We start from the raw sequence: 113,310 nt of genomic DNA on the forward strand, positions 1-113,310 counted from the left end.
CTGTGGGCTCCCACTCCTTGCCTCAGTTCTGCCCTGCCCTTCCATCAACCTTAGTTCTCCTTGCTGCCTTCCCCCTTCTCAGCCTAGTTAACCTGTCATCCACACTGACATCACCTGGCATGCCTTCTGCTGCAACCAGTGTCTTGTCAGGCAGTTAAGCTCAAAACTGAATTGTCCCTTGTCCCTGGTCCTTTGGTCCTCGTGACAGTGGCTGCTCAGGTCAGAGACATTCCCTCATCCTCCAGGCCATCTGCTCCCTCCACAGCCAGCCCTTGACATCCAGTGGTGGTGGCCCTTAAACATGATGCCCATGCCCCCAGCCTCCTGCTGGGGCCCTCAGAGTCTGGGGCTTCCTGAACCTTCCACAGCACCACCCCCCACTTCCCTGATTCACCCAGGGAGCTGCTCAGGTTTCATCCAGCCCCTGGCTTGGTGCATGGACAATCAGCTTAAGGGAGTGCAGCTGCCTGTTCAAGCAGGGATTTATAAGCCAACGGATCCCCTAATTGTGGACATAGTGTCTCTTTGGAGTTTCCCAAGTCCAAGTGTGGGGAATCCCCAAAGGGAGTGTCCCAGACTGCCCTGAGATGGGGCTGGGGGAGCCCAGAAAGGCACACTGGGCACAGGGTGGTCACTGCACAGCGCCTGTGGGGGGAGCGTGGGACTCGGTGCGCCCCCAGGAAAAAGCCAGGACTATCTTCCTTTGCAGAGTCACTCCTCAAAGGCCCGAGCGACAGCCAGGAGTTCTGAATGCGTCTTAGACGTGGGTGGCAGGGGCCCAAGTTTTGCCCCCTAACGGCTGCCTCCGGGGTCTGCCCCAGCAAGGAGTAGGGGACGCGGGCTCTCTGGCTTTGTGTCTTCTCAAGGCAGCCCAGCCCAGCTGTTGCTTCCCTGGAGTCACATCTGAACGCAGTGGTGACGCTTGGGACCGAAGTGTGGATGCAGTCGCACTCCCTGGCCTTTTCAGAACTTGTGTCCACGTCCCGATGAGCGAACGCCAAAAGGTCTCCGCTCCGGCCGGGACTGCGGCGGAAGGAGCCGGAAGGGGTACTGCGCAGGCGCAGTGGCGGGGGCGTGACCCAAGTCCAAGAGCGAACCTGGATGAGCTCTGCGCAGGCGCACTCGGGGAGCGGGGGAGCGGGCGAGCCGGGAGGAGAGCTGGGCCGGGCCGAGCGTGACGCGGCTGACGCGACGGCGCGGCCGTGACGTCTCGGCGGCCGGCCCGAGGCCTGAGAGCGGCCGGGGGCTTGCGGGCGCGGGGCGCGGTCGCCATGTTCGGCTCGAGCCGCGGCGGAGTGCGTGGCGGGCAGGACCAGTTCAACTGGGAGGACGTGAAGACCGACAAGCAGCGGGAGAACTACCTGGGCAACTCGCTGATGGCGCCGGTGGGCCGCTGGCAGAAGGGCCGCGACCTCACCTGGTACGCCAAGGGCCGCGCGCCGCGCGCCGGGCCGAGCCGCGAGGAGGAGCTGGCGGCCGTGCGGGAGGCGGAGCGCGAGGCGCTGCTGGCCGCGCTGTGAGTGGGCGCGGGCGCGGGCGGCGGGCGGGCCGGGGCCGGGGCCGCGCGCTCACGCCGGCCCCGGCCCCCGCAGAGGCTACAGGAACGTGAGGAAGCAGCCCACCGGCCTGAGCAAGGAGGTAACCGGGGCCGGGGGCGGCCGGGGGCCGGGCCGGGCGCGGCAGGCGCGGGCCTCGCCCTCGGCTGTCTGCGCTCCCGCAGGACTTCGTGGAGATCTGCAAGAGGGAAGGAGGCGACCCGGAGGAGAAGGGCGTGGATCGGCTGCTGGGGCTGGGCAGCGCCAGGTGCGGCCGTCCCGGGGAGGGGCGGGGGCCGGGCGGGGGTCCGGGCGTCCTCACCGCCGTGTCCCCGCAGTGGCTCCGCGGGCCGTGTGGCGCTGTCCCGGGAGGACAAAGAGGCTGCCAAGCTGGGGCTGTCGGTGTTCACGGTAACCCCTTGTGCCCCAGCCGGACGCGGGGGTCCTACGGGGGCGGGTCTCCCCGGGCGGTGGGGTCGCCCCGCTTGCGCCTGCCCTGCAGCACCCCTTCCCCCGCAGCACCATCGCGTGGAGAATGGCGGGCCGGGGACCTCCCCGGCCTCAGCTCGGAGGAAACCGCGTGCCGAGGACCAGGCAGAGCCTGAGTAAGGAACCTTGGCTCGGGGATATGTGTGCCTAGAGGGGGTTCAGGGTGCGGTGTAGGAGTTCACTCGGAACGGGAGGAAGAATGGGGTCCAGGGTTGGGGCCCGTGCTCCCTGAGGGGCCCCTGCTTGTGGATAAGGGGTTCTAGGGTTGTCCTCAGCCTGGAGGAGCCAGGGGTAGGATGCAGGGGTCCGTGCTGGTTCTGGGGGCGCGTGAGTGGCAGTGCATCCCTCCCCCACCAGGACAGCGCGGGCCACCCTATGCTTGCTCTCTGCACTTGCCCCTTGCAGCTCTGAGAGCCACAGGAAAAGCAAGAAAGAGAAGAAGAAAAAGAAGAAGAAACACAAGAAACACAAGAAGAAGAAAGACAGAGAGCACAGGAGGGAGGCAACGCCCTCCTCTTCCTCCTCCTCCCCTTCACGGTAAGACAGCTGAGGGAGGCGACTGGAGAGGGACCAATGGGCAGTCACCCACACTGACCCTTCCTGTCCCTGTTTGTCCAGGCCCACACATGGCCAGCATGACTCCAGCTCCTCCCCCCGCCGCAAGAGGAAGTGCGACAACAGGGACACTGGGAGGAGCCCCTCTGGCCACCGGTGGGATGCCCGAGACCTCTGAGATTTTGCCCCTGCCTGCTGCTAGCTCACCCCGTTTCTGGCCTCAGGAGCTGGTCAGCTGGCTCCACACTGAGAGGCATGCTGTGTGTGGGCTCTCCAGGTTCCAGGGTGTTCTCCCTGGCCCTCCACAGGGAAGCCTGTGTCCCAGCAGGGAACATGTCCCCTTCTGGATCCTGTCTCCGCTGCAGTGGCCCCAGGCCCTCCTGAAGGATCTAGCTGTGATCAAGTGTACTTACTTCTATTTTTCTTTACATCAACTCTTTGTAGTTCTATTAAAAGGAAAGTATGTTGTCACAGAATGGAAGGTGGCCCCAACGCCTGTCCTTCCTTGTGGACTGCTATGGTTCTGGAGTTCTGGTGGTTGCTCATGCCCCAAGGGAGCCCCTAGTTATGCCATAAGACTGTGGGAGGAGAGAGGGGTGTGGAGACTGTAGGGAGCCCTCCGTGAAGCCTGTGCAACATCCACTTAGCAGCCCCTTCCTGGAGGGCAGGTCACAGTGGCCAGTCAGCTCTATCACTAGGTGGGGGGACTGAAACATGAGCCAGCTTGTGAGGTGGTCATTCAGGCTGGGATAAAGTGGCAGGCATTAAACACTGATAGAGCCAGTGGAATAGTTAAGAGATTTTATTCTAATAGCTATAATTACAGTGCTTGTCGAAATGAAAACGGAAAACAAGTATACAAAACAGTTGATTACTAATCGTGTATTGAAAGCAGTTAAGAGGTTCCACAACACCAAATAAAACAGTTCTGAGGTTTTCCCAAGATAGATTTAACAGCTCCAGCTTCTTCAGTGTTTATCAAAATACAAAAGAAAAAAGTAGAGGTCATCTTTTTCGATGGCAAATCGGACCCTTGCAGGCTGAGGGAGAGAAAGCTACTTCACACATGGAGATGGGGGTGCTTCCAGGGGCTGTGGCTGTAGGTAGGACCCTCTCGGTTGGCATGTGCTTCTTGCTGGTGAGACCCCAGACCAGCGTGTCAGCACGTGCATGAGTGGGTGCTGGGAACGACATGTTCCAGCTTCAGCTGCGTGCTCACCAAGGGGGAGCCTGAGGGAATAGCTGGGCATGTGGCCTCCTTGGGCCCCCCTGCCCAGGTGACCATGTAAGCACAAGTACGAGCACAATGCTGTGGAATGCAGGGTGACCACAGGGATCTATTGTGACCATGCAGAGTGGATCTTTCAGGTGATCCCGTGAACTGGCGCTTGGGCCGTTCCTGCAAGCTCCACACTAGGCAGCCTCCCTGCTGTGTGTTCACGTGTTCTCATCTTTATTTTACACTTTTTAAAAATGCACTGAGTTTGGATTCAAACCAACCACCAAGTGGGATCTTAACAGATCTAGTGCCCAGGGGTTAAGTCCAGCTCTTAATTAACACAGAAACAGACTCCTGGAGGCCCGGTACCAATGTGCCTCAGTCCCTTCTCAGTACTAAACAGTGAGTTGATTTTCTTTACAATTAAAAAAAAAAAAGCTAAGTAATATTGCATAGGAGTACCAGAAACTGCCTCAGTGGAAACAAACTATTTACATTAAATAAGAACCTGGCTGCAGGCTGCATCTGCTCAGGGACAGGTGGCGCGAGGCACACTGGAACCCACCATGGAGGCAGCTTCTGGCACTCAGGACCACAGAGTCACACGTTTGCCACATGAGAGGAAAGCAGAGGGTGGAGAGGAGGAAGTGGGAGGGGGTTCTTATTCACTTCTGGTTCCGGAGCTGATTGGACAGCCAGTCCAGTCCTTCATAGAGCCCATCCCCGCTGGTGGCACAGGTTGCCTGAATGTACCAGTTCCTGTGGCGTAGGGAGTGCAGCCCCAGCTTGTCTGTGATTTCAGCTGCATTCATGGCATTTGGGAGGTCCTGGGGGGCGAGAGGGGGAGTGAGGCTGCCATCAGAAGGGGCCACAAGTTGCCTATCTATCCCTAGGGCAGAAGGCCCGGTAATCCTTGAGGCCACTCCCACCCTGCCAAAGAACCCATCTAGGAGAGCTGGGCCAAGTGCCTGCCTACCTGCTTGTTGGCAAACACTAGGAGGACTGCGTCCCGCAGCTCATCCTCAGCCAGCATTCTCATGAGCTCCTCCCGCGCCTCATTCACACGTTCTCTGTCATTGCTGTCCACCACAAAGATCAAGCCTGCAACACAGCCCCTGTGACCACAGTGCCCAGATACCTACTCCCCGCTGTGGAAGGGCAACACAGCCCACAGTTGCTGCAGGATGGGGCTCCTTCTGGGCCGATGCTCCACTGGACGGCTCAAGCACTAGAGACCACACCCCGCTCTCACCTTGGGTGTTTTGGAAGTAGTGGCGCCAAAGTGGCCGAATCTTGTCCTGGCCACCTACATCCCACACTGTGAAGCTGATGTTCTTATATTCAACAGTCTCCACGTTGAAACCTGGGGGCAGAGTGGCAGCAGTGTCTCCTGGGAGATCAGTCCCAACATGTAGTTCCCCAGCCTGTACCCAGGGCCCAGCTCCTCACCTATAGTGGGAATGGTGGTCACGATCTCACCGAGCTTCAGCTTGTACAGAATTGTCGTCTTCCCTGCAGCATCCAGACCCACCATGAGGATGCGCATTTCCTTTTTGCCGAAAAGGCCCTTGAAGAGGTTTGCAAAGATGTTCCCCATGCTTGTGGACAAGTGGAAGCTGCAAAAGCCAGAGACCTGGGAAGACAAGGTACCTTATAAGCTGCCAGTAAGGGGCCACGCTCCCAGGGATGCAGGCCCCTCCCATCCCAAGGCAGGGTCCCAGCCACAGAAAAGAAATCCTGCCTGCCTAGCCATTCAGACTCCTTCAGTTGTTGGATGAGGGGCAATCTAGATACCCTGGAGAAAGGGGGTTTTCAGCCTGTCAGGAAGCAATTCCAAACTGCTTTCCAAGGGTCATGACAAGTTTCTCTGTAATCTCAGAATTACCCATCTCCCTGAAAAAAAAAAAAAAAAAAAAAAAAAAAAAAAAAAAAAACAACATCTAAGCAGGCCTCCACACATACAGAGCCAGAGAAGATTCCACACCATGGAGACCAAAAGCAACTGATCCCACCAGGCCAAGGAGTTCCATTTGCACCCTTCAGGCAGTACACAACAGAACAAGACCCTAGGCATCACGCTCCGTAACACAGACACACACAGCACATTTGACCCCACACATAGCCCCCATGGTCTACTAGTAGGACACCAATCCTGGGGCACAAAATTACCAGAGCCCGGCCCAAGACACATGGAGACCTTTCCAGGAAGCTCTGGTCACACCACCAGTAGGGGTCTTTTCCAGAAAACACTGGAAAAATGCAGCTCGCTCTGTGTCTGGTGAGGACATAACTAACCCACTAAGGGTGACAATACTACTTGGGTGGCTGAAACAGCAGATGTTATTGTTCTCAGCCCTGGAGACTGCAGTCCAAGATCACCGTGCAGACATAGCCTCATTTGAGAGGACAGGAGCCCACTCCAAACCCTCTTGCACAGTGGCATTCATGGACATATCAGGGCAGAACCTGTAGCTTGACTGCTCCCAGAAGCCCCACTTCCCAACACTGCCAGCCACCTGCCTGCATATGCAAGAGCCCCACCTGCTGCCAGACACTTGACTACACTCCTCCTGGAGGCTCAGCACACTTGGCTCGCTGGCTTTAGTGACCAAGCAGGCCCTGCTTAATGCATACAGAGGCTCTCTGAGATACCAGCACACGCTGCTCCTCACATGGCCAGTTCCGCCAGGGTCAGACTCCTAACTTGCATGGACTCCCACACTGGTGGAGTGGCAGGGGCCAAAATCCTGGGCCATCTTCTTTTGTTCCCAGCCATGTCAGTGGGAAGGCAGAGCAGAAGCAGAACAGCAGGGCTCAGCGTGGCTCTCAGACAAGGACGCCAGGGTCACAACAGCAGCTCGATCCACTGTGCCCCAATACCGGCTGCCCTTCCTCCCATTTCTCACTGTCTCTGTGATCCCTGTCTTGCCACCAGACAGCAAAATCCTTGATGTTGGTGTCTGCCCTTGGACACTGTTGTTCTTTGTGGTTTGAAACTGCATTACCTACTCAAAAAACACAGAAATTCTGAAACATGAGAAAACCTGGTGCCAGCATTGTTGCATGATGGGTTAATTTACTGCCTACAACATCAACATCCCAAATGGGCATGAGTTCAGTCCTGGCTGCTCCACCTCCAATCTAACTCCCTGATAATGCACCCGGGAAAGAAGATGATCATAGTCCCTGGGCCCCTGTACCCTCCCAGAGACACAGATGCAGCTCCTGGCTTTCACCTGGCCCAGCCCCTGGCCCTTAAGGTTGTGACCCAGTGAATGGAAGCTTGCTCTAGTACACAGAGCAGTCTGAACACACCAGCCTCCATCCACTAACAAGGAAGGGAGAGGAGGCTAGAACCTGATACCTGCCTGATGGAGAATACTGGACATGGGGCAGGCACTCCTGGGTTGAGACCGCAAAGACTTCAACAGGTTCATGGGTTCTGGCCTGAAGGCCTCCACAAGTCAAGCCACTGCCTCTTTGGAAAGCCTCCAATATTAGAGAAAAACAGAAGACTACTTCAAGGAGGCTGGGGGACCAGGTCACCAAACAAAAACCGTGGTGGCATCAACAAGCTAATAAACATGAGATCTGGTAGAAACCAGAGCTTGCCAAAGTGAAGAAATCAGAATGAGGGTTTCAAGCACAAGAAAAATCAGCAGATGGTATGTACTTAAAAAAAAAAAAATTAAGATTTTTCACTGAAAAGACAGACTGACGGAGAGAGGGAGACACAAAGATCCTCCAACCACTGGCCCACTCCGGAAGTGGCCACAACGGCCGGAGCTGAGCCAGCCAGCAGCCGACCCGGGTCTCCTATGTGGATGCAGAGCCCCAAGGCCCTGAGTCGTCCTCAACTGCCTGCCCAGGTAGTTAATAGGGCTTATGGTCCGCACTGTCAATGTACCACTGGACTCCAGGAAATTGAGGCAGGACTTATGGACCAAGAAGCCCTTCATCAGGTCTACAGTGAATGCCAACTGTGGAGGGAGAGGCAGCAGCTGGGCCTGGAGGCAAGTGAGGTAGAGGGATCTGCAGGGCTTAACGCTCAAGTCCCACATTCATGAACAGGATAAACAACAGGCAAGAGGGGTGTGGGGCAGGGATCCACACTCCCAGAGGCAGGGACCTCACCAATGTTTGTCTGCACACAGCAGCATAGCAACAAGCGCTGCCTGTAATCCCGAAATCCAATGGACTGGGCCTGGCCTCCTCTGCTGCCCTCACCCCTAGATAGCAGGGCTCGTGAGACTGGCAGTCCCAGCACCATCCTCATTCTTGGAGAAGTGGTTCTGAGCCAGGACAGGTGAGCCTGACAAGCACACAGTCTCACCTGCTTTCTACACAGGCGAAGCAGGCCCATACTGGACAGAATTCCCTGCAGGGGTGGGAGTGAGCACCCAGTGACCCCTGCAGTTCTTCCCAGGCCAAGCAGCGGCTGAGCTCATACAGTTTCCTCTACAATGTCACCTGCACACAAGCCAAACCTGTTTTTCAGGTTCACCTGAGTTATCCAGCTACTAGGTAAGCAGTGGAGACACAAGTTCCAATTCCTGCCAGCCCGCAGGCTCTCTCCTGGCCTTTGGACAAGCAGCAGAGAAGCAGGAATGCGGCTCTGCTGGCTCCACCCTGCTACCTTTCAGTCACCCAGAATGGGGTTAGGAAAAACCTGAATTCAAACCTGTTCACCTCAGTGAGTATACCCAATCTCCTGGGCTTAGCTGCTGAAAGGGACTTAGCCCACACTGCCTCTTGTCCCCTCTAGATCTCAGGAAACAGCTCAGAGCCCCTTGTATTCCCCTTACGCTATGAGCCTGAGTTTATTTCACAGAACCTCTCCAGCTGCCTGGGGTCAGGTTGCTCCCCCTCCAGGAAACCAGGCTCTTTCACTTGCACTGCTCAGATGCTAAGCCAGGGACAGTTTAGAATCACGGCTTGTAGGTTAAGCCTCCACCCGTGATGCCAGCACCCCAAGGCACTTATTAATCAGGCTCCTTATGAAGAAGCCAGGCAGGTGGTCCAGGTGACCCATGCCAGAGACTTGCTTAAGCCTGGTCCAGTCCATGCCACTGTGACCATTTGCGGAGTGAAACAGTAGGTGGAAGATCTCTCTTCCTCTCTCTCTGAATATCTGCCTTGCAAAGAATAAAACTTTAATATCTGTTTTGAAAAATAGCAAAGTTAATGACTTTGAATGGAAAATATGTACCCTGTAAAACATTTTCTTTAAAGGTTTCATTGAGGAGCAACAACTTTCCAATTTCACAAACAAGTCCAGGAGCATCCAGTTCATTCCTGGGGATTCTGACTTCACAGGGGCTCCCCACTTTCATGTATGATAGGGTCATGTCATAATGTTCAAAAACTGCATCTGGGGGCCTGTGCCATGCATCTGGGGGCCTGTGCCATGGCTTAACTGGCTAATCTTCGACCTCCAAGCACAGCATACTAAATGTGTGCTGGCTCGTGTCCCTGCTACTCTATTTCTCATCCAGCTCCCCTCTGGATCTCAGTTCCTGCTTGTGGACTGAGAAAGGAGTGGAGGATGGACCCTGTGCCCACGTGAGACCCAGAAACTCCCGGCTTCAGATCGGCTTGGCTCTGGCCGCTGCAGCCATTTGGGGAATGAATCAGTGGACAGAGAGCTCTGTCAGTCTCTCCTCTCCTCTCCTTAAGTCTGCTTTTCCAATAAGAATAAGTCTTTTTAAGCATACAACATTGTGGATGTTTTGTAGGAATCCATAGGCACTAAAGCTCCTCCCTCCTTGCAACACATCCATCCTATGGACACCAGTGTCCACAACAATCAGGTTTGGACCAGGCTGAAGTCATGAGTCAGGAGCTCCACTCAGGTACCTGAGCCAACAACCACTTCACTGGCACCATTAACAGGAAGCTGGATGGCATGCAACTTGAATCAGTGCTCCAACACAGGGTGTCAACACTGCTTACAGTTGTACCACAACACCAGCCCTCAGATGTGATTCTGAAGAGGGCTAATCATATTCAATGAAATTCAACTTAAACTACTCCTTGCTTAAAATCTAGGGTGAAATCCTTAAATCAGTCTGAGTGTGGATAGCAATAAGACTCTTCCATGCCATTCCATCCAGTGAGTTCTTGGACTACAGGTATCCAAACACCCAAGTGCCATGTCCCCTGGCTGCATTTCCTCAAGTGCTGTGCCACTGGCCTGGTGTCTGGCTGGTGCCTGCTGGGGATGGAGTGTACAGCTGACGGCTGCTCTGCACACCACCTGGGGTCTGGCTCACCCTTGCTTAGCTGACCTCACTGTATCCCCAGGCACCATGTCCCAGAAGGAAAGCGCAGCTGTCCTCACCCCACCACAAACAGGAAGTCTGAAGGTTTTGTTACGGGAAAAATTCAAGGGCCAAACAAGTCTGCACCACCCTATATTGGAGCCCAGTGCCAGCCCCAGCCTCCCAGAACCACTCTGTCCTTTTCAACCCATCCAGTCGGGGTAAGGGGCTACTGTGTGGGAAGAGCCCAATGCTCACAAAAGACCCTGCCCTCAGTACCTCCTGATAAACCTGATTTCTCAACAAGGTGTGGCAGGCAAGTCCAAGGTCCTGGCCCTGCAGTGGGGTACCTTCTCCACAGGGTGAGTGCTGAAGCCAGGAGCTCAAAAATCAATCTAGGACTCCAAGACAGACATCAGAGATCCAACTACTTAAGTCACCTGCTGTCTCCCAAGGTGTTAATGAAGCAGGAAATAGATGATTCAGTCCAGGGACTGCCCCCCCCCCCAATATGGGATGTTAGTGTGTTAACAGGCATTTTAATCTTGGTACCAAACACCCACCCTGGGAATTTTCATTCTGAAAATAAAATTTAAAAAGGAATGTGGCCCCATTTTGTCTTCTGAGCAAAGAAGACCTGTTTTTCTGCAGGAGACAGAAAACCCAGGAGCCAGCTAAGACTTGTCACTAACCCCCACCAGCTCTGGGCAAGCTGGGCACACCTTTCCCACTAGAAAGGCCAGCGACTCCTCCCAGTTCCTCAAAGTCTAACTCTGGGGACACCTCCGCCCCCACCCCCACACATACTCCATTCTCAGTACAACAGCCAGAAGGGCCAGTCCTCCATGGTGCCCACAGCATGTTTCAGAACACAACCTCTACTAATGTGAAGGAAGCCAATAGACAACCTAACCAACAAGCACACACAACCACAAAGAGCATGCTCTGTACAGAACAGCAGTTAGCACTGTCCTAGCAGGAGCAGGCATGACCACACCTCCAATCTCCATGGCATGCTCTGCCTGGAAAGCAAGAAAATAGAACAAATCACCCCTGATGCACAAGGTAGCTGCGCTCTTGGAAAATTCAGAACATCTGATAACTATGCCCCTACACAGCTGTCTGTACAGAAAACACATCAGGGTTAGTTAGACTGACACAAGGACTTCCCACCAACAGGAAAGCTACCCAGGGTGTGTCATCACTGCTGTCTCCCAATCCCCTTCTAGGAACTGCACAGTCCCCCCAGCATCAGAGCTGCACACCTGCACCCGCGAGCAGCTTCTGGCACAATCCCTCACTCCTCCACAAGTCTGGTCAAAGGTCACCTGTCAGGTGACATTCTCACTAGGGTCAAGCTCCTGCCTCTCCCTGCAGCTTCATGCTTACCAAGAGGGGTTTTTCCATCCCATTATCTTCCTTGGGAGACCTCATGGGTGACTGGCAGTAAAACAGCACCCATCCTACCTGCTCAGACAAGCTTTTCTATCAAACCAACAATGAATGCATGTCGTCTGAAAAGTGCAGGCAAGTGACTCGGTGTGGACAACGCGGAAATTCAGGGTGGAGACAGGTGAAAGTGCTGCGCTGCTCCACAAGGCGAACAGCTCGGGCCCATCCCTGACCCCAGGGAGTGGCATTCCATTTCCTCTCCAGGTAACTGGACACACAAGAGATGCTAAAAGCTCTGAACATTTCAAGCAAAGTGTCACACAGTTTGACAAACATTATTCTTCCTATAAATTGACAGATTTGATTAGGAATTGTGTTCTCATGCAGGCAGCAAGCAGCGTCATAGGTAAACGTACTCTGTCCTGCACTCTGCTCTCAATAGATAGCAAGGCCACCAAACCGCCTTCATGCTTCAGGAGTGGGCCTGATAAACATCTAGACACTGACTGAGGTCCATTCACCTCGCAGCACAGCAGCACCTGAAGTCACTGCTTAGGACTCCTTGAGTGTGAAGCTGAGTCCCTGCTACTTTGCTTCCGATCTAGTTCCCTGCTAAGGCACCGGGGAAGTGGATGATGGCTCAGTTGTGGCCATCCCCGTGGGAGACCTAGATGGACCCTTGGACCGGCTTGCACCAGCTGCAGTTGTAGCAGCCATTTGTTGAGAGAACTGACAGATGGAAGATCTCTTTTCCTGTTACTCTGCCTTTAAACAAACGAACGAACAAACAAGTAAGTACAGGAACCTAAACACCGGAAGTTGTCTGTTAGGACAATTGGACCCAACTAGGCTCCATCTTCGAAGGATGCCGGGCGTGGACCACCAGGTACACTGTCCTAGGTCTTCCATTCCTGCCTGCTGCACAGTAGCAGCCACCCTCTCCCTGGGGCCTCACTCAAGTGTTATGTTTATAAAACACTCTCACCTTAGAGGTTTTCCTCCTCTTCCCCATGACCAGGACTGGTAAAAAGCACCCCCCAACCCCCCTCTGCAGCTTCCAAGGCTGAGGAAGGGGGGCCTGGAGAGGACCAGGAGCAGCCTCTAGGTGTGAAGTGCCTGTGCATGCTGCACCAAACTGCACAACACTTTGAACAGATGAACCTGTCAGGGCACCAGCGCTACTTCTAAAGCTGTTTTCTTCCAAAACCCTGCAACCAGAAAGCCACACTGCACATCAGTGTGTGTACAATCACAGAGAGGTGGGTCTGAGGGAGCTGCCCAGGTGTCCCAAGAGCAGTGACCACGACTCCCAACCATGTTCACACACCAACAGGCACACCCACCCACTAGTCACCTCCCACTTCCCAGGAACAAGGAGCGCCTTTCCCAAAAAAAACACCTCAGAGAGTCCCTAGCCACCATCCCCACCAAGGACGGACACACACACACACACACACACAGAGACTTGTATCTAACTTAACATCTCCGAGAAACGGATTTCCAACATTCTCTTCCAAATAACCGTGAGATGGGCATCTCATTTCCTTGCACCCCAATTTCGTGATGGCAAAGGATCAACAGGAGGCCGCTTAGAGAGCCCCCTCTCAATAAGGGCTCCCAACTGACCCCCAGCCTTGATGCCTGCTCGCTCCACGCCTTGGGCCATCTGATTGGGATCAGCAAACCAAACCATCTGGAACTGAAAGCTGTCAATCGCGGCAGCGGTGGTTCAGCAGGTGGACACGAGCCCACCGCACAGGGCTCTCTCCGCAGGCGGGGGTCTGGTGCCGCACAAGCCACACCGGAGCTCCTCCACCCTCCACTCGGCGCCCGAGACACCCCACTCCCTCCGCAGCACCCCACTCGCCGCCCCGAGACCCCACTCCTTCTGCAGCACTCCAATCCCTCTGCAGCACCCCACTCGCCACCCCGAGACACCCCACTCCCTCCGCAGCACCCCGCACTCCTTGCGTACGCACTGCGGAAATGCCGGAGCCAGTGGGCAGAACCTGCTGACACAAGACCTTCCGCCTGGCCACTCGGGCCCCGCCGAGCCCCGGCCCCGCACAGCGCCCACCCCCGGCGGCCCCGAGGACGGGGAGGACGCCGGCAAGGCTGGGTCCTCAGAAGCTGGGCGCCGGTCTCCCCGCCTGCGTGACCTTGACGGCGTCTCGGGCCGCCCGGGCCTCAGTTTCCCGGCCCCGCGGCGACGGGCGCGCCCGCTTGCGCCCGGAATGCGGAAGAGACCCCGCCGCCTCCTGCGCACCGGAGACGCGGGCGCGGAGGGAAGCCGAGAGGAGGGCCACACCATGCTCCCCCGAGCCGGCGCCCCCCGCGGACACGCGGGCCGCGGCCAGCAAGGGAAAGCAGGCGGAGCGCGGGGCGACGCCGGGGCCGGCCGCGCAGCTCCCGGGCGCCCGTCCCTCCCTGCCCGGCTAGCTCGACCCCCCCGACCCGCGGCCCGGCCCCGCCGCGCCCGCCTCACCCCCGCGCCGCCGCGGAGGCCCAGCGCGCCCCGCAGCCCGGGCCCCACAGCCCCCGGGCCCCGCAGCCCGCGCCCCGGCCCGGCTCCCTCACCTCGGCGGCGGCCGCTCCGAGCCAGGCGTTGGTTGCGCTCCCACAAGATGGCGGCTCTGACGGCAGCCACGTCAGCGCCTGCGACCGCGGGGCAGGCCGGGAAGGGGCGGGCACCCCGACGCCCCCGCCCAGGGCGCTCGCGGCGCAGGCGCACTGGTTCCCAGTAGAGGCTGAGGCTGGGGGCGCGCCCCGGGCGGCCTCCGCGGCGTGAGGAGGAAGCCGCAGATCCCCGGCCGCTAGTCGAGGGAGGCCGGGGATGGTCACCAAGGTGCCGTGCGGCGGAGCCGCAGCTCAGGCCCTGTGGAGCGGACGCCGCTGCCGGAGGGACGGGGCTGTGGGGAAGGAGGGCCCTAGGACCGGGACCCGGGCGGGCCCTGCCTGCTCCTGAGGCCGACCTAGGGAGGAAGCCGCGGACAAGCAGCCTCTCCTGAGGGGTCCTGGCCTTCATGTTTGCTGGAATGCAGATGCAGGGAGGCGTCCGCTTCTGTGAGTCCGAGAACGGTCAGAGCCGCTGTCCGTGTCCGCTAGCCGTGACCACCCTCAGTGCTCCCAGTCACTGCACTTGTACTGCCGGAGGGGTCCCCAAGTCCAGAGGCGTTGCTGTTGGGGAGGTCCCTCCAGCCTCGGGATTTATGCTGCGTAGTGGGTTGCACTTGCTGAGGCCACAATGGCCCCTTAGGTCCCTTCCTCTGCCCAGGGCTCCTACTTCCAACGTCCCCATTCCTCAGGCTTCGGCGAGGTTGTCTCTGAGGCGCTTACTTCCTGCCACGTTAAACACCCAGCAGAGACTTACACCGAGTCCCAGGGAGAGTTCAGGGAGCCTCTGCCTGTGCTGGCACCTGCTTGCACACACATAATAGCCAGGGACAGGCGGTTGGGGCAGCAATTGGGTCCCCACTTGGAGACATAAGGCTTCCCCTCCACCTGCTGTCCAGCTTCCCCATACTGTGCACTCCAGGAAGCAGCAGGGGACAGCTGCGGTGCCCACTACCCTCTCTACCTAGGACCCACAAACCCCTGTTGATCACAGCAAGGGCACTTGGGGTGTGAGTCAGCAGGAGAAGATCTCTAATTCTAACTTCCATAAAACTAAATATCTAAAGGATTTTTTTTAAAAAATCCTTTAATAAAAAGATTTGGTGGTGTGAACGCAGCCCAGAGTCATCTGTCAGAGACCCTGTGACATCCAGGGCCAGCGCCAGCTTTGGCCAGGACCTGTGCTCCTAAACGGCCCCACCCTTGTCTCTGTACAGGGCCAGTCCCTGCATAGGCACCCCTGGGGAGGAAGCCAGCCAGCAAGGATCCTTTCCCAGAGGTCCTAGGAAAGGAAATGGCTGTGGCCAGGAGGGGGCAAGGTGAGCTAGCTGGAAGCTAGTATTGAGTGGAGGCAGGATGACCAGGGCTACCCACAGCATGATCTGAAGCAGCTCATCTTAAGTGCTGCCACAAGCCTGATGTTCAGGTAAGGAAAGGAGTCAGAGAGGAAGCATCTCCTGAGGAAAGAGCTGTGAAGGATGAAGGATGGGGGGCAGGAGCAGAGGCACAGAGGACAGAGTGGCCAAGCAGACACTGTAGGTAGCATTGTGAAGGCTTTGTGAGGGGATCAGGTCTTAGGATACACACCACTGTGCACAACAGGGCCAGGATGAAGCATCTCTCACACACAGGGTCAGGACCAGGCATCTCACACACGCACACACACATACAGGGTCAAGACCAGGCATCACACATACACAAACACACACACACAGGTCAGGACAAGGCATCACAAACATACACTCAGGGTCAGGACAAGGCATCTCTCTCACATACACACAGAGGGTCAGAACAAGGCATCATGCACACACACTCAGGTCAGGACAAGACATCACACACACAGGCTCAGGACGAGGCATCATACACACACACAGGGTCAGGACATGGCATCACACACACACACACACACACACACAGGGTCAGACGAGGCATTACACACACAGGGTCAGAACGAGGCATCACAAACATACAGGGTCAGGGCAAGGCATCTCACACGCATACACATACAGGGTGAGGACAAGGCATCACACACACACAGGGTCAGACGAGGCATCACACACACACACAGGGTCAGACGAGGCATCACACACACAGAGTCAGGACAAAGCATCACACTAGGCGTTTGGCTGTGCTTGGGCCTCCAGAAGCAGCGCTGCCTTCCCCATGCAGGTTCAGCCAAGGCAGTTGTAACCCAGGTCTTGTATGCCACCTCCTCCAGCTTGGGACCCTTGTTCTCCTAAGATTCCCAGCGCCTGAGAAGTGGACTGGCACCTGCAGCTCCCTGGGGACCTCAGCAAAAGAAACCAGGGCCTCCAAGGAGAGGAGAAAGTGGGCTGGAGGTGGAGTTCATGGTTGCCTGAATTGATGTGTCCACTTGGATTTGGGGTGAGCTATGCTCTAGCCCCCAGCAAACCAAAGGTTTGGAGAGGTCTGGAGAGAGGGAGCAGGAAGCCCACAGACACAGGTACAGTCCTGGGAAACTGAGCTGGATGAGAAGATGGACCGTGCATATCCACTGTCAAGGGTGGTACTCGACAACCAAAGTCTGTGTGGTTTGTTGAGTGCAGCTGCAGAAGATGTATTTCCTTCCACTAAAGGCTGGCCCGCCAGCTAGGACTGCATGGGCCATGGAAGAAGCCTGGGACTCAGTGCTGCCACAACACTGCAGTCCTGTGCAGAGGTAGTCCAGGGCCTGATCAGCTCTGGTCTCGTGGGGTTGGAAGGTGTGTGAGGGGAACCAGGGGTACCAGGTACCTGCAGCCTTAGCGCTTCACTGCCTGAGTAATCTTGCAGCTGACCCTGCCTCCTCTGGGCTACCCACCCAGCTGTCCAGAAGATGGAGGAGGAAAGAGAGGCACAGGGTCTGAATGTTGTCACCTCCCTGGCCTGATGGCACACTCTGTTAAACTGTGTGACCTTGCTTGCCCTAGTCTGGACCATGGATACTCGTCCACTGTGATGTCATGAGAGGTCCTGTCCCATTAAACCTTGCTCCCTTACTGCCCACCCCAGTCTGTCCCACACCTGGGTTCTTTCTTGTACAGACAAGAACCTCTATTCCAGCCATTTCTGCTGACATTTGCTGCTGCTCCACTTCACTGTGGTCTTTCATCCCTCAGATGAATTCCCACAGTTATGCAGGATCCTCCCCCTGGCCTCGGGCTGGGGCCCCCTGCGTGCTACGTTGGGGCTGGCTTCAGCAGATCCTCAGCACAGTGGCTTGACTCTGGAGCCAGCTCCACAGAGAAAACTATTCCCTTTGCTTCCAGCCTTCCCCACACCTGGGTCAATAGGTGCAAAGCAGTGAGGTGAGTGCCAGAAGCTTTTCTCGGCTGTTATTAAACTCCTACTGACATTCTTCTCCCATAATGCGATTTTCCAAACAGGAGTATCAGCAGGATCTGTTATTTTAATTCTTCTTTTTAAGATTTATTTATCCTTATTGGAGAGAGATTTACAGAGAGAAGGAGAGATAAAGACCTTCCATCCGCTGGTTCACTCCTCAGATGACCTCCATGGCTGGAGCTGAGCCAATTGGAAGCCAAGAGCCAGGAGTACAGGGTCCCAAAGCTTTGGGCCATCTTCTGCTGCTTTCCCAAACCACAAGCAGGGAGCTTTTTGGGAAGTGGAGCAGACGAGACATTAATCAGCACCGATATGGGATCCCAGCACTTGCAAGGTGAGGATTTAGTCATTGAACCATTGCAATGGGCCCAAGTTCTATATGTAAATGTTTATTTATTTTCATCTACTAGAAAGGGAAAGAAACACAGTCTGAAAGATTCTGTCGTTGGTTTATTCCCCCAGATTCCTACAACAGACGTGTCTCAGTACAGATGTCATGTCCCAGTGTAGACATTGTCCCCTGGTGTGGGTGTCATCTCCTGGTGTAGACGTCTCCCAGTATAGATGTCGTCTTCCAGTGTAGATGGCTCCAAGTGTGAACGTCATCAGACATGTCCTGCTCCTTCTGGGTCAGGTCATGGCAAGTGGCATGCCCAATACCCTCTGCATAGAAGACTTGGCAGAAAATCATAGAAACCCTCTGCTCTCATTGTGGTAAAATATCCATAACACAGACGGTATACCATCTTTGCTTAAATTTTTTTTATTTCTTTGTTTTATTTAAAAGGCAGAGGGAGACACACAGAGAAAGGGGGAAAGAGAGGGACAGGAGTACTTTTGTTCACTGGCTCACACCTCAGGTGTCCTGAGGACCAGGAAGAACAGGAGCCCTTTATTTGAGCCAAGGATCTGTACTGCACGGTTGAGCCTTTTGCAGAGGATGTTCAGCTCTCTGCAGCGTCCAGAAAGGAGCAGGAGCCAGAGCTGCCTGGAGTGAGGACTGGGTCTGCGCAGAGCCCAGCTATGCCTGGGAGGGGCCCCGGTCTGTGCAGAGCCCAGCTGTGCCTGGGGAGGGGCCCGGTCTGCGCAGAGCCCAGCTGTGCCTGGGGAGGGGCCCCGGTCTGCGCAGAGCCCAGCTGTGCCTGGGGAGGGGCCCCGGTCTGCGCAGAGCCCAGCTGTGCCTGGGGAGGGGCCCGGTCTGCGCAGAGCCCAGCTATGCCTGGCCTCCAGCCTCCCACTTCCCTTCCCAGCTGTGAGGTCTGGAGAGCAGCTGCCAGGAGTTCCAGCAGGGGGCGCTCCTGCCCCGGCCACGGCTCTATAATTACTGCGTGCCCCTCACAGTGACCCCTCTGCCTCTCATTCTCCACTTAATTGGGCTCTGGAGAGCAGCCTGCCGAGGTTAATTAAAAAGCTCAGCTGCGAGTGTCCCGGTGTCCCTTGCATCTGCCACTGGCGCGCCGCCCACAGCCAGCATCTGTGTCCAAGGCCTGGCTCAGCGGCCTGGGCACACCAGACCCTAGAGGCTGCCTCCAGCACCCCTGAGAACCCCTCCACTCCACACCTGTGTGCTGGGCTGATTCCCTGGGGTCTCCTTCTTGAGGGCAGGGCTGCTTCCATTCCACGTATGACAATTTTTATTTGGTGGGGCAGGGCCTGGGAGTACACAGAGGCAGGTGGTCCCAGGCTGGGAGGAGATGGGGCAGCACTGCCTACCAGGTGAGAAGTCAGGGCCTTGAGCTCCCCTGGGCTCCTCTATGGGAGGGGGCAGAGAGAGAGAGAGAGATGCACCGTGTACCATGGAGGAGGGGCAGAGGGAGTGGGGGAGATGTTCCCCATCCACTCAGAGCCCAGAGGCCAGTGTCCATGCCAAGGGCACCTCTCAGGTCACAGGTCAGTGGGAGGTGCCCAGCCCTCGGTTCAGCCATATACTGTGGTGTCCAAGGAATTTGGCAAGGTTGCCCACCCAAGCACCATGGAAGACATCCCAGGGGATGCCCGCCCCTCCTCCTTCCTGGTCCCCAGGTGGACAGAAGAGGCCCAGTGTGTGCACCTCAGTCTGTGAGCTGCCTATGGCTCTGTCACTGGGAATCCCTCCTGTGCCCGACCACCAGGACCCAACCCCTCCCTCACAGTTACCCTACTCCCGGACTCAGCGTTGCAGTGGAGTACACAGGCCCACGGGGCTTCTTTTCTTTTCTTTTTTCGTTTTTTCTGTCTTTCTTTTACATTTACTTATTTTTCTTGGAAAGTCACCTTTACAGAGAAGGAGAGACAGAGTAAAAGATCTTCTGTTCACTGGTTTACTCCTCAGGTAGATGCGACAGCTGGAGCTGACATGATCTGAAGCCAGGAACCTGGAGCTTCTGGGTCTCCCACATGTGTGCAGGGTCCCAAGATCTTTTGCAATCCTCCACTGCTTTCCCAGGCCATAAGCAGGAAGCTGGATGGGAAGTGGAGCAGCTGGGATACAAACTGGCTCCCATATGGGATCCTGGCACTTACAAGGTAAGGACTTCAGGCACTAGGTTACCACGCAGGGCCCATGGGGCCTCTTTAAGTCCAGCCCAGCATGGGCATCCGCTGTGAGTGGGGTGTGCTGATTTAGCTGACACAGGCCAGGCTGCAGAGCCACTGCTGGCCGATACAGCTGGGGCAAAGGGGGATTTGCAAGGTGGCCCTCAGATCTGGGGCTCCTCCTGGGGTCCCATCCTGAGGTCAGGCAGTGCCCTGCTAAGCCCCATCTCTTGCCCCATGGGTGGGGGTGGCAACTGGATGTGGTCCCCAAGAGGGAAGCTTGGAGGTCTCTCCAAGGGCTGTGGGCTGCACCATGTCTCCTGGTGGCTGGGGAAGGTGGGAAGGGCAAGTCCTTCAGCAAACACGCAGTGAAGAGTGGAGAACTGGGGCCCTTTCCTGCAAGGCCTCACCACTCCTGGCTGTCCACTCCACGCCTGGATCTATGCTGAACATCTGTGTGTAGCCCTGGGCCTCCTCTCTTGAATTCTGGTCTTTTATTCCCAGCTGGCCTCAGGTTGAGCCATTTGTGCACCAGGTCCTGACACCTGTCCTAGTGCTTAGACCCCCAGGGAATCAATCAGGACTGGCCAGGGCGCTTGCCTGGGCTGGGCTGTCCCCCTCCAGGTTGGGACCTGGACACAGCGGGAGGAGCTCCAGTCCCAGCCTGCCAGGCCCCTGCTCCCTCCCTCCACCCTGCTTGTGTTTGGGTGGACCAGTCCTCCTCACCCTCCACCATAAACACCAATTTGCAGGGCCCTGTGAGCCAAATGACTGTTTACCATGTGCCACATAAAAAAGGGAAGAGGGAGAAAGGGCCAAGCTAGGAGGCAGCTTGGAGCTAAACAGCAATTAGCACCTCTGACAGCTCCCCAGCTGGGGGGCACAGACACAGCCCAGGCTGCCTCTTCCTGGAGGCCCTCCCAGGTGGCCTAGCTCTGTGGAAAGACAGGCCTATCTGATCCCCAAGCCTCTCTCCCTGCCCATTGGTCGGGCAGTGGGGGGCAGTGTATGCAAGGCAAATGCCCCACTCCTGCCCTGCTCTGGGAAACCAAGGGCTATGGGAGAGGAAGCAGCTGCCCCCGAGGCCCAAGTCTCCCGCACCTTCCAGGATCAGGAGGGGCAATCAGTGGGAGTTGGGCAGGCAAGAAGCCCAGCAGCTCAGAGGAGGCTTGGGGCAGCTACAGGGGAAGCAGAAAGCAGGAGGGCTTTCCAGCCAAGGTTTCCAGCCAGGTCCAGGTATGGGTGAGTTCCCCTGAGATGGCAGGGTGTGAACAGTGTTCCCTTCTCAAAGGAGGGCTTGGGGCAGAGGTCAGGCATGGACCTGAGGGCCCATGAGGCCTCTCTGAGTAGTTTCCTCTTTGGGCTTTTTAGTCCCAGGCTGGGGCTCAGAGTGGACTGTCCATGGGGCTGACTGTGCCTCTTCTGATGGTAGCCACTTGCAAGTGGGTAGAAGCACAGCTGTGGCTGCTCCCCCCGACTCAAGGGTTGCTAGAGAGAAGCTAGCCACAATGACCAGAGCTGCATGGGAGCTGGCAAAGGCTCAGATAGTGGAGTTGTGAGGCCAACTTCTCAGTGGACTCTGTAGCTGATCAGTCCATGCTTGACCTTATTGGAGGGGTCCTGAGGAGGACAACTCTGAGCTAAGCTATGCCCATGGTGGAAAATAAAGCCCACATATAGCCTGGTGCTAGCCTCGGAAGACACCCAGGGTGCTGCTGCCCCTTCCCGTGGCCTCTCCTACCCCCACCATGGGAGCTTCTAGAAGGTTCTGTCCCAGGAGGCCCAGGGGCTGGAGCTAGTGCTGCTGCCTGTGTGCTGGGCTCCAGAAGTTGCCAGGATTCCTTAGTCTGGTCCTATGGGAGCAGCTGACTAACCCTGAGCAAGGACTTGGAAAGAGGCTCCAAGGCCCAGAACGTGGGAGTCAGAGGGGGGACAGGGAGAGGGAGGTGGTGGGGGCCCAGGGTGGGGTTGGCCACACCCCTCCAGGACTTCAAAGTCAGGAGTGTGAGGTGGTAGGAGATGGTCACAGGGGCCCTGGGGGTGGGCGGCCCTGGGACCTTTTATATGGTTATTCCTGTCCTGTCTCAACTACCTGTGAACAGGCCCACAGCCCATTTCCTCCTGGGCCTCCCTGGGGAGGGGGAGGGAAGGACCCCACCCCACTTCCTCTCCCATAGAAGGGAAACTGAGATCAGGTGGAGGAGGCAGGGCTAGGCTCACGCTGGGAGCCAGGGATTCTAGACACCCCCATTTTTCCCAAGCCAAGATCTGCCCTCTGTCCACTCTCAGGGTGTTGTGTGAGGTGGGGACAGCTGGGCCATTTCCACAGTGGTCGCTCACACTGGGCCTACGTTGGATTGGGCGGGTTCAGGTGCTGTATCAAGACCCTAGAGCTGACCTGGGTCCTCAGACCAACACCACAACGCACCTAGCCCTGTTGAGACTGGCAACCTCAGTGTACCCAGTCCCACTCACACTGGCAACCCTGTGTATCCAGCCCTGCTCAGACCAGCACCCCCTGTGCACCCAGACCTGCTCAGACTAGCACACTCCCTGGGCTCAGCCCTGCTCAGACTGGTACCCTCCCTGGGCCCAGACTATTGGAAACAGTATGGATGCTGAAGCTGTCTTTTGTTGTCTCTCACAGGAGGTGGCCTTGGCTGTGTGTGGCTTATGGGTTCTGCCGCTGCTGGATACTCTGACCCTCAGGCCCCATGGCTACCCTTTCATCTATAGCATCCCTGACATGCTCCCACAGCTGCCAATTATGGTGGCTCCAGCCAAGGCTCTGACTCAGAGTAGATGCAGCAGTCAGGCAGGACTGACCCCTTGACCACTGCTGCTCACTTCATCCCCAGGAGGAAGAATGGGTGCCTGTCCCATTCAGGCCAGGTGCTGGACTCTTCCCCACAGACTTCCCAAAGCTGGTCCTGCCCACCTGGGAGGCCTGCAGGCCTCAGCCATGCTAGGCAGGGTAAGCTATATGAACATCCACAGAAAAGGGAGTGGCCAAGACCAGGGCAGGGTGCACCAGGAGGCAGGCAAGGGGCCACACAGTGGATGCAGAGCTAAGACTTTTAGCAAGCCGAGAGGATATAGCATCAGTTGCCCTGGACAACTGGATATCCCCACAGCCCTGGAAGGCCACAGTTGACCATGGACATCCCCACAGCTCTGGAAGGCCACAGTTGACCAATTTTAGGCCCAAGGTAAGCCCTGAATGAGGTCCTCACCTTGTCTCTGAAAAACCTCAAAATGTCTTGATGCCAGCTCACCATGTTCCTTTTCCTCATCACCCTGCCCTTCCTCACCCTGTCCCTCCCCCTTCCCTCCCCTTGTCCCTACCCCTTCCCCTGTCCCTCCCCCACTCCTCCTCACCTTGTCCCTCATACTGTCCCACCCCTAACCCTGTGCCTCCTCCACCTGTCCCTCTTCCTTACCCTCCATCTCATTCCCACCCTGTATTTCTCAGCCTGCCCCTCCTCTGTGCCTTCACCTCAAATTTTCCCTCCTCCTCACCTTCCCTCCTCACCCTGCCCATCAACTTCACCCTGTCCTTGCTCACCCTGTTCATCCTCCTCATCCTTCCTTCCTCCAGACATGGTGCCTCATCACCCTGTCTATCCATCGATCGTCAATGAGCCCCTCCTCCTCCCCCGTCCCTCCTCCTTCCTGTCTCTCCTCCTCACTCTGTTCCTCCCCACCCTCTTCCTCACCTTGTCCCTCTTCCTGACCCTGTTCATCCTCATCCTGTTCCTCCTACTCACACTGTGCCTACTCCTTACCCAGTTCCTCCTCACCTTCTCCCTGCTCCTCACCCTGTCCTTCCTTATCACCCGATCTTTCCTCACATTGTCCCTCCTCTTAATCTTGTTCCTCAACATCACTGTCTCTCCTCCTCATACTATTTGTCTTCACCCTGTCCCTCCTCAACCTGACCCTCCTCTTCATCCTGTCTCATGTTATACCTTCGCTCCACCCTGTCCTTCCTCCTCACCCTGTCCATCCTCACCCTGTCCATCCTCACCCTGTCCCTCCTCCTCATCCTGCTCTTCCTCCTCACTTGGGCCTCCTCACCCTGTCCCACTTCAGCCTGTCCCTCCTCTTTATCCTGTCACTTCTCACACTGACCCTTCTCCTCATTCTGTCTTCCATCACCCTGTCCCTCCTCAACCTGTCGCTCCACGTACTGTTCCTCCCCTCCCTATCCCTCCGCTAACTACCTTTCCTCCTCCCCTGTGCCTCCTCCTCGCATTGTCCTTCCTATTCACCCTGTCACCCTTCACACTGTCCACTCCTACAAGATCTCTGCTCCTCATCCTATCCTCCTCCTCACCAGCTCCCTCTTTATCCTGTTCTCTACTCAACTGTCCCTCTTCCTCACACTGTCCCTCTCTCTCAACTTATACTTCCTCCTCATGCTGCCTCTCTTCCTCATCCTGTCCCTCCTTACCCTGTCCTTCCTCATTCTGTCCAACTTCCTGCACTGTCCATCCCCATACTGTCCCTCCCCTCACCCTATCCCTGTTCTCATCTTCTGTCCCTGTCATTCTTCCTCCCCTGTGACTCTCCCTGCCTACGTGGAATCTGTGTGTGCTTGGATGCCCTGGTACCCTAGTCAGAGCTGCCTGGACTTTGGAGCTGGAGACCTTTGGGGGAGCGCAGTGAGTATAGTGGGCAGGTGTTGATGCTGAAGCTGTGGTGGGGGGCTTGACCTAGGTTCCTTGTCCTGAGAACAGGTGGTTTCCCTCTCACTGAACACACAAAAGGAAGAAAACACATTTTCCTTTGAAACCTCTTTACTTTCTCCAGTGTTTAGAACTCACAACCTATTGCTAGAATAATTTCTTTCACAGAAAGAAAAAAAAAAACATAACCACACATGTGTGTCCAACTCCAGTGGATGTTGGGTGCAGCAGCATCAGAGTTAGAATTAAAACCAAGAATGCAAAACTCTCAGCACAGGGTGGTCCCTCCCCTGCTGGAGCGGGGTCCTTCACAGTGGCCAGGGCTGGAGCATCGGCCAAGGGACACTCCCTGGACCAACCATGACCCAGCCCTCATGGTACCCAAGGCTTGTGTGGGCATCTGGAGTGGGTACTCACAGGTGTGCGGGTGGAGTGCAGACACATCCTGTCAGCTCTTGGAGTACCCTCCCGTGCCTCCGCCCTTGGTGCACTACTTGCAGGTATGCACATCAAGCACACGTGCACACTCTTGGCAGCTCACGTAGCAGCACCAGTGGAAGACGCAGCCACACTTCTCACGGCGCCGCTCAGAACGTGCGTCGTGGCCACGGCCGCAGCACAACAGGTCACAGCCGTCAATGCCAGGGGAGCTCACGTTGCAGGCACGACCACGTGTGCCAAAAGAGCCAGTGTTGGGGTTGGGCTCACAGAAGTTGGGTGAGGCCTCGTAGTAGACCAGGTCACGCTCAGTGGGCACCTTGAAGTGGGCATAGCGTGGCCGCAGTGTCTCTACCCAGCCGCGTGCCTCCCGGTGCTTCTCGGCCACCATCTCTGAGGCGCTGTCGTACTTGTCCTTGAGGAGGTCACCTACAGCGCGGAAGTCAGGCTGTGCACGCCAGCAGGTCTTCACCTCGCAGCTGCCAGACAGCCCATGACACTTGCACTTGAGGTGCACATGGTTAGCAATGGCCTGTGGGACACACATGCGTCAGGGCAGCTGGGGCCTGGACTGGACAGGGTCCCCAAACTTGTGGCCAACCGTGGCCTGCACCTGCCGAACTGAAGCCCATACCACAGCAACTTCCCTAACCTTGGAGGGGGAAGGAGGGGACAATGCTGCATGTCTGCTTGGTGCCAGGACAGAGGACGGAGTGGAGAAGGGGTTTGGGGTCTAGCCGGGAGGCAGGACTGATGACCAAGCTCCAGGAGGTGGCCAATACTTGGCTGAGGAGTGAATATCCCCTTTGGAAAAGACAGTGCTTTGCCCAAGTGGGGTTGCAGCATTTTCTCTTAGATCTATCTATCTACCTATCTATCTGAAAGACAACCAGGGAGATGGAAAAAGAGCTAATCTCCTACCTGCTGTTTCACTCCACAAGTGCTAGGCAAGCCTAAAGCCTGGAACCAGGTCGAAGGAACCTACAGCCACCTGCCCATCACCTGCAGAGAGCAGGCACCTTGTGCAGTCTCAACATCACCCTCGGAGCAGACTGAAACTGTGTCCCTTCTCTCTCTCTCCTCCTTCCTTCTCCCTCCGTTTGCCTCTTTGTCTCACTCCCTCTTCCCCTTTCCCATTTACCCTCCCTTTCCCCCTCTCTCCCTCTTCCCCCTCTTTCCTTCTGTCTCCCTCCTTCTCTCTTCCTGTTTCTCTTGGCACTTTTTAAAATTTATTATTATTATTTTATTTGAAAGGCAGAATTAGAGAAAAAGAGACAGAGATCTTCCATCTTCTGGTTCACTCCCCAAATGGCCACAACAGTCAGGGCTGAACTGATCCAAAGCCAGGAGGCAAGAGGCCTCTTCCAGGTCTCCCACATGGGTACAGGGTCCCAAGGGTTTGGGCCATCCTCCATTCTTTCCCAGGTCACAGCAGGGAGCTGGTTCAGAAATGAAGCAGATGGGACATGAACTAGCACCCACATGCGATGCCAGCATTACAAGGGGAACCGCAGCCTACTATGCATGGCACCAGCGCCCTGGGCTTCCGTGCTGCCACTGGGACCCTCCTCAGGGACTGTGCTCTGTTTCAAAGTAGGACACCAACAGCCTTGCTGGAAACTTCTGTGTGTGCCTGCTATGTGTGCTAAGCCAGTGCCCTATGTCTTGGTCTGTGGGAGTCCCAAGGAGACACAGGCTATGCTGCCTAAAGGAGATGCCACCTGGCTGTGGTGATAGAAGGCAGCGCCAAGGGAGCAGACCCCAGTCTGCAGTATGACTTGGACGCCAGGAGCTGATCAGGACCTGAGGCTGTGAGGTACTTTAAAATCAGACTACCAGCCGACATTCCCACTTGTCTTGCAGGAACAGGAGCCTGCAGCTCAGACTGGTCCTCAGACTTCGTGTCTGTGGTTCCTGCTAAGACACCAAGCACTCATTTTCCTGCCTTCTAGTTTTCAAAGTTGTGCTGCTCCAGTATCCCAAGTCTGTGTATGCCTGTCGGCTCCACATGTGTTTCCATCTCTGTTCTTGCCCATCTGTACTATGTGTCCAGCTGAGTGCCTTTAGAGGTACTCAACACACGTCGAGGTCATGTTGGTGGATTCTGGGAGGCTGCAGAGGGGATGACTGTGGTTATTCCCTGCCAGGCCTCATGTGCACTGTGAGCCCTGAGTGATTCTCTCCAGACATAACCTCCACCTCCCTCGGAGATGCCTGAGTGTGCTTTTGGGTCTTGCTGGGAAATGGGCACCATTCCTCACAGCATATCTGAAGTGCACAGCCTGGGTGCCTGGGGCTCTTATGCATAACAGTGCATGCGAGAGGCTATTTTTTCTGTCGTGCTGGAGCTGTCTATAGAAGGGCCCCTAGACCCACATTGGAGTGACCCTCATTCTGAAAAGCTGGTTTTGCCTCCCCAGGTACACAGGGTCAGCCCCCAGATTTCCTGGACACAGAAGCTGCCTACTTCTGTACTGACTTAGGCATCAGGGCACAGGCCTGCACAGAGGAGGGTTGAAGGAGTCTGCCTCCTGGGCAGGGGCTGGGAGGCTCTGGCTGCTCAGTCTGCCACCAGTGTCTTCTGGGTCTGCAGCCACTCATGCTCACTCCATGATTAGTTTTTTGAGGCTGGGAGAGCATCTTAGAGCTGGTGTTGGGATGCAGCAGGTTGAGTTGCCGTGGTGATGCTGACCGTCCAGTCCAATCCTTGCTGCTCCACTTCCCACTCAGCTCCCTGCTAAGGTGCCCTGGTCAGGCAGCAGCAGTGACATGGCTAGGCACCTGCACCCCTGTGGGAGACAGGAGGGAGCGCTTACCACCAGGGTCTGGCCTGGCTTAAGCCTGAGTATTGTGGCCATTTGGGAAGTGAACCAGTGGTTATAAGATCTCTCTTCCTCTCCCACTTTCTCCTTCCCCTCTCCCTCTCCCTGTTTTGCTGCCATCAAATGAATAGATCATGTTACAGAAGTACATCATTGGGCCCAGCAAGATAGCCTAGTGGCTAAATCCTCGCCTTGTACACACCAGGATCCTATATGGTTTGTGTCATCCAGCTCCCTGCTTGTGGCCTGGGAAAGCAATAGAAGATGGCCCAAAGTCTTGGGACCCTAGAGACCCAGAAGAAGTTCCTGGCTCCTGGCTTCAGATCAGCTTAGCTCTGGCCATTGCGGCCACTTGGGAAGTGAACCAGCAAATGGAAATCTTTTTTGTGTCTCTTTCTCTGTGTAAATCTGCCTTTTCAAGAAACAGAAATAAGTCTGTATACGAATCTTCCCCAAACTCAGTAGCCCTTCTCCAGTGCCTTGCTGGCTGGCCCTAAGCCCTGAACGTGAGTGTCTGCTATGTTCTCTGAGCAGGGCATTGGTGGGTCCATCCACTGTCTGTCAGCCTGTCTGCAGTGCCTCTGTGAGAGGTCTTAGAATCTCCATGTGGGTCTTGACATGTCTGTCCACCATGTCTCTGTAAGGGATCTTGGCATGTCTGTCCACCGTGACTTAGTGTGTCGGTCTGCTGTGTCTCTGTGCAGGGTTTGGTATGCCTGTCCACCGAGTCTCCATGTGAAGGCCTCTGTGTGTCTGCTCACTGTGTCTCTGTGTAGGGCTTTTGCACTCTGAGCCACTTGTCCTTTGGGCTCTGTGTGCTAGAGGTATGGATTGTGTCTGGCAGAGGTGTCTCTGAAATTTCCCTACTTTGACATCAGCCGTGGTCTCCCCACTTCCCCCTCTCAATGTGTGAAGTAGCTTCCGCCTCCCTTGAGGTCCAGAGAATGCCCTTGTGTGCTGTGAAGCCATTGCTGCCTCTGCTTTGCCACCTGGGCCTGATGCTTGCCTGCAGCCAGAGGCAGTGGCAGTTTTTCAGCAGGTACAGGAGGCCATGTGATTGGTTGAGGGGGCCTCTTTCTCCCCAAGTCTAGTTTGCCAGCTTGAGTCTGGTTCTGCTGTCCTGAGATGCCATACTGAGATTGCATCTTCCAGATGAAACGGGCAGCCTCCTCCTCACACAAGGGGGCGGGGAGAGGAGGACATCCCATGGGCACTGACCCCCTCTCCGCCGGGGTGAAGCTGTCAGGGCCCAGCTGCCTCAAGGGCACAGGGTGGGTGCCGGGTGTGCGAGCCCAGGAGGATATGGCACAACCTGGAGTCTGTGCACTCCCTGCCAATTGAGAAGACTCCATGTGCCCCTGCCAGTGCCCATTTCCCTGCCATGGACAGAGTGGCCATGGTGCTGGCTCCCCGGTTATGGACAGGATAGCAGGTGTGCTGGCTCCTCTGTTGAGGATGGAGTGGCCATGTGTGCAGTGGGAATGCTGCACCTTGCCAGCTGCCTACATATTTCATCTGTGCTGGAAGCTTCCTTCAGGGGATGGTGTTGCAGATACTAGGTTCCTCATGGTTTGACAAGGAAAACTATTCTTCCCACACTGTAATGCCTGACCATCTTGTGCTGCAAACATGCGAGAACCTCACAGTGCCCACCTGGGTCCCGGCAGCTCCTTGCTGGACCCAGCACATACAGGCTGAGACACTGCCCTGAAGGCAGGGCCAGTGAGTAAGTTATTGGCTGTGGCCATGTCACAAATTGGATGCAAGGCTTCGGGGTTCCTGTGCTCCCGCCACTGTAGGACAGCTGTCCTTATGTGGCCCAGAGAGGGCTGGTATGCCCGTAGGCTGTCCCAACAAGGACCTTTGTAAGCAGACTTGCAGTCCACAGTTTGGTCTTGGGTTCCAGAGGGGCATGCACTGTGATTGGGAGTGACTAGGCCAAAGCATGCTGCTCCTGCAGCCTGTGTGGGCAGAGACTCAGCGTGGTCACTCTGAGCTTCTGTCCCTTTCTCATCTGGGCTGTCCATGTCCAAGCCACTGTAGTACTCCCCCATTCCTGCCCCCTGTCCTGTGTGCACACCTCCACAACATACCCAGGCTACCTATCCACCTCTTTCTCTGGACTGTGTAGGGGCTGCTGTCAGCTAGGCCTTAAGCCCATGCCTCCCTCCTAGGGACCCTGGAGCTACAGGAGGGCTGGGGCTGGGTGCTTCAGATGCAACAGAAGGGTGCTGGGAAGGAAGTGAGCCCTTGACCCTGCTTCTAGAGACAGGGCACATACCACTGAGAGGCTGCAGCCACACACGTACCTGGCGCCCAGCCTCGTTGTTGTGGCGGTTCATGGCTGAGCGGGCATCCGGCCGGTTCTCCCGGGCATCTGCAAACTCGCGAGACACCATTCCACCAAACTCAACGTCCTCACTGCAGCCACCCCACTTCCAGCCCTCGCCTGGGGAGCCCTGGTGGCGGCTGCTGCAGCCGCAGATGGTGGCGGAGCCCTCAGCACAGGAACGCGTCACAGCAAAGGCCACGCCAGCCGAGGCGATGGCATGCACGAAGGCTGACTCTCGGGTGGCTGTGGAGAGAGCAGAGAGGGTGTGGGTGGGGCTGCACAGGTATGCCGAGGGTGAGGGGAAGAGGGGAAGCAGGAACTCAGGGAGGGGCGGCTGTGTAGAGAAGGTCCACAGGGCTCAGCCCCTGTGTCCGCAGCCAGATCTATAAGAGCCCACCTAGTCAGCTCGCTTCAGCCCAGTTCAGCAAAGCAATTCTCTCCAGTCAGCTCCAACTACAACTGTGCAGACAGGGACCAAGGGGCCACACGCACTCCTCAGGAACACAGAGCTGTCCCCTGAGCTAGTGGGAGACCATCCCACCATGGTGTACTGCAGGCATATAGCCAACTTTCAGTGACAAAAATGTACACATGATTCCAGATTTAGTTCTATGTATCCATCCGTACAACAGAAAACACTGTGTGATAAGGCAGGTGCGTGGTGAGAGACGGGTCCTGCAGGTGTGTGGCATGTGAGGTATGTGATGAAAGGTAGTTCCTGGAGTTCTGTGTTGTACCTGCAAACTGTATCAAAGTCACAGACTAGCATGCCATTTGGTACAGCAGTTGAGATTCCCCTTGGTTGTTCACAAACTCATACAGCCTGGACTGGAGTTCTTGCTCTGCTTCTTGCTGCTAATATACACCTTAGGATGTGAAAGCGGTGGCTCCAGTATTTGGGTTCCTCCCACTCACATGGGACACTAGGATTGAGATCCTGGCTTCTGGCCATGGCCCGGCCCCAGCTGGTTGGGTGTCTGGGAAGAGAGCCAGGAGATAGGAGATTGCTTACCTCTCTCTGCTTTTCAAAGACAGTAACAGAGAGGAACCAGTACTGGTGAGGGCATGGAGGAACCAGGACCTCACATGCAGCAGGAATTGGTCCAGCCACCATGAAATGCTCTGCTTTGTGAAGTCAGCATGGTCAGAGGCAGCTCACATCAAGTGCAGGCCTGGAGACAAGCCCAGGAGACACCACTGCTTCTAGAATCCCGAGCTGTGCCCCCACACCTGTTTCAGGTGGGCAGGTAGAGCACGATTGTGTCCATCACAGGCGATTCAGTTTCCCACACCACTGCCACCTTACCACTTCCTGTGTTCTGATGACATTAAATGGGAAACTCCAGAAACAGATAATTCATAAAGTTCAGAGGACACTGTTCTGTGTTGCCAGTCCAGTCACTAGGGTGTGACCATTCCTCTATGCAGTGTCCATCGCACTTGTTGCCTGCTCATCAATCCCTTGGTCACTGCAGCATAGCACTGGTGAACATCGGCTCCAGATGGTCGAGCAGCCACGTAGGTCACGGGGGAGCAGAATGAGGCTTGGTGTGTTTCCCTCCAGAGAGAGAGACAGAGAGAAAGAGAGAGAGAGAACGCAGGAGGGAACAGAGCAGGGAGAGGACTACTCAGGGAAAAGCAGCCTGAGGCTGTTGCCACCCACAGCCCAGAGATGCTCCAGAAGGAGGCTGGTCATATCCTGTAAGTGCTGTGCTACCAGCTCCCACTCCTCTCCACTGCCCAGCTGCACACTGAGCTGCATTGTGGGAACCTAGGACAGGGAAAGCAGCCTACCCAGGGTTCACACTATTCTGAGCTTCAGGTGTCCAGTGGGGTCCCGAAATGTAGCCCCTAATTGCACTGAAGGCCTACCCACATGCAGAGCGAATATGCCGAGAGAAGCCCCTCTCTTGGCATCCCAGCATGGCTGAGCTGCAGTAGTGACTCCAGAACCTTTCCAAGATGCATGGTTGTTGCTGTGTCCCTGCCCAGTGGCAGCCACATGTGCTCAGTCTGTTCCTGGTACCCTCCTAGCATCACTGGACTCCAAGGGCTGCCTCCTACTTCCCCAGGGCCCTACAGCAAACACAGGCAGTGGGAAGCCCAGGCCTACTACCCAGCATAGTGCACGCTGTACTTCTGCCATGGAGGGCAACGAAGGGCTCGCAGGCAGACTCTACCACCCTCTCTTCATGCCCTCTCTGCCCCCCAAGCACTGCACTTGGAGCCAGGACTGGAGTCTCAGCTGCTTATGGGCCCAGCTGCCCCTGCTCCAGGCCTGTGGGCTGTCTGCTGTCCTAAGGCCCCTTTGTGGGCTCTGCCTCTGCCTCTACATGGGAGGCCCTAGCTGGGGTCTCCTGTGGGACATGCTCCAGGTGCCCCAGCTTCTGCTGGCAGGTACTCTCAGGGAACCCTCAGGTGACAGCAAGGTCCTCAAGAGAACACCTAGCAAGCTCCCATCCTCCAGGAGCCAGGCCAACACAGCCCACTGCTGCCCCAGATCATCTTAGGCCCTGCCATGGGAGGCACACAGCTGGATGCACCAAGGTCCACTTTGAAAACCTGTTTGCAGGTTTCCCACAGCCCTGGTTGGCCCTTTACCCAAAGTCTGGATACCCACTTGTCCCCGTTCTTCAGCTAGAAAGCTCCTTTTCTTCTGTATCCACTCTCACCATCCTGGTCAGAAACCATCCTCACCCGACTCTGGGCTCTGGGCCTCCAGGGCTTCTCTGAGAGTCCAGCTCCTACCTGGACCCCTGGAAGACACAAGGCCACATCTGCTGGTAGCAACCTGGCCCAGGTACTAGCCTGAACCCCAGCAGCTGTGGGCTTCCCCTTCCTTCTACTCCCCCTGCCTCTGCATCTCCTCCTCAAAGTTTCCTGGTGCAGGGGCTGTCTTCTTGCCTTTTGTTTCCCACCAGGAGCACCGAGATCGACCCTAGACACTCAGGGGGTCACAGCAAAGGGCAGGAGCCCTGCCTCTCCAGGGCCCATGCCTGCCCCACTGTGTGCCTGGGTGGGCCCAACAGAGACCCCCTCCCCAGGCCTTCTCTACGCTTTGCTTGGGTGGGCTCAGCAGAGCCCCTCACAGACAATGGTTCCCCCACCTCACCCTAAGCTCCTAACACTGCTCAGGAGACAAGCAGGACTGCAGTGTCCTGTTGGGCCCCAGAGATCTGACTGCCCCAGCACCAGTGTGGGCTAGACAGCCCCTGCTGGCTCCTGGCCCTCGGTTCAGCACAGCCCTTGCCCTCATCTCCCCTTAGCTGGGCTCAGATCCTGGGTTAGGGGCTGGCCTCTGGACAGCCAGTCTTCTCCTCCCTTCTCCAGACATGCTGGAAGGTCTGTCCCTTGTACAGATTCCATCTTCCTTCCCCGATCCCTTGTCCCTGGAGTGGGCCATCCCATTCACCCAGGCAGCTGCTTCTGACCAACACTCCTCACACTGCCTTTTCCTGGCTTCTGGGAGAAGGGGCAATCTGGAGTCCAGACATGCCAGACCTTGCCCCTGCCCTGCCCATTCTAGACAAGAGTATGGCGGTCTCTGGTTATTGCTAGGAAGGCCCAACCCAAGCCCAGTTTCCTCAAGGGGCAGGCTTGTGGGTGTGGCTCAGGCTTCAACTTGGAGGGGGAGCTCCATTTTGTCTCCCACAGAACTCAGCTTCCTCTTTTTAGAAACTCAGTCCTTACAGATCAAGTCCTGGCAGTCTGGAGTCAGTCAGGGCCAGCTAAGGAAGTTGGCTTTCAGGTAGATGCAGGCTGGAAGTGCCCACAAACAAGCCCAGACCCCCAGGCCAGAACTCCCAGTGTGTGAGGCCACAGGACAAGAGCAGGTGCAAGAGCAGGGACCTAGGCAGCATAGGTGGTGCATTCAGGCCCTCAAGACACTGAGAAGCCACAGGGAAGCCTGGCAGACCCCACCTGAGGCAGGGACACAGCCAACAGCTGCAGTGCAGGAGAAACAGTCACTGTGCACACCTCTTCAAGGCTTTGAGAGAAGCTACCTGCGCTTACGGTCAGCTGCCACACTGGAAGGCTGGCTCCAGCCCTGGCAACTCTACTTCCCATCCACTAACTATCCACTAACTATCCTCTGCTAACGGCCTGGGATATCAGCGAGGACACCACAAGTGCTTGGGCTCCTGCCCCCACGTGGGAGACCCAGACAGAGTTCCTCGGTCCTGGCTTCAGCCTGGACCATTTGGGGAGTGAACCAATGGATGTAAGCTCTCCCCTCACCCTCTCCTTTTCTTTTTTTTTCTTTTTTTAGTTTCTTTTTAAAGATTTATTATTATTGGAAAGCCGGATATACAGAGAGGAGGAGAGACAGAGAGCAAGATCTTCCATCCGATGTTTCACTCCCCAAGTGAGCCGCAACGGACCGGTGCGCGCCGATCCAATGCCAGGAGCCAGGAACCTCTTCCAGGTCTCCCATGTGGGTGCAGGGTCCCAAAGCTTTGGGCTGTCCTCGACTGCTTTCCCAGGCCACAAGCAGGGAGCTGGATGGGAAGTGGAGCCGCCGGGATTAGAACCGGTGCCCATATGGGATCCCGGTGCGTTCAAGGTGAGGACTTTAGCAGCTAAGCCACGCCGCCGGGCCCTCACCCTCTCCTTTTCAAATTAAGCTTAGAAAGCAAGCAAGCCACAGCCTCTGTGCCTGTGGACCTGGCCACCAGGGGAGTCCCCTGAGCAGGGACTGTGTGCTCTAGGCAGCAAAGGGCATCTAGGGATCGTGGCACTAGGTGAGCCCTGTGTTGCATCAAGCTAAGCCACTGCTGGGGATGCCCTCGCTCCACGCTGAGGCAGGTGCTCCTTACCATTCTGGCTTCCCTGCTTCTGATCCAGGCCTGCTAACCTGGGAGGCAGAAGATGAGTCAGGCTCATATGCTCGGGGCCCACCACTCATGTGGAAGACCTGATTGGAATTTCTGGCTCCTAGCTGTTGCAGCCACTGGGGAAGTGAACAAGCAGATAGATCTCTCTTTTCCTTTAGAATAAAGGAATATTTAAAATAAATGAACATTAAAAATAAGGGCACAGGCTGGAGTCTGCTCTGCTATGGGGCAGCAGTGGGGACAGGGGATCCAGGGGAACCAACCAGCCAACCAGAAGGAGCCTCAGAGAGGATGGCAGTGGAGACAGGAAGCCCAGGTGGCCGGTCTATCCCAGACTCCATCCAGATCCCTCCATCCTCCAGAATGGACCCCACAGCTCCAGGATCCCTCAGCTGCAGCCAGCAGGAGGGAGGCCCTGTGTGATGTGACCCTAGGTGCGATCACTGAAGGGCCTCTGGCTTTGGTGAGGGTCTGAGGTCCACCACGGGGTGGGGGTGGGGCAGGGATGTTGCTCCAGTGTGGCCAAGGCACTGAAACCAGGCTCCTGGGGGAGGCAGACACTCCTGTGGTGGGCTTACTGGCAAGCTACATCACGAAAACACCAATGCACCTGCTGCGGGCAACCCCAGAGCACCAGAGCCCAGAAGCCTGGAAGCTGTCTCCTACAGGGGCTTCCCGTCATCTGCCCCAGCACCCGCTGTACCGCCCCCGGACACCTCACGGTTGCCCTGTGGTTCCAGGCTCCACACCCTTCTAGCCCCCTCGTCGTTCCCACCTTGGACAGGGGGCGACTCCGACCCTGAGCATAGCCTACACAGCTCCAGGCAGGGCTGACCCTTAGAGCTGTCGGAGCATAACGCGGGTTTTCGGGGACCCGACCCAGAGCGTCACACAAAGTGGTCCCTCGACCGCTGCACAGCCGCTACTCCTCACCAGCGTACGCCAGGGTCTTCAGACCCTGGACCAAAGCTTTACCATCCTGAGCACCTGCATATGCGCTCCGATAGGCATAGGGTCCACGTGCTCCCTCCCACCTCCGCAGAGGATGGCCGCAGACCGCGCCTCTAGGGCCGCCCACCTCCTCTGCTCCCCGCGGCCATCTCTGGGCACGCGGGAGCCGGGCCAGCGGGGCATGGGGCCTCCGGTCACGACGACGCACAAAGCCCACGTCCCGTGAGCGGAATGCGCCGCGCGCCGCCGGCCCGCCGGGCGCAGGAACCGGCTTTGTGGGGCGGTCACGCCGCGTTAGGCGCACAAAGGCCGAGCAGTACGCGGCGCGCTCCCGCGTCCTAGCAACCCCGAGGTATGCGGCGCCCGGGCCGCGGCCGCAATCCCCATTGAGACGCGCGGCGCCCACGGCGAAGGGCGTGTGAATCGCAGCAGCGAGCCTGCTCCTCCCCAGCTTAATCTTGTCGTCGTCGCGGGGACATTGTGCTCCGAGTCGGCCCGGCGGGGCGGCAGCCGGCCCCCTCGGGTCCAAAGCCCCCGCGCCAACCGCTGAGGGGCAACACATAAGGAGGGGGTCAGGGGTCGCACTCGGGCCTGTGCGTGGGCCAGGGACACACAGGGCGGGTGGTGACAGACCACCCCGAGGGGAGATGGGCAGGCAGGGGGCCAGCTGCTGAGGGCAGTCGTCCAGGCCATTGGCAGGAACTAAGGGCAGCCAGCACTGGGACCACTAGGTGCTGTGTGTGAGGTGGGCCTGGGGTTCAGGGTGCCGGCTGGTGAGTGAAGTGCAGGGAACCCCAGGATAAATTGGGCCCACCCCTGGAGCCAGCAAGCAACTCCCACTCTCCCAGGCAGAGAAACAGGCTTAGTGTTGGCAGACATCCAGGGCTGCCAGGGCCTAGATACTGGAGCCCTGCAGAGGATGCCCTGACTTTAGATACCACCCGTCCCCCTCCCCAGGAGTCAATGATACCAGCATCCTGCCAGTCCCGGGGCAGCCAAGCCCACTCACTGCTGTTTCATACTGTCTTAGGGGCCCTGGGACTGACCAGCCTTCCCAAGACAAGCTGTCCTGCCCACTTTGCCTCACCAGGGTCAAGAGATGGGTGTGCCCAGGGCCTGCCCTCAGGGACAGACAAGCTGATGTGTGCCCCCCTCTCGGCCCTGTTCCCAGCACTTGGGATTCCTGGCATGCTTTCTACACCGGGAGGAGAAGGCTCTCCACAGCCAGCCATGGTGGCTGGAGTGTGGGCACCTGCGTCTTCCTCCACCTCCTCACATGCCTGTTCACATGCAACACTGATCCGCCCACATACACACATCTGCACATGGACATGCGCAATGCACAGTAACACAAGTGGACACAAGCACGCACACACAGGAGGCTGGGGCCTCTCACAGCCAGCTGGGTGGCATTAGACTATTCAAAGAACTGCCTCAGCAGGGGTGGCCAGGCACCCCATAGTACCTCCACAATGCAGGGGTGACCTCTGACACGATTAGGGTTGCCCTGAACCTAATCCAATCGGATTGATTACTGGCAAGCACAGTCAGCAGCCAGACAGGGCCTCCACAATGGCCTCCCAAGCCAGCCTCTCTATGGAGCACCAGGCTGGTCACCAGGGTCCAGGGATTCCTCTTTTCTATTTTAATCAGGTGGAGTGGTGGTCAGGGAGGTCCAGGCAGCTCGTTCATTCAACAGCAAGGTGGGGTACAAAAGAGGAGCCCAGAGGGCAGGCAGGAGGCAGTAAAGGAGGAGTGGGGGTTAGTAGGAAGAGGCAGTCGAGGAGGAAGAATGGGCATAAGTGGGAGGAGGCAGTGGAGGAAGAGTAGGGGTGGGTGAGGGGGGCAGTGGAGGAGGAGGAGAAGTGGGGATGGGTGGGAGGTTGCAGTGGTGGAGAAGGAAGATTGGAGGTGGTTTGAAAGGAGCAGTGGAGGAGGAATGGGGTGGATAGGAGGGGGCAGTGGAGGCCACTCCCTGAGGTGACTCTCACATCAAGGATGAGTAGGGCTCCCCCAGGCCCCCATGGGAGCTCCTGCATTTCTCCAGGTTCCTTAGGATGGGACTTCACCCCATCCCCAGGCACCTGTGTCCCTGTGGATCTGCCCATTGGTATCAGTGGGAGATCCTCATCCACTGAGCCTAGATAGCACCCACACGGAGTCAAGTCCTTAGCTGTCTTCCCTCCTGTCACACACAGCTGCTCTGACCTCTGACCTGCAGTGAGCCCTCACCTCAGGAACTTGGGGGCCCTGACCTCTGACCTGCAGTGACCCCTCACCTCGGGAACCTGGGGGCGCTGACCTCTGACCTGCAGTGAGCCCTCACCTCGGGAACCTGGGGGCCCTGACCTCTGACCTGCAGTGAGCCCTCACCTCAGGAACTTGGGGGCTCTGACCTAAGACCTGCAGTGACCCCTCACCTCGGGAACCTGGGGGCCCTGACCTCAGACCTGCAGTGACCCCTCACGTTGGGAACTTGGGGGCCCTGACCTCAGACCTGCCTCGGCCAAGACATGGCAGTCCATGAGAATATCTCCCTGGCTACTCCACTCCTGACAAAACTTGGAGGGCAAGGAGTCAGGCTGTGGTGTGGGGGTAACGCACTAGCAGAGCCTGGCAGGAGAGGGAGGAAGAGGGAACCCTGCAGGGGCTGTGGGAGGGGCTGGGTCATGGCTTTGTGGGCACAGCCTTAAGGCAGAGCCCCCATGGTACTGGAACAGTGCTCAAAGCTGCAGGAGTCCCTGATGGGATGCTCCAGAACTCCCCTAGGACCCCAAGTCTTTGCACCTGGGGACAGAGGTGGGGTTGCCCATTCCCCAAGCAGGTGTACGTACAGGTGAGGACTGAGGCTGATTAGCTCAGTGGGGTCTGTTGGATGAGGATGATCTGTCAGGCATAGATGGTGCCCCCAAATTAGTCTCCCAAGGTAGCCTGGCAAGGTACACAGCACTGATGATAGGCCCTGGGGGTTGCACCACTGTCACAGGAATGGCTCCCAGCCCAGCCTCGCCCATTGCAGCCGTTTGGTGGTGAATGGACGCTATCTCTCATGGCCTCTTTATAATGCCCCTTTCTGATAAATAAGTAATGTTTGAAACACCGGCAAAACCGTGTATTCACAGATACCACCAGTCTATATGTAGGAAATTCTACAGAAAACACACAAATTCTCAGAACTAACAAGTCAAGCAGTGCCATAGCATGGTATCGAATGTAAAGCATGGTGCTGGGTGCAAACCTGCAGACACTGCCTCGGGTGTTTCATGAGACACACAACCACTACCTTGCCTTGACCCTGGTCCTGGCCCTAACCCTGAGCCATGGCTGCTGGGCCTGACCTTGTCTGCTGCCGCTCCCCACACTTCCTGGTCTCTGTAACCACTGTGCCACTGTTTCCTCCTATCAGTCTTCACATGAGAACACGCGTTGCTTGGGTTTCTAGAATGCTAAAGTTGCTGACATACAGCCACTCTGGTGTGGTCTGCACACTGTTGGGGGACCATGCTCTATAGACATGCCAATCAGTAAGAAACCATCCTAAGTGTGCACAAAAATCTATCACAAATACATAAAATTGTAAAGTAAAATTTTCTATATTTAAAAAGTTGTGTTTCCATATATTAGAAATGAGTAATTAAGATAAAGTTAAGAGGACACTTTCATCTACAACAGCATTAAGGAATGGAAGCACTTAGAAACATGCCAACGCAGAGTGAAGGACTCATGTGCTGGGAAGCCCCAAACACACTGCAGCAGTGAGGCAGCCTCTGCCCCTCACTGGGAGCCATTCACTTGCTCACTGCGATCCCAGCTGAGGGCTCAGGCTGCCGCTTGTGGAGAGCAAACAACTGACCCTGAGGTTCAGAGTTTTAGGAAACCCAAAGAGCTAGACAGTCTTGAGCTGGGGATACCCCTTCCCCATTTCAGATCTGTCCCAGAGCTGCATGAACCCTTAGGCTGGGGGGACACTTACATCACCAGATGTCAGTGCAAGGGCCAGACCACTGTGAGCTCAGGCTGGCATGCCTGCTTCCACAAGGCATCTAAACAAACTGGGCTTCATCTTGTGGTCAGGTTAGGGTACCATCGGGATGCAGCACCCTGGTGGGCACTGGTTTAAGTCCCCGTAGCTCCACTTCTGATCCAGCTCCCTGCTAATGTGCCTGGAAAGGCAGAGGAAGACTGGACCCACATGGAGTTCTGAGCTCCTAGCTTTGTCCTGGCCCAGCCTTGACTGCTGCGGGCATTTGCCAAGTAAGCTAGCAGACAGAAGATTTCACTATACCTGTAGCTCCTTAAAATAAACACACCTTAAACAACAGCAATCAACCCATTCACCTGTGTGACAAGTAGACCAGCACAAGGCAGGAAACACTGGAGATCAGACCTGGTCAGCTGTGGAGTCCAGAAGACAAGGGCAGTCCTGCAGCTCCACACCAGAGAGGCAGGCCAACTAGGATGTTTCTCCAGACATACGCACCCAACAGGCCCACCAGATACCCAGCATCACCAGCTATTAGGGAGGAACATAGCCTGGAGCCTTGGGGTGGCTGGAGGAGCAGGGATGAGCCTTACCCCAATCTCTCTATGTCCATCTCGGTCTCTCTGTTTGCCCCTTTCTGTCTCCATCTCTGTCTCTCTCCTCCTCCCTCCCCATCTCTGTCTCTATCACTCTCTCCTCCCCCACTATCTCTGTTTCTATCACTCCTCTCCCCATCGTCTGTCTCCCTCTCTGTCCATATCTGTCTCTGTGTGTGTGTGTCTCTGTCTCCTTTTCTCTTCCTGTCCCCTCCTCTCCATCGCCAAAGGGTGGGGACACAGTCAGCAGGATCCTTGGTGACTGTGTGGCCAACCTGCCCAAAGCCCTCCCCACCACCAACCTGAGCCACTTACCTCTGTCCAGCACAGGGCCAAAGATGGCCAGGCTGTCCACAGTGGTGCAGTTCCAGCGGCGGCCACGGAACTGGTGCTGGCACTCCTGGACGCCCAGCCGCACGCCCTCTGCCACGCTGGGCATGATCTCCACGTAGTTCCTGCAGAAGCGCAGCTGCTTGGGCACCAAGCCAGGGATGCTAGCGCACAGCACAGGGTGTGTGCCCAGGGAAGAGTGCTGGGGCCCGACAGCCAGGGACCTGGTGGTGGGGAGGCAGACAATCAGGATCACCAGATGCAGGACACCCAAAGGCCAGCCTCCACAGGGGGCAAGAGGGAGACCTGCTCTACCCCATGTCCTGGGTATAGCTGCAACACAACTCCAGGAGGGCAGCCAAGTGGGGTGCAGCAACACCTGTGGACACTGGGTTCCCAGAGGCAGTATGGGTGGTGATTGAGGGATCTAGCAGGTGGCCCAGGTTAGAATAGGGCACCCTGTGGTCAGGGAGAGCAGTCTTCTGGGGTGGGAGTATGGCCCAGGCAACATCACATCCAACCCTACTTCCCGGAGTCCCGTGTGCAGGGCAACAGGTACAAGGGCACTACTAGATGGATGAGATGGTTTGGGCGCCCTGAGAGTCTTCCTCTCACCTCCCACCAACATCTGTAAGCAGCAACATGGATGCATGCGAGCCAAAGGGGCAGCCTGCCCACAGGTTCAGGGCATAAACCCGCACCCACATCTCCATCCCACCTTAGCCTGTGTCCCTGGTCACCACTGCAGGTGTTTTTGGAGCCCAGGGTTCCCATATGACCACGCATGGGAAGGCCACCCAAGGCACCTGCTGCCACTACTGGCAGCTGTGAGGTCATCCCCTCTGCCCACGTGGTCACCTGGAGGTCACCCTGTGCCCTAGCCAGGCACTCAGCTTCTGCAGTACCATACGTAGTCTGATCAGCTGGGTCACTACAGGCATGAAGGGAAGCTCTCATCTCTGCATGGGACAGGCCAGGCCAGGCCAGACCAGGCCAGACCAGGTGCTCCAAGCCCAGAGAGAACATTGCCCAGGAGAGCTCCAGGGGCTGCTCCTGGACAACACCTGCCCTCCTTCTCTTCAATCCAGAGGCTACCCTGCCACCTCCCTAGCAGCCGAGTGTCCCCCTCAGTGTCACGTTCTCTGTCCATCACTCCACTTGGTGGCCTCTCTGTCTGGGCCCACTGCTACCTGCGGGTATTGGGCATGCCTCTTCCTCTCAGAGCTCCATCCTCACTGGCCCAATGTGGGCCTTGGTCTTTAGCCTACAGGCCAGTTCTGAGCCCTGGATGTCCAGGGCCCTGGTCAGAGCACTGGGGCAGGGGCTGGCTGGGGTAGATTCTCCTGGCTGCCTTGTCAGCTCGCTGGTTTCCTTCAGCCTCAGAAGGACCATGGGTGGAGGTGGCCAAGCTGCCTACCAGTCATGCTCACACTGAGTGCTTCGAGAATCCAGAAGTTCAGCACAGGGCCTTGAGGCAGGGTCTAGCGGCCCACTTACCCACAATTGAGGGGCTGGTTTATCTGCCCCAGGATCCAGGAACCTTCACTTCCACTCACCCACAGGGTGACTGACACTCCCCACGGATCCTCCTTGTGAAGCTACAGGAGTGTGAGTGATGCGCTTGCCTGCGTTTTCCGGGTATGGTGTGAGTGATGTGCCTGCTCACATGTTCCAGGTGCGATGTGACACACCTACTCACGTGTTCCTGGTGCAGTGTGAGTGACTTGCTTGCCTGCGTGTTCCGGGTGCGGTATGAATGATACACCTGCCCTTGTGCCCAGGCGTGCAAGTTGCTGTCTGTGTGGGAGGGGAAGGTGATGGAGGCTGAGTGGAGGGACAGGTGGGCTTGGGCCTCTGAAGGTGGGGCCAGTTGTGCCCCTGGTGCTTCTTGTCTTCAAAAGTGTGGGGGAGGCATGCAGGTTCGGATTGGGGCCACCGAGGGCCCTGTGAGTTGTGTGCATTCATTTACCTGTTAAAAGGGAGCGCATTCTGAAGTTGGAGCTGCCGGGCTAGGGGCCTGCGCGGCCTGGCAGATCCAGCAGCTCCCTTCCAGCCTCACCTGGGAGACAGGTGGAGTGGGACTCATGAGTGTGCAAGCCCTCCCAGCCTCCCGCCTCTGGGGTGCTGAGTCAGCTCGCCCTGCTAGGCTCCTGGGCAGGCCCTGGCTCGTCGCCGCCTCTGCAAGCTGTGGAGCGGGCAGCAATGCCAGCTGCTCCAGCTGCCCCAGCCTCCACCGACCCTGCCAGGCCCCTCCTGCTCAGCTCTGCAGACCTGCGTCAGGGTCCTGGAAGGAGGGGTCAGGCAGGGTCTCACAGGGAAGACTGGGTGCTGAGTGGGGGAAGGCTCAAAGGCTGAAGAAGGCTGCACTTGGCATGGGGACCCTAGGCCCCGCCGGGGACAGTAGGCTGAGCCAGTTCTCAGGTCCGCAGATGACCCCACTGCTGTCAGCTCCAAAGGGCAGAAGGTGCTGGTGACTGGTCAGGAGCAGGGCTCCTGTGCAAGCCCAATAGCAGCAGCCATGCCGACTTCCTGCCTGGAGGGGATCAAGGTGGGTGCCAGGCCTGATGGCTGCACTTGTGGTTGCAAGATCCCCACTCCAGACTCCCACTGCTGCTGCAGCATCCAACCTCTAAATGGCTGCCTCTGTCTACATTGAGGCATAGCCCAACCCCTTTGCACAACACTCTTCTCCCCTTGACCTTGAATACTGTCCAGGACAGTGTGGGATGCCCAGGGGTCTGAGACACCAGTGAAGATATGGGTTAATGAACCAGAAGCCCGGGCAGGAGTTGGGGTGCAGCTGCATGCTGAGGATATCTCGGAGTGGAATGCTGGGCAGGGTGGGGGGATAGACTCGAATCCCTGGGGTTTGCAGGTGGTTCCTGGCGACTCCTCAGCCGTGCACAGCCCACCAGTTACACCCCAGGGGTCTTCTCACCTGAGGGTTTCTCAGGTGTGTAAATCAGGCTCCAGACAGGGCCCGTGGGCTTTAGTGGGGACACTCACAGAGGGACTGGGTGCTGGGGTCCAGAGTGGAGCCTGCTTTTGGCCCACTTCACACCCACTCTTGGCTCTCTCTGATGTGGGCATGACAAGATCTAGAGTCTACTGACAGCCTAGCAGGATAAGCAGGGCTGGCATACACCATCACATCTACACCTGAGGGTTCATGCCAGCCCCATAAGGAACGGCAGCTTCAGCTGCTTATCGGGACACCAGAGCCCAGTGTCCCTCCAGCCTCCAAAGCCCAACATGTCCCCAACAAGACTGTAGTCCCTGGGCACCCCCAGACCATCCCAACAAGATGTAGCCCCTGGGCACCTCCAGTCTATCCCAAGACTGTAGCCCCCAACAGCTTCCCAGACCATCCCAACAAGATGTAGCCCTTGGGCACCTCCAGTCTATCCCAAGACTGTAGCCCCCAACAGCTTCCCAGACCATCCCAACAAGAACCTAGCCTTTGTGGCTCCCCATCTCTCCTCTGCCTTCCCCCATGGCTGGGTAGGAAGAAAGCTGCAGCCCCAGGTGTTGGTATAACCACCAAGGGGACAGTGGAAAAGACCTCAGAATGGCCATGCTGTCAGGTAGGCCTTGGGGGGTTCCCGGGGAAGGGGGAGCACTTTGGTGGCTGTGTCAGGCCCTGGCCTCCTTTCCTGTCCCCATCAGGCCTCAGGTTCATTCTGTTTCTTTTCCTCCCACTCAGAGCTCAAATGCAGTGCCATGTAGAAGTGTGTTGAGGGGTGGCCCTACCCCCTCTGCCAGGTCTCGACCATGGCTGTGGCCATGTGAGCCACGCCTGCAGCCCATAAGCACTAATGGTTTTCTCCCCCATGCCTTACTCCTGTGAAAGGCCGGGCGCCTGGCCAGGGCTGTGGCAGAGGCGCTGGCTGTGACATGCAGGGAAGGAAGAAGGCGGGCGGCTGGCCAGCAGAGGCCTCCAGTGTCTGTTCAGTCCCATGTGAATTCTGGCGTCTTTGTGCATGGCCCTGCAGGGAACCAGCTGCTACCCAAGGACAGAGGCTTGGGAAAGAGGGGGCTCAGCCATGGGGTCCCCTGAGACCACACTGCTGCCTGCCAGCCTATGGTGTCTCAGGTTTCCAAGTCCTGGCACATTTTCCTTGGTAGCTGCCATTGGCACACCCCCAAGTGGCCATGCATATGTCTTGGGTTCCCTGAGAGTAAGGTGGGGACTGACTGCGCACTTCAGTGTGACTCTTCTGGGTGCTGCGGCCCCCTGCCCTTCCCAGGCCTGTGGGGCACAGTGGTCAGACAGCTTATATCTGAGTGGACGGGAGAAGTGGGTCCACTACCGGACTCAGCTGCCTGTGGTTCCTCTGGACCTCAGTGGGGCCAGGCTGTCTGGACAGTTCACCTCTAGGGAGCATCATCATCCCTGTCTTGCCCACTGCCTCCCCAGGCGCCTGGGCTCAAGCTCGTCTCTCCTGCCTGAGGCGAGAGGTCCCTCTCCTGGGGAAGATGGCTGCCTGGAGTCAGACATGGTGAAGCCATGTGTGCCTGCTGCCTATGGGCAGCCCTGGCCAAACCTCGAGTTTGCTGAAGGGGCAGAGAGACCCTGAAGCCCTCACATCACCCTCAATCCCTGACTTCCAGGGTCAGGGCCTCATTGTGGATGGGTACGAGGCTCCTGTCCTTAGACTGGAGGCCTCCAGGGGTAGATGGCCTCCAGCTGGCCTGGCAAAGGCTCTTTTCCTTAGAATGGGACTGCCCTGAGGTGCCTACCTGCCCCCAAGACCCTCGGGTTCTATCTCCTCCTTCCCAGCAGTGTGGGAGGACCACTCCCTGGGAGCAGCTCCCTAGCTGGGGCCAGCAGCGTCCCCGCCCCAGGCTCCCCCCGGCAGCCTGGTGCTGCCCGCGGGGCCAGGATTACCGACACATATTTCGAGCGAGTCCCGGCAGGTGGGGAGGCCCCCATGCCCGCGGCCAGGCATTTGCCAGCTTCCCTGGGCGGCAGCGGCACGTTTCACAGGGAGGAATGTGGACGTGCCAATGGGAGAGACGTGGACAAAGTGTCCCCCGGGGAGGCCAGAAGGAAAACCAAGTCATAGGTACCTGGTGCTCCAGCCTTAGGCAGTTTGTCTTCAGACCCCCATGCTCAGTTCTGGCTTTCCATCCATCACAGCCTCATGAACAGTAACAGAATCTCTGAGCCTCGGGGAGAGATGCAGGCCCTTGCCTTCCCCTCTGACATAGGTGCTGGCATGTGGACAGGCCCCTGGCCAACAGGACAGAGCTACATTGGTCCACTCCTCCTAGGAGTCTGAACCTGCTCACCCTCTAATAACCAGGCCCCCAGCATATTCACAGCCAGTCCAGCTGGTCCTGGCAGCTCGCCCTCTCCCAGGTACCATGAATGGCATCTACTCACATTCTCAGGAACCCTGGGCTGCCCAGTGCCATTCTGCTTTCTCATCCCCCACAGCCTCTGTTCCCAGTGCCTGTGGGACCACATGGGCATCTGACCCCACCTCCAACTACCCACTGGTCTTGCTGCAATGTGGGCGGTGGCAGTAGCCCTTTCCCTCCAACTTTGCAGAAGGCACAGGCGTGAAATCTTGTGCTGGGGCTAAGTATATGCTGAGGACGCCTGGGTGCAGCAACCAGCGCCATGAAGCCATGAGACCACTATGCTCCAAGTACCACAATGTATTGGGTCACGGTAGGTTTTGGCCTGTAGGGCCTGAGCCTCACCTTCCACCCCTGTTGCATCTCAGGTAGGAGGTGGAGCTGCCAGGAGCTGAGCACACGCCCCTCCCTGCAACCGCGGGAAGAAGTGGCCAGCGGGTCATTTGTGGCACTTTCTCCCACAGAAGGGTCTAGGAAGTTTACCCGAGTGAAACAGAAAATTGTGAGAAAAAGGAGGCTACAATTTAGTGAAGGGGAGAAGGGTCAGGCAGCCTGAGACGTCTGGCATGCCTAGTCTCAGAGCCTGGTGCTCTGACCCCATGGTGAGGCTCTGGAGCCTCCTGAGGGGAGAGAAAAGCTCCTTGGGTAGAACTGCTGCAGGCAGGGCCAGCAGGTGGTCCTGACACCCTCAGCCCTGGGGCCAGCCCCTCATCTGTGAATTTAACTGGGATATTCTTGCCCTTGCAAGCAATGGAAGTGTAGAAGAGGGGGATATGAGGGGGAGGAGCAGAGACAGACAGGTGCAGAGGAAGGGGAGGTCTCCTATGCAGGTAGCTGCCCCTCCATCGGCCCTCCTGCTCCATGCTGCAGCCCACCACTCACAGGCCATGCTGGCCCTGGCCCTCCATGAAGTGTCCTCCCACCTGTGTACTCACCGTACAAGCCCCTACCCTCCCACACCCTCCATGTCCCCTAGGGACAGTGTACCCTCGCCTGGGCAGAGACTTCACACAGTGTAACCTGTGGGGCTTTGAGGGGTAGAGGATACTCAAGCCAGGTCTCTGGGGCCTCCCAGGATGGTTGTGGCTGGTCTTTCGGGGCAGGGGAGGCTGAGAAGGATTTGAAGTTGGGGTCCCTGAGGGGTTTCTGTCCTGTCACACAGGCAGGCTGGCTTACATGTCAGGGGCTGGAAGAAGGCTGGACCCGGGACTCATGCTGTCTGGCCCAAGGCCACCAGGGTGACCATATTCTTGGTGGCTTAGCTTTGGTGCAAGGTGGATCAGTGAGGGGGCAAGAAAGATCCTTGGAGGGCTCTCAGGAGGTGGAGGATTGCTCCCTGGCCAAGGGAAGCAGGGCAGTGGCCTCAGCAAGCAGGCCATCCAGGTGGCATGAGGGGCAGGGACAGGAACTGAGGATGCCAGCAGAGGTGGCTGTGGTGGGGATCTGGTAGTGTAGCCTGGTGCAAGGAGTGGGGGGGGGACTTGGGACCCTGCCGAGAGTTACCACTAACACGGCTACAAAACCCTCTAGCCAGGCCTGAGGGAGGAGGAGACAGCCCGTATGCCCACAGCCTGTCCCAGTGACACACAGTTGATACCCCTTGGATGTGTGAGGGAGTAGGCCCCCACTGGGCACCCAGTTGATCTTGTGGGTCTGCCTGGCTAGGGACATTTCCTGGGGTTCCCAACTGTCCCTCTGCCTACCTTCGGGCCAAGAACTACAGCCATCGACCAAGGACTCAAGCTACCTCTCTCCACCCCTCCTCCATCCATGCTACCAAGGGATGTCTTCCAGGTCTGGCCTTGCTCCCCTACATGCTGAATTGGCGAAGGGCAGAAGGAAGGAGCCCATCCGAAGCCAACCTGTGTGTCCTGATGCTGCGGGTTGTGGGGGGACTTGGTGACCCCAGGAGCCTCCCCTAAAGCGGGGGTTCTTCAGGAGTTCATCAAGTGTGGAATCCCACCGAGAGCAAAGGCACAGGGAGAAGGAAGTGAGAGGTTCCTGGAAGCCATCCCCAATCACACCCAGTGGCTCCAGGAGCCCCTTCCCCTGGGGCTGAGGGAGGACCTGGTTTCCTCCCTGTGCCTGACCCTCCCCTGGACGGTGGGAGTGGGTTACCTGTTGGTGAGCCAGGTCAGGGACCGGTGGGTTCGCACGGGACTAGGACCTCTGGGAGTGGAAGGCAGCTCCCTTCTGTAAGAAGAGCACCGGGCGAGGCCGTGTCCTCCCGCGCCCGGGGAAGGTGCGGAGGTAGTGGGTCCTAAATTAGAAGCCTGGTGCGGGATCCCACAGTCCCTGAGCTTTCGAATGCAGTCTGCGGCTCACCACAGCCGGCAGAACCGGCGTCAGTGCCCGCGCCCTCTCGGGACTGCACCGGGGCACTAGGTGTCGGGCGGTAGGTGCCGAGTGCCAGAACACGCTGGGGGGACCCCAAGCGCGGCCCCGCGGCCCGACCCATGTTCCACGCAGCGCCGCGGGCTGCCCCCGCGCCCCGCCTCGCCCTGCCCTGCCCTGCCCTGCGCCCCATCCCGGCTCCGACGCTCCTGAAGCTTCTCTGAGAGAAAAATTATTATCGGATTAGATGTACTTGGGCTCGCTCGGTCTTCCCCTTCCCTCCGCATAATTATTATAATTCCAGCCGAGCCGTCGGGAGGACTCCCCGACTGGGGTCTCCGGGCGCCCGCATTCCTGCGCCGTGTGGGTCCAGCCTTGCACGGGGGAGGGGACCCGGCCTGGCGGCGTTGGCTGGGAGAGGGGCCTCTGCCGGGTTCCGCGCCCCCGAGGTAGGTAGCTCAGCTCAGCTCCCGACGCCTTCGCTGGGGACCTGTCCAACCGCCAGGTGCCTGGTCTGGGGCGGAGGGCTCGCGGGATTACTAGGCAGCTACGGGCAGGCGCTCCGGGAGAAACCCGGGAATCCCGCGCCGGGACGGCCCAGTGCGCCCTGCCGCCTGCTCCCCGCCCGGTCCTGGGACTTTACGTAACCGCGCCGCCGAGCTGGGTCTTGTCTCAGCGACTTTGTTTTAGGGGTGTGTGTGTGTGTGTGTGTGTGTGTGTGTGTCTGTGTGAGAGAGAGAGAGAGAGAGAGAGAGAGAGAGAGAGAGAGAGAGAGAGAGAGAGAGATGCGGCCACCTAGGACAGTACCCACTAACTTCCCCCTGCGCGCCTTGTTTTCTCGCTGGGTGCTCAGTGTGGACGGTCGCTCCCTCTGACCTCGGACAGCTTCTCCCCGCCCGACGCTCGGGGCGACTGGACTCTTCCTGGCCAATTCCCCAGGCTCCCGGAGCTCACGTCCCTGGAAGCTCAGCCACCCGCGTCCCAGCCACGGTTCCGTCAGATCTAAAGCGGCGCTCAGAAGGACCGCTGTCCGTGAGCGGGGAGCAGGTTCCTGGCCACCGCCAGGGCTGTGCCCGAGGGGACCCGAGAGCGCGGGGCGGTCACTCACCACCAAATGGGGTAGCTGCCCAGCGCCGTTCCCAGGCTGCACAGTAGTAAGAAGTAGCTGGGCAGAGCCATTGCCGGGCGCGAGAGCGCGCAGGGCTGGAGTCCGCCCCGAGAGCGCGGGCGCCCGCAAGGGCTGGGCCCTGGGAGCTGCGGCTGCTGCGGCGCGGGGCCCTGCTGTGGCCGCGGGGTGCGCGGTTGTGTGCGCGGCTGTGCGGGCTCCGAGGGCGGCGCTGCGCCAGGTGGGCCGGCAGCCCGGCGGCGGGCCGGGGCCCGGGGCGGGGCAGCGCTGCGGGGGGCGCCCGCCAGGGCCCGGGCGGGGCGGGGCGGGCGGGGCCCTGGGAGCGGCGGCGCAGGCCCCTCCTGCAGCCGTAGATGCGCGGGTGCGCTACGGCTGCTGCAGGTGCGCAGGGCGCTGTGTGCGCCCTAGTGGAGTGTCCAGGTGTGCTCCAGGAGCCAGACGGCGTGGGTTGCACGGGCACCTAGGACGCGAGGCGAGGTTACGACGGCTGTGGGCGCCCCAGACCCCGTCTTTGGGGGTCCCTGCGCTCCCGTGGGGGCGCGCCATCTCTCTCACGCCCGCCCACGTTTATTCCTTGTCCTCTGCTTCCTCCCCTGTCACCGTGCAGGGTCAGTGTCCACCATGGGAGGCCCCTCCCGCCGCTCCGGGTTTTTCTGCCTGCCCCCAGACCTTTGTCTGTCGGCCTGTGAAGCTTCCAGACTGAGGAGGGGTTGGGCAGCGCGATCTGACCTGGAGACAGTGGTCTGCTGGGAGGAGTGGACTGTGTCGCAGCCCAAGGATGGGTGCCTTTGCCTTGTCCCTGCCACCCACCGGGTTGGAGGACAGAAGCTCCTGGTGTCGGTGGGGGGCCGGGGTGGGGTGGACGAGGGGATAGGGGCTCCCAGATCTCTAAGGCTTCCCATCAGCCAAAGGAGGACCTGCCTGCTCAGATGCCACTTTGGAGGTCACCCTTGTGGTCTGGGGAGGAAACCTGCCCCCAGGGTGCTGCCCCTGAGTGGTGTGGGCATTTTCAATCCCAGCTTGAGACTCAGCTTTTGCTTTCATAGTCCCAGTCCTCTGTCTCTTGGCTTGGGTTTGTGGGGATGGGGATGGGGAGGCTAGCCTTCCTTCCCTCCAGTTCTAGAGGCTGGATAAGCAGAACAAACTGAGACCCCAGTGCAGCTGAGGGAGGAAGGGTCAGCTCTACTTGCTTGCAGTCCCTCTGAGGCTCAGCGAAGATGCTGTTAAATATTGTGCTTCTGGAGTGGTGGCCAGGGCAGGATGGATGGGCACCAGGTTGTGCACACCCTGGAGGTGTTGAGCCCTCCCAAGGGCAGGTGTGCGCTGTGCTCTGGTCTGGCACCCTGACCTTGTTTCTCTAGACCAACCCCCCTCCCCTTCCTTCCACTTTGTCGCTTGCATCCCTCCTGCCCCGGAGTGTCGGTGAATTCCTGCTGCAGGAGGCAGAAGTGGTGTCAACCCTCAGTTACAGCTCCCAGGCTGGGACCCTCTTGGGGTGTCCCTAGACACTGGAGTCTTACCTGTGGAGGTGTTCTCTGAGGCAGGCTGCTCTTCCATGTATGAGGCCCCAGTCAGGGCCCCTTGGTGACCATGTCAGCCCTGAACGGCCTTCCTGGGGTTGGGCCTGGGTAGAATGAGAGGCACTGTGGCTGGAGCTCAGCCACCAGCTCTCCAGGATGAGACCCAGGCTGCATGAGGGAGCAGAGGTCCCGCCTTACTTGTCGGCATCTACCAAGGATCCTGGTGTCTGGTGTGATAAAAGGGTGGCAGCAGCCCTATTCCCATGGAGCTAAGGTCCCGGCTGCCTCATGTCACTATAGGCTGAGCTGGGGTCCTAAGCCACTGCCTCATGTTGCTGTATCACAGCCAGGAGACATTCCTTTCTGTCAGGCTCTGGGGTCTGGCCTCACTGCTCTGGAGCTGCACACTAGGGTACCTGCCCTCCCTGTGGCCTCAGCCTCCCAGGGAACTTCCATCTGCCACCACAGAGGGACATGCCTGGTCTGGCCAGAGTCCACACCAGGGGAAGGTGCTTGGTGACTAGGGGGTGGCCTTGGTCCACCCCTATGGTGAGCACATATAGGCACGGACAGGAGGAACTTTTACGGCCACCATCTGTCTGGGTCTCTCTGAACCACCCCATTATAGCATCCATGCCGCCGTGAGTGGGTCACTGCTGGGGCCCCTGGCCCCTGGATGCCCTGAATGTGTGCACTGGGTTCCAGGACATGCATCTGCTTATCTCCCATCTGACCCTTGGTTCTGAGAGCTGTCTTGTGCCTGTGTCTGCCCTCCTCAGAGATGGCCAGGAGACCCAGTAGGCACAGGGTCCGGATGCAGCTCCCCAACTAGTCCGGGCCTTGCACGCAGCGTGCTGGTGAGGGCCCTGGCTGGTCGCGGGATCCAGAGGTTCAGAAGATTCTGAGGATTTTCTTTTCTTTTTTTTTTTTTTTTAAAGATTTTATTATTACTGAAAAGCCGGATATACAGAGAGGAGGAGAGACAGAGAGGAAGATCTTCCATCCGATGCTTCACTCCCCAAGTGAGCCGCAACGGGCCGGTATGCGCCAAACCGATGCCGGGACCAGGAACCTCCTCCGGGTCTCCCACGCGGGTGCAGTGTCCCAATGCATTGGGCCGTCCTCAACCGCTTTCCCAGGCCACAAGCAGGGAGCCGGATGGGAAGTGGCGCTGCCGGGACCAGAACCGGCGCCCATATGGGATCCCGGGGCCCTCAAGGCGAGGACTTTAGCCGCTAGGCCACGCCGCCGGGCCCGATTCTGAGGATTTTCGTCACAGAGGTCTGTCTGGCGTCTGGCTTTGTGGCATCCCCGAATCTCACCAAAGAGCTGCTTGGGGATCTGTTTCAGCCACGGGCCTGGAGACTGCTGGCACCTGGCAACAGCGCCACCGCGTGGTCGCGCGCGGCCATGGCCTGGCTGCCTTCCGCCAGACCTTTCTTGAGAGCCAGAACTCGGGTCTCCTGTGAAAGCCAGGAACCTGGGTTTCCGGTGAGGTGTGAGGTTCTGCGAGGATTGAGGTCACTGTGAAGTGTGAGGCTCCTTGGAGGAGTGAGGTTCCTGGGAGGTGTGAGGTTCTTGTAATGTTCCCTGTGAGGTGTGAGCTTCCCTGTGAGGTGTGCAGGTTCCTGTGAGGTGTGAGGCTCCTGGGAGGTGTGCGATGTGCAGGTTCCTGTGAGGGTTCCTGTGATGTGTACAGGTTCCTGTGAAGTGTGAGGTTTCCTGTGAGGTGTGAGGTTCCTGTGAAGTGTGCAGGTTCCCTGTTTAGGCATAGCCTGCAGTGGTCAACACCGCCACCATGTGGATGCAGTAGGCTGCTGCGGGCAGCCACTCCTGGGATTCCTGTCAGGTTACAGGTGACAGTTCCCAGCAGGGAACCTTCAGTGCGTAGTGTGGGACGTGCATCCAGTGTAGTGATGGAGCATTCAGGCACAAGAAGGCATCAGGGCAGTGAAAGGGAACACCGGCAGGCAGCTTGTCTCCTGCACTGGAGCTGATAGCACTGATCTCAGAGCAGAAGCCAGGTCACCAGGCTGGCAGAGGAGGCTGGCCAGCAGCTCTCACCACAGTGAGGGGGAGGTGCCCCATGTCCTCTGTTGGCAGTACCTGAGGCCCACAGGAATCTGGCTTTCCCCCCTGGACTGGAGTATTGGGACTCAGCGGCTCCAGCCTGGAGAAGGACGTGGATGTCGTTGCTTGCACAGGCTCCCTTAGGGCAGCCTAACCTCATAGTGCCTCCACGAGGCTGGCTGAGAAGGATGGCAGGAGCTAGATCTGGCCTTTATCAAGAGACAGGGGAGGCGGGGGTGTTGGGATCATCTTAGTGTCTCCAGCCTGAGGGGCATTCCCTGGTCAGCCTCCATGAACCCAACTGGCCCACGGGGAATGCAGGATGTGAGCGGAGGCAGGACACAGGTGCACCCAGTGCAAGGACAATCCTTTTGGAGAAAGACTACATGAGGCCACCTCCCACCATGTCCACTTCTGGGAGCTGCCCTCATGACCGGGGCAGAGCCTGACCTGGAACAGCCATTTCAGGAGTTCTCCACTGCTGCTTCTGCTGCTGCTTTGTTGAGAATTTTTATCCAGAGTCAGAACTTTGCTGACTTTCCATGCCTGTTGGGGCAGCTGCATTGTTTTTAGCTTTCAGTACATGCAGTTATTTGCTGTCCATCACCCATGAGAGCTTTGTGTGTGTGTGTGTGTGTGTGTGTGTGTGTGTGAGCAAAGTGAGCCTTGAAGTCCAGGTACAGTTTTCTCATAGCATTTTCATGGACTGAGAACCACTTGTATGTGTGTGTGTTTCAAAATATTGTTTTTAAGATTTATTTATTTGAAGGATAGATAATTAGAGACAGAAAGATCTATCTGCTGGTTCACTTACCAATAGTGAGGGCTGAGTCACACCAAAGCCAGGAGTTGGGAGCTCCATCCAAGTCTCTCCTGTAGGTGGGACTCGGGCTGTCCTCTGCTGCTTTCCTAGGCATATTAGCAGGGAGCTGGATAAGAAGTGCAGCAGCTGGGCCCAGTGGCGTGGCCTAGTGGCTAAGCTCCTCGCCTTGAATGTGCTGGGATCCCATATGGTTGCTGGTTCTAATCCCGGCAGCTCCACTTCCTCTCTATCTCTCCTCCTCTCTGTATATCTGACTTTGTAATAAAAATAAAATAAATCTTAAAAAAAGATTTATTTAAAAAGAAAGAAGTGCAGCAGCTGGTGCAGTCATCTGGGATGCTGGTGTCAGTAGCAGTGAGCAGCTTACTCTGCTGTTCCCCAACACCAGTCCATTGATTTCAAAATGTTTGGCACTATGACAAATTCACCTTTTCATGCCATCTTCCAGAACCTCTGCAGCCCCCTCGTCCCGCCAGCCTGTGAGGAGTGACTCAAACATCAGCCCTGAAGGTCTCAGCCACTTTGGACTCTCTACTGTTACTTTTGCACCATTCTGGTTATCCACCAATCAGATGTAACCTCATGGCATCTTACCTGAGACCTCCACCCACCAATCTCTTGTGACCCCTCCCTCTAATCCCCACCCACTTACCAAACCTGTGACAATCACCTGTGATATATCAGTTACCAATCCCTGGGGTCTACTCAAGCCCTTCCCACCCCCTACACACATACCTTCTAGGCTCACCTAGCTCTCCCTGTCCTCCTGCATCTTGCCTTCCCCTGCCCTGGCAGCTCCCCATTCTGCCACCAGAGCAGGAGATGTTTCCCTTCCTGTTCTCTCCCCTCCTCTATACCCACCCCCATCCTCGTTCTGTTTCTACCCTGCTGGAATAAAGGACCTCCTGAGCACCTTGCTGTGTCTGGCATTTTCGCTTGCAGTAAACTTATCGTGAAAAGATAACCTGGCTGCAGGAAATTAGAACTCAATCGCGGGGCCCGGCACAGTGCCCTAGCGGCTAAAGTCCTCACCTTGAACGCCCCAGGATCCCATATCGGCGCCAGTTCTAATCCCGGCGGCTCCACTTCCCATCCAGCTCCCTGCTTGTGGCCTGGGAAAGCAGTCGAGGACGGCCCAAAGCTTTGGGACCCTGCACCCTCGTGGGAGACCTGGAAGAGGTTCCTGGATCCTGGCTTCTGATTGGCATAACACGGGCCGTTGCACTTGGGAAGTGAATCATTGGACAGAAGATCTTCCTGTCTCTCCTCCTCTCCGTATATCTGACTTTGCAATAAAAATGATAAATCTTAAGAAAAAAAGAGGAACTTAACTGCATCTGAAAACTAACACAGCCCACCACCTGGATTGCTGCATGAGCACTGTGCATCCCACCAGAACAGGGCTCAGGGCTCTGTCCGTTAGCACTTAGTAGGTGCCTGCTGGCTCCATGACACTGGCCTGGGGCTTCTTCAGGCATGGAAATGCTTGGCATCTGTGCTGCCTAGCAGTCGCCCTAGCCCACAGTCAGCTAGTATATGCCTAGGACGTGGCTGATGCAACTGGGGAGCTCAGAGTCCAATTTTAGTTTGTTCTAATGAGTTCTAGCTCACCTGTAAGGAACCTCCCTGACTGGTGGCCATGCCAGGAGCAGTGGGATTCTGAGCAGTGCAGCACACCTCACCCTGACTCCGAGGGGTTCTGCTTGGACACAGTCCGCATTCTGGGGTCTGGACCCACTGCTAGCTCAGCTTGCTCTGGCTGTGGACAGCTTTCACAGGGCCCGAGTTTGCCAGGTCCAGGCTGATTTGCAGTCAGTGGACAGGTTCTTGACTGGGCCCTGGCTGTACAAGCCCTTTGGATGGCAGAGTCAGTCTGGGGGCCCCATGATGCCATTTAGAGAAAGAACAGTCTGTGGGCAGGCATTGGACACAGTTAGGAAGCTGCTTGGGACTGCTTCTGGGTCACAGGGCCTGGGCCGCAAGGTATGCCTGGGGTGGGCATCTCCTCTTCATTTATTTTCCCTTACAGGCTTTTCACTTTGTTGATCAGAACTGGTGTTTTCTTCTTGATGCTTAGCTTGGGTGGCATAGGCTGCCTGTGGCAGGCACCACACAAGGCTCCACTTCTTGTGGATCCAGGAGGGGAATCCCAGGTCTGGCTGTTGTTGAGGATTCCTGCCTGTTGTGTAGCGGATGTCCTGCCTGTCCTCATGTGGCAGAGGGACTGGCCATCTTCCATGTCGCCCTGACGGGGCTCCCACCACCCGGCGATTAGGGCACCAAAGAGCTGGGAATTGTAGCATCCACTCTAAGCTGTGCTGCCACCAGTGACAGTGTCTCAATGGTGTGTTGAAAGCACAAAGCGTCGGACACACTGCCTGACCCTCTTCTGTGTGCACAGCACAGCAGGGCTTGTTTGGACACTGCGCTCTGGCCAGCAATCCCTAGCACCACCACTCTGAAAGTGACTCTGCTTCAGTCAGCTCCAGTCGGTGGGTCTTGACGCCTGCCTTACCTCAGCACCACCACATCCTGCAGGCTTATCCACTTGGTACACAGAGCAGCAGTGCTCTCCCTCACACACAGGTGCACACCCACACACACGCATTCACAATACACACACTCATGCACATGTACACAATACTCTGACACACCTTCATGCACCACACACACATGCACTCACACGCAATACATGCACACTGACATGTGCACATTCATACATGTGTGCATACATTCACACACTGACACACATGTGCACATACTCACACACAACACCATACATTCACACACACATGCACTCACATATACCATACATCACACACAATAAGTCTCCCACTCACACACACTCCCACACTTTTATACACTGTCATGCACACACACACACTCTGACACACACTGACACATGCACACACTGACACACGCTCACTCTGACACATGTGCACTCAGTGACACACACATGCACACACTCAAACACACTCACACTCAGACACACATGCACATAAACACACAACACCATGTAAATATACTCTCACACATGAATACTCATACATGCATATACAGATGTGCTCACATATATACACCATATACCGCACACATGCACTCCTACACCCACACATGCACATACACCACACACAATGTCTCACAAACATTGTCACACACACTCTTTTTTCTTAATTTATTATTTTTTTAAAGATTTATTTTTTTTTTTTATTACAAAGTCAGATATACTGAGAGGAGGAGAGATAGAGAGGAAGTGGAGCTGCCGGGATTAGAACCAGCAGCCATATGGGATCAAGGCGAGGACCTTAGCCACTAGGCCACACTGCCGAGCCCCACACACACTCTTTTATACACAGTCACACATTGTGACACTATTACACAAACTCACACACACACGCCTTCAAAGCTCACCAGCTGAACTTGTGCTACCTGTGGTTGGCAGTTGCGGCAGGATCCTTTCTGCTTGAACTCTTACTCAGTCTCCACTGCAAATGATTCAGGGGTTGGCTTTGCCTTTGCTCCCAAAGAGACCCACTGCTTAGCCTCACAAACCTTCTGATAAGCACCTTCTCACTGAACTGCTTCCAGACCACCTGAGACATCACTCCCCCAACCAGAGCAGAGAGCACAAATCCCCACCCCATCCTCCTTGGTCAGGCAAAAGTGAGAAGCGTTGGAAGGAGGCTTCCACATCCCTCCCTGTCCCCCCAGTTCCCATGGACAGCAGGGTCAGCTGGGAGGAGGCTGCCACATCCATCTCTGTGGCTCTCCCCACCCGACTCCCCGCAGTCCCCGTGGACAGCAGGAACACCTGGGATGAGACTTCCATACACTCCTCTCTGTTGTCCCCCCAGTCCCCATGGAAATAGGGTCAGCTGGGAGGAGGCTTTCACACCCCTTCCCGTGACCCCCTAGTCCCCATGGACAGCACCCCCAGCTCTGTTCTGTCTTGGTGATGTCGACTCTTCTCTTACCATAGAGACTGAGCACAGGTCTACCTGGCGGTGCCCAGGACGAGTGCTATGGGAGCCGGATGCGAGGACAGGCTCTCTGTGGTTTTACCCAGGTCTGGGTGGCTGTGGCAGGACTGGAGAGCCTGGCCACCATGCACCCTGAGGTCCCTGTTGTACATAGCAGATGCAGCAGGAACCCCAGGTAGAGACATCACTCAGCTGCCAAGGGTCTTGCCGCTGAAGTTACTGCACTTCCTGCAGGGTCCTCAGGAGAGTTCAGTTCTGCATTTGTTAACTGACAGGGCACTGGCTTCCCGAGGGGTCCATCACACCAGGTCCAGACCCCTTCAGGCCCCAGAATCCAGGCTGGGTCTGGGTGAACCTGACCAGGGAGGCAGGGTCTGCACAAACACCTTTGCTGCTGCAACGCTAAGGCTTAAAGGCAGCTGGCTCTTCTGCATGCCCTGTCACTGGCATAAGCAGGTGCTCACAGACATGTGCCTGCTGGAAGCTCATGGGATGGAGAAGCCCTCCCAAGAGCTTGTCTCCTCCACTGCGAGGCTGTGCCTGTCTTAGCTCCGGTACAGGGCAGTGACAGGTCAGCCCACCTTCAACCTTTTCTCTCTGTGTCTAATCCAGGCCCGTGTCTGGAACAAGGATGTGAACACAGTTCACAGGCCAGCGTCTCAGAGGGGCATGCACCCAGAGTCACTGACCACTGGGCTGCACGGGGTCCCACGTCGCTGGAGGATGCAGCGCTTCTAGCCAGAAGTGAGTCCTGAGTCCTCTGAAACTTTGATTCCTTCTTTTCTCAGCCACAGCCTTCTGGGGTTCTTTTGGGGTCTCTGTGGGGAAGCTGTTGGCTGTGTATGGGGTCCTTCACCTAAGGGATCCAGGGTTACCCACATGCCCATGCCTGGGGTGGAACCAGCATCCCTGTCGCAACCCAAGGCTACCAATGGTCATGTGACCTGGATGCTGCTCCTCCAGGTCCACCAGGCTGCTCCTCCAACTCCCCTGAGTAACTCTCCTGCCCTGGGCGCCTGTGGTGGGGAGCGGCCTTGTAGTCCTGAGGGCTGCTGGCCACAGCCCAGTCCCGCTGGTGGGCAGGAGCCAGATACCATCTGAGGCTAGGTAGACTGTCCTCTTGGCTTGGGCAGGAGCAGTGTTGCGCTGTCTGCCAGAGGTGGATGAGTGCTGCCAGGTTCTTGGGGCCCAGTTTGCCATCTGGACGGGGGCTTGTGGACATCTCTCCTCTGCTCAGCTCCAGGAGGTGGTGGAGTCCAGCTGCTTTCTTGTCCTTGTCTGCACTCAGGACCTCACCCCTCAGCTCTGCCTCCTTTATATCCATGGACACAGCCCCCATTGTCTACCTCGGGATGGGGCTGATGCTGACAGTGCGGGCAGGTGAACCTGCAGCTCAGGGGTCCTGTCTGTTCTCCATGGGCATGTGGGGGATGGGTGTGGAAGAAAATATGGGAGGGGGTTAGGGCCTGGGAAAGTTGCTCCTGGGAGAGGGCCTGTGCCTGCTGCACCTGCCGCCCCCTCATCCCCCAACAGGGAGGTCAATGCCAGAGCAATTCTGCAGACCTCGCTCTGCCCAACCCCATGCATGGGGACCACTCTTGCCAGCACCCCCACCCCAAGTGAAGTTGGTATCAGAGCTGCCTCGTGAGCCGTTCTCTAGCCCAGTGGCCCACTCATACTTACAAACCTGGGCTCTGTTATCTTCATCTGAACGCTATGGTGTCCCTGCAGCCTCCCCCTGCAAGAAGAGCCTCAGTGGGAGGCTGATCTGCCCAGGCCTGGTGCCCCACCACCACCACCACACAGGAGTTTCCTGACAGGGAACCCTCATATTCACTATGGAGCTCGGGTCTGGGTCACCCAAGCCCCAGCACCCCTGGTGCATGCTGGTGCGAGGCCCTTGATTTGGGGTGTGTCGTGGCCGCCAGGCAGAGGCCCCTGTCCAGGAAACTTTGCAGTTTTCTCCTGGATGTCATGACAACTGGTGTTAGCTCTGGCTGCAGAGTTAGGGCTAGACCCATGTTGTGCATCCACGGGGTCCCAGGGGGCTGACCCCACTGAGAGTCAGGGCTGGCAATGACGGTGGCCGCTAGCGCCCCGGTCCCAGCTTGAGGTCCCGAACAGCTGCACATCACCCAGGAGGGAGCATCCCAGGGGCCTCGGGTGCGGCACCACCTGCGCAGCGGCTGCAGGCTCTGGACAGGCCCGCGCTCCCAGGCTAGAGCCTTGGCCTGCGAGTCCCGCCGGCCTCTCTCGGGATTCCCCCCAACGCTCCCGACTGGCTCCCGAGCTTCCCCGCCGGCCCGCACCGCCTCCGCACCGGGCGTGGCGCGGCAGAACCGCCCCGGGAGCCGCGGCGGCGGCCCGGGCGGCGCGCGGCTCGGGTTTCGTCCCGCCCCCGGCGCCGGCGTGACCCCCTCCCCCGGGCGCGAGGCGGGCCGGGCCCAGCTGGCCGCGCCCCGCCCCGCGGCCGCGGCTCCGGGCGCTATAAGAGGGCAGCGGCCGCGGCGCGCCCTGCGCGGAGCCGGGAGCGCGATGGTCGCCGCCGCCGCGCGGCAAGATGCTGGATGGGGCCCTGCTGGCGCGCTGGCCGGCCGCGGCCTTCGGGCTGGCGCTGCTGCTCGTCGCGCTGCGCCCCTCGGCCGCCTACTTCGGGTAGGTGCCCCGGGCGGGCGGGACGCCTGGGCGGGGTCCCGCGGCGCGGCAGGGGGGAGCTCGTGACCCGGGGTCGCCGCCGCCGCCGCGGGTTGCGGTGCGGCTGCCTCGCCCCGGCCGCCGCCCACCCAGCTCCCTTCCCGGCTGGAGAAGTTAATTTAACAACAACAAGAACAGCAACAAAAATACGCACAGAATCCAGATGTTCCCTGCGCCGAGCCCGGGAGGGAGAAAAGCCCTCCAAGCCGGAGAGGAATTTATTTTTCTTGCGCTTCGCGTCTGACGTTGCCCGAGCAGGGCCGGCCCCGGTCCGTGGAGCGCGTCTGTGGGACCTGGCGCTGGGCGCGGGGCCGGCTAGCTCGTGGCTGCCCCGCTCCGTGGCTCCCGTCTTCCCGGGCCTGGGACAGTCGAGCCCAGAATCCTCTGGAGGGGACCCTCTCCAGGTTGGGGTGGTCTCGTGCGAGGCAGCACCCGCCTTCACCGCCTCGGCTTGCGGGCGCCGCCCCTGGGAGCCCTGGCCCGGCCCCTTCGCCGGGGCACCCCGGGCCGCGCCCTGGACCGCCGCCCTCCGCCGGTCACCTGTTCCTGTGCTGCTGGGCCGGGCGCCCGGCGCGCGCCGCCCGGCCGGCAGAGGGCCCCGTCGGCCCAGGAATCTGGCGCCGCGGGGCGGGGAGGGCTGCGGAGCTCCGCAGGTGCATCCTGTTCTCAAAGAAAGCGAAATGTTTTCGTGGGAAACTTTCCCTTTGTGCTTGCTTTCTCCTCTTTCCCTCCTCCTTCTGTCCCCTGCGCCGGGGTGGCCTTCCAGTGTTAGCGCTGGGTCCCCGGTTCTTCTGGCCCCCACTCCCGGCCCTCTCCCTGCCTCACTCGCTGGCAGCCCACCGCTGGCTATCTGCGAAGCAGGGCCTTGGGGCGCGGGAGGGAGGGCCCGGGGCTGGCCGTCTGGCCGCGGGTCCGTGGTGACTCATTGCCCCTTGTTGACCGCCCAAGCCCAACCCAATCCCAGCCTCCCTGTGCAGGCCGCGACAGCCCTGGGCAGGACTTGGGGTCAGCCTGCGGCTGGGTCTGTGTCCCCAAGTCACACCCTGTGGGCAGAGCCCTGGGCCCCACTATCTCCTGTGGGCAGTGCTGGCTGGCCCCTCAGTGGGGAGTAGTTCCACTGCTTCCCTGGGCTTTGCCGTGGGGGCTTGCTACTGCAGGAGGGGGTCCAGAGGCAGGTGCACTGTGCTGAAGCGGCTGGGGCCTGGACCCTGGTGGAGGAGCTGAGGCTAGGGCCAGGAAGGGTTCCTGGGGTGGGGTTGTGGGAGCTTGGTTTGTGAGGTGAAGCCCTGGAGAAGGCATGAGGGACTGGGGGAGGAGAAGGGCCTGACTTGGGGTGAGGGAGCAGGGAAAGGGCGCTGGAATCCACCGCTGCCCCCTCCCCCCCACCTCTGCGAAGCTCTGCCTGGCACGGAGGCTCCCAGGCAGGAACGCGGCTCCAGTTACAGCCCAGGAACCCAGAGAGGAGAGGCTGGCCCCGGGGAGAGTCACGTGGGCCCAAGGGGCCCTCTCCACCCCCTCCCCAGCTGCAATCCAACCCTGTCCCTCCCCAGGCCTCCAACCACCCTGTGGACCCCCCAGGGCTGCGGGCCCCTTACGGGCTGCAGTCTCCCCCTCCCCTGGCACGTCTTGGCCTGGGCAGCAGGTGGCGTTGCCATCTGCCTCTCCCAAGGCTGCCCATGCATCTGTGCTCCCCCCCAGGACCTGGACAGAGCTGCCTGGGGGCCACTTTGGGTCGCTCTCCCCTGAGGGGGTGTGGCAAGTCTGGGTGTCCTGTCTGCTCTCCTCTGAGTGGGCTGAAGTTCTGAGCAAACGTCTCCTATGGTAGGGGTCCTGCTGGGCCCCAGACCTTGGCTCAGGGGCTACTGCTGCTGCTGGAGGGGTGGGCCTCTCAGAGCCCTTGTCTTGGGGATCCTGCTTACAGGGGCCACCAGCCAGGTTCTTCACAAGGAGTGGAGTGTGTGAGCCTGAGACATGACCTGGGCTTTGGCTGGGCTGTGGTTTGCGGGTGCTTAAGACAGCACCAGCAGGAAGTAGGGCCAACCTGGAGGCCAGCTTGGAGGAGGTGGGCCCGGGCATTGGCACAGGAGAGGTGGACTTTGGGTGCCTGGGCCGCCGTGGCTTGGAGCCCTAGTGGGTACTGGTGTAGGACAGACATCGTGTATGTGGTGGGCGTCAGTCCCGTCCCGGCAGCGTCCCCTCCTGACAGGTAGCTTCGTGTGCATGTTCTCTGGGAACTCTTCAGCTACCACATGGTCTGGTCCGGGTCCAAAAATGCAGGTCCCGCCTCCAGCCACTATCTGTGTTCTAGCTCGTTCCAGTCACCTTGTGGCTGTCTTGTGACCATGGGCCTTGTGCCACCTTTGCCATCCCCATGCTGTGGCATGGATCAGTGCTTCCCTACTCAGGCTGAATTATGTTTCATCATATGGATTCACAGCAGTGTGTGAGCTGACCCTGAGCCAGGGTCCCTGGCTATCTCTGGCCACTTGTGCTTCTCTCTGGGACCCCAGGTCCTGTGGCAACTCTGGCTTCGGCTGCTCAAGGGCCTGTCAGGCCATGTCCATGGTGCTTGCCCCATCACACACTCACTTGCCCTTGCAGTGTGGGCAGGGTCTGGCTCCTGGTCTTGGCAGTGCTGTGTTGCTGGGTCTAGGCTTCACCCTAGCTTTCTTGTGGGGACAGGTGATGCCTCCCTGTGGTCTAATATGCATTTTCCCATTGGGTTTGTGAGTCAACATCTGTTCTGCACCTGCAGAGAAAAGGTCTGCCCTTGACCATTTCTTGTGGGGGGGGTCCTCTTCTCATTGAACTTGGAGAGCCTGACTGCAACCTGGGCCCAGGTGGCTGCTGCGACAGAGATGGCACCTGACCCAGGCATGGAGCCTGGGAAGCAACCAGGGTCTGGGGTGGCCAGGATGTGGGTGCCTCCTGTGTTTCCTGTAGTAGGGGAGTTGCTCTTGCCGGCATGGGACTGTACCTCCCCCATGGGTCAGGTTCCCAGTGCCTGATGTGCCTCACTGAGTACCCAGCAGAGCCCAGTTGGGTGCTGGGTGCCCACATGAGTGAGAATCCCTAGGTGGCAGGGCCAGCTCCCAGGTATAGGATCACCAATGCACGCAACGGGCATTAAGTAGTAAGTACTGGGACCATTGTGGGGCACTATGGACAGGAAGTGTCGGGGATGGAGGTCAGGGTGGGATTTGTAGGGACTCCTCCTGCAGAGACCCCCCCCTACAGTTTTGGGTGCCCTTGTGTGGATGAAGAGGATCTCGTAGGCCAGCCGCAGTGGCCAGAGGCCTGGGAACTGTGACCCTGTTGGTGACGTCATAGCCTGACCAGGAATCAGTGAAAAAGAGCTTGGGGGATGTCTGCGAGGTGCCCTGGAGACCCTGGCATGCCCTTTCCAGGCAGAGGGGATCAATGGGTGCGTGTGCTCACCTGGGATGGGATCTGGTCTGCCCTGGCCCCAGCCTCCATCCACCCTTGTAGGTCAGTGCACTGATCCCTAGGGCCCTGATCCTTGACTCTGCTGGGTCCAAGGCCACACTGCATTCCCTCAGGGGAAGAAGAAGGGGTCTGAGGTGAGGCTGGAGCAAGCCCACCTAGCCTCAGCTGTGTGAGCAAGTTTCCAGCCTGCGGCCTGGCTGTCTGGACAGCAGGCAGCTTCTTGCAGACCCTGCTGCAGGCTCTACTGTCTGTCCAGGAAGGATCCAGTCTGTCTGCTCCTAGGGAACCCGAGCCAAGAAACATCTGCTCTCATCCTGCAGGGTAGGGCCCTTGGAGGAGAGGGGAATGGGCTATTCCTCCAAGGGTACCCACAGGTCACCCTGAGATGAGTGGGCAAGGCTGCTGGATGCCACTGCAGGCCCAGGACACAACTCCTGACATCCCCTGACCCCACCGGCCCACAGGGTTCCTGATACCTGTAACTCCCCACTGTCCATAGGGTCCATGATGCCCCCCGACCTGGCCTCCTGTGCTGTACTGGACCAAGACAAGGCACACCTTTCCAAAGGCACCCGCTGTGAGCCTCTAGGAAGGGCCATGAGCTACAGGAAAGTCTTGGCCATTGAGCCCTGACCAAGTCAGGGTGCAGGACCTCCCTGCCCTCTGAAACTCCCTGTGTGTCCCTTTCCCTTGGGGCCTCCCTTCCTAGCAGTGCAGCCCATCCCCAGCCCTGACCAGGACACTGACTATACCCAAGCAGAGAGGACCCCCACGGGCACCCATGAGCCCAAGGGCCTCTGTGCTGCATCTGAGAGCGCATCTGCCATGCAGGCCAGTGGCAGGTGTCTGCCTCTCCGGGTGGTGCTGGCTTCCCCTGCTCTGTGACCTGGAGCATGGTCCTTCATGCAGTCCTGGCTGGCCCCACGCCGCTGCCCGCAGGAGGAAACCCAGCCGCCCAGCTGGCAGCTCCGGCACCCTGGGCGGCAGCCGGACAAGGCAATGGAAAAAAGCAAGCCACAAGCTGCGTTTGTTTTTCTTTGCGATACCTGAGGTCGGGCGGTCGGGGGAAGTGGGCTGGAGGTCTGGCCCAGGTGCAGCCACTGCCAGAGGCTCCAGGACCCGAGGACATGAGGGCTGTCTTCCCACTGTGCAGATGGGAATGGTGACTGCTGCAGCCCCTGGGACCCTGGGGGTGGGGGGTGGGGGTCGCTGGCAAGCCTGTGTGTGTCTGGCACAGTGCCGGGGCAGGAAGAGAGCCTGGCTCAGGCAGGACATGTGTTGCCAGCAGCTGCCCAGGAGCCTGGCTCTCCCTGCCTGACCACCTGTCTCACAGCTGGGGGCTACAGGCAGTGTGAGGGGCCTGTCTGCCCCTAGGGTTCCCTGTAGACTTACTGGCCATGCAGGGTCTGACTCCCATGGGGGCAGCCCTGAGTGCCCTGTGTCTGCACAGATAGGGTTAGGGTTCACCCCACATGTTTCTCAGCACCAGGCAGTTTGGAGTTTGTTTTAAAGCTGAGGCTACAATTGCTGGGGCAGCAGCCTTGTCTCCCCCTGCCCTGGCCTGTGGCTGACTGGGGCAGACAAGGGAGGAGAGGAAGAGAATGGGGATGGTGATGTGTCCCAACTGCCATGTAGACCCTGGGAGGCAGTGATGATGGCTTGATAACCCATGTGGAGGAACCAACTTTGGCCTGGCCCAGCCTCAGCTGTGGTGGGCGTCCAGTGGAACCAGCAGCCAGGAGCTCTCTCACCATCTGCCTCACAGGTAGTTTTGTCCTAAAAAGCACTTGGTAAAGTGTCTAATAGGCCCTCAAAAGATCACACAATGGTGTCTGATGACTCATCTCCTAGGGAGAAGGTGGCGGCTGTGAGGAGACACTGATCAGAGGCATCCGAGTTTGTTAGGAGGAATGCCTTGTTGAGGTTGACTGCACAGAAATGTGTACGTCAAGTGAAAGACCTGCTTGTGAGCTTTTGTTAGTCATTGTGCAACACATGTGAACTAGCATCCCATGTGCAGCTGAACACACAGTGGTGCAGGGTACATGTTAGCATCACCCAAGGGGACCCTGGGTCTTATCTCATGGCACAAGCTGAGGTTGGCACTCATGTGAAGACCAGGTGAGTACAGCAGGACAGAAACAATAGAATGTCAAGCACAAGTGGACTGGGTCTCTCCCCTTGTTTTCAAAACATAGTTTGCATTATTGAAGTGGCAGAGGTAATGTGTGGAGGTGTATTTGCTTGGCCAGCTGTCAGGCGAAGTTGCATGTACTACTTCACATGGCGGTCTTGGCTGTGCCGAGGACATAGCTCCATTCCCTGGAGATTCTTATGAATGTAGAGCATAGCTGATACACACCCAGCTTCCCCTGACCCAAGGTCTCTGTGGGTCCCTCATTTGTGCAGTCCAGGTATCCCCTGGAGATGATGCCTGTGGGGGTTCCCCAATACACTCCGTTGAACCATCCCTGGGGACACAGCTATAGCCCCAGCCAACTTTCAGGAGTGCTGACTCTGCCTCACTTCATTTCCTTATTCTTTAGTCTGTTGATTTGAGAGTTCCTTGACTGTCATGCCCTCACCACATGTCTGCCACAGTGGGGACTGTAGGAGCTGGGGCCTGGCCCTCAATACAGGTCTACCATGTGGGGGCAGGGGCCCAGCTCCCTGGGCTGCTTCTCTGGGTGCATGTTGGCAGGGGCTGGAACTTCAACTTGGGCCCTGAGTATGGGACACAGATGTGCCCAAAAGTCAGCTGGCTCATGGACCCTTGTGCTGATCAAGTCAAAATGGATGCAAGGCTAACACACGAGACCAGAAATGATGCAGGAGGGAACTCTCAACAGCAAGTTTCTGAGGAAGACCCCAGGACACAGGCAACAAAGCAAAATGACAGATGGGTTTGCATCCATGGAACACATTTCTGTACAGCTAAGACAGAGTAGAGACAGGTAGCAGAATCGGGAGAATGTGCACAGGCCAGCACACACCAAGAACATAGTAGACATGCGGATAACTGTACGGAGGGGAGGATGTGTACAGGCCTGCACACACCAAGAACACAGTAAACATGCAGATAACCGTACAGAGGGAAGGATGTGTACAGGTCAGCACATGCCAAGAACACAGTAAACATGTGGTTAACTGAAGTGGACATTTTGCTGCATGGCAATCAAGCCCATTGCCACCCTTGGGGGAGAGGGAATGGCCTAGCTGTAGCTGAGCTCCAAGGTGGGCATTGGGGTGTCAGCATCCTGGGGGAAGCATCTTGGTGAGACTCAGGAGGCAATGAGGGCCTGACGTGCTATTGGCCACCTGGCAGGGGAGTCCTGAGGTGGCACAGGGTGTCATTTAGACAGTGCCAGGGTGACTACTGACCCCCTGGTAGAGCCGCTTGACTTCATCCTGGGCCCCCGCCTACCTTGCTATGTCCTGGGAACCCCCTGCTCTGCTTTGGGTCCCTGTACTCCGCTCTCTGCTAGTCCTCTGGTCCTCCTTGTCTCAGCCACACCCTCTTCCTGACTCCAGGTGAGGGTTACATCTCAGCACAGCTGCTCTTCACTGTGTGTGTTTCAGGATTGATTTCAGATTTGATGGATTTAGGAGACAGAATGATGCAGGGTGTAGGGAGAGGGGGAGCCTCTGCATCTTGGTTCACTCCTGGTGGCTGTGATGGCGGCCAGGGCCAGGCCAGGCTGGAGTCAGGAGTCTGGAGCTCCAATTGGACAGCTAGCATCCCCTTCTGATTTCCTAGTGGCAGCATCAGGGAGCTGGACTGGAATTGTGCCCACAGGGGCTGCTAAGTCCAAGATCAGATGTGGTCATTTGGTGTCTGGTCCCCTTCTCTGGTGTGGAGAGGGACTTGAGAGGTACTGCTGGCTACTCTGGCATAGCCTGATTTCTCTGCCTGTGGGGGATAGCAGCATCAGGAGGGGTCAGTAGGAGTCAACATGGCACAGTAGATGTCAGTAAGGTTGCTAGGGGTCAGCATGGTGTGATTAGGGGGTTAGCAGTGTCGGTAGGATCAGTAGGGGGTCTGTAGGCTTCAGAAGGGGTCAGCACAGTGTCAGTATTGGTCATTTGGGGGTCTCTGAGCTAGATTCTGTGCAGGAGACCCTTATCTTCTGTGCAGCGTTCTCAGCGTCCATGGTCACGGCTCCTAGTGCCTAGGTTGGCCCAGGGTGGATGTTCGATCCATCTAGGATGTGGGTTCTCCAGTTCCTGGCTACACTGCTTTCTGCTTTTGGTTTTGCTGAGTGAATGTCTTTGTTCCTGAAAAGGCTGGAGAGAATTCATGCCCTGCTGCCTTCTGGATGCTGAATCTGTGGGCAAAGTGTGCGCTGTCTTGAGCTGGTGAAGACTGTGTCCACATGTCCAGGACCTACCCCAGCCTCAGAGCTGGCCCCTTGGTGTGCCAAGGATGGACCTGGGAATTGGGAATATGGAGAGGGTCTATTTGGTCCACAGTCACTCCTGACTGGTGCACACACATGATCTCACAATCCCCTGCTGGTGCACATATGACCCCACACCCTCCTGGTGCACACACATGACCCCACACCCTGCTGGCGCACACACAGGATCCCACACCCTGCTGGTGTACACACATGACCCCACACCCTGCTGGCGCACACACAGGATCCACACATTCCTGCTGGCGCACACACATGACCCCACACTCTGCTGGTGTACACACATGAATCCACACCCTCCTGGTGCACACACAGGATCCGCACATTCCTGCTGGTGGACACACATGACCCCACACCCTACTGGCGCACACACATGACCCCACACCCCTGCTAGTGCACACACAGAATCCACACACTGCTGCTGGTGCATACACATGACCCCACACCCTCCTGGTGCACACAAAGGATCCCACACCCCGCTGGTGCAAACACATGACCCCACATCCTGCTGGTACACACACAGGATCCCACCCTGCTGATTATGTGACCTTTTGCCCCTGGTGGTATGCACACAACTGCCTTCTGGGGAGCTCCACTCAAGATTCTAGCCCTGGGCCCGGCGGCATGGCCTAGCGGCTAAAGTCCTCGCCTTGAACGCCCCGGGATCCCATATGGGCGCCGGTTCTAATCCCAGCAGCTCCACTTCCCATCCAGCTCCCTGCTTGTGGCCTGGGAAAGCAGTTGAGGACAGCCCAAAGCTTTGGGACCCTGCACCCTCGTGGGAGACCTGGAAGAGGTTCCAGGTTCCCGGCTTTGGATCGGCACAGCACCGGCCGTTGTGGCTCAGTTGGGGAGTGAATCATCGGACGGCAGATCTTTTTGTCTCTGTCTCTCCTCCTCTCTGTATATCTGACTTTGTAATAAAATAAATAAATCTTAAAAAAAAAAAAAAAAGATTCTAGCCCTGGGCCCGGTGGTGTGGCCTAGTGGCTAAAGTCTTCACCTTGAATGTGCCAGGATCCCATATGGACGCCGGTTCTAATCCCTGCAGCTCCACTTCCCATCCAGCTCCTTGCTTGTGGCCTAGGAAAGCAGTCGAGGATGGCCCAAGGACTTGGGACCCTGCACCCGTGTGGGCGACCTGGCTCCTGGCTCCTGGCTCCTGGCTTCGGATTGGCATAGCACTGGCCATTGCACTCACTTGGGGAGTAAATCATCAGATAGAAGATCTTTCTGTCTCTCCTCTTCTCTGTATATCTGACTTTGTAACAAAAATAAAATAAATATTAAACAAAAAAAGATTCTAGCCCTGAGAAGATCTTGTGGCCCAAAGTTGGCTCTTGCCTCACCCACCCTGTTGGCATCCTCACCACCTTGGCCTCTGGCCATGTGCCCTAAGCCTTCCCTGGGACTTCTGTCTAGTCCTTTGCTAGCTGGAGTCAGCCCTCCTGGGTGTTGCACACAGCAGCTGTATCACCCACATAGGACACCCTCTCAGCTCCTTGCGCATCTTTGAGGGGAGGGACACTTGCTACCCTGGTGCCCATGCAACTCCCAGGCCTACAGGGGCCAAGCTAGCTCCAGCAGGACCCTATCACAGTGGCTTTCCCACAAGCCCTGCAGGGAAGGCCATCCGGCAGTGTAGGGTTCATGAGATCAGGAGCAGGTGCTGGCACCATCTGGGATCGCTGGTCCCACATGGTCCCCCATGTGGGGGTTCTCCCAGGGATCCCTAACCCCAGCCCACCAGTGCCACCCATCCTCAGGGCTGGGCCTCACCCTTGTCTCCCTGCTTGCAGGCTGACTGGCAGCGAGCCCCTGACCATCCTCCCACTGAGCCTGGAGCCCGAGGTGGCTGCCCAAGCTCACTACAAGGCGTGCGACAGGCTGAAGCTGGAGCGGAAGCAGCGGCGCATGTGCCGCCGGGACCCAGGAGTGGCCGAGACGCTGGTGGAGGCGGTGAGCATGAGTGCGCTGGAGTGCCAGTACCAGTTCCGCTTCGAGCGCTGGAACTGCACTCTCGAGGGCCGCTACCGTGCCAGCCTGCTCAAGCGAGGTGAGTACGGCCACCAAGGGGGGGCTGCATCCAGTGATTCCTGACCCGACCCGTAACCCAACCCACAACCCAACCCCCCAGCATACATGGGCACCTGCAGGGACCATCCCCAGGGTCTGGGTGATGCAGGTGACTGGCTAGGGGGGTGTAGCCTCGCTTTGAGCCTGTGCCAGAGAGCTGCGTGGGGTGCCAGTTCTCCTGGGAGCCTTTCTTCAGAGATGTAGGTGCACAGGACATGCCAGAATGAGGTTCAGGTGGGATCCCCCAGACTTCTCAATTCCACCCACACCAGCCCCAGAGACCAGCACCTCCCACCCCTGGGGCATCCATAGTACCAGGTGTTCCTGTCTGGAGTGCATCTGTAGTGGGGACTGGGGCTTGGCTATGGAACATGGGCAATAGAAGCCCCTGGGTGGGCTGTGGACCTGGCCAGCAGCCCCACTGACCATTGTGCCCACCCCAGGCTTCAAGGAGACGGCCTTCCTGTACGCCATCTCCTCTGCTGGGCTGACACATGCACTAGCCAAGGCCTGCAGTGCAGGGCGCATGGAGCGCTGCACCTGTGATGAGGCGCCTGACTTAGAGAACCGGGAGGCCTGGCAGTGGGGTGGCTGCGGGGACAACCTCAAATACAGCAGCAAATTCGTCAAAGAGTTCCTGGGCCGGCGTTCCAGCAAGGACCTGCGTGCTCGTGTGGACTTTCATAACAACCTCGTGGGCGTGAAGGCAAGCGCAGGGGCTCAGGGGCTCAGGGGCTCAGGGGCTGGGTGTTGGGGTGGAGACCCCTGTTTCCAAAGCCTGGCCCAGGGTGAGAAGGGGTGAGAGGCGCCCTGGTCCGGAAGGCCAGGCTGCTTCCAGGACCCTTTCTGGCTGAACACTCTCCAGGGCAGAGGCTTCTCAGCAGGTGGGGGTTGGGAGGCTGTGGCCCTGGCACTGAGCCCCCAGCACCCACCACCAAGCACACCCAAGGCTCCACAGAAACCTGAATCAGGAGCTCAGGGATACCCTCTCACCCTCCCCTGGAGGTGGACTTCCTGCCTGGGGAGGGGCCAGGTCATGGGTCATGAGCTCCAGCCCAACTCTGAGCCCCTCCTAATGTAGCAGTTGGCATTGAGAATTGGCTGCCCCAGCCCTGCGTGTCTGAGCCAAGGTAGCCCCAGAGACCAGACCCCTCAACCCATCAAGGGTTGGCACTGAGGGTGTACATGGAGCAGACATTGGGGGTCAGAGGAGCCCCCCGCCCGTGAGGTCTCACCCAGGCAGCCATGGCCTACAGGGAAAGGCTGTGCATGTGAACTGGCCCTTGATAGGTGACAGGCAGTAGGTGCTTGGGCCCTCCTCCCCGCTGCCGGGCTTCTCACGGCCCCTCCCCCCCAGGTGATCAAGGCTGGCGTGGAGACCACCTGCAAGTGCCATGGTGTGTCTGGCTCCTGCACTGTGCGAACCTGCTGGCGGCAGCTGGCACCCTTCCATGAGGCAGGCAGGCACCTGAAGCACAAATATGAAACAGCACTCAAGGTTGGCAGCACCACCAACGAGGCTGCAGGTGAGGCGGGGGCCATTGCTCCGCCCCGGGGCCGCGTCTCAGGCACCACCGGCCCTGACCCGCTGCCCCGCACACCTGAGCTCGTGCACCTGGACGATTCGCCCAGCTTCTGCCTGGCCGGCCGCTTTTCCCCGGGCACCGCAGGCCGCAGGTGCCACCGTGAGAAGAACTGCGAGAGCATCTGCTGTGGCCGTGGCCACAACACGCAGAGCCGGGTGGTGACCAGGCCCTGCCAGTGCCAGGTGCGCTGGTGCTGCTATGTGGAGTGCCGGCAGTGCACGCAGCGCGAAGAGGTGTACACCTGCAAGGGCTGACCCTGGCTGGCCAGTACGGTCTCTGGCAGCCTGGGGATGGGAATCAGTGCCCACCTGCCTGCCCACGGTACCCTGGGGGCCTCATGTCCTCCTTGACCCGAGAGCATTGCAGCCAATGCTCTCTGAGCCATCTCCCATTCCCACCAGGCCCCCTCCCTACCAGGGCTGCCCCTGCAGCCGGCCAGCTGGGGGGTAGGGAGCAGGTGCACCTTGGTGACCGCAGGGCCAGCAGCACGGCACTGTCTCAAGAGCAAACCACTAGGAGCATGCAGCCTATCTGCCACTCCAGCGTCCAGCACTATTCTGTGGAGTGAATGCCCGCGACTCTTAAGTTATTACTGATATTTAACTATTCTAATTATTATTATCCCCCTCCCCGACCTTGTTTCCTCTGATCTGCTCTGTCGTTCGAAACCACTAGGTTGAGGTGGACACTGTGGCTGCAGCCAGCCGTGGCAATCACAGCCCTCGCCATGCCCGTGCGGCCCCCAACCCTTGGCACTGACCGGGGCGGTTCCTGGGGTGGGGGCTTCAGAAGGTTCATCTCATATGGAAGTACACGGGCTGTGATGTGGTTTGGCGTGTGTGTGAGTGTGTGTGTGCATGTGTGCGTGCGTGCGCGCTGTGCTAGTGTGGTTGGCAGAGCCTTGCCTTTCCTGGCAGTGTTGAGTGTGGCTTCGCTGCCCTCACTGGCCCTGGACTCACTTTAGTCTACACCTCTGTGTGTGTGGGCAAAGGTCCAGGTGGGTGGCAGGTGTGGACTCCTCCAGTAAGAAAACCCTATGTATTTCTGGCCCAAACAGTGCAGTCGGCCGTGACAGCCTGAGAGTGAATGGAGGCCAGGGTCTTTTCTCCAGGTTAGGGTGACCATGTGATGGCAGCCAGTGAGGCACTAGGGGTGCCCTTTATGCTGGGACGGGGACTGATGGACAGGCAGAGGAAGTTGCACCCAGCCTCGCTAAGTTCCCACCCCCGGCATCTCTGCCCAGGGCGGGTAGGAGTGCGCTCTGTGGGGCAGCACGCAGGTAGGGCCCTGACCCCACTCAGCCTCCCTTGGGGCCTGCCAGGCGACTGATTTTCTCTACCTCAAGTGCACAGCGAGTGGGCATGTCCTGACTGACTGTGGAGAATGTAATTTATTTAATGGCTTCGTGTAACAGAATCAGAAACAAATGGAAACACTAAATAAATGTATTTTAAGTTATAGCCAGTCTCAGTGTGCTGCCTGGGAGGGTTTCTGTTCTGACGCTGATGGAGTGGCCCCAGCATCCCCCACCCGACCTGCCTCCAGGGAGGAGTCCTGCTGGAGACCCCTTCCTGCTCCCTGGCTCTGGGATTCCACCACACAGACACTCGTCCATCTCCTGCCCCAGGTCTGGGGTCCTCAGGACCCAGAACCCTGTCCCAGGCATTCTGATGTGGCCCTAGTCTGAGCCCCACTTCTCCCACCCCCTGTGCATACTCTGTGCCTACAGGCCCAGGCTGCCTGCCTTTTCCCTTGCCCCCAGTCCCTGGGAGGCCAAGCTCAGTAAAGGTGCCCTAGGGTGGCCTGCAGGGAGGTCGCCTCACCCACCAGCACCAAGGCGCGGATTTCCTGCTCGAGCCTGAAGAGGTGGGGCTCCTGGCTCTGGCCCCCTCCTGCTGTCCCCAGATGCTGGTCTGGGTGGGCAGACTCAGGATAGCTCCACCCCTCCCTCACAGGAGCAGGGGCGGGGTTACAGTTTGCCAGGGAAACAAGGCCAAACAAACACTGCCCCTGGCAGGGCTGGGGGCCGTGGTGATGACCTCATCCGCCCACCCAACCTGCTCCCAGGCCAGGCAGAGGTGGGGGGTCCTCCCTGGCAGGGGGACTGTGCACGTGTTTGTGTTGGGCCTGTGTCCATGGCAACAGGGAGGGGGTTGGGGTGCTGAATCCTGCTTTGGTTCTGAGCATTGCACAGCTGGGGTGAGGGGCAGGGAAGGTGGGGAGAGCAGAGTAGAGGTGAGGGCAGCAGGTCTTATCCAGGGGCCTCCACTGTCACTTTTTAACACGACATACAGTCCTGCAAGGTGACCCTTAGGGCTCCGTAACCCTAACTCTGCCCAGGATCCTGATGCTCTGGTGCCCCCAGAGCACAAAGCAGGTGGGAGCCGGCAAGCAGGTGCAAATGGAGGCAGGGCCATTCTGGGCAAGTGAGAGCAAGGCAGCATGGGGTGGCAGGGGAAATGGTATATGATGGAGGGTATGTCACAGGACAGCAGCCTGGAGCTAGGAGAGTGGACGTAAGGAGCAAGTACCTGCTAGGTGCTGTTCTTAGCAAGGGACACGTAGAGTTTCAGTGATAAGCACTGCTGACAGGTGCACACGGGTGAAGCAAGGTCTCACTGGGAGAGCTGCAGTGGTGGATGTGCAAGGGGAAGGGTGAGAGAGGCCATAGCAGAGGAAGGCCATGGCAGCCAGTGTCTGAAGAGTGGGCAGATGTCAAGGCCCCCAGAGGCAGCCCCTGCACAATGAGCAGATACAGAGTGAGCATGACCAGCCACATAGCAGCCCTGGGCCTGCTCAGGTGACCCAGACTGGGGCAGCAGGTAAAGCTGAGCCCTGCAACATCAGCATCCCAAACTGGCATCAGTTCGAGTCCTGGCTGCTTCACTTCCGATGTAATTCCCTGTTGATGGCCCAGGTCCTTGGGACTCTGCACCCACATGGGAGACCTGGAAGAAACTACTGGCTTCATCCCAGCCCAACCCTGGTCATTGTAGCCGCTGCAGAGTGAACCAGCAGATGGAAGCGCTCTCTCTCTCTCTCTCCCTCTCCTTCTCTGACTTTTAAATAAATAAAAAGTGGCAAGACCCCACATGGTTGATATGGCCCAGCACCTGCCCCTCACCTGCAAGCCTTCCAGACCAGGGACCAGAGCACTGGCCTTCCTAGCCTAGGTTGGGAGGGCCTGGATTGGGGGTGGTGCTGGTGGGGATGGATACTGGGCAGCATGGGGAGCTGGGTAAGTTGCAGGGGCAGAGGCTCCTGGGAGGGAGCTGAGCCACAGCGATGGGGATTCAGGGTGCTGTACCAGCAGGGCCAGAGGCTTCCAGAAACAGAGCCTGAGCTCAGGTCCAGCAGGGCCCACCATGGTCTCTCTGGAATTTGGGTTCCTCCAACCCGTGTGACCCAGCCCTTGCCAGCCTGTGCCCCTAAGGCACAACTGGATCTTGCCTCTGCCTTCCCCAAGACTAATCACAGTGAGGGCTGCAGGCTGGGCTTGGAGTCTTCCTCAAGAAATAGCCCCCAGGGCACATGGGAGGAGGGGACTGTGTAGTGGGGACTGTGCGATCCAGGCCTCAGGGCGCCCCTTGGTGCCCCTGTATGTATGCAACCACTGCACATATCCCACCTTGGCCAGGGGTCCTTGGAAGAGGAGGCCCAGGAAGCAGGGTTTGAACCCCCAGGGAGGACCAGTGCCCAGAACGAGATACCAAGCACTCAGGCCTGGACGGAGTAGCAGGGTTGCCCAGGGCTAGGAGGCCCTGACCTCTCAGCCTCTGCTTTGCCCAGCACTGGGTGTCCCAATGCACTTTGCAACTATTCAGACCTGGGGGCCAGCTCCCATGCTGTCCAGGGCTGGGTTGTCTGCCTAGAACCCATAGTTTAGAGCTGGTAATGCCTGCAATGTTCATGTGCCCTGCCAGGAACACAGGGACTTGTAGTCCTTGGCTGATCCCACCCACCCCTGCTGGTCCCTCCCGACTCCCACCAACTTCCACCAACTCTGTTGGCCTCAGCTACACAAGTGTGCCCTGTGCCTGCTGCAAGCCCTGGGATGGCCTGTGCCAGGCTACCTCCAGAAATGGAAGCATGGGGCCGAGTGTTCCCTCTTGTTGGAGAAAAGCGGATTCACCTCAGGGCACCTGGTCATCCCTGCTCCGGCAGAAGGTTCTGGAACAGCTGCATCTTGCACTCAAGCTACGTAAGACATGCTCTAGTGGACACCAGAAATGTTGGGTACACACAGGCAGACGCTGCCTCTCCCATGCCCAGGGACAGGAGCCATGATCTAGACACACAAGCCATGGCCTCCTGACCCCCAGACCCTTGCTCATTTCTTGCTGTACCCTAAGGAAGGCCTGCCCTTCGCTGGTGTCCATGGAGCCTTCCTTGGTGTCTACGGAACCTTGTGGGCCCCCTTGCTGAGCCCCTGTCCCTTGATGGAGGGTGGGTGCAGGTTGGAGTGGGCTCCCAGGGCTTAGGAGGTGGGTGGAGGTGGGGTGTCTCTGGGCTAAGTGGTCAAGTCCATGTCCATGGGACTGCTTTGGGCGAAGGCTCAGCCTCAGCCTCATGAGGACATCAGGCTGGCTTGAAACCCTTCTGCCTCTCCCCCAGCCTCAGCAGAGGCCGGAGTGCCAGAGCCCTGATTCCTGCAAGCATCTTCCCTAATCGGTAGCTGCCTGGGAGGTTGGTACTCCTTCCCCAGGCCCTCTGAAGGGCAGGTGGAGCAGTTTCTGCTGCCCCAACAGCACCCCCCTGCCCGCTGTCTCTGCAGCTCCCTTCTGTCCCCTCAGGATTCCTGGGCAGCTGCACCCCACCCTGCTGAGCAAGCCTGGCCTGTAGTCTGTGTTCCCACGCCCCAGGTTCTGATGAGGGATGAATCTTAGGCAGAAGTTGAGGTTCTGGGGCCTGAAGCCAGCGTGAGCCCTCTCCCCCATCAGCAAGGGTCTCCTGCCTGGGTCTAAGACTGCAGCAATCCCTGCCCTTTCTTGCCCACAGCCCACCTCTGTCCACATGGCTTCAGCTTCCTAGAGTCCACCCAAACCCAGCAGGGACGGAGGCAGGGGTACCTGAGGCCCTAGGTTTGTCTCCCTCTCTCACCCACAGTTGGTCCCCCTCCTTGTTTCTGGACAGAAAGCCAGAGCCAGCCTGCCTCTCCCTGGAACAACCTGGCCTCTCACCTGCCCTGTATTCCAGCCCTTGGCCAGTATCTCTGGCCTTCTGACGCTAACCTCACATGGCCCAGGTAACATCCAGCATTCCCATTTGCCCGTCAGAATCCCTCAGTGGGGCCTAGATAAGCCACCTCATCCTGCAGGCAGCCTGTTGGGCCAAGAACTTTTATGTTGGTAGGTAGTGGGCAGGGGGCGGGGGAGGCGTTTCACAAACAAGGCCTTGGGGGCCAGGGGCCTTTCTGGGGTCAGGGTGGACTGACCAGATAGCCCCTGCAGCTCCCATGCTGGGCTTCTGATGGAGAGTGGCTGGGGCCCCAGCCAACAGAGGGCATGGTGAGATTGGCCCAGCTAGAGGGGTTTTGTGGTAACTCAGGGTCCCAAAGGCAACCTCAGCAGGAGCTGTCGGCCAAAGATGTGGGTTTAAGGAAGCACTATATCTTCCAGGACAGGGCCCTGTGGGGCAGTGGTGTCAGACCAAGGCATGTGCAAGGGACAGGCAGTCAGCCAGAAGTGGAGAGGTCCTAAAGGTTTCCTGTCTTCACCTAGGAGCAATAGAGGGGTGAGTCTTGCCTGCTCCTATGAGCCAAGGAGTGGGAAGAGTCCTGCCCAGGGGCAGCATTCCCAAGGCGGCCCCTTGTCATGGGCTCCCCCAGGGAAGCTTCCTGCTCCCACTACCCCGTCCGGTGCCTGCCCGCATGCAGGGCACTGTGTGAGCTGTGAACACTGCTGCTTGGTCCACACTGAGGTCATGCAGCCCAGAGACTCCTGCAGATGGGAGTCAGAGCTGCAGTGTGCACATGGGGAGGGGACAGAGGGACAGATGTGGCCCAGAGCCAGCTGCATCTGAAGTTTCATGGGAGAAACTGAGGAGATTGGGGACATTGAGGCTGGTAGAGGTGGAGTCCTGTTGCCCATGGACTAGGCGAGGGTCTGCCCTGTAGGAGCTACTGCCACCCAGCCTCCAACACAGGATGGCCTCATGGTTTCCCACTGGTGTCCAGGGCAGAAGTGAGCAGAGGGACCCAGCTGAGGAGCCAGGATCACATGTGCTTGTGTGGGTGCATGTACATATGCATGTGCTTTGGATGCTCTGCATTGTCGTACCTGAGCAACCACTGGTCTTTCCAGGGTGCTCCTCCTGTGCTCAGGGCTGGGGCAGCCCCCACTTGCTCCTCAGCTCCTGTGGAGAACCCTGACATGGCCTGAGGGAGCCCATGCCTCAGGGCACACGGCTGGTGCAAGATTGCCTGTGCGTCCGGGTTCTGTGCTCCACCCACCTGAGCTCCTGTGTCAGCCCTGCCCCAGCTCTTGCCTGCCATAGGGTCCCACAAAAGCTCCTGCCTGCCCTGGGCTGTGGCTGTCGGCACAGGAAAGTTTTTTCACCTGCTGAGTCCCAGTACTCCAAGGTGGGGCCAGTGAAGGCTGTAACAGCCTGTGGTAACTTATATATTATGTTTACACTGGGGCTTAACACGGTGTCTTTGACACATGTGCAGCAGCCCTGTTGTAAATCAGGTCTGGGGTCCACTGTATGCCTGCACTGGGGGTCATGGGCCTCTCACATGTGTGCACCAGCCCTAGCAGCCCTCTGGAGAGCCGAGCACGGAGCTGATCCAGGATTCAGCTGCTGGCTGCCTCTCTTTGCCTCCCACAAAGCTTGCCCGAGTACAGGGAGGGGAGGAGGCCAGGCTGGGAAGACTTAGGCCAGAAACTCTGAGGGATCATGCTGGGTTTGGCAGCCATGCATGTGTGTGTGTGTGTGTGTGTGTATATTATACAGTACATGCTTGTGCATGTGCACACAAGTCACACAAATGCGTGCATGCATTTTCATATGTGCAGGTGTGTGTTGTACAAGAAATATGTATGTAAACACAAGTAATGCATATGTGTGGACAGATGTGTGCATACATGTGGGGGCATGTGTGCATATAAGTGGAATATGGTGTATGAGTGTGTATATACAAGCCATGCATGTGTAAATGGGTGTGTGGGGGCATACTCAACCCAGTGTAGGGTGATCATCTCTTGGGCAAAGATCTGGTTCTCCATGTCTCTGATGAAGACTTGCAGATCTTGTTTGCTGCTTGAGGTCCAGGACTGCATCCACACTGCTGTCTACAATGCAAGCCTTCTGTGTGAGACCCTGAGGCCGTCCCACTACTCAGCAGGGCCAGAGATCTGGTTGAGCCCCTCCCAAGCTGCCCGGGGTAGAGACAGCTGCCCAGGGCCCAAGAGGTATAGTCGTGGCTGCCCCACCACTCTTTCTCCCTGTCTTCTCCCAGTCATGTGCACATGCAAGTATCTGCAGCTCTCCCACATTGGGATCCCCTCCCCTTGCCTAGAAAGGCTGTGAACTGTTGGGTAGCTGGGGACAGAGCACCCTACCAGAGACCCCTAACTGCATAAACACACATACACACACAGAACACACACACTTTATAAGGACATTGGAGGTCGTATCTGCCTTCTGCTCCAATGCATTTTATTAAAAAGGATGTGGAGGGAAAAAGAAAGAAAAACAAACGAGAGGCTCCCACAGGACCACACACAGCGACCCAGCGCAGCAGCGGGCAGGGCTGAGCCCCAGCTGGCACAGCCACCCCACCACTGCCAGCCACCTCCAAACCCTGATCCTACAGGGGTGGGACGGGGGGCTCCTCACACAGTTTGTCAGCTGTCCCAGAGCTAAAGGACTGGGACGGGGGGGGGGCTGGTCTGGCCCTTCTCCCTGGCAGTTCTTCAGCCCTCCCTGCCCCAACCTCCTCACCTGACCACCTGGCCCTTACCTTCCCTGGGGATGGGCCCTGGATCAGAGGTGTGCAACACCTGCCTGTTCTGGGCTTCCTCCCTGAGGCCATTTTCCCAGACCTCTGGACCTAGCCATCCTCCATGGATGAGGATCCCCTCGCCTCCCAGCTGTCCCCAGGACTACGCACCTGTGGGCCCCTCCACGGGGCTGGGGAGAAAGGAGAGACAGATGCCGGTGGGGGTGGGATGGAGAAGTGTCTGGCTCAGGTCCCTCCCAATGGGTGGGGTGAGGATTTGCCTCTGGCTCCTTCCTTAGCCATTGGCGTCTGCGTCATCAGCTGAAGGGTGGGCCCCTGGCGGGTGGGCGCAGCCCAATGCCCCACCCGCGGCCTCCCCAGGCCTGCCTGCCCCTGCCTGCCTCCAAAGGAGACAATCCCCAAGAACGCGCTGGAAAATATGTCCTCACTGCGAACATAAACAGACGGCTGGAGCCTCTGCCAGATGTGCCTGCAAACTGTTTAGGATCCCAGTCAGCACATGAAATTCCCATCACGCTTCTCACTATTGTCAGCCACCCTGCTCCATCCCTCTGCACAGCCTGAGACCCGGGGAGTCAGGGTGGGGCCCAAGCACAAAGAGTGTGGCCACGCCCATGCCCCATTGCTCCGCACCTAACCGAGCCTGCAAGACTGTGGCCAGACCAGTTGCTTACAGCTCATTCGGCCTCTTTTATAGAGTGGGAGACTCGTAAAGAAGCAAGAGCCCCACTTAGGAACTGAGAATCAGGCTCTGCAGCCCAGGGAGGAGGAGCCAGTGGGCAGGCGGATTGGGGGTTGGTGGAAGGAGAGGCTGGGGAGGAAGGAGTCTCATGGGAGAGGGGCGGGGCAGGAGGAGAGAGAGGGCTAGCTTTGCCAGCAGCCCAGCTCCTAACTGAATGGGCCAGTAGGTCAGAGGAACCCCCACAGGGTCCAGCTACGGCTAAGGCCCTCCCCAGACCACCGATCCCGCCCCCATCCTCACCAGGGCTGGACTGGGAGACACAACAAGCCTTTAAGCGAGGGAGGGGCAAAGGGTGGCCTGACTATTCTGGGGAGAGTAAGGAACCAAGGCTGCCCTTCACAGGCTGCTAGCTGGCCCTGTGTCCACCAGACATCGCTGCCAGCTCTTTGCAGGGCTGGGACGCATCCTGTTCATCATCCTGTGGTAGGAGAGGGTGCCTGGCCCATTCCCTCACACCTGTACTGGGTATCTTTTTTTTTCCTCTTTATTTTTGACAATCTTTACATAGTGAATTAGGGCAGAAAGGTTCAAGGGCTACAGGAAAGTGGATAAGACTATTATTTTCACATTTTTTCCCTGTATCTGGAGTAAAGGGGGAGATAAAGGGAGAAGCCTCACCCATTATCCCACCCAGCCCAGGTCCCTGATGTGGGGCATGCTTCAAGGGTCTTGCTCAAGTGGTTTTGATAGTTCAATAGTTATGAATTGCTGCCAGTCTCACCATTCCAAGCACAGTGAGGTCGCTGCCGAATCCACTGACTGACATAGTCTACCTTAGAGTCTCTGTTTGCCCAGTTTTTCACTGCCAACATATGGCTGTGGTAGTTGATTGATTAGTTCTGTCCTCTGTTGTGGTGCCAGGTGTCCTCTGCAGGTTCTGGTAGACTGCCATACCCTCCATGTGCACCTGGTTATGCTCTCCACTGCTCCGTCTGAGCTCCTTAAGAGGCTCGGCTCTGGCACTTGCACTCGATGGCAGACCATGGAACCTGCACTTCTCTTCATGGTTAGGGTTCTGAGTCTGGCAGCTCGATTGGGGAGATCCCAAAAGAAACTTTGTCTGAGGTGATCCCAGACCAGATTCTTGTGTGTACCTGGCAAGTACAGGGCCCGGCACAGTCTATCACCCCAATCAGCTGGTGGTTGCAATTGCTGGGTTGGTTCTGTTTCCAGCCCTGTCTTCCACTGGAACCAATGGGTGTTGCAGTCCAGCTTGGTTCTGCCCAGCACACACTCAGCCCTCACATAAACCAGTGGGAGCTACAGCCTAGTCGGAGCAACCCACAATAACCCCCACCAGGCCCGCCCCCTGTCCTGGCTCCCGTGCTTGCCAGTATGTGTAGCAGACTAGTCCAGTCTATCCCATATCCCATTCAGCTCTCACACATGTCAATGGGCATTGAAGCCTACTTCAACCTAACCAGTTCCACTATACATGGGCTGGGTATCTTGTTAGGTGCTGTTGAAATCCAGGGCCTGTCCCTTCCTGACACACTCCCACCTGCTGTCCTTAGCCCCCTTATCTCATTGTATTTCCCATCCAACTTATCAGCATGTTTCCAGGAGGGCCTGTTTTGGGCATTATGCTGAGATCCCAGCCCACATGTCTGTGGGTCAGCAGCAGCAAGAGCAGCCACAGAGAACTCCCTGCAAAGAGGCTGACCTGCCCCCATGTGGCTGCACAGACTCTTTCTTTAGTGAAGATTTGGAGGCCAGCAGGGCTGCAGGAATGACCAGGACTGGGGCTGCACCTGGGTTGGTCTCAGGCTTCCCAAACTGTGGGCCTTACCATGCCTCTGCTGACCACACCCCAAGCCCAGGAGAACAGGGGAGCGTATGTCTGCCTCAATTCCTTTTCTTTTTCAAGATTTATTTATTTTTGTTGGAAATTCAGATACACAGAGAAGAAGAGAAACAGAGAGAAAGTTCTGTCCACTGATTCACTCCCCAAGTGGCTGCAACAGCAGAAACTGAGCTAATCCAAAGCCAGGAGTCAGGATCCAGGAACTTCTTCCAAGTCTACCACGTGGATGCAGGTCTTGGACTGTCCTTGACTGCTTTCTCAGGACACAAACAGGGAGCTGTATGGGAAGTGGAGCAGCCGGAACATGAACTGGTGCCTACATGGGATCCTGGCATGTGCAAGGTGAAGACTTTAGCCACTAGGCCTACCATGCCGGGCCCGGAGGGAGGTCTTTCACTGCAGTGAGTTAAACAACTTTCCAAGAAAGAGCCAAGGGCAGTAAGTTACCAACAGAAAGAGTGTAAGAAATAGGAACTAAATTGTAAATTAATTTGAATTTGAAGCAAATTAATGTCTAGAAGACACAACGTGACCTTGCAAGTTGGTCAAAAAATTCAGAAAAGCAGGCCAATCATTAAGATGCAAGTGGCTAAGCAGAAGCCCCAGTGCCTGCTTCTGCAGAAGAAACAAGCTGGCCCCTCAGCCTCAGTCCACAGCAACCAGTGCATGAGGAAGTGAAGCAGCTGGAACTGAACCAGCCTTGAATGGGATGCCAATGTCTCAGGCAACAACTCTCTGCATCCTAGTGCCAGCCCCTGCCTCTCCTTGAGCTGTCAATCACAGCCCCCCCGCCCCCGCTGGTGCCCTGTGCTTCCAACCGGCAAGCCCTTCTCTAGTTGGGGCTCTCAGAACCAGGGACGCGTTCACTAGCAAATGCTAGTCTATGACAAAGGATGGCGCAAAGACTGCAGAGGTGCTGTTGATGAGCTGTGGGGGAGGGTGTTGAGGGTCTATGCCCTCTGTGAGCAACAGTGGCAGAAAATTCCACGTGACATGGGTGTGGCTCATGAACTTATGGTCATGGGTGATCAACTCAGCCCTCAGCCCTCCCCTATCTGCTGAGGTTGCCAGTGGGGTGAAGCTCCCCACCTAATTCTGGGTCTTTCTGAGTAACCAGCCCCTTCCTGAAGCTGTGGCCCATCAGCTGATTCATTAGCACACACAGACTTTAACGCTTGGGAAAGAGCTGTCTGCCAGGGCCCAGCTCCTAGGATGTCAGATAGGGCCAGGCTAAGGGACACCTCAAGATCCTGCAGATCCTTATGTGGCATCTCCTCTCACTGCACTCTGAAAGAGCATGCACAGCATCTGGCCTTCTCATGTCGTGGTCAATGCTATTCCCTGGGAGGGCTCCTGCAGTAGGACTCCCAACCCATGCAACCATGGAGAACATTCACTAAGCGCAAAGCAAGAAGTTTGAAAAGCAGGCTGTTGTAGCCCCTGATCAGGTCTCCTCTTGACACCCTGAAACTCAGAAAGCTCTGTGCCTTTCTCATTTGCCAAAGAGCTGTTCTCCCTGACTTATTCGTTACCAATGACTTTCAACGGGGTTGCCATGAGGGATGCCTGCCTCCCAAATGAGTCTAGACTCCGAGCTGAGTTTAGAGCTGGTACTTCACATGCCTGGATCTCAGTAAAGTTCGGTGGAGGGGTGGAGGCAGCTGGGTAACGGGGGCCCTGATCAATGGAGTATCTTTGCAGATGAAACTTCTAATCCAGCTCCCTGCTGATGTGACACAGGATGACTCAAGTGCTTGGACCCCTCCCATGCTTGTGGGAGACCCAGAAGAGATCCAAGGCTCCTGGATTTGGTATGATCCAGCCCAGGCTGATGAAGCCATTTTTAGAATAAGCCAATAGGGCCTGGCGGCGTGGCCTAGCGGCTAAAGTCCTCGCCTTGAACGCGCCGGGATCCCATGTGGGGGCCGAAAGCAGTCGAGGACAGCCCAAAGCTTTGGGACTCTGCACCCGTGTGGGAGACCTGGAAGAGGTTCCTGGTTCCCGACTTCGGATTGGCGCGCACCGGCCGTTGCGGCTCAGTTGGGGAGTGAAACATAGGATGGAAGATCTTCCTCTCTGTCTCTCCTCCTCTGTGTATATCTGACTTTGTAATAAAAATAAATAAAATCTTAGAATAAGCCAGTAGATGGAATTCTTTCTTTCTTTCTTTCTTTCTTTCTTTCTTTCTTTCTTTCTTTCTTTCTTTCTTTCTTTCTTTCTACCCTTCCTTCCTTCCTTCCTTCCTTCCTTCCTTCCTTCCTTCTTTCCTAGTAAATAAATGCATCTGGGGCCCAGCACAGTGGCATAGCAGGTCCTACTTGTAGCCCTGGTATCCCATGTGCCATCAGTTCATGTTCCAGCTGCCCCACTTTATTCTAGCTCTCTGCTTATGGTCTGGAAGAGTAGGAGAGCAGCAGAGGAATTTCTTAGGCTCCTATATCCACATGGGAGATCTGGAGGAAGCTCCTGGATTCTGGCTTCAGATCGACTCAGCTGCAGCCATTGTGACCATTTGATGAGTGAACCAGTAGATGGAAGACCCCACTGCCTCTTTCTCTCTCTCTCTCTTTTTCTCTATAAATTCAAGTAAATAAATATATCTTAAAAAGGCAGTGGGGGGCTGGCACAATAGCCTAGTGGCTAAGGTCCTTGGCTTGCATGCACCAGGATCCCATATGGGTGCCAGTTTGTATCCTGGCAGCCCTGCTTCCCATCTAGCTCCCTGTTTGTGGCCTGGGAAAGCAGTAAAGGACGGCCCAAGACCTTGGGACCTTGCATCCGAATGGAAGAACTGGAAGAAGATTCTGGCTCCTGGCTTGAATCAGTTTAGCTTTGGATTAGCTTAGTGGCTGTTGTGACTACTTGGGGATTGAACCAGTGATTGGAAGATCTTGCTCTCTGTCTCTCCTCTGTATATCTGACTTTCCAATATAAATAAATAAATAAATAAATAAATAAATAAATAAATAAATATCTCCCTCTACTCTGATTGATGGTTTGTGCTCTTAAATGTTTGTGTAAGAAGACTGCAAAAATGCTCCCTCATACTTTTTTTTTAAAGATAAATCATCAATATTCTTTTTTTTAAGATTTATTTATTTTATTACAGTCAGATATACAGAGAGGAGGAGAGACAGAGAGGAAGATCTTCCATCCGATGATTCACTCCTCAAGTGAGCCGCAATGGGCCGGTGCTGCACCGATCCGAAGCCGGGAACCTGGAACCCTCCCTCATACTTTTTTGAGTCTCGTTTTACCTTTATATTTACTTTTTAAGTTTCCCACCAGGGCCCGGCGGTGTGGCCTAGCGGCTAAAAGTCCTCGCCTTGAACGCGCCGGGATCCCATCTGGACACCGGTTCTAATCCCGGCTGCTCCACTTCCCATCCAGCTCCCTGCTTGTGGCCTGGGAAGGCAGTCGAGGACAGCCCAATGCTTTGGGACCCTGAACCCACATGGGAGACCCGGAAGAGGTTCCAGGTTCCCAGCTTCGGATCGGTGCAGCACCGGCCGTTGCGGCTCACTTGGGGAGTGAATCATCGGACGGAAGATCTTCCTCTCTGTCTCTCCTCCTCTCTGTATATCTGACCTTGTAATTAAACAAAAAAAAAAGTTTCCCACCAGGTCTTTAATGTATTGTTCTCAGGGTTACTGGCATGCCAGGTGTTGGTTGTCCTGCCAGGGATGAGCTCTCTTAGTTGTGGGTTGCTGGGGCAGCATGTCCACATGAGGAGCTCCTGGAGCTCTCTGCTCCATCCTGAGACCCCACATGCCATCCAGGACTCAAACTCACCTCTGGGCCAGTGTTCACCGTGGTATCACTCCAGAAATCAGAAAACGGAAACTATCCACGTGTCTGCTGCCTTATACCTTTGCAAACTTCAACTCAGTTTTCAAAAGGACCATGATTCTGCTACAACACTGCTCCTTTCATGCTGTTGGTTCCTGCCGTGACTGTCAGGCAAGATGGACAGATGCTCCATTCCATGTGCAAACACACGGGAGGCAGCCCGTGCAGCCCACAGCCACTGCAGAGTGGAAAAAAAAAAAAAACAGTGCAGGTGCTCTGGGATGCTTGCATCGTAAATATTTAATGATCTCATGGAATTGCAGACACAGAGGGCCTAGACTCTGGCCTCTCTGCACCCCGTTTCCCTGGAAAGTCCCCAGATGCTGGACTCTCCTTTTCCTTTTCTTTTTCAGACCTGGCACCCAGGATTGAGCAGATGGCCCTCACTTGGCTGAAGGTGTGAGGTGCTGTTGGGGCAGGTAGAGCCTACAGGTGGAGGGGCAGTCTTGGTACTCACAAAGCTGGCAGGCTGACCAGCATAGCCACCAGCACACTGGAAGTGGAGGGGAGAGCAGGGGCAAGGGCAGGGGTTGGCTGAGGAGGGTTGGGTGTCACTTCTATGTTATAACGAATCCAACGTGAGAAATGGGAGACGCGGGCATACACTCCAGGGAACATGGGCTGGGTACAACCACGACCCCAGCTTACTATTCCAATCTGCACCCAGGTCTCATTGACTTCACAGACCAGTGGGCCCCCAGAGTCTCCCTGCAAAGGAAGAGTGGGGCTTTCTGTGGGCTGACCCCACATATGGGGCTGGCCCGCTGTCCCCACTCATAGTCCCTCCCAGGCTGCAGGCAGGAGGTGCATTCATGGTTCCAGGGCACTGGGCACGGCCCTGACCTCCTTGTCTGGACACAGACACTCCAAGGAACTCCCACCTGGCCTTAGCTTCTATTGTGCATGTGGGAGCACACCTCACACACTGTCTTCAAATGCCAGATGTCCCCAGCACACAGCATATCCTGCGTGATGTAGGATGGATGCCCGTAGAGCAGCTGGCACAGGGTTCTTGGGATCAGAGGCAGCTGGACCTCCTGCAGTTCATCTGAGGAATGACCTGTTGGGAGAGGGAACTGGATGAGGGCTACTGTCTGGATGGCAAGGATTGCTTCTGGCACTCAGCAGGAGGGGCACCCACAGGGAGTGGCTGCACCCACATGTGGGAGGAGCAGGGACAACAGGGGCTGGTCCCACACCACCATGATGATGCAGTCTCCCTGGCAACTCTTTCTGGGGGCAGTGAAGGGCCCACAGAGCCCCTTCATGGGAGAGGGTAACGGCCAGCCTGCTCTTTCTGCCACCCAGACCCACGGTGTGGCTTCTCTCAGAGAAAGTAGTGACTTCTCTCAGAGAAAGCAGAAACTTCCAGCCACTGGGAAGGCTGTCCCCAGGGCCCAGCACATTCTGCTTCTCCTCGAGGTGAGTCCCCAGAGGTCAGCTGCGCAGAGGGCTGGATGAAACTTCCTTCAGAGCCCCTATTAGGAAGAAACAGGAGCAGGTAGAAGACTCCTTCTCAGAGTTGGGGCACATACTCCTTGGCTGAGACTAAGGCTGAAATTGGACGTAGAACTGGAGTGCCTGACATGGGTACACAGAGCCTATAGACTCAGGGCAAGGCAGAGTCTTCCCAGTAAGCACAGCATTCTGATGCAGTCAAGGTCAAGAGGGCAGCACCAACCCAAGCTGGCTCAGCGACTGATGAGCAACCTGGGCCATGATGCAGACTTTACCAAACATTCTCCCACAATGTCAGGAACTGGCAGGATTGGAGCACCCAAGGAAGATGCTGGATCCATTATCAAGTGACAAGCCTGTGGGAGATTCAGGTACGGCTATGTCTGGTAGGGCCTTTAAAGCAACTATGATTGACAGTAGAAAGGGAATTTCTAAAAGATAAACAACATGAAATAAAAAATAATTACAGTGGAAAGATTAAAAAAGTAAGAAAAATCAGAAGACTTGGTGCAGCTAAGGAAACAGATCAACGGAATTGAAAGATGGGTCACAGAACTGATCCCAGCTGAACTCAGAGAGAGTATGGAGGGGAGGGAGAACACAGCATTCAGGATGTCACAAGAGGCACTAGTTTTAGAAAGAAGAGCCCAGGCAGAAGAAACACAAAACCTCCAGAACTGAAAACAACAACCCAGATTCAAGAAGGTCAGAATGAATTAGAAAGGTGAACAAAAGAGCTGAGGAGAAATCCTGAAGGTAGGGGGACTATTACACACATGCAGGGGTTAGAGCTAGCAGCTGGCTTCTCACATAAGTCCAGGCAGAAGAAAGCAGAGCACTGCCGGGAAAACAGGCAGCCTAGAATTCTTTATTTATTTTATGATTTTATGATACAATTCCATAGGCTCTGGGATTTCCCTTACCTCTGTCCCAAATCTTCTACCCACCCTACTGATTTCCCATATATTACAGTAGTATATTCTTCATAGTCATAAGTCCACTATTCTGCTATTTAAGTGTATTCTAATATTGTCGGCATGGACAATAACAGAGAGTCCAGAATCTTATTGTCAAGATATATTTCACAGTTTCACTGGGAGTCCATCCTTGATCTGGAAGTAGAGATGCACACTGCATTGTATCCTCACATTGGATACGATAGTCTCTATTACACAGCCCAGAATTCTTTATCTGGTAAAACTGATGTCCAATATGAGTGTGTAAATGCTACATCCAGCAAAAGGGACCCCTAATTCCTGTGCACTGCTGATGAAAACACATGTGATACAGGTATGGCACCCCAACTTTGACAAAGGTGATCCCTCAAAATTGGCCCAACAGCAAATTTTAAAATTGAGAACAACCAGAGCCATAACAGAAGGTAACGCAGCACTCTTCATTATCACTCAGATCAGAGTGCTTTATGGACAGATCAAATCCAACCTTTCTGCTTTCATAGAAACCATTTTCCAGAGAACACAGATAAACAGGAAAGTATCCAACTCTACACAAACGCGTTGACAAGAGATGGGATGAGTCAGCAACAAACTCACACTCGGCTCACATATGTGGCAAAGTTCCAAACAAAAACACATCCTGGTTATTAAATACTGCAGAAATACCAAATGCACTTTTCCTAACAGCTCAAAGGTATTCACATTAAGTACCTATTCCTGGCACCAACAGATTAAAGGAGAAAATTAGGTAATCCTCTGAGGAATTACTATAAGTATTTGAATAAAATCAATATGGACATATATTTTTAATTAATTAAACCAACCATAGGGCCCGGCGGCGTGGCCTAGCGGCTAAAGTCCTTGCCTTGAATGCGCCGGGATTCCATATGGGTACCGGTTCTAATCCCGGCAGCTCCACTTCCCATCCTGCTCCCTGCTTGTGGCCTGGGAAAGCAGTCGAGGACGGCCCAGAGCTTTGGGACCCTGCACCCTCGTGGGAGACCCGGAAGAGGTTCCAGGTTCCCGGCTTCGGATCGGTGCAGCACCAGCCACTGCGGCTCACTTGGGGAGTGAATCATTGGACGGAAGATCTTCCTCTCTGTCTCTCCTCCTCTCTGTATATCTGACTTCATAATAAAATAAATAAATCTTAAAAAAAAATAATAAAGTGTAAGTCTCTTAATCTGGTGCAATTTATCAATCTGAAATCTCCAGGTAAGGGCATAAACTGACAATAAATCATTAGGAGCACTTTGAATTAAAAAGAAAAAGCAGGAAAAGGACAGCTAGTATCATTTCCACTAGAGGTTTCAACTATTGCAATAAGAAAATAAAAATAAATAAAAGAGAAAATAAGGCAAGGAAGTGATGAAGCAGCCTTTATTTGAAGAAAATATAATCTTTTATCTAAAATTATCAACAAAATCAGTTTATCATTAAAACAAATTCAGTATAGTGGTTGCATGTAAGATCAATATGCAAATGTCAATAATTGCAACTGATCAGCAAATGCAATTTGTAAGATCTCATTTCAATATCCATTAATATTTGTATTCTAAAGCGCCCTTGTATAAACCTTGGGGGAAGAAAAGCACAGGAAGTTACGCAGAAAAGCACAGAAACTGTTTTATATAGTAAAGGTTAAAGATTTCTAAGTCAATGTAAACTCTTCAGGAGAATGAGGTGTTTAAATTAGTGTTCCTGATGCATGTTGATTTCATGCTCAAGTGCAGCTCTAACTATTGCTCCGCTTGTAGCAAAGCAGTCAGGGATAATGTCCCCATTGGTCATAACACGTGTTGACTGATGGGGTGGGGTTCAGTCTTTTCTGCAAAACACACCTTTATCCTGCCCACAAACCTCTATGAGGAAACTGGACTTCTGTGCTGCTTCTTTTCCAAAAATGTGTTTATAACTATCACCTCTTGTAAACATTTCTTGGTTTTGGTGAAAAATTCAGTGTGTGTATTGTAAGTATAATGTGTATTAACCAGATCATTCAGAATTTTCATTTTTAAATTAAAGACATTTATCAGACCCTCCAGGGACTTTTTTTTCCTAATTATTCATAATATGTATAATCAAGTTTTTGGGGCTTCAGTCACCTTGAACTTCCTCTTCCTTTTACTGTGTCAATCTGCCTGATCACCTCTGGTCATCCTTCCTAGCACCTAGCTGGACTTCCTGTGACCTGTCTTGGGACCTCTGGATTGCTCTGACCTTGCTGTGAGGTGAGCCCCCATCCTGTGGCCCAGCAGGAGAGGCGGCTGAGGTTCAGGCTCACAGGTGGGAGGCAGACAGGGAGCACGAAGTCGGAGAATTCAATCCGGGACTTGAGCTGCACCAGTGCCACGTCCCCTCCGATAGGGTGGTTCAGCTGGTAGGTGGGGTGCAGAATCACCCGGTTCACCTCGAACCACTGGGTGTGGTTGTTGGCCCTCAGGAGGTTGATGAGGCCCACGTACAAGTCAAAGGTCTTGATGTTCTTCTCCCTGCAGGGTCGAGGGAGGTTCCTGGAGGGTAGAGCCAGCCCACATTCCTCCCGCCTCACATGAAGGACCCGTCCCGCCCCCTCCGCCCCATGCGGAGAAGGTGGTTGCCCTCACCGGTAGAAGCAGTGTGCAGCTGACAGCACCCAGTACTCGCTGAGGATGGAGCCACCACAGATGTGGAAGCCAGCGTAGTGCACGCTCACCTGCCAGGGCCACCTGGACTCTGCGGCCGGTGTCCCGCCCAGCACCTTCCCCTGTACTGCACGCCGACCGCAGGCTGGGAGGGGACAGGGCGCAGAGTGCAGGAGAGGGGACACCTGAGGTGAAGGCACAAGGAGCAGAGGACACCCTAGGTGAAGCCCACCACACCCACCACCCAGGGATTCGTCTCCCAGGGTCTACCCCGTCATTGCTCATGAATTCATCCTGCATGGTCCTAAGCCTTCACCACCCAGGGGCTGTGCGCACCCTTGGGATGTCCCTGGTCCCTTGCTGCGATCCTGACCGGGTGCCTCAGCAGCAGCAGCAGCAGCAGCAGCAGCAAGCCCAGCATCGCGGCCCAACACTGGCCCACACCAGAGTAGGAGACTGCCATGAGGCTATAAGTGCCTCTCTGGAGCGGTGACTCTCTGGACGCCACCAGCGCTGAGTCTCAGATGTCTGAAGGGGTCCCCCCGAAGGCGCTGCGCGGCCGGAAGTCTCGCAGGCGGAAGTCTTGTAGCGGACACTGCGGCCGGAAGTGCCCCAGGTGATGGCGGTTCTGCAGCCTGGACAGGGACCGGGGAGTACACCCCACAGGCACCCCGACTGCCTCCAGGTAGACATGATACGGCAGACATTCGAGTGTCCTGCAGACACAAATCAGCACGTGCTGAGGAACTGCTCAGCACCATGTTCTCAGCTTTGGCAACCACACCCTGTCAGCTTAGTTAGCTCCTATGTCACAGCTTGCCGTCAGGTGGTGTCACAGGCTGACGTCTCCAGATACTGAATGGCTCCATAGGCTGATGGGAGGAGATGCTACAAGACTCCACAAGGAAGTTTTTTTTATTTGTTTTTAAGACTTATTTTGACTGGAAAGGCAGTTTTATATGGCCACAATGACCAGAGCTGAGCTGATCTGAAGCCAGGAGCTTCTTCTAGGTCTCCCACGTGTGTGCAAGGTCCCAAGGCTTTGGATCACCCTTCGCTGCTTTTCCAGGCCATAAATAGGGCGTTGGATTGGAAGCAGAGCAGCCAGGACACAAACTGGTGCTCATATAGGAATCCAGCACTTGAAGGAGGAGGTTTAACCAGTTGAGCCACCATGCCAGTCCCTTAAATTATGTATTTGAAAGACAAAGGGAAAGAGGGGGAGAGAGAGAGAATGAATTCCACTTCTCTGATCCATTCCCAAATGCTGGCAATAGCTGAGGCTAAGCCAGCTGACAGCCAGAAGCCTGGCATTCTGTTAGTTATTTTAAAAAGGTTAGAGTTCGGGCCCGGCGGCATGGCCTAGCGGCTAAAGTCCTCGCCTTGAACGCACCGGGATCCCATATGGGCGCCGGTTCTAATCCCGGCAGCTCCACTTCCCATCCAACTCCCTGCTTGTGGCCTGGGAAAGCAGTTGAGGACGGCCCAAAGCTTTGGGACCCTGCACCCTCGTGGGAGACCTGGAAGAGGTTCCAGGTTCCCGGCATCGGATCGGCCCGTTGTGGCTCACTTGGGGAGTGAATCATCAGATGGAAGATCTTCCTCTCTGTCTCTTCTCCTCTCTGTATATCTGGCTGTAATAAAATGAATAAATCTTTAAAAAAAAAAAAAGGTTAGAATTCTAGTTCATACAATATTACTATTATTACGCGCAGCTAATTCCCGCAACCTGGTTCTTTACCGTGAGCTGAAAACACTAGATGTTTATTCCAGTGGGGCAGGAACGGGGTGGAGGTGGTGGAGATCAGTGGGGAGGAAAAAGGGAGAAAAGTGAAGATTGAGGCACCTGGGGCCTCTTACGTTCAGGTAGGCCTGCAAGGTGTGGGGGGTGGGATTGGGAGGGATTGAGGGCAGGCCCCAGGGGATTGGTGCCTGCAGATGAATGCTTAGGGATGATTGGTGAGTGGGCGGGGTTGGGGAAGGGGCTGGAAGATTGGGGATGGGATTCTCAGGTGGAATGCTGGGTTACATCTGATTGGTGGATGGCTAGAGTGGCGTGAATTTTGTGAGCTGTGAGGAAGAGGAAATGGTGCCGGGTCCAGGGTGGGATATTCGAATAACTCCTTACAAATTCAGTCTGGATTCTTGGGGCAAGGATCTTCTTATGATGCCTTCACAAGGTGGATGGGTGAGGGGCTCTTATGAGAGCATGAACCCCTTCAGGAGGGCTCCACTGCCAATCACTTTCCAAAGACCGTCTTCCAAATACCATACACTGCTGTGAGGATTGCCATCTGTGAGGAGGAGGGACACGGGTACAGCCCCATACAGGATTGGAGTCCGTGGTAAGAGCCTTCAGCCATGGACCCGTTACAGGGTGCATCAGAGATTCCAGGGAAAGAGGCACTTCATTCACTAACTGGTTGGAAAAGTGTTATCCACATGGGAGAAATGAAGTAAGAACCCTCTCTCACAGTTTATACACAAATAAACTTTAATTGCAAAGGGAACACTTTAAAGCTTTAGATTAAAATTTGGAGAGGTTTCCAACAGCAGCAAACCATGTAACAAGGGCCAGTCCTTCCAATGAAGATGACTGAAAATCCACAACAAACTGTGAGCCTGTCTGGATAAAAACAGGAAATAGCCGAAACGTGAGCTGGGTCTATCAGCCTGAGACTGCAGCACCCAGGCCGCTGCTACTCTTCTACCAAGTGCACCAAAGGGACTTTGCGTCATGCTTGGCAGCCCTTTGGGGTTAGACCAGGACCCACAGAGGGTGTGGATCATGGTGCACCACACCTGCTTGGGGCTGAAAACAAGAAGGGGTGCTCCTAGTAGGAATCATGATTCAGACATAGAGCAGTCTGGCTTTGAATCATCTGGGTGAATCCAGCTCTCAACTGGGAAAATCTCTAGCTCCCAAGCCCTGAACTCAGTGTGAAACAAAAGTCCTCTTAGGGTAGTGATGCTATCACTTTAGCCTTAAGTTATTTCCATGCGTAAATTTTAAGCACATAATCAAAGATAACTAAAAACATGAGATAACATATTGGGGCAAGGTGTGATAGTGTAGTGGCCAAAGTCATCCCGGCAGCCCCGCTTCCCTTCCATCTCCCTGTTTGTGGTCTGGGAATGCAGTCAAGGATGGCCCAAAGCCTTAGGACCCTGCACCCGTGTCAGATACTTGGAAGAAGCTCTGGGCTCCTGGCTTCAGACTGGCTCAGCTCCAGTTGTTGCAGCTGCTTGGGGAGTGAACTATCGAATGGAAGATCTTCTCTGTCTGTTCTCCTCTCTGTGTATCTGCCTTTCCAATAAAAATAAATAAGTCTTTTTTTTTTTTTATTTTGATGATCTCTACATAGTTGATTAGGGTTCAAAGGGTCAAGGGCTACAGGAAAATGGGTAAGACCATTGTTTCCACATTGTGTTTTCTCCTTCCTGTATCTGGGGGAAGGGGAGAGACAAAGGGAGAAGCTACACCTACCCTCCCAACCATCCCAAGGTCCCTGATGTGGGGCATGATCCGAGGGCACTGCTCAAGTGGTTTTAATAATTCAACTGTTCTGAATTGCTGCAGATCTCACCATTCCAGACACAATGAAATCTCTTCAGAAGCCACTGACCGACATAGTCCACCTTAGCATCTCCACTTGCCCAGATTTTTCACTGGCAACACTTGGCTGTGGCAGTTGATCAATTTGTTCTCTCCTCTGTTGTGGTACCAGGTGTCCTCTGCAGGCTCCAATGTGCTACCACATCCTTTATGTGCTCCTCAATATGCTGCGCACTGCTCCGTCTGAGCCACTGAAGCAGCTCAGCTTTGACACATGGACTCTATGGTCAGACCACGGAACCTGCAATTCTCTTCATGGTTGGGGTTCTAAGTCCGGCAGTTCAACTGGGGGGGATCCCCAAAGCAACTTCATCTGAAGTGATCCCAGATCAGATTATTGGGTGTGCTTGACAGTACAGGGTCCAGTACAGTTTGTCGCCCCATCAGCCTATGCATATGGTGGTGGTTGCAATTGCTGGGTCACATCTGAGTCTAGCCCTGTCTTCTACACAAACCAATGGGTGTTGGAGCCCATCCCAATCCTGCCCATCACACACTTGACCATGTAAACCAGTGGGAGTTATAGCATAGTTGGGGTGACTCTCAATAACCCTTACCAGGCCCACCCCCTGCCCTGATTCCCATGCTTGCCAGTATGTACAGCAGACTGGTCCAGTCTGTCCCACATCCCATTTAGCTCACATACATGTCAATGGGCATTGAAGCCTAGTTCAACCCAACCAACCCCACTATTCAGCCCATACATCTGCTGATGGGTGTCACTCTGTCTAGCCATGGCTGCCCTAGTCCTGGTTCTCATGCTCACTAGACAGAGTGGCAACCCAAGAGGGAGGTGCTCACTGTTTCCCTACTGGGCCCACTCCCACTCCCTGATCACACTCTCTCCAGGTGGTTCTATAGTTTCGCTTGATAGAATTAGCCCCCGTGCTAGCATCTGCTAGCTGAGGCTGTGGCAGTGCCCAACCAACCCACACCCACTCTGATTTATACTTGCACCAGTAGGAACAGTCAACCTAGCCTGGCTTTTCCCTGGTCCAGCTCACATGAGGCCAACAGGTGTAGCTCTGCTGGGTCTGGTCTGATCCCATCCCAACTCATGCTCTCCAGTGGGAGTGGTGATCCAGCAGGGGAGCCCTCCACATCCCCCTACCAGCTTTGCCCCAACCCCACCCCTGGGTCTTGTGTGTGCTGGTTGGGTGGCGCAGCCCAGTCTGGCATGGCCTGCTTACCTCAGCTTTTGCCAGTGGGTGTTGTAGCCTGGCCTGGCCTGGCCTACCCCCAATTCCAGTTCAGGTTGGTGGGGGCTACAGCCTAGCCCAGCCCAGCTGGCACCCAGTCCAAACCCTCATGTGTACTGGTGTGGTGCAACAGAACCCGGCTTGACCCACACTCCATTCTGGTGCTCGGTTTTACCAGTGGGTGATGTGAACTGGCCCTGCCTGGTTCACCTCCAACCTGTGCCATATGTATGCCACTTGGGTACTGTTCCCTGGCCTTGTCTGGGCTACTGCCTATTGTGATTCTTGTGCTTACCTTCATGGACTGTGTCCTGACAGAGAAGTTTCCCAGACTCCTCCATCAGAACCTCTCCCAATGTCTGATCTCACTTACAAGGGTGGGTCCACGGGCCAGCCCTATTCAGTCCACCCCTTGTCCTAGCAGAAATAACGGCCTTTCCTGACCGGCCTTCAACCCATTCCAGCTATTATTGTTGGGTGTTACAGCCCAGTCTAGCTTGGTCCACATGCAGACACAACTCACACATGGCTCAGAAGGGACAAAAACCTAGCCTAGCCCATCCTACACCTACCCTGGTCCTCACGAGCACCAGTGAGTGCTGGGGTCTAGCCCAGTCCAGCATACTCAGCCCCAGTCCAGACTTGTGGACATGTCCAGCCAGAACGCGGCTCCCATTCCAGCCCCATGCTTACCACTGGGAACCACAACTCAGCCAGGGTGTCCCCTTAGTTCTCCAACCAGGTTTGTTCCCAGCTATAGATCTTGCACATGGCAGTGGTTGGTCTGACCCAGGTTTGCCTAGTCCCTTGCCTTTGGATGCTGTAGCCTGGCCTGACCCAGCCTACCCCAAGTCTCACCACTCGCTGGCGGGTGCTGGAACCTGGCCCTGATCCGTCTGCAGCCATCCTAGGTTCATGCAACCTGGTAGATGTGACAGCATAGCTGAGCTTGACCTATGCTCCAGCCTGGTTTCTGCTCTTGCTGGTGAAGTAAGGTTGGCTTGGCCCTGCCTGGTCCAGCCACTCCAAAACCAACTCACACATTAGCCAACAGTTGAAGTTATCCTACTCAGGCTGCCCGACACCCAGACCTGAAACATGTGCTCACTAGCGGGAGCTGTGACCCCAGCAGTGGAGTTTCCCAGGTTCCCACATTTGGCCCCTGACCCAGATCTCACATGCTCCTTGTCTGGCACAGCCTGCTACTGTGTCTTGGCCTTTATATGAGCTGAAGCATGTTGCGGCCTGGCCCACCTCACACCTGTTTTAGGATGCATGTGCGGGTGCTGCAGCTTGGACCTGTCCAGCCTGTTTCCAGCCCCAGCACCCGTGAGTGTTGGTGGGCTCCATGGTCACTCCTAGCTCAGCCCATTGCCACTTCAACTCTTAAGCTAACCAGTAGGACTTGTATTTCCACAGGGTTGAGCCCACTTACCCCCTGGGAGAGTCTATCCCCGGACCTGGTTCTCTCGCATGCTGGTTAGTGTCATGACCCTGCCTAATGTGACCCATCCCTGTTCTGACACTCAGTCAGGTACTGGGATCTAGCCCTGCCAGACAGGCCCCACCCTTTCATGTGGGCTGGCGTGTGGCAGTCAGTGATGTTCTGTGCTAACAGCCCATCTCAGGTTCCCATGTGGGCTAGTCAATCAGTCTGACCCAAACAGATCTTCCAATCTCTCCCCTCCAAACCACCAGGTCTTCGTCCCCACATTTGCCTGCGAGTTCAGTGACCCCAACACTGGGAGTCACACAGGATTCATTCCTCACCTATACACACATTGGTCTTACCAATGGATGTCCTTAGGCATCAATTACATACCCCCAAAACCCTAGAGCTTGTTGCCAGGGGGCCAGCAGGCGGAGCCTGGTACCACTTGGCACGCTGGCTGCCCAAAGCCCAGGACTCACTGCATGGCAGATGTGGCCATGGCCAGAGTCTCAAGCATTGAGTCCAACCTGGCTCAGGTATCCTCAGCAACTGCCAAGCTGCTGAGAGCTCCCTGAACCCGAATGTAAAAATAAATAAATCTTTTTTTTTTTAAAAGCATGAGATAACACACCATGACTGAGAACCAGAGGAAAAACAAAACCGAAGAAACCCAAAAAGTTCAGTTATCAGCCAGAAACCGTAAAACAAATGTGCTTATTGTGCTCAAGAGGATAAAACCAGGCTTGTAAATATTTATTGCAACAACTGGAAACTATAAAGTTGACAAAGGAGTTTAGGAGTTTGTTTTTTTATTTTAAAGAAGCAAAATAGAATTTCTTGACATGGAAAGCAAAAGAATAAAAAAATCAGAACTCACTGAATGGGTGCAATAATATTTTAGACCCAGATGAAGACAGAATCCATGAACTCAAACAAAAGGTTCAGAAGAAACTACTCAAAACACGGGGAGGTAAACCTTATAAAAGATATGCTTTTAGCATTATATATAGGCATTAAAATTAAAAAAAATTTTGCTTGAAAGGTAGTTACAGAGAGAGTGGTCTTTCATCAGCTGGTTCACTCCCCCACATAGCAGCAATGGACCGGACTGGGCATGTCTGAAGCCAGGAGTCAGGAGCTTCTTTCAGGTCTCCCACGTCGGTGCAGGGCCCCAAGAACTTGGGCCATCTTCTGCTGCTTCCCTGGGAGCATTAGCAGGGAGTTTGATCATAAGTGGATGATCCAGGGCTAAAACTGGTACTTACATTGAATGCCAATGTCACAGGCAGTGGCCTAACTCATTATACTACAGCACTGAACCAAAATAAATGCTTAAAAAAAGAAAAGAATAAAACAACAACAACAAAACACAAAAGTTCCTGGAACTGGCATAATGGCATAACTGGCTAGTCCTCTGCCTATAAGGACTGGCATCCAGCTTGTGCCCCAGCCTTAGAGATCCTGCAACCATGTGGGAGAACTATAGGAGGCTCCTGGCTCCTGGCCTTGGATAAGCTCAGCTCTAGTCACTAAGGCCATTTGGGGAGTAAACCAGCAGATGAAGATCTTTCTTTTCTTAAAAAAGATTTTTTTAAAGATTTTTGTCTATTTTTACTGGAAAGGCAGATTTACAGAAAGAAGGAGCTACAGAGAAAGATCTGCCATCTGTTGATTGACTCCACAAGTGGCTGCAATGGCTGAAGTCTATCCAAAGATAGGATCAGGAGCCTCCCTTGGGTCTCCCACATGGGTGCGGGGTCCCAAGGCTTTGGGCCATCCTCTACTGTTTTCCCAGGCCACAGCAAGGAGCTGGATGGGAAGTAGAGCAGCCGGGACAAGAATTGGCTCCCATGTAGGATGCCGGTGCTTACAAGGTGAGGATTTAGTCACTAGGCTATCACTTCAGACCCAATAAAATCTTTCTTTGGAAAAAAAAAAAAAGGAAAGAAAAAGTTCTGGGGCTCAGTGTTGTGGCTGACAGGTAAAGCTACCATCTGCAATCCCATATGAGCCCTGGTTTAAGTCCCAGCTGCTCTACTTCCCATCCAGCTCCTTGCTAATGGCCTGAGAAGTAGTGGAAGATGGCCCAAGTACTTGGGCACCTGCCACCCAGATGAGACACCTGGATGAAGTTCCTAGCTCTTAGCTCAGACTGACCTAACTCTGGTTATGGCGGCCTTCTGAGGAGTGGATGGAAGCTCTTTTTTCATTCCTCTGTTTCTTTCTCACTCTCCCTCTCTGTAACTGTCTTTCACATAAATAAAACAAGTCTTTAAAAAGGCTTATATAGGGGCCCGGAGCAATAGTGTAGTGGTTAAAGCTCTTGCCTTAAACTCGTTGGGATCCCATATGGGTGCCATTCTAATCCTGGCGGCCCTGCTTCCCATCCAGCTCCCTGCTTGTGGCCTGGGAATGCAGTCAAGGACAGCCCAAAGCCTTGGGACCCTGCACCTGTGTGGGACACCTAGAGGAGCTCCTGACTCCTGGCTTCGGATCGGCATAGTACCTGCCGTTGTGCTCATTTGGGGAGTGAATCATCGGATGGAAGATCTTCCTCTCTGTCTCTCCTCCTCTCTGTATATCCGCCTTTCCAATATAAATAAATAAATCTTTAAAAAAAGGCTTATAGGGCCCGGCGGCATGGCCTAGCGGCTAAAGTCCTCGCCTTGAAAGCCCGGGATCCCATATGGGCGCCAGTTCTAATCCCGGCAGCTCCACTTCCCATCCAGCTCCCTGCTTGTGGCCTGGGAAAGCAGTTGAGGACGGCCCAATGCACTGGGACACTGCACCCGCGTGAGAGACCCAGAAGAGGTTCCAGGTTCCAGGTTCCCGGCTTTGGATCGGCACGCATCGGCCCGTTGCGGCTCAGTTGGGGAGTGAATCATTGGATGGAAGATCTTCCTCTCTGTCTCTCCTCCTCTGTGTATATCTGGCTGTAATAAAATGAATAAATCTTTAAAAAAAAAAAAGGCTTATATAACTTAGGCAATGTCCTAGGTTGCATTGTACCTAGACAAGTGTTACACTGCTGGGAGAAAAGCAGCTAGGAGGCTTCCTGGCCCTGGATATTGCCAAATTTGTGTTAATTATACCAGTGTGCCCTCACAGTCACCTATTCTTTTTTTTTTAATACGTGGGGGGCATATGTTGGCATGCCAACAGACAGGGTCTGGGGGCTCACATGTGAGTGTGAGCAGACCTTGGGTAGGTAGGCAGGACACCAGGCTGGTTGGGGGGTTGTGGACTGCTCAGGGAAGTGGGTCTGAAGGTGTGAGGGAGGGAGGACTGCTGAGGGAGAACATGACAGGTAAAGAATGACTTCTGGGGGGTTTCCCTTGCAGGTAAACAAGGGGGCTGACATTGGGTGGTTTGGAGGGGGGAAACTGGAGGATCTTTAAGGGCCAAACCAATATACCTGCCCATATGGGAATCCTGAGCTGGAATTAATGGCATCAATCACTGGCTACTGGCATACACAAAAGCCATGGCTGTGGTGCCTGCCTGGCAGGGCTCAATCACAGTACCCGCCAGTGAACATTGGGGTGGGGATGGACCATGCTAAGCTGGGCCATGATACTAAACAGCATGCAACAGAACCGGGTCTGGGAGTAGATTTTGTAGCGGACTGTAGGTTCACCCCTGTGGGACTGCCATACCAGCTGGTTTGCTTAAGGGCTTGGATGGTGACAGGCTGAGCTAGGCATGAGCATGGAACTCAGCAACACTTATGGGTACTGGGGTTGAGAACAGGCCAGGATGGTCCAGGCTGTAGCACTCACAGGTACATCTAGGAGTTGGGCTGGGGCAGGCCTAGTCACAACATCCACCAGAACAAAGGCCAACACTAGGAGGCAGACTGCCAACTAAGGACCTAGCACCTGCTGGCACATGACTTTCTGGTTCTGAGAGTGGGGCTGCAGTGGAACTTGGGAAATTCCCTTGGTGGACCATAGCTCTTGCTGGTGAGCATGTGAGTCAGGACTGAATGTTGGTCAGGCTGGGCAGGACTGATTCACTTGTCGGCAGGTGTATGGGTTGGCTCTATAGGGGGCAGACTGGGCAGGGCCAAGCCAAACCATAGCACACTGGCATGTGTGGGAGCTAGGATGGAGTGCAGGCCTAGCTATAGGGTAGGCTATCATGCCTACCAGTTTGCATGAAAGCTAGATATGGGGGCCTGCTGGGCAGGCTAGGCTGAAGTACTCATCAGCGAGTTGGGACTGAGGATGGGCCAGGCCAGGCCAGGTTGTAACATCTGATGGCAAAGGCCAAGTTGGGTGATGGGTTATGCTGAGCTGTGTTGAAGCTACCACTGGCATGCACAAGATTTGTGGCTGACAGTGAACTTGCTCAGGGAGCTAAGGGCTGTGGTTCCCACTGATAAGCACAAGAGTTTAATAGGAGTGGTGAAATGGGCTGCACATGGCTGCAGTATTCCTTGGCATGGACTGCGTCTGGGGTATGCCAGACTGGGATAAGCTTTCTGCGCCTGCTGAACCATGTGAGAACTAGGTCTGGGGGTGGACCAGGCCTGGCTGGGCTATAGCACCCAACAATAAGAGCTGAAATGGGTCTGGTCCACCCCCAGACCAGCTTTTGGTTCTTTACTATGGATCATAAACCTGTATGCTAATCATTATAGGAGAGAAGCTGAAACTTAATTTGAGTAAACTTTGTGCTTGATTTTAAGAACTGAGTCACATTATTGATCACATAAAATTAGAGAAAAGTCACTAATATTGGAAATCAGATACTATAATAACATACAAGTTATGAAATTGTCTGTAAAAAGTATTTAAATGTGAATTTTATAACAAAATGGTAAATGACTTGGTGGGGGCTTCCCCTTTCCCTACTATCCCACTGCATAGTTATTATCCTGTTGTCTATTAGTAGACACATTTGGCTTTTTAAAATGAATCATTCATTTATTTGAAAGGCAGAGTTAGAGAGAGAAATATCTTACATCTTTTGGTTCATTTTCTCAGATGGCCACAACAGCAGGGGCTGGGCTAGGCAGAAACTAGGAGCTAGGAGCTCTGTTCCAGTCTCTCACATAAGTACAGGGGCCAAAGCGCTTGGGCCATGCTCTGCTGCTTTTCCAGGCACATTGGCAGGGAGCTGGATCAGAAGTGGAACATCTGGGACTTGAATCAGTGCCTATATGGGATGCTATTACTGCAGGCAGTGACTTGCTGCTTTTCTATAACATCACCCCTTAGTGAGTTTTATTTTTTTTAATTATTTGAAAATATTTATTTATTTTAGTTGAAAGGCAAATTTTATGGAGAGAGGACAGAGAGGTCTTCCATCCATTGGTTCACTCCCCAAATAGCCACAATGGCCAGAGCTGAGCTGATATGACGCCAAAAGCCTCCTCCAGGTTTCCTATGTGGGTACAGGGGTCAAAGGACTTAGGCCATATCCTGTTGCTTTCCCAGGCCATACCAAAGAGATCAGAAATGGGACATTTGGGACACAAATTGGCATCCACATGGGATGTTTGCACCACAGGGTAAAGACCACACCAGCCCTGTGAGTTTTCTCATCATACATTTTGTTTCCTTGCAAAATGTAGAGGATATGGAATATATTTTAAGTGCTCAATTCAGTGACATTATGACATTAAACAACCATCACCAATATCCATTTTGGAACCTTTTCATTATCCCAAGTAAAACTCAGGTATTCACTAATCTTTTTCCCTTAGCCAGCCCTGGCAGCTTCCATTCTGGTTTATTTTTTTTAGCATTTATTTTATTTTGCTATCATTTACATGCCATAAATTCACCACTTTAAAATGTATATTTTAAATAAATATTTTTTTAAGATTTATTTTATTTTTATTACAAAGTCAGATATACTGAGAGGAGGAGAGACAGAGAGGAAGTGGAGCTGCCGGGATTAGAACCAGCAGCCATATGGGATCAAGGCGAGGACCCTAGCCACTAGGCCACGCTGCCGAGCCCAAAATGTATATTTTAGTGATTTTTTTTTTTTTTTTAGTAAATGTATCTAGTACAACTGCCACTATCATCCTGATTAAGAACAGCTCCTTTGTCTTGAAGCATTCCTTTGTGCTTGTTGGTAGTGAATCCCCACCTGCATTCCCAAGCGCTGGCTAATGTTTGTCGTCTTCATAAATTGGTCTCTGTTGGACAGAACAAATCAATCAACCACCTCTGCTATATGTTGGGCAGCGAAATACTAGGCAAATGAAGACTCTGATGGACTGTGACAATCAGTGGATTCTTCAATGACCTCATTGAGCTGGGAGTGGCGAGACTGGCAGCGATCCATAACTGTAGAACTATTAAAACCACTTGAGCAAGTATCTCAGAGCATGCCCCACATCCGGGACTTTGGATGGGTGGGAAACTAGGTGGGGCTTCTCCCTCAATATCCCCCTTTACCTCAGATACATGAAGGAAACAATATGGAAATAATAGTCTTACCCACTTCCCTATAGTCCCTGAACCTTTATACCGTAATTCACTATGTAAAGATTGTCAACAATATAATAAAAAATAAATTAAAAAAATTGGTCTCTGTTGTACATCTCATACATCTTATCTAAATACAATCATACACTGTTTGCATTTCCCCTGATTTGGTGCTCGGAGCTGATAATCAAACACTTGGACTACCGACTGATGGTCAACAGCCCCATTCTGTTCTTTGTCTCCACGAATCTGCCTGTTCTAGGAAGGAAGCTAACTTAAATGGGATCACACAGCATTTGTCTTGTGACTAGCTAATTTCTTTTCTTTTTTTTTAAAGATTTATTTATTTTTATTACAAGGTCAGATATATAGAGAGGAGGAAAGACAGAGAGGAAGATCTTCCGTCCGATGATTCACTCCCCAACTGAGCTCAACAGCCGGTGCTGTGCCGATCCGAAGTCGGGAACCTGGAACCTCTTCTGGGTCTCCCATGTGGGTGCAGGGTCCTAGTGCTCTGGGCCGTCCTCCACTGCTTTCCCAGGCCACAAGCAGGGAGCTGGATGGGAAGTGGAGCAGCCGGGATTAGAACCAGCGCCCATATGGGATCCCGGTGCGTTCAAGGTGAGGACTTTAGCCGCTAGGTCACGCTGATGGGCCCCGTGACTGGCTAATTTCACTTAGCATAATGTTCAGTGCTTGTAGCTTGTGTCAGTTTCATCCCTGCCAAAGGGTGAACCCCACCCTATCATGTGCGTACTCCACATTTAGGATTTTCACTCATCTGTTGGTGGCCAAGGATTGTTTTCACCTCTCAGGTACTTTGCATAAGGCCAATACAAACAGTCATACACAAGTACCCACCACTTGTACAGTCATACACAAGTATTCTGCCTTTAAACCTTTTGGGTAAATAACTAGGAGTAGAGTGGCTGGGACTGGCATTATGGCACACCAGGATAAGCCACCAGCTGTCACGCTGGCATCTCAAATGAATGGTTCGAGTCTTGGCTGCGTTACTTCTGACCCAGCTCCCTGCTGATGGCCTAGGAAAGTAATAAAGGATGGCCCAAGTGCTTGAACCTCAAAACCCATGTGAGAAATCTGGAAGAAGCTCCTGGCTTCTACCTGGCCCAAACTCAGCCATTATGGCCATTTGGGAAGTGAACTAGCAGATTCAAGATTCTTTCTCTTTCTCTCGCTGTAACTCTGCCTTTCAAGTAAATAAATCTTTTTCTTTTTATAAGTAAAAAATTGCTCGGTCATGTGCTAGTACTGAATATGAAGCAGCCATCTTAGTAAGTTCCACATGGCTGCACCATCAGAGCTCCACCAGCAAAGCACAGGGCACCAGTGTTTCCATATCCCAGCCAACACCTGCTGCTCCTCTGCAGTGGCTATGGATTGAGACGTTACTATGGTTTATTTTTGTTTATCTAATGATTAGTGGTATTCAGTCATAGGAATTCTTCCTGTATTCTGTGCATTGACCCCTTGTCAGATACCCAATTTGCACCTCTTTCCCCTGTTCTCTGTGTTTTCATTCTCTCACTAAAGAAAAAAGAAAATCAGGATGAGGCTGGTGAAAGCTGCATGCAGGGAGAGGAGAGGACTATGTGTGGATGACATGGGCAGGGCAGTGTCCTCATCCCCACTGCAAGTGGCCACACAGCCACGTACTGCACAGAATGCACTCTGCATAGTGTGATGTGCCACATGCCATGCTGTGAGCAATGTAGCAATGGGCACCTGTGCTGTGTAATGCTTAATTTGCATGGGGGATCATGTGCCATGGAATATGCTCAGCAGTTGCCTGCAGGGTGGTGGGATGCAGGGATACTACGCCTGCCCCATGCAGGTGTCCCACATTGTGCCCTCAACCCACTGTCCCCACAGCCTGGTAGCAGCTCAGGCCAGTCCTGAAACATCAGGCTCAGTGGGGGCCAGGGGACCACTTACTGCGAAAGAAAATGCCCAAAGCCCAATGTGGGCACCAAAGCCGGTGACAAGGTCTCTCTCAGTGGGGTGCCTGGCTGGGGGAAAGCAGGGTACACAGGGCCTGGCTTGGGGGCATAAATGACACAGATTTTGTCAGGGGACTGCAGCAGGTAAGGTCCCTTCTTCCTTTATAGTTCTTGCCCAGGCCTGTTTTGCGAAAGGATGATGGCTTCTCCCAGAGCTGGGTCCAGATTGGGATTGAGGCTTCCCTTCCAGCCACGCACCAGCCTCAGTTCATATCCTCGGGACTCCACATCCCCACTCGTGCCCCATGTGGGGGCCTCCTTAGACCACATAGCTCCAGCCCCCCTGCTCTGGACACAGGCAGGGCATCCAGAACAGGCTGGGGAGGCAGGGGCTTTTCTTGGATGAACTTGGAAAGGGCAGACACTGGGATTGAAGGTTATAGACTCTCATCTGCAGGAGTGACTCCTGGCAAGTGTCCATGTGAGTGGATGATGTGCCTGGCCATGTGACACACAGAGGTTCTCCAGATCCCAGGGCCATGGGTGTCAGAGCCCAGCACCACCCAGCACATGGCTTCAATCATATCCAGTTGGGCTGGCCAGGCCTGTGTGTCTGGCAAGGCACCCGCCCAGTGCACAGCAGTCTTGCCCCTGCCCCCCAGCCCTGCTGCCTGCCAGCATCTTCCTTTGAACTTGGGAGAAATGAAAGGCAGATGCCTGGGGGTGAGGGGTGGAAACTCCAGGGCTTTATTCTCAGAGGGCAAGGCTGGCGGTGCCAGCCTCCACCAGTACCCCACAGCCTAGCCTGTTCTTCCACAACCCAGCCTCCATCTGTTCGTCTGACCTGGCAACACTGCACTGGCACCTCCATGGTCCTCAGTTGACAGTGGGACCCGCAGGCCTGAGAAGCCTCTGGCTGCTCAGAGGAAGATTCCTGTCCTCCTTGATACTGCTCTGGACTCCTGAGTAGGCATCATTGAGAAGGGCCTGGTGGCCACATAGACTGAACTCTGGGCGGCTTCTACGGAGTCCTGGGACAGGAACGCCCCGCCCCAGTGCTGGCTCCTCTGAGCAGGGTCAGCCAGAGGCCTCGGGAGGGGCTGTCCACCAGGCAGCCGGCATGCGTGGAATGTTCTCCAGCATCCGGCCCACACCCCACAGTAAGACTGCCTCAAGGTCACCCCACATCCCCCCATGGTGACGTTGGCCTAGGGTGAGGCTGGCCTCTGCTTCTGCCCGGGCTCTCCCCAGATGGGCAGGTAAATCCCCTGCATAGCTAACATGCATGCCTGTCCCTCCCCCAACAAGCTGTTGTCAACACAGGTAGGAACAGGCACATACAGACACATCCACAGAGATGCACAGGTGACACAGCAGAAATGCCAGTCACTGCCCCAAATGATGATCCCTGCGAGGAGCCAATCCACAGTTCCCAGTGCCTGAAGCTTGGTTGGTGTCAGTAACACACACAATTAGGAAATCTCATGCCTCAGCACATGTGGTAGGTCACTGTCAAAATGCAGCACAGAACCCTCCCGAGGTCATGCCTACTGCACATGAGATGAACTCTATTACATAAATATCTCGCTGTGCACATGTAAACATTCCAATCCCCCCAATCTAAATTGCAACTGTGATCCTCCGCACACAGACACCTGCCTGTGTGCAGCAAGCTTCAACAACATGTTTATGCACAACCAGTCCTGCTGCCAGTTGAAGTTCCCCATGTTGGTCCGTTGGTTGGCAGGCCAGCAGTTCATCTGGTCACTGTAGAAGAAGGTTTTACTGAGTGTCCACTCTTGTGCCCAGAGCTTTCTGGAATTCTGAGCTGCTGTTCAATGCCTACCAGCAGGGTACACAGTTGTCTATCTCACAGTAGCTTGGACAGTATGGCATGTATTTACATGTATTTATTTATTTTAAACATTTTTATTTATTATTTATTTAAAAGAGAAAAAGAGAGATATGTAGAGATGGCCCACCTGCTGGTTTTCTCCCTGAAAATGTCCACAACAGTTGGGCTGGGACAGGCCAAAGCTTGGAGCTGGGAATGCTATCCAGGTCTCCCATATGGGCGGTGAGGACTCAGAGGCACTTGAGCTGTCACTGCATTTAGCAAGGAGCAGGAACTGGAGCCCAGGGATGTACCTCGTGGTTAAGAGCTAGTTGTTCCAGTTCAAGATTCAGCTTGCCGCTGCAAGCCAGGAGCAATTCTGACATTTTAAATATGTTGGGGGGAAAAATCACAAGAAGACTCACACTGCATGTGAAAATTACATAAAATTCAGATTTCAGTATTCACAAATCACCTTTTGGGATCATGTTCTTCCCACTTGTCTACCTGTTGGCTGACGACCACTGCCTGTGATAGCAGTGGAAGTGGACAGGTGCTGCAGGAATGCATAGGCTGCAGAGCCTCTCAACCTTCAGAGGAGAGTTGTGTTGAGAAATGGGGGTGATTTGTGTTAGACCCCAGATCTGAGCCGTTCACAGTCCCGAGAGCAACCTCAGTCTCCCTCTCGACCCGCCTCAGGGACCTAGTCCTGGCTAGACACATGGATGCTCAGCCCACTTCTCCTGTGTGACACTGCCCTCCAGCTGTCCACAGATAACCACGCCATGGGACACTATTCTAAGGCACTGGATGTTGGGGCAGTGTGTGACGCAGCAGGAACTAATGATGATGCATCTTTAGTAAAAGACAGTGAGAGGTGGATTTCAAGATGCCCAGTGCCAAGGCAGTCATGGTGGGATCCCTTCAGTGTCCTGGACATGCCTGGGTTTTGCACAGCAGGGATATGGGGTGGCTCCTGTGCCACAACTGTGATACTGTCCTGTGACTCAGCCACTGTAGGGTCGGGGCATGGGTAAGGACAGGGGCAGGGCAGGGCAGGAACGGGAATAGGGGCAAGGGCAGGGACAGGGAAAAGGGACAGGGGCAGGGGCAGGCCTCTCTCAGAGACAACCTGTGGGCTGGCCATGCCTCCAGTGTTGCACATGTGTGTTCAGCTGGCTGTGCAGAGGCTCCAAGGCCCTGTCCAGGCAATGGGCTCACTCTGTAAACTGCCCACAGCCTTGACCAGACTCTGTATCTCACCACATGGGCAGGGCAGGGCAGGGCAGGGACAGGGGCAGGGCATGGGCAAGGCATGGGCAGGGCAGGGCAGGGCAGGGGTAGGGGTAGGGACACAAGCAGGGCAGGAACAGGGCCGTGTTGGGCCTCCCTCTCATGGGAGAAGAGAAGGTCCTATTGCTGGTTGAGAGAAGACTGTGCAGTGAGCAAAGGAAGTGGCGAGCATATGTCCCCAGATCTGGCCTGGCGAGGATGTCAAAAGCAGCAAGACCCTCCTTGGTCAGGCGGGACCCCGCAGCACTGGGGTCTTCCAGTGGCCTGCGTCTCCCCAGCTGCAGATCTGCCCTGGGAACCCCAGTCCTGTTCCTGCATTCCCCATGCCTCAGTACAGGCACAGCTGGTCCTGATTAGACGCAGCAAATGAGGAAACTTGATCCCGGCGCTCATCCCACCCATTAGCCCCCAATCTCCTCCTGGCTTTGGGGTGGGGTTCCCAGGATGTGGTTCCCAGCAGAGAAGTGGTTAGAAATTTATCTCCTTCTCTACTCAGTCTGGTCCTGTGGCTACTTTTGGCTTGGCCATGATGGGGCAGGGGCTGTGTGTCCTCTGGGAGAAGGGACCAGTGGATCCCATCAGAGCAGAGCTCTACAGAATGCCAGGATGTGTGGCCCCCACCCCTTGGCTGCACCATGATCCAGTATCCCCTGCCACCCAGGACCCTAGCCTTCTCCTTCCTGTTACCCCAGCCCAGCATAAGGAGAGGTCCTGGCAGAGTTGTCCTTTTATGCAGGGGGCTCCAGTAAGAAGGATGAGGACCATGCATCTGCTACTCACTCCAGAGGGCCAAGCAGAAGCTGCCTGGAAGGGTGCTGGGAAGACCCTACTGCTTCTACAGGTCCACACCCGCCACCTTGGGTATGCTCCACATCATTCTCCGAAGCTCCAGCTGTTCACTTCCCCATTCCTTGCCAACCACAGAATACCACCTCTGCCATGGACCCTGGACACCCTGCTGCCCATGGCCTGGCCCTGGGGGATTGAAGATCTCTAAGTCAGCAGGACCCACTCCCACCACCATGCAGGTGTCCATCTCAACCCCTATGGCCTTGTCTCTTCCTGTGGGCTACGCCTACCATAAGGACTGGACTAGGATCTGGCCTCTTGCGCCTTCACCCCACTGCAGCCGTCCCACGCCTGAGGGTGTGGCCTGCGATCTCTTACCCAGAACTCTTTGTGTGAACCCTGCAGGGCCTCCTGATTCCCCTGGCTCCAAACCTTAGGAGTGGACTGCATGGTCACTGTGGTCCCCGACTCCTGTTTGGGTCATGTCTCTGGGAGCATCACAGCTGCCATGCTGAGCACTCCTGGAACTGCAGGACTTGTCTGGGCTACAGGCCCCAGCTGGCTTCTTTCAGAAACAACCTGTGGGTTGGCCATGCCTCCTGTGTTGCACATGTGTGTTCAGCTGGCTGTGCAGAGGCTCCAAGGCCCTGTCCAGGCAATGGGCTCACTCTGTAAACTGCCCACAGCCCTGACCAGACTCTATCTCAACACAAACACTCCCATATGTTGAGATTCTCTCAGAAGTAATCAAAGAGGAAACCCAGGGATACATGAACCACCTGAATCATGAGTGACATCAGTGCCTGTCCAGCTTATCTCACCGGTATACTAGGCACACTGCACTCTGGTTACATCCCACGCTGTGTAGTCTGCACCCTGGTAATACCCCACACTGTGCACACTGCACCTGGGGTCACACCCCACACTGTGCACACTGCATTTTAGGTTATACCCCACACTGTGCACACTGCACCCTGGTTACATCCCACACTGTACACACTGTACCCTGGTCATACCCCACACTGTGCACACTGCCCTGGGGGCACACCCTGTGATGTGCACACTATACCCTCCATCACAAGAATATGTTAACTAACTCATGCTAGTGGCTCTTAACTCAAGCAGCATGAGTCAGCCCCTGCACCTGGCATGAACCGCCTTCTGCATCACCATGTGACAGACACCAGGTCTCCTCTGATTATGTTGAACTACAAAATAGTGCTTTAAATATGTTTTTCAAATATTTATTTATTTTTATTGGAAAGGTAGATCAGATCTATGGAGAGAAGAAGAGACAGAGAAAAGGATTTTCCAGTGACTGGTGTGATGGCTCAGTGGCTGACCCTTTACCTTAAAAGTGTTGGGATCCCATAGAGATGCTGATCTGTGTCCTGGAAGCTCCACTTCCCACCCCGCTCCCTGTTTGTGGCCTGGGAAAGCAGTCAAGAGTGGCCCAAAGCCTTGGGACCCTGCAACCATGTGGGAGACCCAGAAATTGTTTCTGGCTCCTGGCCTTGGATTGGTTCAGCTCTGGCCATTGTGGCTACCTGGGGAGAGAACCAGCAGAAGGAAGATCTTTATCTTTATCTTATTCTCTCCACTTCCCTGTAAATCTGCCTTTCCAATAAAAAAAAAAAAAATCTTTTTTTTTTTTTTTTTTTAAGATTCATTTACTTCCATCACAAAGTCAGATATACAGAGAGGAGAAGAGACAGAGAGGAAGATCTTCCGTCCGATGATTCTCTCCCCAACTGAGACGCAAAACGGCCGGTGCGTGCCGATCCAAAGCCGGGAACCCGGAACCTCTTCTGGGTCTCCCACGAGGGTGCAGGGTCCCAAAGCTTTGGGCCGTCCTCGACTGCCTTCCCAGGCCACAAGCAAGGAGCTGGATGGAAGTGGAGCTGCCGGGATTAGAACCGGCGCCCATATGGGATCCCGGCACGTTGAAGGCGAGGACCTTAGCTGCTGAGCCACGCCGCCAGGCCCAAAAAATAAATAAATCTTAAAAAAAAGAAAAGATCCAACCAAAATGCCATCAACAGAGGATTGGATAAGAAAGCTATGGTTCATCTACTCCATGGAATACTACTCAGCTATTAAAAAAAACAAAATGCAGTTCTTTGTGGCCAAATGGGCCAAACTGGAAACCATAATGCTAAGGGAAATGAGCCAATCCCAAAAGGTTAAATACCACATGTTTGCCTTAATTTAAGATGATATGATGTTATGTATAACATGTTATGTTTTGAATGTTATATGTTGTGTATAAACTAAAATTGAAGTATAGGTGAGGTGGTCACAGAAGGTGGCTGGGAACCCGCATTTACTTTTAACATATTGGTTACTCATTACTATGTCAATTAATTCCATAATGATGTAAATTTTTGCTGATGGTATGTTGGAGCTTTCAATTGACTGGGATGATACTCTGCTGGCTCTGTCATCAGACCAGAGAGGGTATACCTAAGAAGCCGTTGAACTTGACGGGACAATAAGATGCTGGACTCTATGTTTGGTATACGCTTGCAATGGGGAAATCTCAACTGAACTTGAGCTGTGGTTATGCAGCAAGGTGGAGGAATCCACCATGGTGGGAGGGTTTGGGGAGGGGTGGGGAGAACCCAAGTATCTATGTAACTGTGTCACATAATACAATGTAATTACTGAAGTTAAATGATAAATAATTAAAAAAAAAAAAAAAAAAAGAAAAGATCTTTCATCTGCTGCTTCACTCCCCAAAGGGCTGCAGCACCTGGAGCTGAGCAGATCTGAAGCCGGGTGCTAGGAGCCAGGACCTTCTTCTGGGTCTCCCAAGTGGGTGCAGGGTCGCAAGGCGCACCATCCTCTACTGCTTTCCTAGACCTAAGTAGAGAGCTGGATGGGCAGTGGACTGACGCCCATATTGAACCCTGGTGCTTACAAGTTGAGGATTTAGCCACTGAATCATCTCACATGGCCCTTTTTAAGACTTTTTTTTTTTTTTAATTTAAAAGGCAGAGTGATGGGTGGTGAGGAA

At 55.6% G+C, this 113,310-nt stretch overlaps 5 protein-coding genes and 1 long non-coding RNA gene across 8 annotated transcripts; 3 read left to right on the forward strand and 3 right to left on the reverse strand.

Annotated features, from left to right (window-relative positions):
* The first annotated feature begins 1,182 nt into the window (after positions 1 to 1,182).
* C19H1orf35 (chromosome 19 C1orf35 homolog) lies at positions 1,183 to 2,783 on the forward strand. The gene is made up of 7 exons (XM_058677288.1): positions 1,183 to 1,516; positions 1,593 to 1,638; positions 1,721 to 1,803; positions 1,874 to 1,946; positions 2,055 to 2,140; positions 2,430 to 2,561; positions 2,643 to 2,783. Exons 1-7 carry the CDS (start codon positions 1,272 to 1,274, stop codon positions 2,755 to 2,757), a joined length of 780 nt encoding a protein of 259 aa, XP_058533271.1. The 5' UTR covers positions 1,183 to 1,271; the 3' UTR covers positions 2,758 to 2,783.
* Positions 2,784 to 3,366: 583 nt separating this feature from the next.
* Positions 3,367 to 14,141, reverse strand: ARF1 (ADP ribosylation factor 1). Of its 2 annotated transcripts, none has more exons than XM_058677289.1 (5): positions 14,028 to 14,141; positions 5,248 to 5,431; positions 5,051 to 5,161; positions 4,775 to 4,899; positions 3,367 to 4,625 (listed from the first exon to the last, which is right to left on the reverse strand). In XM_058677289.1, the coding sequence occupies exons 2-5, from the start codon at positions 5,393 to 5,395 to the stop codon at positions 4,464 to 4,466; spliced, it is 546 nt and encodes a 181-aa protein (XP_058533272.1). In that variant the 5' UTR covers positions 5,396 to 5,431; positions 14,028 to 14,141; the 3' UTR covers positions 3,367 to 4,463. The 2 variants fall into 2 exon arrangements, with proteins under 2 accessions (XP_058533272.1, XP_004586393.1); XM_004586336.3 differs by lacking the exon at positions 14,028 to 14,141 and adding an exon at positions 13,430 to 13,451.
* Positions 14,142 to 16,574: 2,433 nt separating this feature from the next.
* On the forward strand, positions 16,575 to 18,328 carry LOC131482650 (uncharacterized). The gene is made up of 3 exons (XR_009247192.1): positions 16,575 to 17,371; positions 17,570 to 17,742; positions 18,196 to 18,328. It is a non-coding gene; the product is annotated as an uncharacterized LOC131482650 (long non-coding RNA).
* Positions 18,329 to 24,711: 6,383 nt separating this feature from the next.
* Positions 24,712 to 49,918, reverse strand: WNT3A (Wnt family member 3A). Its single transcript, XM_004586335.2, has 4 exons — positions 49,703 to 49,918; positions 40,882 to 41,120; positions 30,180 to 30,445; positions 24,712 to 25,580 (listed from the first exon to the last, which is right to left on the reverse strand). The coding sequence occupies exons 1-4, from the start codon at positions 49,771 to 49,773 to the stop codon at positions 25,101 to 25,103; spliced, it is 1,056 nt and encodes a 351-aa protein (XP_004586392.1). The 5' UTR covers positions 49,774 to 49,918; the 3' UTR covers positions 24,712 to 25,100.
* A 10,652-nt stretch (positions 49,919 to 60,570) lies between these two features.
* Positions 60,571 to 73,310, forward strand: WNT9A (Wnt family member 9A). The gene is made up of 4 exons (XM_058677640.1): positions 60,571 to 60,768; positions 70,469 to 70,725; positions 71,189 to 71,451; positions 72,103 to 73,310. The coding sequence occupies exons 1-4, from the start codon at positions 60,674 to 60,676 to the stop codon at positions 72,583 to 72,585; spliced, it is 1,098 nt and encodes a 365-aa protein (XP_058533623.1). The 5' UTR covers positions 60,571 to 60,673; the 3' UTR covers positions 72,586 to 73,310.
* A 13,584-nt stretch (positions 73,311 to 86,894) lies between these two features.
* On the reverse strand, positions 86,895 to 92,277 carry PRSS38 (serine protease 38). 2 transcript variants are annotated; one of them, XM_004586537.2, is made up of 5 exons: positions 92,064 to 92,277; positions 91,710 to 91,872; positions 91,324 to 91,595; positions 87,607 to 87,749; positions 86,895 to 87,397 (listed from the first exon to the last, which is right to left on the reverse strand). In XM_004586537.2, exons 1-5 carry the CDS (start codon positions 92,188 to 92,190, stop codon positions 87,143 to 87,145), a joined length of 960 nt encoding a protein of 319 aa, XP_004586594.2. In that variant the 5' UTR covers positions 92,191 to 92,277; the 3' UTR covers positions 86,895 to 87,142. The 2 variants fall into 2 exon arrangements, with proteins under 2 accessions (XP_004586594.2, XP_058533486.1); XM_058677503.1 differs by having other exon boundaries at positions 87,277 to 87,397; positions 87,571 to 87,749.
* Positions 92,278 to 113,310: the final 21,033 nt, after the last annotated feature.

Source organism: Ochotona princeps, chromosome 19, assembly GCF_030435755.1.
Source record: "Ochotona princeps isolate mOchPri1 chromosome 19, mOchPri1.hap1, whole genome shotgun sequence".
Lineage (NCBI taxonomy): Eukaryota > Metazoa > Chordata > Mammalia > Lagomorpha > Ochotonidae > Ochotona > Ochotona princeps.

Bases quoted from the DNA above. Each gene is read 5' to 3' on its own strand.
- C19H1orf35 (XM_058677288.1), top strand. From the start codon at position 1,272: ATGTTCGGCTCGAGCCGCGGCGGAGTGCGTGGCGGGCAGGACCAGTTC. The intron at 1,517-1,592 runs GTGAGTGGGCGC...CGGCCCCCGCAG, and splicing joins GAGGCGCTGCTGGCCGCGCT to AGGCTACAGGAACGTGAGGA. The intron at 2,141-2,429 runs GTAAGGAACCTT...TGCCCCTTGCAG, and splicing joins GAGGACCAGGCAGAGCCTGA to CTCTGAGAGCCACAGGAAAA.
- ARF1 (XM_058677289.1), bottom strand. From the start codon at position 5,395: ATGGGGAACATCTTTGCAAACCTCTTCAAGGGCCTTTTCGGCAAAAAG. The intron at 5,162-5,247 runs GTGAGGAGCTGG...CTCTGCCCCCAG, and splicing joins GACCACCATTCCCACTATAG to GTTTCAACGTGGAGACTGTT. The intron at 4,626-4,774 runs GTAGGCAGGCAC...CTCGCCCCCCAG, and splicing joins TAGTGTTTGCCAACAAGCAG to GACCTCCCAAATGCCATGAA.
- WNT3A (XM_004586335.2), bottom strand. From the start codon at position 49,773: ATGGCTCTGCCCAGCTACTTCTTACTACTGTGCAGCCTGGGAACGGCG. The intron at 30,446-40,881 runs GTAAGTGGCTCA...CTCTCTCCACAG, and splicing joins TGGCCCTGTGCTGGACAGAG to CCACCCGAGAGTCAGCCTTC. The intron at 25,581-30,179 runs GTACGTGTGTGG...TGTGTCCCACAG, and splicing joins ACAACGAGGCTGGGCGCCAG to GCCATTGCTAACCATGTGCA.
- WNT9A (XM_058677640.1), top strand. From the start codon at position 60,674: ATGCTGGATGGGGCCCTGCTGGCGCGCTGGCCGGCCGCGGCCTTCGGG. The intron at 60,769-70,468 runs GTAGGTGCCCCG...CCCTGCTTGCAG, and splicing joins CCCTCGGCCGCCTACTTCGG to GCTGACTGGCAGCGAGCCCC. The intron at 71,452-72,102 runs GCAAGCGCAGGG...CCTCCCCCCCAG, and splicing joins ACAACCTCGTGGGCGTGAAG to GTGATCAAGGCTGGCGTGGA.
- PRSS38 (XM_004586537.2), bottom strand. From the start codon at position 92,190: ATGGCAGTCTCCTACTCTGGTGTGGGCCAGTGTTGGGCCGCGATGCTG. The intron at 91,873-92,063 runs GTGCGCACAGCC...GTCCCCTCCCAG, and splicing joins GGACCAGGGACATCCCAAGG to CCTGCGGTCGGCGTGCAGTA. The intron at 91,596-91,709 runs GTGAGGGCAACC...TCGACCCTGCAG, and splicing joins GCTGCACACTGCTTCTACCG to GGAGAAGAACATCAAGACCT.